Source organism: Miniopterus schreibersii (assembly GCF_964146895.1).
Source record: "Miniopterus schreibersii genome assembly, chromosome: 12".
Taxonomy (NCBI): domain Eukaryota; kingdom Metazoa; phylum Chordata; class Mammalia; order Chiroptera; family Miniopteridae; genus Miniopterus; species Miniopterus schreibersii.
Genome location: NC_138112.1, coordinates 2,939,198 through 3,052,179, shown reverse-complemented (window position 1 = coordinate 3,052,179; position 112,982 = coordinate 2,939,198). Strand labels below are relative to the sequence as shown.

The 112,982-nt window shown below is 52.1% G+C and overlaps 3 protein-coding genes and 1 pseudogene across 17 annotated transcripts; 2 read left to right on the top strand and 2 right to left on the bottom strand.

The window, feature by feature from the left end:
- The first annotated feature begins 3,523 nt into the window (after window positions 1–3,523).
- On the top strand, window positions 3,524–52,136 carry PHLDB1 (pleckstrin homology like domain family B member 1). Of its 12 annotated transcripts, XM_081154554.1 has the most exons (26): window positions 5,862–7,918; window positions 8,284–8,364; window positions 9,029–9,152; window positions 12,605–12,775; window positions 22,327–22,452; window positions 24,087–25,432; window positions 27,649–27,930; window positions 28,361–28,501; window positions 28,613–28,750; window positions 31,066–31,194; window positions 31,544–31,699; window positions 36,444–36,554; window positions 36,678–36,767; window positions 37,294–37,437; window positions 38,992–39,177; window positions 39,639–39,779; window positions 41,156–41,293; window positions 41,441–41,543; window positions 41,985–42,029; window positions 42,635–42,929; window positions 43,038–43,128; window positions 44,481–44,627; window positions 46,262–46,378; window positions 46,622–46,724; window positions 49,888–49,973; window positions 50,809–52,136. In XM_081154554.1, exons 2-26 carry the CDS (start codon window positions 8,305–8,307, stop codon window positions 50,947–50,949), a joined length of 4,611 nt encoding a protein of 1,536 aa, XP_081010680.1. In that variant the 5' UTR covers window positions 5,862–7,918; window positions 8,284–8,304; the 3' UTR covers window positions 50,950–52,136. The 12 variants fall into 12 exon arrangements, with proteins under 12 accessions (XP_081010683.1, XP_081010682.1, XP_081010678.1 ...); XM_081154557.1 differs by lacking the exons at window positions 5,862–7,918; window positions 31,066–31,194; window positions 37,294–37,437; window positions 38,992–39,177 and adding an exon at window positions 3,524–3,599; XM_081154556.1 differs by lacking the exons at window positions 5,862–7,918; window positions 37,294–37,437; window positions 38,992–39,177; window positions 41,985–42,029 and adding an exon at window positions 3,524–3,599 and having other exon boundaries at window positions 44,487–44,627.
- LOC308565412 (centromere protein U pseudogene) lies at window positions 32,297–35,044 on the top strand (annotated as a pseudogene). Its single transcript has one exon. The product of its transcript is annotated as a centromere protein U pseudogene (transcript).
- A 231-nt stretch (window positions 52,137–52,367) lies between the features above and the next one.
- On the bottom strand, window positions 52,368–76,224 carry TREH (trehalase). Of its 3 annotated transcripts, XM_081153861.1 has the most exons (15): window positions 76,060–76,224; window positions 57,712–57,812; window positions 57,431–57,575; window positions 57,264–57,351; window positions 56,006–56,106; window positions 55,751–55,843; window positions 55,512–55,628; window positions 55,282–55,404; window positions 55,009–55,058; window positions 54,722–54,916; window positions 53,965–54,182; window positions 53,595–53,706; window positions 53,132–53,244; window positions 52,833–52,886; window positions 52,368–52,588 (listed from the first exon to the last, which is right to left on the bottom strand). In XM_081153861.1, the coding sequence occupies exons 1-15, from the start codon at window positions 76,146–76,148 to the stop codon at window positions 52,448–52,450; spliced, it is 1,740 nt and encodes a 579-aa protein (XP_081009987.1). In that variant the 5' UTR covers window positions 76,149–76,224; the 3' UTR covers window positions 52,368–52,447. The 3 variants fall into 3 exon arrangements, with proteins under 3 accessions (XP_081009987.1, XP_081009989.1, XP_081009988.1); XM_081153863.1 differs by lacking the exon at window positions 53,595–53,706; XM_081153862.1 differs by lacking the exon at window positions 55,512–55,628 and having other exon boundaries at window positions 76,060–76,186.
- A 19,074-nt stretch (window positions 76,225–95,298) lies between these two features.
- LOC308564863 (trehalase-like) lies at window positions 95,299–98,786 on the bottom strand. Its single transcript, XM_081153629.1, has 6 exons — window positions 98,737–98,786; window positions 96,908–97,189; window positions 96,538–96,649; window positions 96,075–96,187; window positions 95,776–95,829; window positions 95,299–95,531 (listed from the first exon to the last, which is right to left on the bottom strand). Exons 2-6 carry the CDS (start codon window positions 97,067–97,069, stop codon window positions 95,391–95,393), a joined length of 582 nt encoding a protein of 193 aa, XP_081009755.1. The 5' UTR covers window positions 97,070–97,189; window positions 98,737–98,786; the 3' UTR covers window positions 95,299–95,390.
- Window positions 98,787–112,982: the final 14,196 nt, after the last annotated feature.

The window sequence follows — 112,982 nt, the reverse complement described above, 5'->3', positions numbered from 1 at the left end:
TAGAAAGATGTGTCACTCAACTACTCAGTATTTTCAAACCCATCTATTGACCTGTGCATCTCATGGGAAACTTGGCCCTCCATGAATTTAAAGTTGTTCACAGTGGGTATGATATGAGAGATTTCCAGGGTTGAGATAGAATAGCCTTTCTTAAAAGTTAACATCTTGCAGGCCTCATGGGAGGAAAATAGAAAAATAGAAGTCCCCACCCTCGAGATAATCAAGCCTAACGAGAAGCAATGGCTGTACCTACTTACAAAGCCACCTTCCTAAGGTGGACGAGTGTTCACTGTAACTAGTGACGCTCAGCATGGGCCTCAGCGAGGGTGAGGAGTAGGGCTTATGTCTCAGCTTTGGAGGAAAGCAAAAACTCGGACTTGACTCCCCTTACTGTGCACATCTCTTACTGCAACCAGTCTCCCTCTTCTTGCTCGCTTTGGTACGTATGTTTGCAGCTGTAGAGCTTTTATTTATTATTTTTAATATATCTTGATTTCAGAGAGGGAGAGAGAGAAACATCAATGATGAGAGAGTCATTGATCGGCTGCCTCCTGCACGTTCCCTCGGAATCGAGCCCACAATCCCGGGCATGTGTCCTGACCAGGAATCGAAACTCGATCTCCTGGATAATAGGTCAGTGCTTAACACTACCTTTTTTAAAATACTGATTGACTTTTCAGAGCGAGCAAGTGAGCAATCAGTTTATTCTACTTATTTATGCATTCATTGGTTTATTCTTGACTGCGGATTGGACCTCCAACCCTGGCGCATCGGGACAGCACTCCAATTAACTGAGGCACCTGGCCAGGGCAAGACTACCTTTCTAAATGAAGCTGTTGCCCCTCTCTCAAACGCAAAAGGTCAAGCGAGCAGCCAGTTTTTAGAATCTGGGTTGCTTTTCACTATCCCCACCCCCCACCAAAAGGGGATTTTTTTTTGCTGTTCATAAGCAGGAGCTAAATTTTATTTAGGGCTTAGTCCAGTTCTGGAAAGCTCCCATAGGTGCACTCTGTGTGATAAGGTTGAGGGGCTATTTGAAAAAGGCATTTCAAATTCAAAGCAATGAGAGAAATGGAAATAGGTCTTGCTTCCCACTCTTTTGCCAAATGGATGCTTGTTGGGAAGGTCCTAACAAGCTTATAGGAGGGTCCTGAGCCATGGAGGTAGACAAGACCAGTTTTCTGTCCTACTCAAGTTTCCCACTCAGCTTGGATTTATCTAAGCTTTGGGTGGGGGTGTGGGGCGTGCAATTCCGAAGACAAGCTGAGAAGAGAGCTTCTGCTCCTGCTGCTGCTGAAAAGGTTTGACTTTTTCCCCAAGTTGGATGCAGCAAGGAGTTACTTGGCATCACTGCTGCCACCACACCTACACTAATGATGCCTGAGTTCAGGATCCAGAGGCCCAAAAAGAGAGTTTTCTGCATAGGGTGTGTATCTATAGGGGTTACTTGCTGTAATAAGCAATCGTTACCTTTCTGGGGCTGGAAGGAGTACAATTTGAGAGGAGGGACAGAGGTGGGAAATGTGCCTAGGCAAAGGCAGGACATTCATAGCCAAGCGCAGAAGGCCTAAAAAAAAATCCACTCTTCCTCCCACACCCAGCCTTTGCCCTCTCCCCCTGCTTCCACTTCGGAAAGTCTGAAGCATGCTTGGAAAGCTGTTTTCTGTTTTTTTCTCTCTTCCTCCCCCTTTCCTGAGCTCCCAGCTGCTCGACCTCTTGCATAACTGAGAACACTGAGTTTTTTGATGCACTCCAGATGTGGAGAAGGGTGGGGGTGGACTGTGAGGGTGGTAGGTCTGTAGTCCCCTGAGTGCTCTAACTGTGGGAACATAGGGTCTTGACACAGAAGGAGCTAGGACACATTGCACAAAGCCTTTAGCATGGGGTCAGCTGGTCCCTGGGCTAGGAGGACAGAGAAAAGTTGAGTGTTATTTCAACTCCCTGTCTCAGCATCGGCTGTCTGTGGCACGCTCAATTATTCCCTGAAGTTCCTCCTGGCCAAGACTGTAAAGGAGAGCTGTAAGCTGTGAGTTAAGTGAAAGGTCTCTAAGTACTCCAACCTGAGCTCCTCCCCTCAAACGCTGGGTCTTGGCCCATAGGATACACAGTTGTGGCTTTTCTTTTTCTTTTACCAGAACAGTCTGAAATTACTGTTGTGATCTGCCTCATGAAAGGTGACCAGAGTCAGAATACTTTCCTGGGGCACAAACAGTATGAAGAGAGGAAGAATAGGAGGCAGCCCCCGCCCCTCGCATCCCAGGGCTTCCTGGTGCACCCAGCGCTGGATCCTGGTCTGTTAGCTACAGCAGGTGGCTGCAAAGTGTCCTCTGCTTCCCCCCCTTCACGTCCATTGCCTGGCTCTGGTGAGCTCCAGCCTCCAGCCTGGGGCTCCCCTGCTAAGGCTGGCCCTGCCAGTAAGTGACCAGATTCCTGCAGTTCAGCCTCCTGCTGTCCTGGGTCAGGCAGAGAGGGCATAAACTGAAGTTACTGAATCTGAACAAAATTTGTCCATCCCAAAGAGGACAAGTTATGTTCTGCTATCCACCCGGCTGGAATTTATGCCGGCCTTGGGGTCTTTCTGCTCCCTCCTCCAGTGCCGAAGAGTCTCCGGAGTCCCTCTAGTGCAGTTAAAGAGGTTCAGTCTGGCGGAGTTCAGCTCCCTAGGGCCTCCCCAGTCAGTCTCCTGGGGCAAGAGCTGGCTTTGCAAGGTAAGGATCCACTGTCAGTGTTGGGTTTCGGGGTGGGGGTTGAGATGAAGAATGGCTTCACCCAGGCTGTTTCTAGGCTACTCTTAGGTTTTCAGTCCCCTCTTTCCTTCCTGATTAACCCCCTACTCCTACAGAAACCCAAACTGCTACAGGATACTGTGCTCAACTGTATTTCTATGGCTTGTCTCCCCTTGTAATCGGCCAGGGTGGGGTGCGGGTGGAGCTACATGGATCTTTCTTGTGTTTTGCAATCTGTCGCACTTGAACATGCTACTTATGCCTATCTTTAGAAAAATCTGTGAAGCCTGCTATGCAGGGTTATCAACCCCATTTACAGCTCTTCGTGGTGGGGCTTGGAAGAGGGTGAGAAGGGGTGACAGGGGCCCACCTGGGCACCCGCAGCAAATGTTCTGGGGAGGGTATCGAGTATGTTGAAGGGCTGTGGCTGTGAGGTTCACTGGGAGCCAACGGAGGTCCAGGCATCTAAAGTTAAAAAGGGGAGGGGGGTAACTGAAGGGAGAGTGAGAGCGAGAAACTGTCAAAAACACCCTCTCAGAAGAGCCTTGAAGCCTAGGGGTGGAGAGCGGTCTGGGCGTCGGAAGGGGAGGGGTGGCCGCGGAGAGCCCAGCTGCAGACAGGAACAAAGCGGTCGCTGTGCCGGCGGGGGTGGGGGTGCTGCTATGGGAAAGGGGGGTGGACCTTGGGCTCCAGCCCCACAAGGGCGTCTTCATCGGCTGGCCCGGCCGACCGGACGCGGGCCGGGGGCCGGGGCGGGGACTAGCGCGGAGGGGCGGACCCGCTCTCCACCTCCGCGGCGGGCTCGGGAGCAGCAGCAGCTCCCGACCTGGGGCCGCGGCGCCGGCCTGGCCGAGGGCCGCGCGCCTCTCCGAGGTAAGAGCGCCCGCCCGCGCCGTCCGACGGCTGCGCGCGGGCCTGGCAAGGGGAGGTCCCGGGGCCTGGCGCGAGCCCTCCGACTAGCGCCGGGCGGCGGAGCCCGGGGAAAGCCGTGGGCAGGAGGGGCGCCCCAGGTGAGTGCGCGGGAGCGCAGGGGCTCTGTGGGGCGTGGGCCGCGCCCTCTCCTGCCCTCCCGCGCCCCCGCCAGAGGGAGCCCTCGCGCTCGCCCCGGGAGGGGCGCTGAACCTACCCCGGCGAGACTTGCCTGCGGGCGCCCAGACGAACCGCCAGACACTCGCGGGGTCCCTTCCCTTCTGCCTGAGCCCCACAGCTCCCCCTCTCCTGCCGGTGGCAGGACTGAGAGCCCTGCGCCCGGAGGACAGCGTCCCCTGGGGCATCTCCGGTCCGTCCTGGCCCGGCCGCCCGGAGTCGGGCTCGGCGGCATGGGTGTCCTCCCGGGTGTCCTCAGGGGGTGGGCGGCGCGTCTGGGACCCCACGTCTCTCGGTGATCGGGAGAACGGCGGGGGCAGCCCAGGGAGAGTCCCGGCCCCGTGCCATCCCGCGCGGCCCCGGCTCGCGGAGTCCCTGGAGCGCGGCCCGAGCCAAGGCATCCGGGCTTCTCGGGAGTGGGCCGTGCGCGCGGGCGCGGGGCTGGGGGCGCCGCGCTGGGGGCGCGGGGCTGCGGGCGCGGGGCTGCGGGCGCGGGGCTGGGAGGGGCCGGCGGGCGCTTCCGCCCAGGCGGTCGCGGGCGGGAGAGCGCCGGGCTCGGCGGGGACCCGGGCGCCGGGGCGGGGCTGCATTCTGGGCCCGTTAGCTCAGCGGTCCGGAGGCTGCCGGAGGCTGACTCATGGCAGCGGTCACACACACGCACGCACACACGGCCACCACGTCAGAGGGCCTCCCACGCGCCTCCTCGCCCCGACCGGTGCGGAACCCTCGCACCCACACCCCGCGCAGCGGCGCAGCCCCGCCCGCAGCACCTGCGGCGCCCGCGCTCACGCAGCCCCGCCTCGCCCTGTCACGCGCGCCCCTTCCCGCAGCTGCTCCGCGGGGGCGGCGGGGGCGGCGGGGCCGCCGGTTCTCCCGCGAAGCAAACAAGCGGCTCCTGCTCCCGGCGCCGCCTAAGAAAGGCCGCTTGTCCGGGCGGGGGCGCGGCGCCCTACACTGCGGCCTTGTCCGGCCGGCGCTCGCCCGCTCCGCCGCCACGTGGGAGGGGGGCCTCCCCGCGCGCTCCGCCACCCCGCGGCCGGAAAGCGGCACCTCCCCACGCCGGCGCCTCCGCCTGCTCTCCCCGACCGCCGCGCCCGCCCCCAGCGGGGCCCCGCGGCCCCGGCCTTCCCCCCTCCACGCTCCGCTCGGTCCTCGGTGCCCTCGGCCGCTCCCGGGTCCCCAGGACCCCGGCCCTTCGCCCTGCCCCCGCGGTCGCCCTCCGCCGCCCTCCCTCGGGGCGCTCGCCCCGCCGCGCCCCCCCCGGGCCCCGGCCCTTCCGCGCACTCCGGGCCCCCTGCCCGGCGACCCTCCCCCGGCTCCCAGCCTGTCCCTCCGCTTCCCGGGGGCGGGCGGGTGCCCGGGGCGCGAGGGCTGGGGCGCCGGGGCCGGGCGGCCGCGGGCCTTCGTCTGGGGCCGCGTTTGGCGCCCGGACCAGCCTGTTGGTCCCTGACCCTTTCGGCCCTTTCCCGGCCTCCTTCCACCCTCGGCGGCGGCTGCTGGGGCCGGTGGGGCACGGAGGCGGGAGCGGCCGGCCGGAGCGGGGTCTCGGGCTGGCGCGGGGGCCTCTGCGCCGCGGTGTGGCACAGCCCCCGGGCCCGGGGCGCCCCGCACCGGCGCCTTCTGGCAGCGGGGCGCGGCGGGGTTCCCGGGACGGCGGCGCGGGTCGGCGGGCGGGTGGGGCGGCGGGTCCTGCGGGCGCGGGTCGGCGGGCGGGTGGGGCGGCGGGTCCTGCGGGCGCGGGGCGGCGGGCGGGCGGCGGCGCCCGCGCCAGGGCGCCCCCAGGCGGCGGCTCTAGCCTGGGCGCCCGCGGTGGCCGTGCGGCCCGCCCTTCCCTCACCGCCGCCCCTCCCTGCGCCCCCCATCCGCTCTGGTCCTCTCGGGCCCTCCCCTCCGCCCGCACAGTCTATCTGCACCCGACGTTTTTGGTGTAAGTGCATGAGCCCCCCGCCCCCCCGCCTCGCAGGGTGCGGGCCTCACGGCTGACAGACGGAGAAACTGAGGCCACGAAGGTGCAGCGGCTTGTTTAAGGTCATGAAGCTCAGCGTAGTAACTGTTCATACTTGTATGTGTGTTTGTAGTGGTTTGTAGTCCACAGCGTGTCATTTAATAGAAAACCAGAATCTCCTGACAATCTTTTTTAAAAAAATTCATCGTTATTATTGGAAGTATTACAGCTGTCCCCTCTTTTCCCCACTGATCCCCTCCACCCCACATCCTCCCTGCATTTTTTAAATTAATAGTTTCATTGAGGTGTAATGTATATAACGTAAGACAATTTAAGTACATTCTGTTATTTTTAGTATATTTACGGAGTTGTGCAACCATCATCACGATTTAGCTTTAGAACATATCAGGCAAAAAAGAAATCTTGTGCCATTTATTTATTAGTCATTCCCCATCCCAGACGACCACTGAGTCCATACAATCTTTTTCTGAAATCATTATTCCAGCCCTGGCCAGTTTGGTCAGTGGTTAGAGCATCTGCCAGCGGACTGAAGGGTCCTGGGTTTGATTCTGGCCAAGGGCACCTACCTGGGCTGCAGGCTCCATCTCGGCCCTGGTGGAGGGGGCGTGTTCGGGAGGCAACCAAGCAGTGTGTCTCTCACATCAACCTTTCGGTCTCTGTCTCCCTCTCCCTCCCTCTCTTTCTAAAAAATAAAAACATATTTTAAATAAATAAATAAATGAAATCATTATTCCAGTTTTATAGAGAACAAGTTGACAGAAACAAGTTCAGTAACTTGTCCAAGATCTCACAGCTAATAAATGATAAAGAACAGGATTCGACACTAACATCGTTTTGTTTTTCTTACCCCCTCTTTATATAGAGGCCCCATTCTCAACCCATTGTCTCCTGCCTCTCCTCCCTCGGAGAATGCTAAGGGATTTCCCTGAGTTGAAAGAAGCAGTACAGCAATCTCTGTCCCTGGAAAAGTTTTCTTGTCGCCAGATCTCCTGGGGAGGCGCCACGCCAGCTTGGGCCTTGGTGTAGGTTAATGGCCTTTGCCTTCCCTCTTCCCGGGCAGACTTAGGATGGGCCCCAGGCCCTGTTCTGACCTGGCCTCTCTTCTGCCAGCTTGGGCGGAAATGGTGACGGAGATGATGCAGTACAAGCCTGGAAGGGGGGAAGCTGGGAGGGTAAAATTAGTAACTCTATGGCTAAGGCCCTTGGACCCTGCTGCCAGGGTCAGACACTCCTTGAAATGCTGGCTCCCGCCCCAGCTTCCTCTCCAAGTCACCTGGTAGATGGCTGGAAGAGAAAGCGGAGGGAAACCCTGCCTTCAGCCACATCTTCTCAGCTTTCCCTGGTGACAATTCAGCAGCAAATAGGTTCTCACACTAGCAAGTTCATCAGGGGATGGGCATGCAGGCACACATTAGTACACAAAGGTCCTTCATTTTTCTCAGGTACCAAAAATATGAGCCAGGGAGAAAGATGGGTGGGCAAGGGTTTGCGATCTGGCTCAGGCATCTATTTTACCCTTTCCCTGTGGACCTAAGCTTCCTACGCACCAGGTCAGGTTAAGATCCAAGAGTCCTAAATTCCCAGTAATAGTACCACTGAGGGTTTTTTCTTTTGTTTTGTTTTGTGTTTCTTTTCTGATTGTGTGGGGGCAACATTGCTTTCTGGGGAAGAGAGGGTGCAGGAGTTGAGACAGAGAGATAGAAGGAATGGTTGAGTTTTTCTTTTTTTTCAGGAAATATTTTTTAATATTCCGGTTGAATGTGTCTTATGTCTCCTTTAAGAAAAGATCCTGTCCCTCTCCCGTAGCCCAGTTGGTTAGAGCGTCCTCAGGATACGCCCAGGGTCTGGGTTCCATCCCTGCTCAGGACACAGACAAGAATGAACCAATGAATGCATAAATAAGTGGAGCAGCAAATCTCAATCTCTCTCTCTCCCTTCCTCTCTCTCAAATCAATAAATAAAAGTTAAAAAAAAAAAAAAGAAAAGAAAAAAGAAAAGATCCTACTGAGGCCACCTGGGAAAAGAGACAAAAGGAGGGGAAAGGGAGGGAGCTCCTGTCGAAGCCATGCTACCCCCTGGCCACCCTCTGGCCACCACTGTCCTTGGAGGGGGTTCCTTGGATTCGCCTTCTCCCACTAAGGTAGATTTTCCCACCCTGCTTACAGCTTCAGATGTCTGAGGGTCCTCATCTGCCATGACCTGGGTGCTAGGTGTCAGAGGCAAGAAAGCACAGAAATACAGGTTGGGCCTTAGAGGGCTTTTGGTGGTTATGGGGGCAAGGGCCAGGACTAGGACTGGTGTGGAGTGGTATCCCTGCCGCGGCTGAAGATGTACTGCCTTCCCCCGGAAAGCTCCTGAGCTGCCCCTACTTTTCCTTCAGCGTAAGCATGCTGGGAGTGATGCTGACTGGTGCGGCCCCTGCCCTGAGAGCCCTGCCACGGAGCCCACTCCTTCCCTTTTCTGCCCTGGTCTCCCCACCTCACCTGCTTTCTGCTGTGTCCCCAGGAGCTCTAGAGACCCAGGACCATGGACACTCTCAATAGGAACCAGGTAGGCCCTGGATGCAAGACCCAAGCAATGGTGCAGGTGAGTTGGATCGGGGCCCTGGGGCAGAGGGCTGCTGGTGAAGATGGTTTGGCTCCTCTATGCGCCCATGGTTCCAGCCCAAGAATGAACGCAGCAGTTTCTCTCTCCCTTCCCCAGGTTCCAAGCCTATTAACAGCTAAGTCTTTATCTGAATCAGGTTAATTTAATTGGTTTACCCAGAAAATACCCTTTGAAAGTCAGGAAGGGTTTTCAGATTGACTCTGAGCTGTATTTCTGTCCTCAATCCTACCTCTGGCCTCTTGTGATTTAGTTTAACAGAGATAAGCACTGGCCAAGTGGATTGCCACACACAAGTCTATGGGACAAGTCTTGGTTGGCTCTCCTCTATAGTGCCCCTCCTCTTAGCCAGTGCCTCCCCACACCCCCTACTTTCTCCTTGTTTCTGTCTTAATAGACAAAAGGAGCAGTTAAGCCAAGACTTGAGATAAATCTGGTGGGACGAGTTAGTGGCCTAGATTCAGATCTAATTACACAGTAGTGGAATAATGCTCTGTGCAAGATTTTGTGCTGAGCCTCTCGACACCCTCAGAGCCCTTTGGAGAGGATAGGGGCTGGAGAGAGTGCTGGTGTGACTGTGACTGGGAGGTAAAGTGCTGGCCTGGGGTCTCTAATGATGCTCATTGCCTACCCCCACTGCCTGCAGAAAGGACCCTTGGACCTGATTGAGACAGGCAAAGGCCTGAAAGTGCAGACAGACAAGCCCCACCTAGTGAGCCTGGGAAGTGGGCGACTCAGCACCGCGATCACCCTTCTGCCGCTGGAGGAAGGTAAGTAAAGGGGCCTGCCACCCTCCATCCTTATAGACATTCCTGTTCTGGGGTCCAGGCATGTGTGGGGGCCCTTCTGCTATCTGCTGGCAGTGTTTACCTCCCCCAGTTAGGAGGTGGGGCCACCCCCACCAGTTTGCTTCCCTTGTCTCTGCCCTCCCAGACTGCCTGCCCTCTTTGGTTGATAATCTGGCTTCGTGACTAGGATTCAAGATCAGTTTAGAAACAAGGAGAGCCCTGAAACAGGAGAGCATTTTGCTCTTAGCAACCAGTATAGCCAAGAAGAGAGGGGCCGCACTCCAGGGCAATGCCTGGCCTGGGAGAAGGTACCGGTGGAGAATGGAGGGATGGAAGTAGGGGCAGACTCCCAAGCAAGATAAGGCCCTGGCACAGCCGCTTCGCAGCCTCTGCCCTTCCTCTCTTCTCTCCTGTTTGCACTTGTTGCCTGGGTGATACTACATTCCCCACATTCTGCAAATACCAGTCCTAGGGGCTCTGCCAGGGGAGGGTCTGCTCATGCAGAAGCAGTGAGGGGAGAGGCTGCACTGTAGAGAGAGGGAGGGAGGGAGCGCAAGGGTCGCTGGTGGCAGAAGGGAGGGAGAGAAGGAGAGAGGGAAATTTAGAAGAAAAGTGGGGAGTATGATGAAGGAGACAACAGACTTAGAGAGGGAGAGTTGGAGGAACTAAGGGAAGGTATGCAGAAAAGAAGTCCCCCTTCTCTACTCTATGTGGAGTCTGTATCCTACTGTGCCCTCTGGGCCTTCCCATCTTTGGTCTAGAGTTTTTTCTGCCTAAAAAGAGCTTCTACCACCTACTGTTTCCACCAGGCTCTGGTGCCCAAAAGGGGTGGCCAGTGATGGGCAGTGATTCTCCTTGGAGTAGGAGGTGGAAATATATCTCTTTTTTAGAAAAATTTATCATTATTGTTTAAAGTATTACAAATGTCCCCTTTTTTCCCCCATTGATCCCCTCCACCCTGCTCCCCCCCTTCCAGGCCTTCATCACACTATTGTCTGTGTCCATGGGTCATGCATATATGCATATAAATTCTTAGGTTAATCTCTCCCCACCCACTCTCCCACCCCCGCCTTCCCTCTGAGATTTGTCAGTCAGTTCCATGCTTCTTTGTCTCTGGTTCTATTTTGTTCATCGGTTTATTTTGTTCATTAGATTCCACATATGAATAAGATCATTGATACTTGTTTTTCTCTGACTAGCTTATTTCACTTAGCATAATACTCTCCAGGTCCCACCATGCTGTCTCAGAGGGTAAGGGATCCTTCTTTTTCACAGCTGCATAGTAGTCCATGGTGTAAATGTCCGAGAAGATGCCTGATATGATTTCAATCTTCTTGAACTTGTAGAGACTTGTTTTGTGTCCTAACATGTGGTCTGTCTTTGAGAATGTCCCATGTGAACTTCAAGAGAATGCATATTCTGCAGCTTTGGGGTGAAATGTTCTGTAAATGTCAATTAAATCGATCTGACCTAGTATGTCATTTAGAGTCACTGTTTCCTTATTGATTTTTTGGTCTGGAAGAGCTATCCAGTGAAGTCAGTGGGGTGTTAAAGTCCCCTACTGTGACTGTATTGCTGTTGATCTCTCCCTTAAAGTCCTCCAGAAGTTTTTTTTTTCCAGCTTGTTTGAGTCTTTTGTTCTGAGGTGGGTCTCTTGTAGACGGCATATATTTGGGTCTTGTTTTCTTATTCATTCAGCTACCCTATGTCCTTTGATTGGAGCATTTAATCCATTTATATTTAAGTTTATTATTGATCGGTACTTATCTTTTGCCATTTTCTTTCTTTTCTTAAAAAAATATGTCTTTATTGATTTTAGAGAGAGGAAGGGAGAGAGAGAGAGAAACATCAATGAGTCATTGATTGGCTGCCTCCTGCACGTCACCACCAGGGGTCTAGCCCGCAACCCAGGCATGTGCTCTGACCGGGAATCAAACCTCCATCTTCTGGATCATAGGTCAATGCTCAACCGCTGAGCCACGTCCGCTGGGTGCTATTTTATTTCTTTATGCCTATGTTTCTCATTCTTTCTATTTCTTTTTTAAAAAAAATATTTTTATTGATTTCAGATAGAGAGGGAGAAAGAGATAGAAACATCAATAATGAGAGTCATTTATCGGCTGCCTCCTGAATGGCCCCTGCCAGGGATCAAGCCCACAAGCCAGGCATGTGCTCTGACCAGAAATTGAACTGCAGTCTCCTGGATCATAGGTCGATGCTCAACCACTGAGCCATGCCGGCTGAGTTTGTTCTTTCTATTTCAACTTCTTATTACAGTAGTCCCTTTAACATTTCCTGCAATGCTGGTTTGCTGGTGATAAACTCCTTTAGCCTTCTTTTGACTGGGAAGCTCTTTATTTCACCATCTATTTTGAATGATAGCCTTGCTGGATAGAATATTCTTGGTTTCAGTTCCTTGTTTTGCATTACCTTGAATACTTCATGCCATTCCCTTCTGGCCTGTAGAGTTTCTGATGAGAAGTCAGCTGACAATCTTATGGGAGCTCCCTTGTACATAACTGTCTTTCTCTTGCTACCTTTAAGGTTCTCTTTGTCTTGAATTTTTGGCATTTTAATTATGATGTGTCTGGGTGTGGGTCTCTGGGATTTTCTTGCTTGGGACTCTTTTTGCCTCCTGAACTTGTGTGATTTTTTCTTTGACCACGTTAGGGAAGTTTTCTGCCATTATTTCTTCAAACAGGTTTGCTATCCCTTGGTCACTTTTTTTACCTTCTGGCATTCCTATGATGCAAATATTGCTATGTTTCATGCTGTCCCACAGCTCCCTTAAACTGTCCTCCTGTTTTTTAATTGTTTTTTTCTTTTTGGTTCTCTGATTTTTTCCTATCCTGTCTTCTAATTCACTGATCTGATCCTCAGCTTCCCCTAATCTGCTGCTTATTCCTTCCAACATTTTTTAATTTTTTTATTCCTAATATGTCATTCTTGATTTTCTTCATAGTTTCCATTTCTTTTCTCATGCTGTTGAACATCCTTATGATCAGTATTCTGAACTCTATATCTGATAGATTGCTTATATCCATTTTATTTAGCTCTTCTTCTGGAGAATTCTTTTGTTCTTTCATTTGGGGCTTGTTTTTTTTTGTTTCCACATTTTGGCTGCCTGTTTGGATTTGTTTCTATGTATTAAGTAGATCTGCTAGGACTCCCAGTCTTTTGGATGGTCTCTGGTGCAGGCCAATGTCAGATGCTATTTGTGACTGGCCCTGAGTACCATTTGAAGCTTTCTGTACTCCAAAGCTTGTGGTTCCCTCTGCTGTGGCTGGGTGCATTTAGAAAGGACCAAGATGCCCACCAAAGTCTGCTTTTCCAAGCCCTGGGTGGAAATATATTTCCACGGTGGCTCTCCTTGCCCTCTTCCTGCCTTCTCAGGCTGTTCAAACCCTCTGACTCAGTTTGCCTCCTGTCTTTAGGGAGAACAGTGATTGGCTCTGAGGCCAAGGACATCACACTGCAGGGTCCAGGCCTGGCTCCAGAGCACTGCTACATCGAGAACCTGCGGGGAACCCTCACTCTCTACCCTTGTGGCAATGCCTGTGCTATTGATGGGCTTCCTGTCCGGCAGCCCACCCGGCTCACTCAGGGTAAGGTTTGACACCTCCAGACAGAGGGGGGTCTCAGTTTAAAAGCTTATGCATGATAGGTGCAGAGTAAGCCTGCTGTGGTGGTTGCCATGGTAACTGCCATGTTGGAGGTGGGGTGTTTAAGTACATCTGATGTGCCTAAACAACCCCCAACCCCTCTGGCCTCCAGACTGGTCTTCATACTGCTCTTCTTCTCTAGTCACCCTCATCCTTCCTCCCTACACCACACAGGGAGAAGAGACTCCAGTTCGTGTTGTTAGAGGGCATGGAGAGTGGTCATTAGTGGTCCTTAGGGGAGAGCAATTGGAGCAGCAGTGGGGGGAATGATGACATTGTACCATGATGCCAAGAGGGAGTTGTGGTCTGAAAAGCTGTAGAGGTGGGGAGAGGAGCGCAGTACCCCCTGAGGGATGGGGAAGGGCAAAATCTGAGGATATGCCCACTCCTATTAAAAAATGTTGACTGTAGCTTTGGACTCATGAATATGGTTAGTGCCCTGTTTCCTAAAGCAACAGGCCATTCTGTTGTGTAAGGCAGCTTTGAAAACTGGGCCCCAGTTACTATGGTGACCAGGCAGGCAAGGAAGGGCTTGACCCAGGTGGCACTTTGACAGAAGAAGTGTGTTTGCCCTGGGCATCAATTTAGGGGAATGAGAAAAGCAGATGTGGGTGGGGGTAGAGGTGGGATTAACATGAGGATGGGAGCTTTGGGCTAAGCCTGGCTCTGAGCAGGAGGACTGGCGTCCTGGAACCACTTTCTGGGGACTCGTACCTTTTACTAGCTAGAAGCTCCTTTGCAGTGGAAATCCCTCTGTTTCCCTCTTGCATTCTGTTCGCATCCCCTCAGGGTCTATTTAAATGCTCCTCCCTTCACAGCTGACCCAGGAGACCCAACCTTGCCCTGCTCCTTTCTTCCTGTCCTTGGGAGTGTTGGGGAGGGGAGGGGACAGGGACAATACAATGATTTCGGGGAGGCAGGCCCAGTAGCAGCAGCAGGCAAGCCTGTTTCCTTCAGGGCTTCAAGGTCTCTGACTCTAGATGAGAGGAGGATCCAATTGGGACTTTGGCTATGATGCCATCTGGTTGTTGATAGCCTTCTTCAGTCTCAAACAGAGCATCTTCCCAAGATCTGGGTGCATGGAAGTGAGACAGAGCAGCAAGGAGAGGTAGGGACAGAGTTCAAAGAAGGCTAGAGAAAGCCCAGCCCTTACCCTACCACCCCTTCAGCGCCAAATCGCTCACATTCATGGGCAGGAACATTCTTCCCCTGTGTGGAGCAGGGTGGAGGAACTGATGCCTGTAGGCCTCTCTTGCCCAGTCTTTCCAGTGCCTCATTTAGCTTCCAGAGAAGAGAGAGGGCCTGGGCCAAGATGGAATTCTTAGGCATTTCCTGTGACCCCCATGACCCCCAATTCTTCTGTAGCCAAAAGCCTACCCTGCCAATTGTACCCTCCCACTCTCTTCTGACCCCAAACCCCCTTCCCTTTCTCTCCCTCCCGTCCCTATAGCCTTCTTGTCTAGGCTCGCCTGTCCCCGAAGCTTGGCAGCCTGGGAGGGGTAGGCAGAGGCACAAAGGAATGGGTGTTCTTCTCCCCAGCACTCCCCCTCCCCTGGGCTCCAGGAGCTGAGGGTTTCCTTGTCTCATCTCTGGAGCAAGGCACCAAGCCCAGCCCTGCCTGGCCCCGCTCCGGACATTCTTGGGAGTGCGTTTCCCTGGGAACTGGGTGGCTTGGGGGTGTATATGCTATCTCTGTGTGTCTATGCAACTGGAGTGTGTTTATGTATCTCCGGATGTGTTTGTGATTCTGGGCTTGTGTATCTCTGTGTTTGTGTCTTTCCTTGAGTTTATAGATCAGAGTATTCAAGTGGGGGCGGGAGTGAGCTCAGGACTGATGGTGCCAGAGTCCGTGTGTGTATTCCTATGTGTATACGAGGACTCATTGGCCACATGCCTATCTGGACATATGTGCAAGAGGATCATTTTCTCTGTCTTGTTCCCCCAATCAAGCCTTGTGGAAGGGACCCTCATCTTTGAAAAACAGAGGTCTACCCTAGAAATAACAAGGAGCCCTCTCTGGCCTGGCCAGTCCTGAGATGACTCATTCTGGCACTGTGCCCAGCCATAGGCAATTTAGAGTGGCACACAACATGACTGGCAGAGATGGCAGTGACAGGCTCTTCCAGCAAGAATATGCCTGGGTCATGGGTGGGGGGAGGTAGGCAGAAAGCAGATGCTAACCTTAAGCTAGAGCTATGGACATGGGAGCCTGAAGTGAGGGTGCCAGGAAGATCCTGATTCCACTCCCATACCTGGGTATTTTGGTACATCCTATGCTGCCTTCTCTCTACCGAGCAAGAGGTGGAGCTGGGAATAGGACCAAGGAAAAGAGGAGGAATCTCAATCTGGGCCTAGGCTGCCCTACCCTGGGACACAGGGCCAGGCCACATGAAAGATCTGGGAGGGGACTAAGTAGGGGAGGGCCTAGAAAGCCACACACCCAGGGCCCAGGCTGTCTAGACAGTAGGTCCCCATCCACTCCCAGCATTTGCTGCCATCCCTTGTCTCCACGTCTCCTTTACTCCCTAAGCCCTTCATTGGTGGGTAGGGGATTGTATGAGGGCCAGCATGGGAGGCTCCCTGAGACGTGGCTGGGGAGCCAGGATTCCTGGGTTGTCTAGCTGCCTCCCTCTGGGATCTAGCACACTGAGCCTTTTCCTCTCCCACCCAGTTATCAGTTATTCCTTCTGTAAAATGGGAGTGAAGATTCCAATTGTCCTCTAAGACTGATAAAGATCTTGACTAATAAAGCTCAAAGGGAGAAGAGAAAAAGCAAAGGCTCCTAGCTCCCCACTTCTTGTGCCTGCCTCCTACCCTATTTCTCACTGGCGGCACCCTCTGTGACTGTCTGGGTCTGTCCAACTGGCCATCAGTTTCCAGACTGATGAATCACACTTCCTGAGTAGACTTTTTTAAAGGCTTTCCCTGTTTTGCATTTGACCCTATATGGTTCTTCCTTCTTCCTTCAGAAGGGGAGTAAGGTGCACGTGCATGTGTGAGCATTGAGTGCATGTGAGTGTGTGTGTGTTGTGAGTGTGTGTGTAAGTGTTGAATGTGTAAGTGTGTATGAGTGTTGGGTGAGTGTATTTTGAGAGTGTGTGAGTGTTGAGAGTATGAATGTTGAGGGTGTGAGTGTGTGTGAGTGCGGGTGAGTGCTTGAGTGTGTGTGTGAGTGCGTGAGTGCGTGTGTTGAGTGTGTATAAGTGTTGAGGGTGTGTGTGTTGAGCGTGTTGAGTGTGAGTGCTGAGCATGTTGAATGTGTTGAGTGTTGAGTGTGTGTGTTGTGTTGAGAGTGAATGTGAGTGCTGAGTGTGTCTGTCTTACGTTGAATGTGTGAATTGAGTGTGTGTGTTGAGTATGTGAGTGTATGTGAGTGTATGTGTGTTGTGTGTGTTGAGTGTGTATGTGTTGAGTGGGTGAATGTGAATGTGTGAGTGGATGTTGAGTGTGTGTGAGTGTTGAGTGTGAGTAGCACGGCAGTGCGGGCTGGTGCTCAGCAGGGTAGAGCCTGATTATTCCTTGAGGAGGCTGACTCTTGATTCCAGAGTCTCAATGTGTGTGACTGAGGGACAGCACGGTGGCGGTGTGAGCGCCGGCGGGCGCACTGCTGTGGCTCGGGGCGCACTGCTGTGGCTCGGGGCGCACTGCTGTTTGCTTGGGGCGCACTGCTGTGGCTCGGGGCGCACTGCTGTGGCTCGGGGCGCACTGCTGTTTGCTTGGGGCGCACTGCTGTGGCTTGGGGCGCACTGCTGTTTGCTTGGGGCGCACTGCTGTGGCTTGGGGCGCACTGCTGTTTGCTCGGGGCGCACTGCTGTTTGCTTGGGGCGCACTGCTGTTTGCTTGGGGTGCACTGCTGTGGCTCAGGGCGCACTGGTGTGTGCTTGGGGCGCACTGCTGTTTGCTTGGGGTGCACTGCTGTTTGCTTGGGGCGCACTGCTGTGGCTCAGGGCGCACTGGTGTGTGCTTGGGGCGCACTGCTGTTTGCTTGGGGTGCACTGCTGTGGCTCAGGGCGCACTGCTGTGGCTCAGGGCGCACTGCTGTGGCTCAGGGCGCACTGGTGTGTGCTTGGGGCGCAGCGCTGTGGCTTGGGGCGCATTGGTGTGTGCTTGGGGCGCAGCGCTGTGGCTCGGGGCGCACTGCTGTGGCTCGGGGCGCACTGCTGTTTGCTCGGGGCGCACTGCTGTGGCTCGGGGCGCACTGCTGTTTGCTCGGGGCGCACTGCTGTGGCTCGGGGCGCACTGGTGTTTGCTCGGGGCGCACTGCTGTGGCTCGGGGCGCACTGGTGTTTGCTCAGGGCGCACTGCTGTGGCTCGGGGCGCACTGGTGTTTGCTCGGGGCGCACTGCTGTGGCTCGGGGCGCAGCGCTGTGGCTCGGGGCGCACTGCTGTTTGCTCGGGGCGCACTGCTGTGGCTCGGGGCGCACTGGTGTTTGCTCAGGGCGCACTGCTGTGGCTCGGGGCGCACTGGTGTTTGCTCGGGGCGCACTGCTGTGGCTCGGGGCGCACTGGTGTTTGCTCGGGGCGCACTGCTGTGGCTCGGGGCGCACTGGTGTTTGCTCGGGGCGCAGCGCTGTGGCTCGGGGCGCGCGGCTGCAGCGGGTCTGGGGCCGGCAGTTGATGGGAGTCTGAGAGGAAGTCCGTGGGTCTGGGTGAGCGCCGAGCGAGTCAGCGTGTCCCTCGGGGTCCCGGTGTCCAGAGGCCAGTCCCCGGGACAGGCTGGGGGCAGGTGCCGCGGGCCCGGGGATGGAGAGGGCACCTCCCGGGGGAGCCCCCTCCCGGGCCCGCGCAGCTGGCGGCGGCCGGAGGGCCCGGGGCGGGGCGGCGGGGCGGGGCTCCGCGGGAGTGGGCGCGGCGGCGGGGGGCGTTCGGGTGGGGGCAGCTGGGCTCGGCCTCGGCCCCAGGGCGGGAGGGGCCCTGCCACGGCGAGGCCCCGAGCTGCACGGCGCCGGGTCCCCGAGAGCCCGTCCCCTCGGCCCGGCTGCCGGCGTTCACCCCGCTGCTGGGGGAGCCCGCCCGTGGGGCCCGGCGGCCGCAGAGGACGCCCGGAGACCGGCCGCGCCCCTCCCGCCCGCGCCCCCCGCCCCGCCCCCGCCGCCATCACTTCCTCTCCGCCGCCTTTGTCCCTCCCCCTGGCGCCTCCGGGCTCCGCCGCCTGGCTGCCGCCGCGGGAGCGGGGCGGGGGTCAGAGCCGGCGGCCGCGGGCTCCACGGGCGGGGCCAGCGGCGCGCGTCCCGGGGCAGCGGTGAGTCCTCGGGGCACCGGCCGCCCGGGCGGGGCGCGCGGGGAAGGTCTCGGGGCCCCTCCCTGGGAGCGGGAGCCCGGCGCGCCGAGGGGCGGGGGGCTCCGTGGCCTCCGGGGGTGAGGGCGAGGGTGGGGGCCGTGGGGGCGCCGGGGTCCCAGCTGGAGGGGCCAAGGCCCCCTCCATCCCTCCACCACCCCCGCATCCCCCCGCATCCCCCCGCATCCCCCCGCATCCCCCCGCATCCCGCCGCCCCCTCCGCGCGTGCGGCCGGGAGGCAGCCGCTGTCGCTCCGGTGTGAGCAGGGCAGCGGGTGCCCGCGTGAGTGTGCGGGGAGTGGGGGAGCCTGTGCGTGAGAGTGTGTGTGTGTGAGTGAGTTGTGGGTGTGAGTCTGAGAGTGTCTGTGTGTTCGTGTGTGTCTGTGAGTTGTGGGTATGGGTGTGAGCCTGTGTGTGTGCCTGTGAGTTGTGCGTGTCCGTGTGTCTGTGAGTTGGGTGTGGGTGTGAGCCTGTGAGAGTGTGTGAGCCTGTGAGAGTGTGTGTGCCTGTGAGAGTGTGTGTGAGAGTGTGTGTGCCTGTGAGAGTGTGTGTGAGAGTGTGTGAGCCTGTGAGAGTGTGTGAGCCTGTGAGAGTGTGTGAGCCTGTGAGAGTGTGTGAGCCTGTGTGAGCCTGTGAGAGTGTGTGAGCCTGTGAGAGTGTGTGAGCCTGTGAGAGTGTGTGAGCCTGTGAGAGTGTGTGAGCCTGTGAGAGTGTGTGAGCCTGTGTGAGCCTGTGAGAGTGTGTGTGCCTGTGAGAGTGTGTGTGAGAGTGTGTGAGCCTGTGAGAGTGTGTGTGAGAGTGTGTGTGAGAGTGTGTGTGCCTGTGAGAGTGTGTGTGAGAGTGTGTGAGCCTGTGAGAGTGTGTGAGCCTGTGAGAGTGTGTGAGCCTGTGAGAGTGTGTGAGCCTGTGTGAGCCTGTGAGAGTGTGTGTGCCTGTGAGAGTGTGTGAGCCTGTGAGAGTGTGTGAGCCTGTGAGAGTGTGTGAGCCTGTGAGAGTGTGTGAGCCTGTGAGAGTGTGTGAGCCTGTGAGAGTGTGTGAGCCTGTGAGAGTGTGTGAGCCTGTGTGAGCCTGTGAGAGTGTGTGAGCCTGTGAGAGTGTGTGAGCCTGTGAGAGTGTGTGAGCCTGTGAGAGTGTGTGAGCCTGTGAGAGTGTGTGTGCCTGTGAGAGTGTGTGTGCCTGTGTGTGCCTGTCAGAGTGTGTGTGAGAGTGTGTGTGTGCCTGTGAGAGTGTGTGAGCCTGTGAGAGTGTGTGAGCCTGTGTGAGCCTGTGAGAGTGTGTGTGCCTGTGAGAGTGTGTGTGCCTGTGTGTGCCTGTCAGAGTGTGTGTGAGAGTGTGTGAGCCTGTGAGAGTGTGTGAGCCTGTGAGAGTGTGTGAGCCTGTGTGAGCCTGTGAGAGTGTGTGTGTGCCTGTGAGAGTGTGTGAGCCTGTGTGTGCCTGTGAGAGTGTGTGAGCCTGTGTGTGCCTGTGAGAGTGTGTGAGCCTGTGAGAGTGTGTGAGCCTGTGAGAGTGTGTGAGCCTGTGAGAGTGTGTGTGCCTGTGAGAGTGTGTGAGCCTGTGAGAGTGTGTGAGCCTGTGAGAGTGTGTGAGCCTGTGAGAGTGTGTGAGCCTGTGAGAGTGTGTGTGAGAGTGTGTGTGTGCCTGTGAGAGTGTGTGTGCCTGTGAGAGTGTGTGAGCCTGTGTGTGCCTGTGAGAGTGTGTGAGCCTGTGTGTGCCTGTGAGAGTGTGTGAGCCTGTGTGTGCCTGTGAGAGTGTGTGAGCCTGTGTGTGCCTGTGAGAGTGTGTGAGCCTGTGAGAGTGTGTGAGCCTGTGAGAGTGTGTGTGCCTGTGAGAGTGTGTGTGAGAGTGTGTGAGCCTGTGAGAGTGTGTGTGCCTGTGAGAGTGTGTGAGCCTGTGAGAGTGTGTGAGCCTGTGAGAGTGTGTGTGAGAGTGTGTGAGCCTGTGAGAGTGTGTGAGCCTGTGAGAGTGTGTGTGAGAGTGTGTGAGCCTGTGAGAGTGTGTGAGCCTGTGAGCCTGTGTGTGCCTGTGAGAGTGTGTGAGCCTGTGAGAGTGTGTGAGCCTGTGAGAGTGTGTGTGAGAGTGTGTGAGCCTGTGAGAGTGTGTGAGCCTGTGAGCCTGTGTGTGCCTGTGAGAGTGTGTGAGCCTGTGAGAGTGTGTGAGCCTGTGAGAGTGTGTGAGCCTGTGTGAGCCTGTGAGAGTGTGTGAGCCTGTGAGCCTGTGTGTGCCTGTGAGAGTGTGTGAGCCTGTGTGTGCCTGTGAGAGTGTGTGTGTGGCGTTCCCCTCTGCATCTCAGAGACAGGATCCACTCTCTGCCCTGCTTTTTCCTCTCCAGATGGGCAGCTCTCCCATCTGCACAGCACTGGGCGCTGAGCCCCTTTGGGGATGGGGGCACCAACCACAACTTTGCCAGGATGAGAAGGGGTTCTTGGGTCTCCTGAGTGGGCTAACCTTTGGCGGTGTGGGGCAGCAGTGGGCAAGAGGAGGCTTCTTCTCAGAAATAGGCTGGCCAAGCCCCCAGGGGCATAGGACTAAAGTTGGGGCAATTACTGGGGCCCCTGAGTGCAAATAGAAAGTTAATTTGGGCAGGAGCTGGGCTCTCTCAGTCCTGCTGCCCTCCTGCCCACTCTATTAATACAGATCCAGCTCTGTTGCCTGGCATCACCTATTTATAGTCCAGAGGCAGCATAGCCACACCTCCTGTACGGAGGAGGGTGAGGGGCAGAGGAGGGCAGCACTGAGGGTTCCTAGGTGCCCGCAGCATTCTTTGGTGGGCCTGGCATTGCTGGGCAATCGACCGAGGATTGAGTGTGCCTGTGTAGACCCTGCAAACTGGCTGAAAAGAGGGGGAGGAGCCTGGCAGGCCTCTCCCTGAAACAGCTGTGGTTGTAATTAGGTGGATGGATAGTTGGCTATTATTTATTCCGGTTATGATTACTCTGGGGTCAGCTCCTCTGATTGGTGACTTGGCAAGGAAGGCTCCCCCTCTTCTAACCACCCATTAGCCTTTAGAGTTGCTGGTGCCCCTGCCTGGGAGGGCCTGTGGTGTGCCAAAGAAGTGGGTGGCTTTGTCCACTATGGTTATCTGTCTGGGCCTCTCAGTCTGCCAGGTCTTCCCACCCCCACGGCAATGTCCTGGGTTCCAGCAACAGGCTTCTCAGTGGGGGGCCTGCTAAGGTACCCACGTGGCCTGGGATGCCCCATGCCCTTGTGGCCTGCACTGTCTCAGCGTCCAGGAATGTAGATTTCCTTGCTAGTCACAGCTCAGACTGGCATGAAGATTGGGGTGCCAAGTGGCACCAGATTGGGTAGATAGGCGGCTGGGGCCAGGGCCAGGGATGTGAACAAATTAGAAGGGTGGGTGGTAGGAGCTTCTCCAAACATAGTGTCTTTTGCAGGAGCTCTCTAGCACTTGTGTGGCCAGGGGAGGAATTCTGCCAGCCAGGCTTACGCGCCTGTGGGCACACCTGCCGCTGTGCACACTCCTGGTGCCCCTGGCTACATTTTCTGGCTCCCGAATAACCTCCCCCCTCCATGCACTCACACTTCCTGGGCAGGACTGGGCTTGTGTCTATTGCCTGGGAATGTGCTTGGCTGAGGCTGGGCCCATTGGCCTAGGTTGGCTTCATTCCAGGGGAGACTAGGAGTAGGAGGGTATCAGGCCAGAGGGTACATTGTCAGAGAGAAAGGGTGGTGACCATCCCCGCTGTTGGAGTCAGGAAGCAAATTCTGGTTCCTGAGGGGGCATCACGTATTTTCCCTGTCTCCTAACTCAGAGTTTTTGTGATCCTAGAAGTTGCTGTTTCTCAAACTTATCCTTTCACCCAAAGGGCATGGGTCTGTGTTGGGTTGGGGGACAAGGGTGTCCATGTTGTATGAAGAATTTTCTCCATTTACAGAGCACTTTCTTATCTGCAAGGTCAGTGGTATTGTCCTCATTTCTCTAGAGAGAAAACTGGACTCAGGGCGTGAAGTGACTTCACCTGTAAGAAGGAGAGTTAGGACTAGTCCTTGGATCTTGGGACTCACAAACCAGTGCTCTTTCCACTCTGCCCTGTGCTCTCGAGCCCTGCCTTTCTCAAGCATAGGTAGGGTCAGGCATGGACAGTGTGGACACTGTGAGTGCAGGTGGGAGGGCTCTTTGGAGCCAGGGGTGAGCCTGCTAGTGGGGTGGAGGTTACCTTAGCCCTGCCTGCCATCCCAAGCATTTTCTTTCTCTGAAGGCTGCATGTTGTGCCTGGGTCAGTCCACCTTCCTCCGCTTTAATCACCCAGCTGAAGCCAAGTGGATGAAAAGCATGATTCCGGCTGGGAGCCGGGCCCCTGGGCCCCCCTACAGTCCTGGCCCAGGTAAGTACCTAGTTGGGGCAGGAGATTGGGTTGGTGGTACCCCCCTGGATAGTCCTCCTCTGTGCCCACTCCAGCCATGCTTTAGTGTCAGGGCAGGACAACACCCATGATCTGGGCTTGCTGCCACCTGCCATGGGCCACTGGGAGAGATCCAAGAAGTGCTGCTTGGCTTGCACCAGGGAATCATGAGCCTGAGAGATGGAGGGCTCTGCCAGCTTGTGTCCCACTGCCCTAGAAGATGTCACCTCGGTGTTTGGGACCCTGACCCTCTTGTGTTACCACCAGGGAGCCTCATTCTTGAATGTGGCCTCAGGGGGCAGAAGGAAGCGTTAGGTTGAATCTCAGCTCTGGTGGGTCTCATCTGCTGGCGATCATGCCCTTGGGTCCTGCCCCACCCCCAGGCTTTTCTATGGCAGTTGATGACTCAGTGGAGCAGCTGCAGTTTGTGCATGAATATTGATCCCTGGTGATTATCCCAGGGAACCAGCACAGCTCCCTCAGCCCAGCTGCTTAGTGGGGTGCACACCAGGAGCTGCCAGTGGGCCCACCATCCCAGACTTTGCATGGGCATTCAGATGGCTGTGGGATGACAGATGTGAACGTGGTATTGGGACAGGTGGACATGTATGTCAGGTACACCTAGTGGGGTGACGTCAGTGGCTTAAAGGGATAGTCTGGGGATCTGAAGAAAGATGGGTGGTCACTGGGATCACCAGTGTCCATGGTAACCCCTCTGATTGTGGTCCTACATAGCCCTCATAATTTTGGACCCGAATTCAGTCTTGTAAAGTCTTTCCTGTTTCTTCCTCCACCCCCAGTCTTTTCTAGCCCCTCAGGGGCTCAGATGCCTGGGCTCCCCAGTCCATTCCCTCCATTCCCTCGTTTGTTTTACTCTGCTCCTACCCTAACCTTGTTTGGGGCAGTGGTTCCAGCTACTCTGGTTGGTTGACCAGGGCTGGGGCAGGGCACAGGCAGGCTCTTGCTGGCATGGCTTAATGGGCTCCTCGGAGGCACTGAGCTGCACCTGGCTGCTGGTCCGCCTGGCTTTAAGGAACTAGCCGTCCACACCATGCCCCTCCCTTGCCTCTGATTTGGCAGAGTGGTGCAGCACACACCCCTCCTTCAGTCTGGGGGCTTTGTGTGTGTGTTTTCCTGGGTCTTGGCTGCTGTGTTGGAGCCTCCAATGTCCTACTAGGTCAGGGCCCCTCCTGCAACTTTAGGCAGCTCCACAGCATGCCCCATCCCCTCTGCAGAATGTCCACCTGCCGTTCCTGAAGGAGAGACTTAGAAGGTTGGGAAAACCAAGGCAGGGAGGAACCTGGTCTTGGGGTGCATGGGGAGCAGCCAGGCCTAGCGTGCCTGGCATTGTTGCCAGCTCTGTCCTGAGTCAGGAATGTCAGAGCCAGAGGACCCTGACCCGTCCTCTTCCTCTGCAGATGGGGGACTGAGGGCAGGCGACTCGGGTAAGGCCGCACAGCAGGTCTGTGGCACAGCTGGCCCGGAACCCAGGTCTCTGGAGTCTTCACGGCTCCACTGTGCTAGGAGGAGGTGGGGCCTGCCCTTGCTCTCACTTATAGGGACCTCCCCAGAGTCAGAGACCAGGGCCTGAGCATCTTTGCATTTCCCTTTAACAGAATCAGAGAGCCTGGTGAATGGGAACCACACCCCACAGCCTGCAACCCAGGGAGCCTCAGCCTATGCCAGCCACAGCTCCCTGGTGAGCTCAATTGAGAAGGACCTGCAGGAAATCATGGATTCATTGGTGCTAGAGGAACCTGGTGCTGCTGGCAAGAAGCCTGCTGCAACGTCCCCACTGTCGCCGATGGCTAACGGTGGTCGTTACCTGTTGTCCCCCCCAACCAGCCCCGGTGCCATGTCTATGGGCTCCAGCTATGAGAACACCTCTCCAGCCTTCTCTCCACTCTCCTCACCAGCCAGCAGTGGGAGCTGTGCCAGCCACTCACCCAGTGGGCAGGAGCCAGCCCCTTCTGTACCTCCGATGGTGCCTGCTCGCTCCTCCAGTTACCATCTGGCCCTGCAACCTCCGCAGTCCCGGCCTAGTGGTGCCCGCTCCTCCGAGAGCCCCCGGCTGGGCAGGAAGGCGGGTCATGAGAGGCCTCCCAGCCCTGGCCTCCGGGGTCTGCTGACAGACAGCCCTGCAGCTACTGTCTTGGCAGAGGCCCGAAGAACCTCTGAGAGCCCCTGGGTGGGTGGGCAGCTGCCTGTGGTGGCTGTCAGCCTGAGAGAATACCCAGCGTCCAGTGCCCACTGCCAACCTACCAGCATTCCTGGCAGCCCCAAGTTCCAGCCTCCAGTCCCTGCTCCCCGAAACAAGATTGGCACACTTCAGGACCGCCCTCCCAGCCCTCTCCGTGAACTGCCAGGCACTGAGCGGGTGTTGACAACCAGCCCCTCACGCCAGTTGGTGGGCCGAACATTTTCAGATGGGTCAGCCACCCGCACCCTGCAGCCTTCTGAGAGTCCGCGCCCGAGCCGGCGGGGCCTGGACAGTATGCGAGAACTCCCTCCCTTGAGCCCGTCTCTGTCCAGACGGGCTCTCTCCCCCATGCCCTCCCGGGCCACCCCAGATCCCAGACTAACCAGAGACATGGCAGAGAGTCCCCGGCCCCGGCGCTGGGCAGCCCATGGGCCCTCACCAGAGGACTTCTCACTGACACTGGGGGCACGGGGCCGCAGGACACGGAGCCCCTCTCCCACACTAGGGGAGTCCCTAGCACCCCGCAAGGGCAGCTTCAGTGGCAGGCTGAGCCCAGCCTACAGTCTGGGCTCTTTGACTGGGGCTTTGCCCCGACAGAGCCCCCGTGCCCAGAGGAAGCTCTCCAGTGGAGACTTACAGGTGCCTGTCACTCGAGAGCGGAAAAATAGCATCACAGAGATCAGTGACAATGAGGATGACCTCCTGGAGTACCACCGGCGGCAACGCCAAGAGCGTCTTCGGGAGCAGGAGATGGAGAGGCTGGTGAGCAAGTGCCAGGGAGGCTGCCGACATCCTCTGCGGGGTCCCTACTAGCATGTGGGCAGGCCATCTGGCAGAATGGGAGGGGCCATGGACAGGGCCTGGGCTTCTTGGGCTTCCTCCAGGATACACCATAGTGACCAGTCCCTCAAGGGTCCGGTGCCCTGAAGAAGAACTTTCTTTGAAGCCTCTAAGGCTCTACTTTAAATGTATGCTAATTCTGCCTATTCCATAACACAGCTTCTGTTTTAATGTCTAAAATTTCACATTTACCTGAATACATTGTAGCGCTAGGAAAACACTACGTTTCTGATTGCGGCCTTGCCCCTCGCAGTTTGAGAAGCAGGTCTTGATGATGAGAAGGCTGAGGCCAGAGGGCAGGTGGGTTTTTCCTGGGTCACACAGCAAGTTGCAGAGCTGGGAATGGAACCTGAGTCTGTCTTTCCAAGTCTTGTTCTTTAGAAAAGCCCCTGGTCCTGCTTTTCTGCTCACCCTGGCCTACGCAGGGTCACCTGGGAATGTGGGTGGCAGCCCCTGGCCCAGTCTGGGCCAGCCTGTGTAATTGTGGTTGTGTGTGTTGGCCTGCATTCGGGAGCCGGCTGTGGCTCTGACCAGCTGTCCTAGAGAGAGCATCTGAGCTGGGTGGGGGTTGGGATTCCCTAGACAGCACCAGGAGCTCGAGGGGCTCTGGCTGGTGTGTGCACACTGGAGCACATGTAGAAAATGAATCCCGCACTTTCTCTCTTGTGAGCAGTAGAATGGGGTTCCCGGGGCGGGGGGGTAGCAGGGGCCCTGAGATTGGTTTGAGGAGGAGAATCAGAATTGAGGAGGTTTGTCTGAAGACCCTTTCAGAAGAGGCTGGGACAACTTTGGGTGAGGCAAGGGTGTTGGGCAGTGTGTTGTGTTACGTGGGGAGAGATGAGGCAGGACCCCCAGTCCTCTGTTGCTGCTGCTCCTCTTCACTGCCTAGATGAGAAAGCTGGGCCCACCCTGGGGGCCCGCTCTGGAGAGGGGCAGCGAGCCTGGCCAGGCAGAGCAGTGGCCCGGCCTCCCCCACCTCCTCCATTCAGCCTCCCTACCCCCTACACAAGCGCACAGCTCACCACCAGCCCTGACCTGCCCCACCTGCCACTTTAAATCTTGGAGGCTGCCCGCCCTGCCCCTCCCACCTCAGCCAGGCTGCTTATCTGGGTACTGAGGTAGGGGCGGGAGCACTGGCCCAGCCTCCTGGGTGCTGAGGCTGTTCCTGGTTTTTTTGTTTCGCCATGGAACTAGGCAAGCAACAGCAGGGAAGCTGGGTAAGTGTCTAGGGGTCCTGGCCAAACTGCACATGGTGAGACACCTGAGGTTGAGGGACCCTGGAGAGCCATGGGGGAGGCTGGGTGTTATGAATGGGAAAGGGGGACACGGACCGGAAGTGTGATCATACCTTCCTTCCTTTAGATCCTAGGCCCTGAGAGGTATCTTGGGTGGGCTGTGTGGGGAGGGGTCGTGGAGCACTCATGTGGGCCAGGGCATTTACGCAGCCCACCCTACTGGGAAGGAGCCAGAAGGCAGGGCTGCCCGAGAGTGACTGGGGGTTGAGGTGGGGGGAGGACCATGCCCCAGGTCTGCCTGGCAGGTGCATACATGCTCAGCACACCTTTGTGTGCCCTTTGTCCAGCCCGTGGGCCATGGTCTGTCTCCAGCTCTGTCAGCACCCACCTGTCTGTGCAGTTTATCTGCGTGAGTGTGCACCAGTGTGCATTCGTGCGTGTCAGGGCTGGTGTTTGTGTGTACCTGCCCGTTAAGGGCACATGTGTCCTCTGTCAGTGCTGCTGTGTCCCTTGGGTCGTAGATCTTCGTGTATTTGTGCCAGCATGTGCACCTGAGCGTTTATCTGTGTCTCACTGTGGTCTTGTCTGCTTCCCAGCGTGTGTTCCCATGTGTGCCTGGGTGTGTCCCACCCTGGGACAGAGTGAGAAGGGAAAGGAAAAAGGAAGACTGTAGGGGCTAGCCATGTGGCCAAGTGACACAGCAGCCGGGTTTCTCCTGCTCACTTCTGGGGCACCTCATTCCCTCTGCCTAGCTAGGCTTTAGGGGGTGCATTCCTGACTTGATCTGAGCCTCGAGCCACTAGAATCCTAGTTCTCTCTCCTGTCAGGACACTGTGCCTGGCTCCGGCTCCACCAGGACCCTGCCTCCTCCCCTTCATGCTCTGCTCTGTCCACTCTTCCCAGGAACGACAGCGCCTGGAGACCATCCTGAACCTGTGCGCTGAGTACAGCCGGGCTGATGGGGCGCCTGAGGCCGGGGAGCTGCCCAGCATCGGGGAGGCCGCTGCAGCACTGGCACTGGCAGGCCGGAGGCCCTCACGAGGCCTTTCAGGGGCCACTGGGGCCTCTGGGCGGAGCAATGAGGAGCCTGGAGGTGCCACCCCACGCCTGTGGGAAAGTGTCGACCGCTCAGATGAGGAGAATCTCAAGGAGGAGTGCAGCAGCACTGAGAGCACCCAGCAGGAGGTGGGATACGGGGGTGGCTGGGTGAGGGCTGAGGCCGGATGTGCTGGGAGGCAGAGCAGGCAGGCATTTGTGGTGGATGCCAAGGCCCAGTGAGGGCGACGTAATTGAAGGATTCAGTTTGGGAAGGGATCAGGGATGAGAAGTGTAGAAATGAGGCAAGGAAGAGAGGGAGGTGTTGATGAGTTTGCCAAGCTATAAATATGCTTTCTGACCTGCCTTGCCTTGGGCCCCACCCAGGCCTGGCGCTCAGTGGTAGAGCTTTATTCCATTTAAGTGGGTCCGCATTGCTCCTCGCTCGTGCAGGGAGGGAATTTGCTTTCTACCTAAGTCCAATTGCCCCATCCAAGTGCCTTGAGGCCTGGGGATCCATTCCTTACTCTACCCTGGGAGGCTCCATGCTTCTCCAGCTGATGGCTTCCCTCCCCTCCAGCATGAAGATGCACCTGGCACCAAGCTCCAGGGAGAGGTGCTGGCCTTGGAAGAGGAGCGGGCTCAGGTGCTAGGGCGCGTGGAGCAGCTCAAGGTTCGTGTGAAGGAGCTGGAGCAGCAACTGCAGGAGTCAGCCCGAGAGGTGAGCCTGGAGACTGGCCGGGCTCCTCCCCAGGCAGAGTGAAGGCCCCAGGAGTGGTTTGAGTCCCTATGCCTTGACTGGCCTTGATGCGGACCCTGGTATTGCTCCCAGGCTGAAATGGAACGGGCACTGCTACAAGGGGAGAGGGAGGCAGAGCGGGCCCTGCTGCAGAAGGAACAGAAGGTGGTGGACCAGCTGCAGGAGAAACTGGTGGCCTTGGAGACGGGCATCCAAAAGGAGAGGGACAAGGTAACCAACACCGGGGCTGGCTCAGTGCTGGGACCAATGGCCTGGGAGAGGAGGAGAAACTCCCTCTCTGGGCCTCTTACCCCTTACCTCATCCTCTAACCTGCAGACCAGTTGGTCTCTGTCGCTTCAGGGTAGGGGTCTTGTCCTCTGTGGAAGGTACCAGCTTGGAGGCCACTGCGGGCTGGGCTGGTGTCTGGGGTCTCCTGTGCCTGGGTCTCCGTGCTATTTCTGGGTGCCTGGTGCGTGCCACGGTGGGCCCTTCTAGGAAGTACCAAAACCCCTTCTTGGGCAGTCAACACAGCCTGAGGGACTGGTGCTAGGGAGTGATTCAGGTTTGGGTCCCTCCCTCTGGAGATCTCCCTTCAGCATGCCTCAGGTGCGCCGGAGGTGGGTTTTGGGAGACAGCCCTCAGGTCTCTGCTTCCTCTGAGCCTTCAGGATGTGCAGCCTCCCATCCCAGATGGTCCCAGCTCCTGCCCCTGCCCCTTTCAGATTTCGTGCCAGCCTGCAGGGGCCAGTCCATCCCAGAGGGGCTGTGCCAGCCACGCCCAAGATGCCCCACAACGTGCCAAAAGCTCTGAAGTGGAGGGGCCATCTATTTTTGGACTTGACAGTATTTTTCTAAGAATTAATTCTCCTCTTGCATTTTTTGAGAGTGCCTTCTTCCTTCCCCTAGATTTTGAAGCTCTTAAAAATTCTTTGACTCCCTTTTTTTTGAGCTTTGGCTCTGGCCCCCAAAACCACACTCCCAAATTCTGTGCCAAATTAACTCCATGCTTACCAAACAGGCCTGCACTAACGCCCTCCCACCCCCCACTGTCCCAATCACTGTCTTGGGCTCTGCGCATGCCCCTAACTGCCAGTGCCACCCGGGCAGGGCTGAGCTGTGCTGCTTTTGCACTAACTCCACAGGCTTTTGGCCTCTCCCCTCTAATGCTGCCTTCTTCCTTTCTTGGTGTGGGACCCCAGGGTTTTGATCAGAAAGGAATGGGCAAGGTGCACAGCTCAACTTGACTCAATGGGGCATTGGCAGGATGGGGACAAGGTTGAGGGAAATGCTTGGGTGAGGAGCTCTCAGCCTGAAGAGCTCCTCCCACTGGGAAAAGCCTGGGTGCTGCCTCCACAGACTGTTGGAGGGCGAGGCCCGCTGTCCTCCAGCCATCTGCCGGCCTTCCCTCCACAGCAGAGGGGTAAGGAGGCTAGTTGTGGCAGCGTGGCTTGTGGAGGGCTGGGACAGGGACTCTGCCCAAATTCAGATACCTCAAGCAGAGGGTGGGAATGGGAGCCTCTCCCCATCTCCTGCCCCCAAGTCATCCAGAACATAGGGTACTGTAAAGGCTGAGTCCAGCGGTGGGGAAGTGCTTGGACCCCAGGACTGAACTGGTCAGGCCCTCTCAGGGATGGGGTGGAGTGTAGGGGTGGGTGGGGACAGGGTTCAGCATAGGGTCTTACGCCCAGGTGAAGCTGGCTCATCAGTTCAGAAGGAACCTGCCTAACTGCATTTCTCATTTACCTGGCGTTGCCTGGAGTCCTGGACTTTGCCTTCTCTCTGGGCCCAGTTATTTGAGGTGGGGGGGTGGCCTCGCTCAGTTTCCCCCAGCCCCTAGCCCACGGCCCCACCCTGGCTTTGAAATCAGCAGTCACCATTTCTCCTCTGCCTGTCCTTAGGAGGGTGACTCACCAGCTCCTCCCCTCCCTTCCCTGCCCTCAGAGGTGTCGTCTAGCCCCAGACAGAGCCATCCACCTCCTCTGTACCCACTCACGGGGCACCTGTTGCCATGGCAACGCCTGAACTAATTGCAGCCCTCACCCTGCTGAAGTTCAGCCTGCTGTGCCAGCACCCCGCCCCCCGCGGGAGGGAGGCAGGGAGGCGCGGGGCTGGGCTGGGGTCCCCGCTGCGCTGCGTGGCTCTAAGTCCTCCGCTGATTCACACCCAGCCCCTGGATCTAACCCTCACCATCTCTACCCTCCCCCAGGGTTAAATTTTGGTCTCTGGGCAGTGGAAGAGGGCGAGGTGCCGGAGCTGGAAGCTCCCCACTTGTGATGTGGAGCCGCCTTTGGGCGGCTGGTGTGGAGAGAAAGCAGGGCCTTTTCTTGGGCCTGCGCCCACGTTTCTAGTGCAGGGGCTTCGAGACCAGAATTTCTGCCCGGGCCCGCCACGTCTCCCCCTGCGCCTCCCTCCCCCTGTCCGCTCTCCGCTTCCTCCTGCGGGTTGCTCCCCGCGTTACTCTGTCTTTTCTCCCCGCCCCGCCGCCGCCGGAGTTGAGGAGTGTGCGCTCTGTTTCTCCCCGCGCCCGCCCTCGCCTCCCCGACCAGGAGCGCGCGGAGCTGGCCGCGGGACGGAGGCACCTGGAGGCCCGCCAGGCGCTCTACGCCAAGCTCCAGATGCAGCTCGATAACTGCCCCGAGTCAGTGCGGGAACAGTTACAGGAGCAGCTGAGAAGGGTCAGTTTCACCAGCCCCCTCCCCGGCCCTGAGGCCACCTGCCCAGGAGAGAGGAGAGCGTGGGACAGGACCACCTGGGCCCTGCAGTACCTGCCCGGACGCCAGGGTCGGTGCTTTGGTTTGGAGGGACAGGGAGGATTGGGGGATCTCTTTTTCCTTTCTGCTGCCGCAGGCGGTGGTGCCTGTGAAAGGGGCAAAGCAAGCAGAGGAAAGGGGTTGGATGGGGGCAGGTCCCTTCCCCAGCTTCCCTGGTCCAGCCCCCAAAATTCACACCTCTGTGGCCTGGCCTTCCAGGCCCAGAGTGGTATTTTCGAACACCACCCAACCCCCTTTGTCACTGTCTTTCAAGGAGGCAGAGGCCCTGGAGACCGAGACGAAGCTCTTCGAGGACCTGGAGTTCCAGCAGCTGGAGCAGCAGAGCCGGGTGGAGGAGGAGCGCGAGCTGGCCGGCCAGGGGCTGCTGCTGAGCAAGGCGGAGCTGCTCCGCAGCGTGGCCAAGAGGAAGGTGTGTCCTGCCCCGGTCCCACCGTGGGTGCTACACAGTGCTGCTTGGGGTTGAGTCCAGTTGATGGCCTCATGAATGTTAACGTCTCCTTTCTCAGCCTCAGTTTCCTCATCATGAAACATGAACAGGCTGTTGTGAGAATTAAACCGAGGTGATGTGAAGACAGGATAGGATATGATCACAGTGATCACTCAGCGAACAGGAGCTATTGCTCTGAAGCCCTGCTTCTCCGGGTCTCCAGTGGAGAGTGGATCGGCTCACATTCTGAGCTGGGCACTGGCTGGGCAGGGAAGGGAAAGATGGGGGTGGGGGAGGAGGCTGAACTGTAGGCTTGCTCATGCCCTTGCAGAGCTCTCTGTCTGGTGGAAGTGCTGGGACACATACAAAGACCTGAGATCTGGATATTCGAGCCAGCCAGGGGCTCTAGATAGAGCACCACCTGGGTTCCAGCCTTGGCTCAGCCCTGGCTCACTGAGCTGTAAAACAAGGGGATTGGCCGTGGTGTCTTGGCTTGTCCCAGAGCTCCACTGCAGATGCCATGATTGCCTCTGACCTCAGCAGAGCAGGGCAGGCGGTGAGGCGGGAATGAGTGGGAGTCACGTTGGGAGGAGGCTTGTGCTAAGCAAGGGTTAGGAGGATGTCAGGGAGGAGAATGGGAGGATGGCTCAGGTGGCTCCCCTGCCTGTCCACGCACACACATGCATGCTTGTGCAGTTTGCCTGGCTGGAGTGCGTGGGAGGTGAGGACAGAGATCAGGGAGGGGTGTCAAAAAGTGGTGAGTTGGGGGCCTGACAGCCAGCCTGGGTTTGGTGGTAAGTGGGGAGCCACTGGACCCCCCTAGGTGCTCTGCCTTACAAGTGCACCCACTTCTGATGTGAGGCAGATGCAAAGGAGGAGAAAAGCTAGCACTTCCCAAACCTGTGGGTGTGAGGAGGCTTCCTTGTGTTGTGCCATGCTGAGCTGAGATCAGGATGCCTCCTAAGCCCAGTACTCTTACCTCCTCTTATATATAGGGTGGGGCAAAAATAGGCTTACAGTTGTTTGTATGGACAGTAACACAATAATTAATAAATAATACAAGAATAGGGCAGGAGATGCATGGTCTCTGCGGGCTCGGAGAGCGGTTTCAGCCCGGGTGGCCTTGGTAGTGGGTATGGAAGCCGCGAGGCGCAGGTGGGAGATATTCAAAGAACACTGCAGGAAGAACACGTGCCCCAAAAGATAAAGCCAACCAACTGCGCGAGCCCACTGATGTGTATGATTTTTCTACTCATTCTGATATCTCAAGTGTGGGCAGGATGAATGAAAATGAGAAAGATGAAGAACCTTGTGAATCCTTTGAGCCCCCTTTGCACAGCACTGCTATATACGCTGAAGAAGCTGAGCTCTCCAAACACTGTGGATCATCTCTCCCTTCCACTCTGCAAGGAAAGGAAGCAAAAAGAAGTTCAAACAGTTTTGAAATTGAAGAAAGTGAAAGTGAGCCTGTGAAAAAGAATGTGAAAAAGTGAGGGAGAAATCTCAAGCCCATTAGCGATGGATCTGAGAGCTGTAACGAAAGGGATATGATAAAAGAAGGTAAACCAGCAGAGAAAATAAGTAGCCAGCAGCATGAAGCTATATCATCTTCAGAACTCTCAGAAGAATCAGCTGAACTTGGCACTCCTAAAAAGATAGGGCCTCTCAGTGCCAAGTTCTCTGTTGAAAAAGAGACCCCGGCAACAGACAGTGGATTGAAAGCTCAGAAAAAGAAGGTGTTTCATGGCAAAAAAAATATCAAGAAATGAAGGCATGGACTCAGGTATTTCCAACTGTACACATATTTTGTGTCTAAAAGGAAAGAAAAGCAGTGACATCATGGACTTAGATGTTGTTTTGTCAGCATTTGAGAAAACACTCCCCAAGTATAGTCAAAATATTGAATCTAAAATTTGCAAGGAAGCGATCAGCAAATTTCATTCTAGTATGAAAGAACAACTCATCAGAATGCTTACACAAGTCCAGATGTTGAAAACTGAGGAGGAAGAATGCTAAGATGATCTCAGATATTGAAAAGAAAAGAGTGTTTAATTGAAGTCCAGGATGAACTGCTTTGTTTAGAACCACAGCTGAAACAACTACAAACAAAATACGATGAACTGAGGGAGAGAAAACCTTCCCTTAGGAATGCAGCATATTATCTAATTTAAAACAACTTCATCAAGATTATTCAGATATTCGAGAGAGAGAACCAAATATAAAGGAAACGTATGATGCATCTAGCCTTCCAGCTCTGTTATTCAAAGAACCCTTTCAGGGGCTGAAAGCCATCTGCAAAATATCAGCCATCAATTGGAGAAGCTCCTTGACCAGAAATGAGACCAGCCGCTGAAACGTGCCAGTGTAAAGATAAGTCCCATGCTCCTGCCTGTTGCCTTCTGAAGCTACTTCTTATTGTTGAAGCAACACTCTGATACGTGTGAGAAAGTAAACTTGTCTAGTTGTTCAGGCTGGTGTTTGACTGTATAGTAGTTCTAGAGGCCATAATTAACTTTCCTGGTTAGTGTCTTGAGTGATAAGTGTTGACACCTAATTCCAATAGCCACAGACATAAAGGCTTTTAACCTATAAGTAAATATTCAAAAAAAAAAAAAAAATAATACAAGAATAAACTCTGTGTTTCACCTACTCACAACTTTTGTACAGGTTTTGTAAACCTATTTTTGCCCCACCCCATACACGGAAACCAGGGTTCAGAGAAGCTCCAGATTTGTTCCGACCCTCTCAGTTTATAAGCTCTAGAGTTAGAATTGGAACCCAGGCCTGCTGGCCCCAAAGCCCTGTTCTGTCTACACTATACTGCACTGGGTTGGGGGCTGGCACTTCTCTGGCCTTTTCTTTCCTTCTGGAGCGAATGCATCAGGGAGCCTTGGATCAGCTAATTCCATTGCTTCCAGGTCCTGGTGGGAATAAGCTCCAGGGAACTTGGGAGGGGTCAGCAGTATTGGACTCCTGGTCCTTCCTCCCCATGCCCACCCAGGCCCTGGGAAACAAGCTCAGCCACTGGGACCCAGGGTCACATTCTCCCCTGTGCGTCTCCTCATGAGCCTTGCTCAGCTTTCATTCTCGACTCCCAGTGTCCCACCCACCCGTCTGTCTGCCCTGGTGCCCTGTGCTTCCCTGTCCTCTCCAGTCTTGGTCAGAGTGGTTCAGAGTATGGCTTTGGAGCCCAACAGGTCTGGTTCTAATCCTAGCTCTACCACTCATTAGCCAAGATACCTTACCTCCTAAGTACGTCAGTGTTCTTATCAGTAAAGTGGGCATAAAGGTACCTGCCTCCTAAGAGGGTTAAAGGAAGTAACAAGTGCAAAGCATTTAGCAGAGCTCTTGGGCCCAAAGGAAGTAACAAGTGCAAAGCATTTAGCAGAGCTCTTGGGCCCTGATAGGCTCTCAGTAACCTGCAAACAGCAGATCTTGCTGTGAGGATTACTGCCTTCTCTGCTTCAGTCTTTTCTTGGGCTGACCCCAGATTTAGGTCCGCTTCCTTCTCTCCCTCCTCCCATGCCTTGCTCTTAAGGGTGATGGTTTAAGGCCCTCTCTTTCAGGAAGCCCTCTCAGGATTGACCCAGCCATTTTCCCCAGCCCCTGTCCTTTTCTTTCACCATCTTTTAATTTTTTTAGCACATGATGGTTGAGCCAGGCATTGTGCTAAGCCCTAGTGGGGATATGGAGATGGGAAAGAAGCTTGCCCTGCTGTTGGACCTGACAGCCTGGGCGGGGTGGTGGCTACGGAGACATCGACTGTATTCACGAGCAACAGCAATATAAGGCAGATGGCGATGGGATAATTTGAGCACAGGAAGAGGAACAAAGACATTGAGTGGTGGCCAAAGAAGATCTTACAGAAAAGACAGTGTTTGGACCCGTCTTGGAGGGATAAGCAAGCTCTGGATGGATGAAGAAGAGAGGGATGGCTCTCCTGGGCTGAGTAAGGGACAGTGTAAGCAAGGCCAGGAATACACACTTCATAGTGGAGTGTGCAGCCTGGCACAGCCTGGCCGAACGAGCACGCAGGGCTCAGCGTGGGCAGGGAGCTGGAAAGTATGCACCCCGTTCTGGGGGCCCTTGATGCTGGCCTAGGAGTTCGTGCTCTATCCCGGGAGTAAGGATGCGTCACTGAAAGATTCTCAGAAGAGGGGTGATTTAACTTTACTAATAATTTTTTAAAAAGTTATTCAAGTAATATATATTCTCCTTAAGAGATTAGAAAATTCAGATGAGCAGACAAACAAAAACTAAACCTCAAAGGCCAGTTTAGAGAAGTATTTGTGGCAATGTGGAACGGATCAGAAAGCAGAGGGTTGGACTCAGGAGCTGGTGAAAAAGTCCAGGCCAGGAAAGCAAAGGACCTGGATTTGGGTGGTGGCAGTGGAGTTAGGGTGGGGGGATGGGGCAGGTGGAGAACTGTTTAGTATCTTCAGGATTCTGGACATGTTGACTGTGGGGGTGGAGGGAAGGGAGATTGAGGACTTGGGTTTGGCTGGTTTGCCTGGTGGCACAGGGGTCACTGGTCAAGGGAGGGGTGAGGGAGGGAGCTGACCATAGCAGCCTGAGTTTTCCTGGGGAGACTTGAGGCCAAGCAGAAGAGCTGATTGATTCCCTTCACTCAAGCCCAGGCTCTCTGGGCAGGAGAGACAGCCAAGCCTGACCTTGGGCTCAGCCCTGTCTCCCCCAGGGCCTGCCTGATCACTCCCATCTCCTCCAGGAGCGCCTGGCAGTCCTGGACAGTCAGGCTGGGCAGATCCGGGCTCAGGCTGTGCAGGAGTCGGAGCGCCTGGCCCGGGACAAGAACGCCTCCCTGCAGCTGCTGCAGAAGGTAGCTCAGCTGGGCAGGGGGTGATGGGGGTGAGAGGGGAGTGCAGGGTTCCCCCTTCACCTGGTCTCCTCCCTTGCTGTCGCTCCCACTCCTGTTTGATTCTCCGCCACTTTGGGCTTGCAGGAGAAGGAGAAACTAACTGTGTTGGAAAGAAGATACCACTCGCTCACAGGGGGCAGGCCTTTCCCGAAGACCACGTCAACCCTCAAAGAGGTAACGTGGTTGGTTCAGCCCAGCTTCAGGCCCAAGGGTCCCCCTAGGGAGGTTCTGGAGCAAAATGTGGCACTTTCACCCTAATGGCTGAGATTGAGTATGGGGGCACTTTCCTGAACTGGAGAGGTGTGAGTTGGAATGGTCCTGAGGCCTGGGACTTGACCCTCTATGGCTACCAGCTGCTTTTTTTTTAGTTACCTTTGTGGCTCCCAGGAGCCCACTGATCTTGCCACTTTGGGTGACTGAATACATGATGAAGAGGTTTGGAAAAATGCCAGGGCTGGGAAGACTCACCTTCGGGGGGAGCATAGGGTTCTAGGGGTCCTGATCTTGGAGACCCTGGGCTTTGGTCAAGAACTAGGCTCAGTTCAGAAGTGAGCATTGAGGCCCCTTAAGCCAGCCTTTCCCGAGTCACATGCCCCGTTTTCTGAGCTCTTTCCTTCCTCCCTGCTTCTGAGCAATTTTGGGCTGGGCTGGGGTGGCTGGGCTGGGTGCGAGGGCTGAGGCCTCTCACTATGTACCCTCAGCTGAACTGCTCATCTCCAAGTCCTCGGAGATGGAGCTGGGGACTACGGCTCTGGGCCCATTCCCAGGGTCACCTCAGACTGGCACCTCCTCTGTCCCCTTAACCCCACCTGCTTTCACTCAGCTCTGCCCCAAAGCACAAGAGGTAATCAGAGCTAACTGCCTGCTCTGCTGTGTCCACCGCCTGTCTGCCTGCTTGCTGAGCTCCTGCCTACAGCTTCTCCCCAGGGCCCAGCTGAAGGTTGTGTGGCAAATCCTTTGGCCAGAGTTTGCAAGTTGGAGTGATTGAGGTGTGCCGTAGGTACCTGGGCAGCCCATAAAACACACACACCAAAGCATCACTTTGCATATTAATTTGCATGTATTCTGCATGTCATTTGTCAGTTCTCACAGACACTGGACCCTCCAGTGCATTTTTGTTTTCTGTGACCCCTGGAGGATAGCCAGCCTCGAGCTAGACTGGGATGGGCTCCCCCAGGTGGGGCAGGCCCAGGATTCTGTGCTTTGATTCGACCTGTATTTCGGATGCCTGCTAGGCCCCCAGCACCTGGATAAGCTAGGCGCCCAAGGATATGCTCAGGGAATATGACAGGCTCTGCTCTCCCATCCCACAGTCGAGTGTGCTAGCATCACTCCAAGTCCTAACCTTTGGGCAGTGGGCCCTTTTTGTGTTTAGCTGTTTCCTGCCAAAGTCTCTTTCTTGCTCAGGCCCTAGAGGTGTCTTCACTCCCACCCCTTCCAGCCCCTGCCCCAGCAGATGGGGGAATGGGGACCCTCGAGAGTGATGTGACCACTGTTCAGTGTTGCATGTGTGCCCCCACTGGGGATGCCCAAGGTGTTGGAGACAAGAGTTCTCTGGGCACTGGGTGCTGGGTCCTGGTCCTTGGTGGGTTCTTGGAAGCTCTCCCCAGGCTTCTTCGCCTACCCTCAGCCCAGGGCAAACCCAGGGATGGGCCTTCAGGATCTGCTTGGGGCAGGGCCTGGAGGCCAAGGCGGCCTCAAAATTGGAGGCCAAGAAGAGCCCACAGACAGCTGGTCTGCCTGCGCTTTTCTGCCCCAGCCCCAGCCATCTGTGGTTACCGTGGGCAGCTGAGCTCCCACCCTTGCTCTGGATTTTGTATGGAATGGAGTGATAGGGAATGGAGTGATGCTGTAAGGCGTGAAGTTTGGGTGTGTGGTACCTGGAAAAACCTGTTAACCTCTTCTCCCCACCTCCCTCCCACTGGGCACCCCAGGCGCCTGTGAGCCCCGCAGAGGTTTTCCTGCGTGGACCCCTATGCTGCTGCTGCTCCCCTCAGCATGCTTGCCCAGCCCCTGCCTGACAGTGAGGCACCAGCCACTGAGTGAGCCCACCTGTGCCCAAGGGCCTCCTTGTAGATGCCCTAGATTGCCCCTCAGGCCTCGGTTGGGGGATAGCAGGGTTTGTCTTCAACAGTGAACGAGAAGGGCAATGGCTTAAAGGGGGTTGGGAGGCCTCCCTTCCCCAGGCTTCAGCAGCTTTCTTCCGCTCCAGGCAGCTGGAGGAGGGGCAGGCCTTCCACTCTCGCAGGGGGACGTTGGCGAGAGGACTCACTTTCCTTTCTGGGGCCATGTGAGCCTCCTCTGCTCTGTGCTTCCCTTGCCCATGGGCAGTACCATCTCTGGGGTCCCAGTCCCATTAACCTCTTGTATTCCCTCCTGGTCCCTGCCTTCCCCCAAGCTTGTGCTGCTTGAGCAGCTGAAGGTGACGTGGGACACCTCGCCCATGCCCATGCCCATGCCCACAACCCCTGCACCAGGCCCGCCTCTCCAGACCTCTGCCTCCCAGGACTTGGTTCCTACCACCTGCCTTCCTCCGGGGCTGCCCTCCTCCCCCTCCTCCACTTCCATCACACCTTCCCCCAGGGCTGGTGGTCTGTGTTCCTGCCACCCCCGGCCCACTACTGCTGTGGCTCTGGCTGTGTGTGTTTTGGCCCTGCTCACCTAGCCCCCCAACTCCAGGCCAGCCCCAGGGCAGTGGGCTGTGCCTGTGGGCCCTGGTTGGCTGCGTCATGGTTGGCATAGCACTTGTTTATGTTCTGGGAGTTGTACCCTGATGGCTTCTCTTTGCTCTTAGCACATTCACGACAACTGTTTTCTCTTCCTTCTCATTGCCTTTCTCCCTCTCTTTCTTTCTCCCTTCCTTGCCTTCTTCTCTCACCTTCCTGTCTTTTTCTCGGATTACGGCCTTCCTTTAACCTTCCTCCCACCTTCCCTTTCTTCTGCCTTTCCTTCCTCCCTCCTGCCCTTTCCTTTCCCCTCCTTTCCCGACCTTTCCTCTCCATGCTTCCCCTCTGGTACCCTGTCCCCTCCCATGCTCTCCTCTAGATGGAGAAGCTGCTGCTCCCTGCTGTAGACTTAGAGCAGTGGCACCAGGAGCTGATGGCCGGGCTGGGGACTGGCCCTGCTGTAGCCTCCCCTCGCCCCTCCCCCCCACCTCTGCCCACCAAAGCTTTTCGCCAGCTGCAGGTAACCCCCCCTTCACTGTCCTCCCTCCCCCGACCCTGCCCCTCTCTGCTCTGGGAACCTCCTGCCACACATGCAACCTTAATGGTGGGGGGTCGGTCCAGACAGGGCAGCGTGGGGCCTCTTGACCCTGAGATGGCAGTGAGGCAACCATCCTGGCACTTTTTGCAGCTGGAGGGCTAGCTTCATGAGTCCAAAGGTGACATGACTGACTGTCCAATGGAGGGGTTTGGGAGCAGTGCTCAGGTGGAGGTCCGTCTAGTGCCTTGTGGGGGCTAGACTGGGTCTCTGCTCTGTGCTCGGCAGCCCTTAGCCCAGAGCTTCTCACTCAGGCTAGGGGCCTGACACACTCTCGAGCTCATAGCCACTAGAGCTAGTGTGTCCTAGGAGGCCTGCCAGCGTTGTGCTCTCCTGGTCTTCCCAGGGCGATACTTGGAGGCGGGACAGAGAGGGACAAAAATTTTGCAGTGATAGCCCTGAGGACATGCCTGAGTCTCCTCAGAGTTTCTGTGGAGGGCACGGGCCTGCCTGAGCCTGTGGAAGCTGCTGATCGTGCGGATGGGGAGAGTATTTGATAGTCTCCCCCAGAGTCACTCCGCTGACCTGCTCTAGTGCCTGAGACCCCACTGTTCAAAACCTTGTCCTCGAGTGAGGCATCGCACCTCTGAGGCTGATCTGAGCGGGAACTCCGTGCTCTCTTCGGGAGGAGTTTGGTGCATGCATAAGCGGGCACCTCTCCTTTGTGCTTAGCTGGTTAAAGATTTTTACACGTTTTGATTCATTTAATCACCACGGGCCTTTGAGGTAGATATTGTTAACATTTTACAGACCAAACATTTGGGCTCAGAGGAAATAAGTTATTTCCCTAAGGCCACACAACTAGGAAGTTGCAGAGCCTATGCTGAGAATCAGGGTTCTTGACTCCAAAGACCGTATCCCCAAACACGAACACTGTGAGTGAGCCGGGCAGTTGTGTAGGCTAGCCATGCTCACTCCTTTTGCGGGTAAGGAATCCCAAGCCCAGGGTGGCGAGGTGCATAGCCCAGTCACACGGTATGTTAGTGGCAGAGCTGGGACCAGAGGGAACCCTGGCCACCAGTTGGTCTTCTGTACAGCTCTGCCCAGCCTATGTTAACTCTTTGCATGGGTCCATTTACAGGGTTCTTTCTAAGACACAGAGTTGGACCAGGGACTGGCCCAAGGAGGAACAGCCTGGAGATCAGGCTCGGCAGCTGCCAATAACACCTGCCTATTGGGTGGCCCAGGAGGCTCAGTTGTCAGCTAGAGATGGAGGCCTTGGGCCTCCGCCAGCCTAGGTGATGTGGGGGTGGTGACAGTGGGGGAGCTGGAGTCCACCAGGCAGTATCTCTTCCCTCCAGGTCTACCGCTCCAAGATGGATGGTGAAGCCACCAGCCCTCTTCCCCGCGCCTGCAGCGGCCCCCTTCCCTCTTCCTCTGGCTCCTCCTCCTCCTCCCAGCTCAGCGTGGCTACCTTGGGCCGTAGCCCCTCCCCAAAGGTCTGAGGACATGAGTGGGCCGTGTGTATAGCAGGATAGTGGTGGTAGGGTTGGAGACTCCTACACCGGGGAGAGGCCAGAGCCACCCACGAAAGCCTTGCGGGGGGTCTTCTGAGCCTCAGGTCCCAATGTCCCGTCTCCCTTCAGAGTGCTCTGCTCTCCCAGAATGGCACGAGCAGCCTTCCTCGCAACCTGGCAGCCACGCTGCAGGACATTGAGACCAAGCGCCAACGGGCCCTGCAGCAGAAGGGTGAGTGGCTGCAGTGCCAGCGTACCTGCTCTCCTGGGCCCTCGGTGCCTGCCTCACCTCCTCCACCTCATCCGTGCCCTTTCATAGGACGGTTTTCTTTAATTGGGATCTAGGCAACAGCAGACAGGATCTAGATTAGATCCCTAAAGGGTAGATTCCTGGCTATTTGTCAAAGGGCAGGGGACTATCGGGTCTGGGCAGGGAGCTGAGAGCTCTTTCCTAGGGAGCCCTGCAAATAAGGGAAGTGCGTTGCCCTGTCTGGAGGCAGGGCATGGATTTGCCTCCAGAAATCGCTCCCTAAGATATTGGCTCTGGGGACCCAGGAGTCCTTGTTGCTTGGGTGCCTTTTGGTTGTTTAGAAAGCCCACGTCTGTGCTTCTCTCTCCTCTCACCCCCTCTGTGTCTCTCTACCTTACCCTCTGCTCGGGTCCCCCACACCAGTCGAGTCGCTTCCTGCCGAGCCCCTCCCAACTGACGAGCCAGCAGGTAGAGCGTTGGTCACTGAGGACATTGCTTTGGCCAGGCAGCCTCTGCCCAAGCATCTGCATGACGTATTCTGTCCAGGCCCCCCGTGCCCGAGGGCAGGCTCCCAGGCTGTGCTGGGTTGGGGTGTCTGGCTACCTTGAGCTGAGCTCCCCCTTCTCAGCTGTGCCACCCTGTTCCTGTCCTTTCTGGCTGCTGTTGCTCTGGCTTCTGCATTGCTGCGGGCTCTGCGCTGACACCCTTGTGCCAAGAGGCTCCTACCATCTTTTCCTTGCCCCTTCCCCAGCAGGCAGGGGGTGCATGTGTCCCCACCTATTCAGGCTTTGGTTGTGAGCCGGAGCCACCTGGCTGTCATGCTGCCAAGGTACCCCTGGGCAGGCTCGGTACCTGTGTGGCTCAGGATGCAGAAAGAACACTAAAGCTAGACTGCAGCTGTGGCCAGATGGCGGCTGAAGCACTGGCAGTGCAGCCGGACCTGGAGCTGTGGGGCTGACGTGGGTCCCTGTGGTAACCTCTCCCTGCTCGCTTCTTCCTTCTGTCTCTGATGCTGCCGGTGTCCTCCCCAGATGTACAGGCTGCCCTGTGACTCTCCCCTGTCCCTCCTGCAGGGCAGCAGGTGATTGAGGAGCAGCGGCGGAGACTGGCTGAACTGAAGCAGAAAGCAGCAGCTGAGGCTCAGTGCCAGTGGGATGCCCTGCATGGGGCATCCCCCTTCCTGGCAGGCCCATTGGGCTTGCCCCCCCTCATGCACCACTCCATCCTGCACCACCTGCCGGCTGGGCGGGAACGTGGGGAGGAGGGTGAGCACGCCTACGACACCCTGAGCCTGGAGAGCTCCGACAGCATGGAGACCAGCATCTCCATGGGAGGCAACTCAGCCTGTTCCCCCGACAACGTGTCCAGGTACCTGACCTCCACCCCATCCTGCCCGAGGTGCCAACTCTTCGCACTGCCTCTGCCAGATGCCTCCTCAGCTCCTCGGTGCACCCACTCTCCCCCTTCCTTCCCCAGTGTAAGTGGCCTGGAAGTGGGGAAGCTCGAGGAGATGGAGAAGATGCTGAAGGAAGCTCATGCGGAGAAGAGCCGGCTCATGGAGTCGAGGGTGAGGCAGATCTGGACCACAGAGATCGAGGCAGTAGGGCCCCGCACTGCCTCCCACTGCCAAGTGCCTGTGCTCTAAGTCATTTCGCCCACATTGTCCTTGTCACATGCCCTGGAGGAAAAACGGGGGGGATAGGAGGCTTGGTGAGGTTCATGTTTCACAGCTTGTAGGAAAGGAGGCAGCACAGTAACCGTCGTCCAACCGTGATTTCCTGTGTGGGAACGTCTAGTCTTGGTGTGTTTGCTTCTGTGGGCTGTGACCACCATGGGAATTTGATTCCCACCCACCCAGGTGGCTGGTCATTCCTCTGGGGGATGGTTAAGGGAGAGCAGCAACCGGAGGTTGAGGAATAGGGACTGAAGAGAAGGCGGGTGTCCAGGGCGGAGCAAAGGTGTTGTCTGGGGGACGTGGGGAGCAGTGGGGGCTGAGGGAAGTTGTATCTCCTTCAAGTGGGCCTGGAGCTGGGACACATCAAAGAGGGACCAGGAGTTCCTCCTGCACACTGCCAGCTGAGGAAGCCCAGGCCCGGGAGGAGGCAGGGTAAAGGATCTGCAGAAGCTGCCCCTTGTGCACCATGGGGCACTCTGCCCTTCCTGAGACGGGAGTGGGGCCCAGGGAGCAGGAGTCAGCAGCTACTCACATCAGAGGAGGGCAAGTTCACAGCATCTCTGGGCAAGTGGAGAGAAAGGAGATTTTGCTAAGTTTTAAGCTGGGAAGAAATAGCAAATGGGTTAATGGTATAAAAGTCATCATGATTAAGATAAAACATCGTGGACGTGCTCTGTGGTTAATGATTTGTTTTAATGACTAAAAATCTTTTAATACAGCTTTCGTAAGTTCATTTTCCCCCATAAAATTTGAAATTTAAGTACAGATGTTTCTGATTTGGAGTTTCAAAGGGCCTTAGTGATTAGGGAAGGACCACTGAATATATTCACTGTCAAAAAAAGTTGTTCAGATCATCCATGTTTTAGGAATTCAGATAGAATTACAGGAGCCCCACTGACTTATTGAGTGCTTCCTTCCTGCTGGAGTCAGTGATGCGCATTTGCATAAAGATCTCATTCAATTTTTACTATGATCATAGGAGTAGGCACTCTTGGCTCCATTTTACAGATGAGGCAACTGAGGCTTAGGGAGAGTTTAAATGATTTTGTTAGGTTCTCACAGTTCACATTGGTGGCCGAGCCAGGATTTGAAGCAGGGCAGCCTCACTTTAAAGCACTTACTCTTACCAGCAAGGTCCTGGAGAGCGGGGTTGCCTCCTGCGGCTCCGCCCTGTTCTGAGACGGGGAGGCTGGGGACGGGGGAAGAGGGCAGCTGTAGGCACTGAGCCCTGGCTTTGGTGGAAGGAGCAGGAGATGGAGCTGCGGCGCCAGGCCCTGGAGGAGGAGCGGAGGCGGCGGGAGCAGGTGGAACGGAGGCTGCAGAGTGAGAGCACGAGGAGGCAGCAGCTGGTCGAGGAGGAGGTCAAGATGCGGGAGAGACAGTTTTCCCAGGTGATGGCTGGCGTGGGCTATAGTGGGCGCCTGGCTTGGGGGTGTGGCCGTGGAGGGGTCGGGGCATTTCGGGGTACCTCTGCTGGGCTGTAAATGGTATTCTACTCCAGAAAAGATTGTGTTGGCTCTGCACACGCAGAATTCCACCTGGGACTCCTTCAGCCCCAAGGAACAGAGACCCATTGGGGCTTGTTCAAGCCAGTGTGTGTGTGTGTGTGTGTGTGTGTGTGTGTGTTGGGAGTGGGTGGGTTGTGGGGACATTGGCAGGCCACCTTGCTGACATCTGCGGTCATAGAAGATGGTCCAAACAGGCCTCTCAGAGATGGGAGCTGAGAGTTGAACTTGAGTGGCTCCCCTTGGCCTCTCAGGGCCTTAGCTTCCTGAGTCTGTGCTGTATCCCCCTGCTGCTTCCCTGGTGGCCTCCTGTCCCTGGGGCTTCGTGGCTGTCCTGGCCCTCACTCCACCAGACCTTTTGGCTCCAGGCCCCACCAGCAGCAGATGACTTGGCTGTGCTGTTGGTTTACATCTCCAAGACACTAGTTTTTCTTTGGGATAGGAACCCATTCTTGTACAAAAACCAACTTGGGGCTTTCTCCTTACATGGGAGACTTGAGCAGAACATTTAAAGGCAGAAGGAGAAATTAGGTTGGGTAGGGAAATGTACCCATGCCTATAGTCCCAGATCCTAGCCCCTGTGAGAGCCCAAGGGACTCAGGTTGTCCCTTCTATTGGGTTTCCATAGGTCTCTCCAAGGGATCTGCCTCCAGTGGTGACCAGTGGTCACAGCTTCTGATTTCCTGTGGTCCACAACATACATTGAGGGTGTAGGCTGCCTGGGGTGGGTCTGAGAATTAAGAAAAATAATCAGGAAATGTGAGTTTTACCTCTGTACTTGGAGCTTTGTCCAGTGCCCAGCTCTCCCCTGCTGCCTGTTGGGGGCCACTGTGGGACTCTCCAGCCCCCACCCCAGGGCTGAGGCGTTGCTACAGGGGCCATCAGTGTGCTGCGGGAGGTGGGTTGAGTGAGCCCAACTTTGGGTTGCCTCCTCGAAGGTGTGCATTTTGTTTTTCCTTTAGTTTGTGATGTTTCCTTTTCTTGCCATTCTGATGTTCTTCCCAGAAAGGAAGAGTAGGAAAATGTTCCAGCTGACTGAGACTTGCAGTTAATATTAGGATGTCTGAGGTGGAACAGACCTTCATGATTATATAGTTCAGAGCTCTGCTTTATATACAAGGACACTGAGGCCTGAGGGGATATGGCTCAGACAAGGTCCCATTGGAAGTCAGAGACCAGATTTCGTATGGAGCTTTTCTCCCCAGTGCCTGTTCATATCTGGCCTCTTGCTGTATCCATTCAGCCCAGGAGAGAGAGGAGGGGCAGGGACGAGACAAGTGTGGCTGTGCCTTAGTCGTAGGTGGGGAAACCTAGGCGTGGAGTCTCAGTCAGCTGTATCCCCAGCACAGGCTTGCTGGTCTCCGCTTGGCCACAAGCCCTGGGAAACCAGAGTGACGGCCATGGGGGTGGGGAGGGAGTGATGGCAGGCTGTTGGGGACTCGAGACTGAAGCCAAGGGGCCCGGGTAGGGATGAAGGGGAAGAGAGCAGACTGTAGACCCTGCCTCTGCTCCGCTCCCAGGCGCGACCATTGACCCGCTACCTGCCGGTCCGGAAGGAGGACTTCGACCTGAAGACCCACATCGAGTCCTCAGGCCATGGCGTCGACACCTGCCTGCATGTGGTGCTCAGCAGCAAGGTACATGAGCATGGCCCTGGGAGGCCAGGGAGAGGCCCATGGTTAGAGGCCCTCCCAGGCCCTCAGAGCAGTGGCCTCAGTTCCTGCCCTAACGCCAGAGGCCTCTGTTTCAGGGCCTGGTGTTCTGGCTGGAGAGAGTGTCCCCCTGAATGCAGGCACAGATGATGGCACCTCTGGGCTGCTCAGGGAAGAGGGGTCTAGGAGCTGTGCTTTTGGGTCCTTTCTTACGCCTGCGTCCCCCAGGTCTGCCGTGGCTACTTGGTCAAGATGGGTGGCAAGATTAAATCGTGGAAGAAGCGCTGGTTTGTCTTCGACCGGCTCAAGCGTACCCTTTCCTATTACGTGGGTGAGTTCCCACACGGCCTTCCCGAACCTGACCACAGGCTGTCTCCAGGACAGCCGGTCCTCTGGAAGGGGGCCAAGCTGGCCTTGTCCTCCCCCCCCCCCCCCCCCCCGTAAAATGTGCAGAGCATACCTGTTCACCTCCATTTATTTGTTCATTTTTTTATTCAGCAGTTGCTAAGCATCTGTTAAGTTCCAGGCACTGCTCTAGGTTCTGGGGATAAGACAGCTGCAGCCTCCCTTGGAGCTTATTGTCAGGGAGGCAGATACCCAACAGCGTGGAGCATGACGGTTGTGCTGTAGGGGTGCCCAGGCTCCAAGACCAGCAACTGAGCAGTGCCAAGGAGCGCCCAGGACAGCCTTGGGGACAGGCGCCTGGCCTGCCTTGCTCCCTTAGCTCTCCTCAGCCAGCCTCCAGCCTAGTTCCCTGGAATTCCCTCTGGGATTAGAGCATGGGATACTGTCAGGTACCCGAGTCCGAGGCTGGGGTGCGCTGTGGAAGCCACCCTCGTCCTCCTTCCGCCCGCCGTGTCTCTGCCCTCTGCTGGCTCTGCACCCTGCCCTCTGCTCAGAGCCCGCCTTCCTGGAGCCCACCGCTGCATGGCAGAGGGCAGAGAGCAGCCACGTTGGTCTTGCATTGGTATGAAATGCCTCACTGGGTCTGTCCACAAGGGACCAGTGCGGCCGTTCCGCTAGCTCCCAGCCCTGCAAAGCCAGGAAGAGCAGTCTGGCTTGGAGCCTGGAAGGAAAGGGCTGGAGTGTTTGGTGCCAGAGACGCCCAGGCCCGGAGTGCCCTGCTTCCCCTTTAACCTGGTCCCTAACCAAGTGCTGCTGCCTCCAAGAAGCTTTCCCAGACCACACGGGACACAGAGGCACCTGTGTCCCTGTGTTTCCACCAGGCTGGTGACGCACTTTGCTGGATTAAGAGGAGCAGGCCTGGGGAGCAGGCCTGTTTTAGGCTTGTGGAGATTGAAGTGCAGGGGCAGCTAGGTTCAGGATGAAGGCTAGGACTACAGGCAGGGCAAACATTGAGGCTGTTGGAACCATAATAGTAATAATAATAAACACAATGGCAGATATGCCCGCTGAGCACTCTTCATAACAGGCTTTGAGGGAAGCACTGTTTTTGTTTTGTTCTGTTTTAAAGGTTTTCAAAATTGATCTTTAGAGAGACAGGAAGGAAGAAGGAAAGAGAGAGCGAAACATCTATCCACTGCCTCCTGCACCCCCCCTGTTGTGGATAGAGCCTGTAAGCCCAGCATGTGCCCTGACTGGGAATCTACCATCAACCGGCATCCTTAGGGCGGTGCACAGGACTATGCCCAACCAACTGCGCCACACGGGCTGGGGCTCTGCTGCACACTCTGAATGTGTTCTCTCACTTAATGCTCATAACAACCTATGACACTTGGCTGTTCTCTTGGACACCCAGGTCACACAGTTGATAAATGCTCTCTTCCTCACTAGATTGTAAGTTCCTAAGGGAAGGGTCTCTGACTTTCCTCTGAATCCTGGTGCCTGGGACTCATTCATTCAACTCATTGCACACCTACTGTGTGCTAGGCATAGTAGTTGTTGGTCATTGGTGTTGGAGGAAGTATATCTCTGGATTTAAAGGAGAGTTCAGATTCAGCATAATTTCTATATCGAGGACTATGCCTGCTGTGGGAGCACCGGAGGGCACAGCTGCACACAGTGGTGACATTCCCAACGGGCCTTCAAGATTACTGAGGAGTCTGCCAAGGGAAAGGGCAGAGACCATTCCAGTGTATGCAGAGCACACTTTAAAGGACCAGGAGAAGCCCAGCCTGGCTGATAGAACTTGGAGTTGGTGCAGGAGAGGGTGTGAGGCAAGGCCACAGGGACCTGCTGGCACGAGCCTGCAAATAGCCTTGGCCAGGCCAAGAAGGCAGCAGGTTCCCAGGGAGGGAACCAGCAGAGACGCTTGTGAGCTGAGGCAGCAGGACTGGATGTGCTTTAGGAAGCTCACCCTTCGGTATTAGGGAAGATGCATTAAGGGCAGAATGTGGGGCAGGGGCCCATTAAGAGTCTGGAACAATGACCCAGGATTGATGCCGTGGGCCTGAGGTGACGGGTGGGGGAGGAGCCTACTGCCAGCCATCACCATCAGAGTCCAGTGACTGCGTGTATGTCTTTACGAGGGACCATATATCCTTCCTTTATGTCCCAGGCTCGCTGTCCAGGATGTCAGTGTAGTGCCTGGGCAGTGTCTGCCACTAGATGAGATGGCCTGGGCCCTGTGCTTTCCTTGGACAGTGCCCTGCTCCTCCCCAAACAGTCCCCTCCTTCCTGCCACCCCTGACTCCAGATGCTAAATACTTCCTTCCATTTTTTAACATTAGAGTTGAATAGGTAAATGCACTCATAGTTCAAAATCAAACACAGAAGATTGGGAATTATGCCCGCTCACGATAGGTGACCACTTTTACTGATCTCATGTGTCCTAGTGTTTCTCTAGGGGAACTGAAACAAGCAGACACTCCTCCTCCCCTTTTCTCAGCAGGAGGCAATGCAGTCCTTGTTTTCCCGGTAACGTCTTAGAGATCTTTCTGTGTCAGATATATCCACGTCTAGATGTTTATGTCTGGATATATTTTATAGATTTGTTTCTGAGTCTGTGTATCAGATATTTCTACACCGTTCTATGTAGCGGCTGCCTCGTAGCTCATCGCGTGCTGCGCTGCAGTTTATCCACCAGTTTCCGCTTGATGGACACCTGGCTTGTTTCTAATCTCTTGTGACTACAAATAGTGCTGCAGTGAATGATTGTAAATTTGTTATTTTGCACACATGTAAGATATGTTTTCCCAAGTGTGATCATTGGCTCAGAGGACCAACAGCTTTCTAGTTTTGGTAGATATGGTCAATCTCCCATAAAGTCTTCTAGTTTATACCCCACTTGCCATTTATTAGACTCCTGTTTTCTCCACAGACTTGACAAAAGCTTGCTGTGTTTTTTGTATATTTTGACATTCTGATGGGTGAGAAGCGGTGTCTCAGTGGAGTTCTAATTTGCGTTCTCTGCCATTGCGAGTGAGCCTGAGTGTGGATGTTGGGGTGTGTGTAGGAATCCTGGGAGTCACCCCATTTCCCAGAGGGAGGGGCTCCACATCAGCATCCTCAGCCTGGCCCTGTTTCCTTTGCAGATAAGCATGAGACAAAACTGAAGGGGGTGATCTACTTCCAGGCCATCGAGGAGGTATACTATGACCACCTGCGCAGCGCGGCCAAGGTGAGGGCACAGCTGGGCAGCCGTGGGGGTGCGCGGGCTCCCGAGCAAGGCCGCCAGCCTGCCTCTGCAGAGTCTTGGACCCATCCCTTGCTCTCTGTAAACTTTCTCTTCCTGTCTCCTTCTCCCCTTCCCAGAAGAGGTTTTTCAGCTTCACTATGGTGACCGAGGTACCCCTCCCTATATACAGTAACCAGAACTACTGTGCACATTAACGCCTCCATACCCCACTCGCCTCTGACCTTTACTGTCCCCTAAGCGCCCTTCCCCTCCCCAGGCCTGAGGGAGGAGTGCAGGTGGGTTGCAGAGAGCAGGAAGCTTGCATGCCCCCTTCTCCTGAGATGACAGCAGGTGTCTCCCTGTGGCAGTGGGCAATGCAGAGGGGATGGCTGAAAGGGGAGTGGGACCTTGGAGACTGGTTTGGTAGAGAGGTTGATAAATGGATGTCTGAGGCTGGTTGTAGGCTCAGTGCATTATAAGTTGGCCTCCTTCCTGCCTCAGCTCAGGTGCCTCCTCCTTGATCTCTGCTCCTCTGGGGTCCTGGTACCCAGCATCCCCTGGTAGCTTTTCCATCTTTTGTGCCTCGGGTATGAAGGAACAGGGCCCCTACCTGGAAGAATACGACCCCAAGAGCTGCAGGGGTGAGGAGGGGGCATCTCAGCCCAGGGCCCACATGACTAGTGGGGACTAGGTTTTGGCCCTATTTAGGCTAGGCCCTATTTAGGCTCAGCCCCGAGCTCCAGGTCATCAGGACACAGGGAGGGTGTCCAGACGGGAGGCAGGTGGGAGAAGGAGGATGTCAGGGGTGAGCTGTCCTAGCCTCTCTTTCCCTCTGCAGAGCCCAAACCCTGCCCTCACCTTCTGTGTGAAGACCCATGACCGGCTGTACTACATGGTGGCCCCATCTGCAGAGGCCATGCGCATCTGGATGGATGTCATTGTCACCGGAGCTGAGGGTTACACTCAGTTCATGAACTGACTGTCGTGAGCCTCCTGGACCCTCAGGTTGGCCCCAGTACCCATGCCTGGCCACCTGCTGCTCTGCTTGCCTGCGAGAGAGTCGTGCCCGGGCCCCAGGCCCCATGGTGGCACTTCCAGAGGCCCTGAGAGGGCAGAGCATGACTGGACTTTGTAATGTTGTGTAAGGAGCTCATTCTGGGAGTTTCTGAGTTCAGGCCTCCTAAAGAGCCAGCCAGAAGATCAAAGGTGGGGCCTGAGCTTTGCAGCCTCTTGGGAGTCCAGACCTCGCAACAGCCCTTCAGGGTTCTGTTCTCCTTTTCCAGGGACAATTATGGTACCAGAATCTGCCAAAGATCCCCTCTTGCCTCAGCCTCCTTTGCAGGGGCCTTGGGGGCTGAGCAGAGCCACACCCAGAGTGGGGTGACCACTCAGGCAGCGAACTTCTCAAACCCTGCTCTCCCCATTGCTCTCCCACCTTTATATTTTTTATTACTTTGCTCAAGGGCCAGAGACCTCAAGTTTTATCCTTGAGGTCTCAGTCATGTCCCATTTTTGCAGACCCATCACCATGGTCACCATAGTAACTGCTTAATTGCCATGGTTACATACTAATTGCCCCAGCTCTGGGGCTCAGCCTACTGCTTAAGCTGTGGGCCCAGCTGAGGGTAGGTGCCATCATCTCTCCAGCCCAGGCCCTTGGGCATCTCATGCTGGGGAAAAGGGACTGAACATCTCCCTCCCCCGGCCGGTGTCTCCAGGCCCTGACACACCGCCTGCTGGCCCCCCGCCAGCCCTCTCCCTTCCACTCGTGCCTTGCTTAGAGCCAGAAGGGATGAAGCCAGGGTATCTAGATCCCAAGGAGGAGCCGTGTGGATGGTTGAGAAGCTAGAAGGGCCTTCCTTGGGTTCTGTACAGGGCTGAGCTTCTGACGGGACAGAGGGCTGCTCCCTGAGAAAACCTGAGCCACAGAGGAGCACAGAGTAGGGAGGGCCCTGAAGTCCAGCTGCCCTCCAGCCTCCGAAGGGTGATGGAAATGGAGAGCAGAGGACAAGGCCTCCAGCAGCCTGGCCGCAGTCCTTCGCGCCTTAACACTAAGCCCACCTCCCTGCCCCTCTCCAGCACTGGGCCTTGGGTGCGGGGTCCAGGCTGGGTGGCTTTCAGTATTTGTAAGCATCTCAGCAGAACAATAAAGCATTTGGAGTGTGATTCTGGAAGGCCAAGTTGTGTGGGGCACTGGGCTGAGGTACACGGGGTAGAGGGTTAGGTTTTCCCCACAGAGTAGGATTTCCACCTTATTAAAAGTTCCAGGAGGGACCCAGGGCCCAACCCATGACCTCCAGGTCACTACCCTGCCCTCCTCCAGGACGACTGAGGACTGGCAGGAGGCACAGAAGGGCATGAGGTCTCCAGGGATGGAGAATGACGAGGCAGAAGAAGGTAGGGACACATGCACAGGTTTAATGAGGCAGGAGCTGGAGCTGGAGGAGGAACTGAGGCAGATGGGGCAGTGGGGCCCATCACTGTGGCAGGAGGCTGAGCAGAAGGGCAGCTATGAGGCAGTGGGGCTGCAGGAAAGCTGTCTGGGCTCCTGAGCTCAGCCGGTCACCATAACGGTCCAGGAGCATCAGGACCACTCCATTGGTCCAGCCAAACCCTTTCTGGAGAGAGGCATGGCCTGTGGGCAAGCCCTCTGGGGAAGGCCCTCAAGTCCTTTTAGGCACGTGTGGGATCTCTACCCAGAGGCACTGGCCCTGCCTAGCCCGGGGGACCAAGGAGGACCAGTCTGGCTCCTCCCTGCGGACCCACACCCATGGGAGAACTGAGGCCTAGAGAGGGAAGGTCATGGTCAGCTGTGGGGACAGCAGAGCCCCACAGTTCCCTGTAGGATGTTGGCCCACTCACCTGAACTTCATACTCCCCTCCACCACCTGGCTGTCCTCCGTTGCTGATGTCATACTGGGGACAAGAGGACAAGCCTAAGGTCAGCACTATCCCCACCCCCTGACCCAGCCCTCCAGGGGGAGCAGGAAATGGGAGATCCTTTGGGAGAGGCTGCTCTGGCCTGTCTCTTACCTCTGCAGTGCCCAGGAGTAGCCACTGGGTGCCGCCACCACCCCTGGGCCTGGGCTTTGCAAGCCTGACAATTCCTCACCTCACCTTGGGGAGGCCAACTGGGGGGACTGGGCTCAGGGCCAGCTCACCTTCTCGAACATGGCTGACTTCTGGGAGTAGACATCAAAGTTGGTTTGGATCCAATTCTGCGCCAGCTGGAAAGCCACTTCCTGGGTCCTGGGTGAAGGCGACTTGGCCAGACCTAGACCCCGCCCCAAGGCAGGACCCTGAATCTCCAGAGCCCCCATCCGAGGGGGAGCCGGGGCCTGAGCTAATGCTTCTCAAGGTGGGAAAGAGGCCGGACCCTACGACCTTCTTCCTGGAACCACAGGCGAACCTGCTCTGATCCAGGGCCTGGGTTTGGAGGGAGAGGAGGGCTGAGTCCCCTACCAGGTGGCCGAGGACGCAAATGCTTGCTGACTGGGAGGCTGAGAGAGCAGGGGAGTCAGAGAAAGACCCCACATCCTTTGTTCACACCTCCCCAGTACTAGGGAGGCCCACTCTGTACCTCCACGGGGTGAGGCCCTGGGACATGCCCATCCTGCCTCCTACCTCTGATGACCAGGTCCTGTAGGGGGGCCCAGGCATTGGGGAAGTCCCACTGCTGGCCCGTCTTCCTGAGAGAGGTTGGGATCCCATGTTGGTAGGTCAGGATCTGGCTGTCCTGGAATGTTCCAGACATCAGTGTGACTGTGGGTGGGGCTGGGTGGGGAGCCAGGAGGCTGGGCCCTGCTCAAGCCAGATGTCCCTTTCTTGGGCCTTCCCCTCTTGGCTCTCAGCTGCCCCCTGGTGGCTGCAGCGGGACCCTCAGGCTAAGCCACAGGAGAGAGTGGCTGCCCCTTGCCAGAGATCACTGCTCAGGGGCAGGGAGAAAGCCAGTGGAGCTGCCCCAGTGCACCAGCCTGCCCTGCTGCCCCCTCACCTCCAGGTACTTCAGGGCCTTGTCCACGACACCTGGGTCAGAGAAGCAGCCGGCCCAGAGGGGAGCAAGGTTGGATGGGTAAAACTCTTGGTTCTTCTTTTGGTTTTCAAGGTCATAGTCAAACCAGGCACCCTTCTTCTCATCCCAAAGGAGAGCCTTCATGGCCGCCAAGCGCTGGTCCCGCAGGTTCCTGTACTTTGTGGCTTCAGTGTCATTCCCTGGGGCAATACTGCCTTTAGGCTGAGCTACCAGGTCCTGCCCTGGGGCCCCATGAGCTTCCAGAGGCCTCTTTCTGTTGTGATCCCCAAGGGCCAAGAGGACTGCCTACCTGGAGCCCATCACATTTCAGGCCTCTAGGACCTGGAATTCCCTGAGCAGATGGCCCTGTATGGCTCCCCTGACCTGCACTGTCCCGTTCCCTGGGCTCATCCTTGGGAGGGCACTGGCCGTATGGATTCCCTAGCTCTGCAGGCCCAAAGGGCAGCAGTTTGGGGAGAGGGGTTGGAGTTTGGATGTGTGGACTAAGGTGTCCTCTCATGGGCCCTAGAAGGCCTTTCTAGTGCGAAAAGGAGGGGAGTGAAGATCTGAGTGGGCGTCATTTGTACTCCTGCCCCGGCTGCACCAGGGGTGAGGTATGGAGCAGGCTGAGAAGCTGGAAACCCTTCACCCAAGGTCCTACCTCCAGCTCTCTTGCCAAGGCTGAGGCAGGGACTCAAGCTGGACAAGCACCCCCTTCCTTCCCTCCCGGGCCGCTCACCCAAGCTGGTGTAGAAGTTGCTCATTAGCTCCTCTGCCTGACATAGGAAGGCATTGAGGTCAACAGGCACAAGTTTGCTGGTTCGGATGTCGCTGAGCGAATGGGGGTTTGGGGCTCCGAAGACCCAGCGTGAAGAGAAGTCCCAACCAGACTCGGCCCCAGCCTTGAGCTCAGCCCAGAGAGCCTCCCGGTCGCCTGTGAGGAGAAATGGCAGCAGACAGAGGAGCAGGCCTGGCACAACCGCAGGCTCCCAGGCCCACCTGACCCCTCACGCTGCTGCTGCTCACCTGGCGGCACGGTGCCTGCCAGTTCGGCATCTTTGCTGTAAGACTCTGGCCTGGCAAGAGGAGAGTGGGAGGCTCTGAGCCCTCTGTGCCAAAGCTGGAGCCTGAGCCATGATGACTCAGCAACCTTGGGCCCCACAGCCCTGTATTTCCCGTGGCAGCCAGTCTCATCAGAGAGGTGGGCCTAGGTCCCCTGCCCTCCTGCCCAGGGGCCTGGTGACCCCTGAACCAGGTGAATAGACAAGAGATTGAGAGGCTATCCCCGCAGTTCCTCACCTGGGTCCCCCAAAAGGGACATAATAGCGATTCAGGACGTAGCTCTTTCCCCCCAAGCTCACAGAGACGTTCCTGTTCTCAGTCCAGAAGTCCAATTCCAAGGCTAGGGTCCCAATGTTGTCCCTGGGGTAGAGCCAGGCACCACCTCAGCCCAGCCACACCCCCCTATTCCCGCCCTGGGAGGTCTCAGGTCTGGGGAGCCTGCGGGCAGCATGGGAGGGGCCGCCCACCGTAGGAAGGCGGTGTCGCTGGTGTAAGCCACGTAGCGGTCCATCATGAGGGTGAGGAGCGGGGGCTGGCTGCGCTGCAGGTAGTACACGCGGGCCCCATTGGGGATGTGTCCATAGCTGCCAAGAAGGAGGCCTGCTGACGCCCCCACCCATCCCCTAGGGCCAAGGCAGATCTGGCTCCAAGCCGTGGCCCCTGCTTGTCCTCCCCCCCGGCCTTGAGGTGCCAGGCCCCTGCTTACGTTTTCACCAGGTCCAGGAAGTTCTGCAGCATGCCCTTCACCGTCTCAGGCATCTCAGAGAGGAGCAGACCCTCCACCACCCAGTAGGAGTCCCTGGGGGAAGGGTCCCTCAGTATCCCAGCCGGGCATCCCACCACCCGCCCTCTGCCCTGCATGCCCAGGCCACATCACCTCAGGGTATCTCACCCTGCTCAGGCCACCCCGCAGGCTCTGGGCTCCCCACCACTCCCACCCCCGCAGCTCCTGGCTGCTCACCAGTAGTAGAACTCGCGAAAGCGCCCGCCAGGCACAATGAAGGGGTGCCGTGAGTAGATCAGGGAGAACCGCTCAGGGTGCTGGAGGACCTCTGGCTTCACCTGGACCCAGGGGACGGCACAGGGAGCCTAGACCCCACGCCCCTTCCCCCAGGCTGGAGGCTGGAAGAGGCTGGGGCGGTAGAAGCCCTGGCAGCTGTGGGCTTTGGAGCCAGGCAGCCTGGGCTTGGGCTCTGCTCTGCTGCTGCGCAGCCCTGTGGCCTCAGTCAAGTCTGGCTGCTGGGGGCCCAGCCTGCTCACCCCCACGTGCGGGCTCCTGCAGCCCTGCTGTGCTCGGTGGTGTGAAGGAGCCCTGACCCCTTGCCTGGCACCAGCAGGTGCTCACCAAGCAGTGGCCACTCTCAGGACCCAGGTGGGGGGTCATTTCCTCCAGCTCCCCTTGCCCCCCGAATCTCTGCTACCACCACCAAGCCAGGCCCAGAGACTGAGGGCTCCACATTCTCTGGCCCAGAACCGTTTCCCCAGTGGGGTGGACGTGAGTGAACGTGGCTGAGGGAGAGCAAGGTCGGACCAGAGTGGGGCTTGCTGGGTGTCCGCCCCAGGTACTTCCTTCCCTCTGCTCCTTCCTGCTAGTTCTGTATGAGTGAGTGTGGTTTTGGTGGGAGAGGCCTTGTGGGGAGCAGTGGAATGAGGCTCAGGTTCCCGGGGGCTGGCTGAGGAAGCAGCATACACTAGCAGAGGAGCCCGGAGCACTGCTCTGCCTGTGGGTGCCAGGGCCCTGGGGGCTGGGTGGGAGGACAGGTGCTGTGCAGCCTTGGGCAAATCACTGCCCTGTCTGAGCCTCAGACAAAGGAGAGAAAGTGCCAACAGCTGAGCTGTGCTGATCACAGGGCTGGGCCACACCGAGCAGTAGCCATGGTCATTCCTGTGCAGAGGCGTGGCCCGAGGAGCTCGGGGAAGAGCCCAGCAGGAGTGAACAGTTACCAAGCGCTGTTAGAGCAGGAGTGGGCAGCCTGGAGGTGGAGGTTTGCCTGGGGGAATGCTGGGAGGGCTTCATGGAGGAGGGGAGGAGTTAGAAGCAGATACTCCCCTGCTCCTTCTGTGAAATTCTTTCTAGAGGGTTTCTGTTCCAGGACAAGGGGACTGGGAGGCTGTGTTCCAGGAAATGCATCCCAGTCTGTGCTCCTGGGCAGGGTGAGCACCTAGCTGGCGCATCCCTCCCAGCTCCATTCCCCTTGGTCAGGCCCCGGCACTGATACCTTCTTTCCCAACTCCTTCCAGAGCTGGTGCAGCTGCTTTGCCCAGACTCGTAGCTTGGAGTCCGAGATCTTCTGTAGGAACTGGGGGCTGGAAAGACACGGGCCTTCACGGTTCAGGGGCGGCCCTGTTTGAAGGGCCCTCTCCTGTACCTTGTCCAGGGCTGTACCTGTCTTTCCAGTCCCCAGGGATCCAGGGCTGCAGCTCCTGCCCCACGACCTGGAAGTGATCTCTGAGGAACACCTGCAGCTGCTGCCGGGGGATGCTGTGGTTGTAGGTGTTGGCCAGCTGGTCGAAGCGCTTCAGGACCTGGTCTGGGGAGCAGGAGGCAGGGAGGCACCCGTCGAGCCCCATGAGCCCTTCCCTGATCGGGGCCCCTCTCTGCCTGGTCTTGCCCCTGCCATCTTTGGTGGAAGATTGAGGAGAAGGTGGGGTCCCCAGGTGCCTCACCTGGAGCTGAGGACAGTGGCATGTCCACGAACTCCTTGTCATCTTTGTAGAGCTTGGCCATCTGAACTTGGTGCAGCAGCGGCCCATGGCAGTAAATCTGGCTGCAGAGAGAATCGGGGAGGGGAGCAGGCCAGACCACACCATTAGGGGAGGGGAAAGGCTAGACAGAGCCTGGGGCATATTCCCTGCACTGGACAAGGCTGTGAGCGCCATGTGTGTGCATGTGTACACATGCGGTAGGAGTTGATGGTCGGGGTGACATACAGGCCTGAGAGAAGCAGGAGGGTCTTTGTGCAGTAAAGGAGCCCACATCAGTTGCTAATTTGAAACAGCATCGCATTCTCGGTGGAAAATGAGATGACCACTTTAATCAGTGACATTCAAATAGGGGGACCATTCTCTGTACAGTTGCCGTGTGCGGACCCAACCGAAGGGCTTATGGCAAAAGCCTATGAGTGGCACCCAGTGGCAATTGCTGGTATTTTTGGACTGGAAGCTTTCCAGATGTAGTGTACGACATGTGCCATTTGGGAGACAATCACTAGCTTGCTATTGGGTGCTGATCGAAACCACCTCTGACTGATGGACATAAAATAATCCCGAAACCTGAAATGCCCATTGCATCCTGGGTGATGTCAGAGAAACACTGATAAAGAGGGCCGTGACTCCAAAGAACTCCTCATTAAAACCGAAATGCTTTCCCCAGGAACATGGGACTTGGGGACTGCAAGGAGGTGCACGAGAGCAGGCGGCCCCTTTTCCGCAGGGCCGAGCCTTTGGAAGGATCTCAGGAGCCAGCAGGTGGTGGCCGGTGACCAGCTCTCTACTGACCAACAAGAAGCTCCTTCTGGGACTATTGTGGCCCTTGCTCAGGGGACAGAATGCGCCTTGTGTGGAGGCTCCTGCGCTCCGGCTGACTGATGCAAGAGCAAACAAGCGCGGTGGGCTGAACCGCGTGCTGTGCTTTCGCAGGGATGGTGATGGAAGAACTGAATGATAAAAGGCCCTGTGTTTGGGTGCTTACTGACCCATGGGCAGTGGTCACTGGCCTGGCAGACGGGCTGTGAAAAACCGGGCTATTAAAGAGCTGTCCATATGGGGCATAACCCTAAGGAAATCACTGTGGGAGTTTAAGGGGCACGTTGAAGTGGTTTCACACACCTGGTTGTAGATGGAAATGCTTGAAATGCCGTGAAATACTATAGTGAACAGCCCTCAGTTCCAATAGTGGGCCGCGAGGCATCGCGCTTAGTGGACATGTCATGTTGCATATGTGCTCAGAGTGGTGGCTCTGAGGATGGGAAGAGGCAATTGAAACGAATGTTGTCCAAAATAGGGAGAGAGAAAAGCACGAGGACTGGTTACACTTCACTAGCGTGTGCACCCACTCAACATGAGTGGGTCAAGGCAGGGTCCCTACTGGATAGAGTCCTCTGCTTTTCTGGGGGATCTGGGGAGAGGAGGTAGGAGAGGTTGCTGGTGGGACTATACAATTCTTTTCCACATCATCTCGACATACTTTTTTCCTACCTGATGCAGCTACAAGTGCCAGAAGCAGGGATGATTCCTAAGCAAGAAAATGTAACTATATCTTTAAACCTTTATGTCAGAATTCCTGGGGGCCTCGTGGGGCAGGTTGCACCTACACCCTATCTGGCTAAATTGGGTTGCCAGTGAATGCAGCCACATTGAGTGGAAGGACTAACCCACTCATTTTGGACCTATGTCACCCCGTCCTATGTGAGTGGGAGGGGCTGCTGGCAACCTGGACAAGCACAGTGGCCAAACCCTATGTTTGCTCCAAAGGTGGAAAAGTTTAGTAAAAATCAGTGACAAATGGAAAGAAGGAAATCTAGTAGCTGGGGTGAAGGGGTGAATAAGTGGGTGTGCAACAGAAATGGGCACTCCGCCATTACGCTGGTGCCTGGAGAAAGGCTCAGGACAAGAGGTCAGTGCTGTCTGCAGCACGACTGTACCCAATCCTGAAGCGGGGAGGCCACATGCTTGCGTGACTGCACCTGCTTTGGAACCCGACGAAAGGGAAGGGAAGCCTGCAAACCTGAGCGGCATCGCTCTGAGGAGCACTTTCGTCTCAGGATATGATGAGCTGGAGTAAGTGCTGACGACTAAAGGGAGCTCCAGGAATGTGCCAGTGTCTTTTGACTTTAGGTTGCACGTATTACGAAGGATGTCGTTTGGGAAGGAATCTCTGGGAACTGCTCCCTACAGGGTCTTTGGACTGTGTGATTACAACTCCTGGTAGACTACTCACTCTGTAACTGTAAATCTTGATAATCGAATACTCAGAGAGTTCCCTGAGTTGAGTGTGCTACTGCAGAAAGGCACACAAGCCTGCTCTTGTGGAGAGAAAGCTGTTACACAGAACAGAAAAGAACTCACTCGTTATCGGATTAAAACAGGAAGCATCGTATGATATGTCCAAGTTTCCTGGGCGCAGCCCCATCTTGAGATGAGGAAGGCTATGGGAGGCCTATGGCGTCCTCAAAATAAATTACACTGAGGCGTGACTACCACTTACCTAACCCTACATGGAGACCTTCCATTTCTGGGTGTAAACATGCATCCTAACCGCACTCGGCCTTTAGTCCACAGTGACAACAACATGCTTGGCGGGTTAAACAACATTGGCGCATGAGACAGAAAAGAGCTTCTGGGGAACCAGGTTACCCGTGTGGAACAAACTGGATGTGCTCTTAAGGAGGAGAGGCCTTCTGAGGAAATACATTTATTAACTGGAATAGGCAGGCTAGAAGGAACTCTCTTCCAAAAGAAAGCAAAAGTAGGAGTCAGCCTGGGTCAGGCCAAGGCAACAGCCAGCGCTGGACAATGCCAGGGACAGCACTGGGAAAGGGTTTGTATCCTTGCCTAACAGGGCCTCTGACTATCTTAAGCTGATTGAGGCCAAAGTAGCCATGGGGCAGTGACCCTCCATGCCGGCTGCAGAGGCTCAAAGAGCTACTCCTACGGGAATGTTATGGACCTGTGAACCTATGGAAGTTCTCGAAGACACTTGTGTTTTACACTGATGACTGCCCTTGCACTGAGAATAGGTCAGAAGAAGACATACCGTAAAGTACAATTAGCAGGGACAGGAACTATCCTGAATAACACCTGTGCCCTCCCACAGGCAGGAGGTGGGCCCTGCTACCTAACAGCACACAATGGAAATGGGTCCTCAGTACCAGCTGGCTTTGCCTCCCACTGGCTTGGAACCTGGAAATGACAACAACTGCAAATCATGGCCACGTGTAATGAGGCCCGTCCGTAATAATATTTGGTATATGGGCAAAGTGTGATTCCATTGGGAAGGCATAGAAAATACCTCTGCGATTCTTACAGATTTGTTCTGAAGTGAAACTCAGTTGTAACTACCATCAAACTAGGATAAGGTGTAACACTGGTGTAACCGTACAGTTCAACTTCCTTATGTAAACAACACTGATAATACTGTGTGGTAATACTGACCTGGGTAATTAAATATATTGGGAATTGAGTTAAAGCCTCCTCAGAATGTAATAACAGTAGAAAGTGACTGGCCTGGGGAAGAACTGGATTAGCTAATTTCTGTGCTAAGTAGTTTGGCTCAAGTTGATCATAAGATGTAAACGGAGGCAGATCAAGGGGGGAATAAGTCATCAAATCAGAACAGAGATGTGAAGACACAGGTGAAGGCTTTATAAGCCAGATCAATTGTTTCTTTACATCTACCCCTAGTCTGTACTGGCTCCTTCAAATGTCAGGCAGACTCACACTGATGCGATTGCTGCATCTATGATAGAATTGCTATACTAAATGTTCATGCAAATAGGATGCTTTCTCTATAGGGGAACCTGGGCCAAGGGCCAGAGGGTAGTGGATTGAATTCAGCTCTGACTCTAGCCACCTGGAGTTAGTGCAGACTCCATAGGCTTAAGGGCACACTCTCTAATAAAAGAGCACTCATTCTCTTCATTTTCACAAGACATATATGGAGAGTTCTGGGAGGAACTCAGAGCTTCTGTGTTCTCTCCCTGTGGAATCAGGATGCTTACCCTCTGGCACATTAATGTGTTCCCCAACCAGGAAGCTCCACTGAGCTTTGGTGGCCAGAGTTTTATTACGGTCTTATTACATACGAATGATTGATTGGCCACGTGATTAAACTCAATCTCCAGCCCCTGTCTCCTCCCTGCCTCCCTGGAGGTAGGACTGATATCATGTGAACCAAAGTCCCAACCCCATAATCACGTGGTCTTTCTTGCCTGGCCTGTCCCCATCCTGAGTCAGCTCATTAGCATGACTCATTTAGCCACTCCCCACCAAGAGTCACCTCATTAACATAAACTGTCAGAGACCACCCTAAGTTCCAAAGACACTTCAATCACTTGGGAAATTCCAAGAGCTTAGTGGTTACATCCCAGGAAACCAGGTGAAAGCACAGACAATTCTTTGTTATACAACAGGCCACCCCATGGTCTTTGGCCATGGGTCCCTTAAGTGAAAATCAGATCTGCATTTGGTTGGTGTGGCATTTATATAACAACTAAAGCACTAGTTGCTTTATCAACATGAATATACCTAACATTTAGAGCTAGTGTAGGGTAAGGATAAGAGGCCTTTAACTCAACTTCCCAATAATTTGACCATCAATATTAATATTATAATCTATCTGGTAAAGATGGTGGTGTAGTTAAATGTGGTGCTCAAATCCACAACCACATCAAAACTACAACTAAACTACAGAACAAATATCATTCAGAACTGTCTCAAATCTAGCTGAACAGAAGTCCTACAACTAAGAATATACAGAAGAAGCTGCACTGAGACTAGTAGGTGGGGTGGAGACACAAAATGGGCTGGTCCCACACCCACATGTGGTAGATAAAAATCAGGAGGGATACCTCAGCTGCAGAGGTCCCCCCTGAGGAGCGAGGGTTCCCAGCTCCACACCAGGCCCCCCCAACCCAGGGTTCCAGTACCGGGAAGAGAAGCCCCCATAACTTCTGGCTGTAAAAACCTGCTTGGGTTGTGGCTGAGTGAGACGGAGGCTGCTGGAGTCCCAGGTGTTCCTCTTAAAGGGCCGATGCATGGACTTATTCGCATTTACTCCCTCTGAGCTCCAGCTGGGGACAGCAGCTCCAAAGGCACCAGGGACATACAGGGAGGAACTGAACTGACTGGGATCAGGGCACTGGCTGGAGGGGCAGCTTTCTCCCAGACAGAAGTGCTGGCAGAGGCTATTATTCCTTTTCTGAGCCCTCCTCCCACAGAGCTGACAGGCAGGCTCCATATGTGAGTCTCCATCAACCTGGCTCATACTGTTTTCCCTGCCCTGGTGATTCCCTGAAACCCTCCCCACCCAACTTTTGGATCCAACACAAGCCATTTCCATACAAGCGGCCTTTCTTGGCTTTGGATTTCCTAAAATCTCTCAAATAAGCAACATCTGGCCTCAGCATGCCCTGTACTTCTCTCTAAGTGGCCCCAGGCCCAGCACTAGCAGCAGCTGGTCTTTGTTCACAGCTTGGAATCTCCTTGGCACCTCCAAGCCCAGCACAAGTATCAGCCACCTGCATGTTTCTTTGTAGCTCATGCTGGGTGGCCCCAGCCAGAACATAGATGGTGGCTGACCTTCCTTGGCCTGCACCTTCCAGGAGGCCCCAGAGTCAGTGCATCCAAGACAGCTTCAGACCATGTCAAAACACCACCTAACCTCCTCCACAAAGAACACATTCAAGAGGCAGACTCAGCAGGCACCAGAGCCCCACTGAAGTAAATCCTGCTCAGTGGGGTAGGCCTTTGCACAGCTAATCCTCCATGGTGGTCACAGCCGGTCCTTGCAGCTGATCAGCCTGGGGGTAAATTCCTCCCATTGATGTGTCAATAGCAATCAAGGCTCAACTACAACAGGAGGGTGTACACAGCCTATACAGGGGTCACACTGGAGTCCCCAGCTCAGTTGAACAGGCAGACTACTCCACTGGGCCCTCCAGCACACCTACTACATTAGGCCACTCTACCAAGCCCAGCAGACACAGCAGCTCTACCTAATACATAGAAACAAACACAGGGAGGCTGCCAAAATAAGGAGACAAAGAAACATGTCCCAAATGAAAGAACAGAACAAAACTCCAGAAAAAGAACTAAACAAAATGGAGACAAGCAATCTGCTAGGCGCAGAGTTCAAAACACGGGTTATAAGGCTGCTCAATGCAATTAGGGGAAGAGTAGAGGAACTTAGTGAGAACTCCAACAAAGAGGAAACATAAAAGTGGAGATAGGAAACATAAAAAATAATCTGTCAGAAATGAACAATACATTAACTGAAATGAAGAAAACTTTACAGGGAATCAACAGTGGAGTAATGAAGCAGAGGATCAAATCAGAGGTTTGGAAGATAAGGAGGCAGAAAAAACACACAATCAGAACAGCAAAAAGAAGAAAGAATTCAAAAAAATGAGGACAGTATAAGAAGTCTCTGGGGCGACTTCAAATGTACCAACATTCATATCATGGGGGTGCCAAAGGAGAAGAAAAAGAGCAATAAATTGAAAACCTGTGGGAAGGAAAAACCATCCTGAAAAGCCAACTGAAGATAAGCTGGAGAAAACCCTTATAACCGAAGACATAAAGTGGAGATTGCATAGAGACTGGTAGGAATTGCAGAGCAGCAAGAAGGCTGGTTGGGATCCACAGTCAGCAGCTAAAGTACCGGAGAGATATCTCAGTTGTGGGGGGTTCCCACTGAGAACTATGGGGTCTAAAGCCCAAGCTGGGTTCCCCAGCTCAGAGCACCAGAACTGAGAAAGGTGCCCACATAACATTAGGCTGTGAAAAGCAGCCGGGTTTCTATCTGCCAGGGAGAGATGGCTGGAAATGCAGGCACCCTCTTAAAGGGCTAACACACAAAGTTTCATGTGCAGCCACTCACCTTGGGCTCCAGCAGAGGGAGGGCAGAGTGGGCTGGAGATGTGTGAGGAAAATCCAGGGTTTCAGGCTCTGGAGATAGAGCTTGGAGGGCACCCATCTGGATTCCTGTTCTGAGTCATTCCCCCATACAAGCAGACCTTTACCATCCAGGCAGCTTTTGTTGGGGGGGGAGGGGGGAGGAAGCAGTTGCCCCACCCATTGAAAGCCTCTTGCCCCACCTTCTGGAGTTTACACTTTTCTGTGGTCTGTAGCCTGGGGCTCATTAAGACACTGAGAATATCAACAAGTCTGCAGGCAAAGGCTGACGACTGGGTGCTTTGAATCTTTGCTGATCTTCTTGTGGACCCAGGGCTTGGAAAAGCAGATCTTGGTGGGCATCTTGTTTCTTTAGAAATTCACCCAACCTGAGAAGAGGGAGCCACAAGCTGTGGATTGCTGAAGGCTCCAAACAAGGTACTCAAGGCCAATCACAAACAGCATCTGATATTGGCCTGCACCAGAGACCCTCCACAAGACTGGGAGTCCTAGCAGATCTACCTAATACATAGAAACAAACCCAAACAGGCAGCCAAAATGGGGAGACAAAAAACAAGCCCCATATGAAAGAGCAAGATTATTCTCCAGAAGAGCTAAATGAAATGGAGATGATAAGCAATATATCAGATACAGAGTTCAGAATACTGATTGTAAGGATGTTCAACAACATGAGAAAAGATATGGAAACTATGAAGAAAGTCAAGAATGACATAGCAGAAATAAAAAATACATTGGAAGGATTAAACAGCAGATTAAGGGAAGCTGAGGATCAGATCAGTGAATTAGAAGACAGGGTAGGAAAAAATCGCTAATCAGAGAACCCCAAAGAAAAAACAATTATAAAACAGGACAGTTTAAGGGAGCTGTGGGACAACATTAGGTGTAGTAATATTCGCATCTTAAGAGTATTAGAAGGTGAAGAAAGTGAACAAGGGATTGAGAACCTGTTTGAAGAAATAATTGCAGAAAACTTCCATAACCTGGTGAAAGAAAAAGTCACACAAGTTCAGGAGGCACAGAGAGTCCCAAGCAAGAAGAACTCAAAGAGACTCACACCCAGACACATCATAATTAAAATGACAAAAATTCAAGATAAAGCGAGAATCTTAAAGGCAGCAAGACAAACATAATCTGTTACCTACAAAGAAGCTCCCACTGCCCAGCTGGAGAGGCTCAGTGGTTGAGCATTGACCAAGATTCAATTCTGGTCAGGGCACATGCCTGGGTTGGGGGCTCAATCCCCAGTAGGGCGTGTGCAGGAGGCAGCCGATCAATGATTCTCTCATCATTGATGTTTATCTCTCTCTCTCCCTCTTCCTCTCTCTAAAATCAATAAAGATATATTTAAAAAAAAGAAAAAAAAAAGAAGCTCCCATAAAGTTGTCAGCTGACTTCTCATCAGAAACTCTACAGGCCAGAAGGGAATGGCATGAAGTATTCAAGATAATGAAAAGGAAGGATCCAGCCCAGCTGGGTGTGGGTCAGCAGTTGAGCATCAACCTAGGATCCAAGAAATCACGGTTCAATTCCCAGTCAGGGCTCATGACTGGGTTGTGGGCTCGATTTCCAGCAGAGAGTGTGCAGGAGGCAGCTGATCAATAATTCTCTCATCATTGATGTTCCTATCTCTCTCTCCCTCTCCCTCCTGCTCTCTGAAATCAATAAAGACATATTAAAAGAAGAAAAGAAAACCAAGGGTCCGAAACCAAGACTACTCTATCCAGCAAGGCTATCATTCAAAATAGATGGTGAAATAAAGAGCTTCCCAGACAAAAAAAGGCTTAAGGAGTTTATCACCACCAAACCAGCATTGCAAGAAATGTTAGAGGGACTGCTGTAATTAGAAGTTGAAATAGAGAGAATGAGAAACATAGTCATAAAGAAACAAAATGGCAATAGATAAGTATCTATCAATAGTAACCTTAATGTAAATGGATTAAATGCTTCCTCAAAAGACAGAGTAGCCCTAGCTGGTTTGGCTCAGTGGGTAAAGTGTCACCCTGTGGACTGACGGGTCCTAGGTTCAATTCCGGCCAAAGGCATGTACCTCGGTTGCAGGTTCAATCCCCGGCCCTGGCCGGGCTGGTGCAGGAGGCAACCAATCGATGTGTCTCTCTCACATCGGTGTTTCTCTCTCTATCTACCTTCTACTCTCTCTCAAAAGCAATGGAAAAAATATCCTTGAGCGAGGATTTAAAAAAAAAAGACATAGGGTAGCTGAATGGATAAGAAAACAAGACCCAAATATATGCTGTCTACAAAAGACTCACACAGGATGAAAGTGAAGGGATAGAAAAAAATTTTCCAGACAAATGGGAAAAAAAAAAAAAAAAGCTGGAGTAGCAATACTCATATCTGACAAAATAGACTACAAAATGAAAGCCATAACATGAGACCACAAAGGTCAGTACATAATACTAACCCAACAAGAGGATATAACCCTGGTAAACATATATGCATCCAATATAAGAGCACCTAAATAAATAAAAAACTTCTGGAGGACTTTAAGGGAGAGATCAGCAGCAATACAGTCATAGTAGGGAACGTAAACATCCCACTGACTTCATTGGATAGCTCTTCCAGACAAAAAATCAACAAGGAGACAGTGACTCTAAATGACACACTAGATCAGATGGAGTTAATTGACATTACAGAACATTTCACCCCAAAGCTGCGGAATAGGCATTCTCCTCAAGTGCAGATGGGACATTCTCAAAGATAGACCACATGTTAGGACGCAAAACAAGTCTCTACAAGTTCAAGAAGATTAAAATTATACCAAGCATCTTCTCGGACATTTACATCATGAAATACTATGCTGTATTTTTACCCTTTGAGACAGCATGGAGGGACCTGGAGAGTGTTATGCCAAGTGAAATAAGCCAGTCAGAGAAAGGCAAGCATCACACAATCTCACTCATATGTGGAATCTAATGAACAAAATAAACTGATGAACAAAATAGATCCAGAGACATAGAAACATAGAACAGACTGATAAATCTCAGAGAGAAGGCAGGGTGGGTAGGTGGGTGGGGAGAGATTAACCTAAGAACTTATATGCATAACCCATGGACACAGACAATAGTATGGTGAAGGCCTGAAAGGGAGGAGGAGCAGAGTGGAGTGGATCAATGGAGGGGGGGGGGAAGGGGGACATTTGTAATACTTTCAACAGTAAAGATAAATTCAAACATGAAAAAAGAAAACTTATGTGAAAAAATGACAGAAAACTTTCCCTAGCTGGTGAAGGAAATAGACATTTAAGCCCAGGAAGTGCAGAGAGTCCCAAACAAGATGAACCTAAAGACACATCATAAAGTTCCAAAAGTTAAAGACCAAGAGAGAATTTTAAAAGCAGCAAGAGAAAAGCAGTTAGTTACCTACAAGGGAGCTCCCATAAGACTGTCAGATGATTTCTCAACAGAAACCTTGCAGGCCAGAAGGGATTTGCAAGAAATATTCAAAGTGATGAAAAGTAAGAACCTACAACCAAGATTACTCTACCCAGCAAGGCTATCATTTAGAGACAAAGGACAAGTAAAGAGCTTCTCAGACAAGAAAAAGCTAAAGGAGTTCATCACCATCAAACCAGTATTATAATAAATGTTAAAAAGTTGTCTTTAAAAAGAAGAAGAAAAAAGGTAAAGAATATGGATAATAAAATGGCAATAAATACATATCTATCAACAATTACTTTAAATGTAAATGGATTAAGTGCTCCAATGAAAAGACATAGCATAGATGAATAGGTAAGAAAACAAATCCCTGACATATGCTGTCTAAAAGAGACCTACTTCAGATTGAAAGACACACACATATTGAAAGTAAAGGGATGGGAAAAGGGATTTCATAAAAATGGAAACAAACAAACAAAAGCTGTGGTAACAATACTGACACCAGAAAATACAGATTTAAAAACAAAATAAATGAACAAGCAGAACAGAAACAGACTCATGGATACAGAGACCATTTTGACCACTGCCAGATGGGAGAGGGGTTGGAGGGATGGGTGAGAAAGGTGAAGGGATTAAGGAGTACAAATTGGTAGTTACAGAATAGTCATGGGGATGTAAAGTACAGCACAGGGAATATAGTCAGTAATATTGTAATATCTATGTTTGGTGACAGATGGGTACTAGATCTATCGGGGTGGTCACTTAGTAAGTTATGTAATGTCTAATCACTAGGGTGTGCACCTGAAACTAATATAATATTGTATGTCAACTGTAATTGAAAAATTAAAAAATAATTTAACCAACAATGTTGGTTAGTGTCTACCATCTTGCACTAGGGTAGATGTAACCTGGAAAAGGAGTCAGGAGATGTTGGCACATTACTAGAGTCCCATACAGTCAGTAGGAATAATACATCAGGTAGGAAAACTAGAGTTGAAGTGATGTGGGAAGAAAGAAAAAGGTATAGTTATACCATCATCTTCCTCCCACAGGAACAACTGTATAGTTATAGGGACATCCTCTCCACCAAGTTTCCTAGGTTCCCTCAGAAGCAGAGGGATCTATCTCGTAGGCACCCTCCCCTCACCCCCTCGTGTTGAGTGTGAGTGCTCTTGTGAAGGTGGTGAGCCAGCCTGTTATACCTATATTCCCCCTGTTTTAGACAAGCAATGTTTTAATTGCTCATTCCAATTTTCTATCAAATCGCTACTCTGAGGATGAAAGTGTGTCCCTTGCTCTGAAGAAATGTAACTCAGTGGTCCAAATTGTTGCAGCATCTCTTGATCTGGTCCTTTTATAACATTTTGAGCATTTGTATCTACCACTGGGCATAAAAAGTCCAGTCCAGAGGAGGTGTTGTTCCTGGCAGGGCCTACTTGCAGCCTTCTGAGTGTTCTAGCATCAGTCCCGCTTGTCAGCTACATGTATGTCCTTTTCCACAGGGATCTGCCTGACCGCCTCTGAGCCTGTCTTTTGCTGGTGGACAGAACAGTCCTTGTTGGCATTTTGTGCCTTAGTGAGTGCTGGTGGAATATATCTAGATCCAGCCCATCTCTGCACTGCTGTAGCTCCCACTGTCCATTTAGCATAGGAACCCAGTGGCCACCTCACATGAACACACTGGGGTACTCACTTGCTGGCTCCACGTACCTTCTGATCAAGAAAGGGGGTTTTTCTGATGGATATCAATGTCTTCTGCTTTAATGCACCCCTCAGGTTCCCATAGTGATTTCCATAGGACTGTGGCACATAAGGGCATTATTTTTATAGACCGATTTTCCATTGCCCTTTGCCTGACCATATGGTCAGGCCATAGGCCACTGACTAAGAGCAGGTCAAAACCCAAACCCAGTGGCAACCTAAGTATGTAGTTCAGCTCTCTAAGCAGATTTGTTTTTATCATCTTTAATCAGAGTGGCAGCCTTCCAAACAGTATGCTATCCATTCACCTTGGCACTGCCATCCATAAACCAAGCAGCTCTTTGTTAGTCAATTGAGAGCTGTTTATAGGGTACTATCCAAGTGGCAGTAGAGTCCAGCAGCTCCTCAGGTGGTTCCAAAGTCAGTCCCAGGGGAAAAGAGTACCTGCTGTTGAATACACTGAGTAGCTCTCCATTTCCCTGGTAGTATGTCCCTGCATAAATCATTCCAGTTTATTATGGAACTCTTCTGGGCCCTGCCCTCCCTCTTAGAGCATGTCTCCAATATCACCCAAGATATTATGGGTACTCCAGGTTTCTAGGTGATCTTATGCCCTTCAGCTATTGGGGCAGTTTCAATTAATGTCTGATAGCATGCTAGTAATTGCCTCTCAAATGGCAGTTCTCTAGTCCAAAGTCTCAGCAGTCATGCTGGGAGAAGCCAAATATTTTTGCTATAAGCCCCAGTCTGGCGCTCCACAGAGGCTGCGATCTGTGTGGACTCTGGCAGCATCATTTGCAATGTCCAATTAATATTGCTTGATAGGCAGATTTGTAAGCCTTTTGTTTTACGGTACTAGGTAGTGGAAACGTTCCCCAATCAGACACAGTATCCATTCCTGTAACACATTCAGGTAAAACAGATGCAATTGCTTCATATAGGAACTGTTCAAACATATCGAGTTTTATCCAGGCTTTCAACTTAGTTCCACCAACCCTTCCATTCGGAACTGGGACCCTGTTAGGACTTCACTGACAAATCCTGACTTTACAACACAGGATAGGGAGCATAATATCTGTTCCCATAAAACATTTGGGTGAAGGAGAAGAAACCACTTGACAAGAAGCCTGTTTAAACATTTATTTGCATCTGAACTTTCACCTTAATCCCATCAACTCTAGCATCCCATCATCCTCTCAATCTGACACCTTTTCGGGTGTCACCAGTGGCTTTTGGTACCACAGTGCATGGGATTCTTGTGTCACAGGGTTCAAGAAACTTCTCTATCCTCTGACCACTTTGCCCACCCACATGCATGAGGCTTTGAGTGCCCAGCAGGGGACAGGTCTAAGGGACCCCAACCCTCTCCTCAATCTTTATCCTGATTAAATTTCAGAACCATTATAAGAAAACAAGATCCAAATATATGCTGTCTGTCTACAAAAGACCCACCTCAGAACAAAAGACTCACACAGGCTGAAAAAAGCCACAAAAACTTCTGGAGGACTTTAAGGGAGAGATTGACAGCAATACAGTCACAGTCGGGGACTTAACACCCCACTGACTTCACTGGATAGAGCATCCAGACAAAAAATCAACAAGGAAACAGTGACTAAATGACACACTTGATCAGGTGGATTTAATTGACATTTACAGGACATTTCCCCCAAATCTTCAGAATATACATTCCCCTCAAGTGCAGATGGGACATTCTCAAAGACAGACCACATGTTAGGACACAAAGCAAGTCTCTACAAGTTCAAGAAGATTGAAATCATATCAGGCATTTTCTCAGACATTTACACCATGGAATACTATGCAGCTGTGAAAAAGAAGGATCCCTTACCCTTGAGACAGCACGGTGGGACCTGGAGAGTATTATGCTGAGTGAAATCAGCCAGTCAGAAAAAGACAAGTATCTCATGATCTCACTCATATGTGGAATCCAATGAACAAAATAAACCGATGAACACAATAGATCCAGAGACACAGAAGCATGGAACAGACTGACGAATCTCAGAGGGAAGGCGGGGGTGGGAGAGTGGGTGGGGAGAGATTAACCTAAGAATTTATATGCATATATGCATAACCCATGGACACAGACAATAGTGGGGTGAAGGCCTGGGAGAGGGGTGCAGTGGGGAGGGGTCAATGGGGGGGGGAAGAGGGACATTTGTAACACTTTTAACAATAAAGATAAATTTAAAAAGGGGGGCAAAACACCCCCTTAAAGTTAACATAATGAAATTTTCATTTTCAAAGGTGATGTCACAGCCCTGATGGGGTAGCTTGGTTGGTTAGAGTGTTGTCCTGATACACTAAGGTTGTGACTTGATCTCTGGTCAGGGAACATACAAGTAATAACCACTGAAAGCACAAACAAGTGGAACAGCAAATGAATGTCTCTCTCTTTCCCCATCCCTCTCCCCTCCCTTCCTCTCTCTCAAATCAATAAATAAAAGAATTAATAAAAGATGATGTCACAGAAATAATTACTGTGTTAACGCCCTTGTCACTGTGTTGAGAGCAGCTGCTATTGTCTATATGTTCTATTGAAAACACTGAGATAATCATTTATCTTTCTCTGTGTTTAATGTTAATCTTTTGCTTTGGAATGGCTTCTCTTTGTGAAGCTGTATGAGTTTTGCTTTTTATTTTCGGATGAGAGTGTATATGTGTGTATTATTTGTTCTTCCTTATTTGAAAATCCCAAAGGAAGTTAAATTATGCATTAGTGTCTAAGAGAGTGTTACAAATGAAGACCCTCTCTTAAAAGGAACTCTGTTTTCATCTAATGTGCAGTTTTAATTACTACTAACTTGCTTTCTTTAAAGATAAAACTTCTTCCACGATTGTGCTGTTTACTGAAGCAGTAAAAAACATTTTTATATGTCATATCTAGAGTAGCTCAATATGTTGAAGGATACAAACATTTGTGTATTTCAGTATGCCAAATTCAAATTATTTTATACATACATGTGATGCTTATTTTCATTAAAGTAAAGGAGCTCAATTTATTTTCTCAACAAATGCAATAACTTTAAAGAGCTATTAAATTGCTTTAATGAATTTTTTAGAAGTTCAGACCATTGCCCAGCAGACTGAGGTCGGGTTTCTCCTTGCCGTCTTTGCCTGGCCGCTTCCCAGGTTCCACCGACGCGGGGAGAATACAGCAGGCTCACTGAGGGCCCCCACTCTGGGCCCCGCCGCCCAAGCGCTGAAAGGCCGCATGCGGACTTTCGTGTTGACCCGTCCACAGCTGCCTTAGCCACCCCACTTCTTAGTAGGTGCTTCGAGATCCCCCTTGACTCTCCCCTCTCCCTCCCCCCTTTGTTTTGCCATCAAAGTTCGCCTTTTCCACTCCATTTCCTAATAACCGTTTAAAGAGCCTCCCTGCTGGGGCGAGTCCACGGCTCTGCCTCCGGTCTCTCCCTCAGCCACGGAGCCGCAGGAATGTGTAAAGCCTGCGACAGGACCACTCAGTCAGGGGCGCTCACCTCTTCCCCCTGGATTGTCAAATAAAACAAATGACAACGGCCAACACAACAGTAGCTGTCCGGTGTAAATAAATCAAAATTACACCTTTTTTTTTCTTCAGATTGGCAAAAAATATCTCTTTTGGTGTGCCATGGAATTTTAGTAATCATTAGATTTCACATATGAGCGAGATCATGTGATGTTTGTCTGTCGCTGCCTGGCTTATTCACTCAGCATAATGTTCTCCAGGTCCCTCCATGCTGTTGCAAAGGTACGATTTCCTTCCTCTTTACAGCCGCCTAGCATCCCTGGTGTGAATGTCCCACAGCTTTCATCCATCATCTACTGATGGGCACGTGGGCTGCTCCGGATCTTGGCTATTGTAAACTGCGCTGCTATGAACATCGGGGCGCATAAGTTCTTTCTAATTGGTGTTTTGGGATTCTTAGGACATATTCTCAGAAGTGGGATCACTGGGTCAAATGGCAGCTCCATAGTTACTTTTTTGAGGAACCTCCACAGTTTCCTACAGTGGTGCCCCAGTCTGCGTTCCCACCAGCAGGGTACTAGGGTTACCATTTTATTGTGCATTTTCTTATGCAGTCAGTGTGCCAACTCCCCGAGGTTGGATCCATCATCTTTAATTCCATTGGTAACTGCTACCTTTAGTAACCAATCACAGCACAACTGCTGCTTCAAACCAGGGGCGACCCTGTGGTCGCGGGGAAATGCCCCGCCTTTCCATCTTGCTCTTCCCAAACCACGTTTTTCGGTGAGTTGAGGTCATCCTAGTAAGTCACACATTTTCCGACGCCAACTGCAATATTGCAATATAGTTCTGACACTAGCCAATTAGCTCAGACACCACCACCAGGTCAAGGGCACAGTCCCCAATATGACTGCCCTCACTCCAGGCGCCAGCTGCAAGTTCAGGGGTCCCCAGGCTACACCCACTTCTGACCAACTGGCTACAAATTTAGGAGTTTACACAAATCCCTCAGGTTTGGTATTTTGCTCTGTTGGATAAGTCTTTGTTTTCCTGAGGCCTTGGCCATGCCAGGTACTTTTTGCTGATAATGTGATTTATGGTTGGGGCCAAGGGCCACCCACTATCACTTTGACCTTCAGAGACCTGGAGCCTGAGTAACTAAGGACACTCCATTCCTCTGTAACTGATCCCCAACAGAAACCCTGGAGGAGAGGCCCAGGTGACCTTCTGGGTTGGCCATACTTTGTGTGTGTTGTCACACATTGCTGCTGGGAAAATGAGGTGCTGTCTGTATAAATCCACTGGAAGAAGACAACTGGAGCTCACACTCCTCTCTTGCACTCTGCCCTTCATGCCTTTAACCTTTCCTGATTTCAGTCTGTATCCTTTCACTGTAATAAACTATAACTATGGACATAACCATTTGATGGGCACTAGGAAATCCCTGAAGCTGAGGGTGGTCTTAGGGACTCCCGACAATCTTCTTTCTATACTTTCGGCAGCCAACCTAACGCTTGACAAACACTCGATCACATAACCTTTCTGAAATCCCTATTACAACTGCTCAGGAAAAAATCTATGAATTATCCCAGATATGTTCTTTCCTTTTATATTCTACAATCAATCATTGGCAAGTCCGATCAGCTCATCCTTCAAAATATATCCCATATTGAACCACTTCCCACCTTTCTGGTCCTACCATGGAAGCCCAGTCCCCTCTTCCCTGAAGTCCCTATCTCCTCCAGCCTTTTCCCACTTCTGTCCCAACCACACAGGCCTCTTCCTGACCCTTGAGCAGTGACCTCAGGGCCTTGGATTGCAGTTTCCATGCATGGATATCTTCTCCCAGATCTGCCGTGATGGTTCCTTCCACAACTCTGCTCTAGTGTCACCTCAAAAAGGCCTCCCCTTTCCTTATCTGAAACACTCTATTCACCCCCATGAGCAGTTCCCTAACTTCATTTTACTTTTTAAAAAAATATATCTTTATTGATTTCAGAGAGAGGAAGGGAGAGGGAGAGAGGGAGAGAGAGAGAAACATCAATGATGAGAGAGTCATTGATCAGCTGCCTCCTGTATGGCCCCGACTGGGGACTGAGCCCGCAACCCGGGCATGTGCCCTGACTGGGAATTGAACCATGATCTCCTGGATCCTAGGTCTATGCTTGACCACTGAGCCACACCCAGCCGGACTCACTTTACTTTTAATTGTGTTTCTATCACTATTTAGCTTCTATTATTATTTTTCTTGCTTGTTATGTAAGGTTGATGAAGGCGGGGACCTAAATTTTCTTGCTCACTGCTGCAGCCCAAGGGCATAGTGAGAGCTCAGTAAATCCATGTTGAATGAGAATGGATGACGCCCTGAAAGTCTGGGAGGCAGGACAGGGCCACTTACCCCTATTATTTGGGGTGGTGGTGGAAACTATGGCTCTGGAAAGCAGTTTGACTCGTCCTTTGTCACAGAGGTCAGAGGTTAAACCCAGGAGCTCTTTTCAGTTCCTTACACTCTCTCCCATATCAAGGCTAGGGAAAGTAGAACCTATTCTAGAACAATCCTGAGGGCAGCCCTGTGGAGTTCAAGGAGCAGCTTGGAGGGAGGGTAGGAAGGAGGGCTCCTAAACCTCCCACAGGCCAACCTCAGGCAGCGGCTTCCCCACACTGGAGGTCAGTGCCCACACAGAGCCTGCTACACAAGGAAACGGAACTTCCTTCCCTGCACTTCCCTCTGAAGGTCTGACTCCCAGTGCTTGAGGTCTTGTCTCAATCCTCAAACCTCTGCCTCCCTGCCCCATCCCCAGCTGCCTTCTCCACTCCTACCTCTCACAGGGTGGGGGTAGGGCCTCCTGGGACCCCAGCGCCAGGCCCAGCAGAATCAGCAGGCGCAGCTCCCAGGTCCTCTCAGGCATGGTGTCTATGGCTGTAGCCGAATGAACAAGCTCAGGCACCTCCTGCTTGCTGGGGCACAGCTTAGCTCATGCACCCAGCCAGAGCAGCCAAAGTCCACATTTGAGGCGTGGTCACCCAAGGGATATGTGGTGCACTTCTGCTCTCAGCTCACAGTGGCCACCCCACCCCCAATCTTTGTACTTTTCCTCCTCTTCTGTTTCTCAGTCTCAACTGGTATCACCTGCTCAGGCCCCTCTGTCAGACTCACATGGTTGAGGAGTGGGCATGGGGGAATGGGCACCTGAGCGCAAAGGACATAATTAGGCCACACATCTATGAACCAGGTGCCAGTGGCTTGGGTGGTGGCAAGACCACCACTTCAGGTTACCATTCCTTTAACATTTCTAACAGAATAGCTCAGGATCTATCCAGGTGTAGTGTGAAACTCAATTATCTACAAGAAATGCTGCAGGAGAGTAGGACAAAGACATCCCTCTGAGGAAGATGCAGGGAGGCCCAATACAGTGGTGACATTCCCAACGGGCCTTCAAGATTACTGAGGAGTCTGCCAAGGGAAAGGGCAGAAACCATTCCAATGTGTGCAGAGCACACTTTAAAGGACCGGGAGAAGCCCAGCCTGGCTGATAGAACTTGGAGTTGGTGCAGGAGAGGGTGTGAGGCAAGGCCACAGGGACCTGCTGGCACGAGCCTGCAAATAGCCTTGGCCAGGCCAAGAAGGCAGCAGGTTCCCAGGGAGGGAACCAGCAGAGACGCTTGTGAGCTGAGGCAGCAGGACTGGATGTGCTTTAGGAAGCTCACCCTTCGGTATTAGGGAAGATGCATTAAGGGCAGAATGTGGGGCAGGGGCCCATTAAGAGTCTGGAACAATGACCCAGGATTGATGCCGTGGGCCTGAGGTGACGGGTGGGGGAGGAGCCTACTGCCAGCCATCACCATCAGAGTCCAGTGACTGCGTGTATGTCTTTACGAGGGACCATATATCCTTCCTTTATGTCCCAGGCTCGCTGTCCAGGATGTCAGTGTAGTGCCTGGGCAGTGTCTGCCACTAGATGAGATGGCCTGGGCCCTGTGCTTTCCTTGGACAGTGCCCTGCTCCTCCCCAAACAGTCCCCTCCTTCCTGCCACCCCTGACTCCAGATGCTAAATACTTCCTTCCTTCCTTCCTCCCTTCCTTTCTTTTCCAATTTTTTCCCCCTCTTTACCTTTTTTAAAAATTTATCTTTATTGTTGAAAGTATTACAGGTGTCCCATTTCCTTCCCCCAATTGATCCCCTCCACTTTGCTCCCACCCCCTCCCTAGGCCTTCACCCCATTATTGACTGTATCCATGGGTTATGCATATATGCACATAACTTTGTTGGTTAATCTCTTCCCAGCCTCCACCCCCCTTCCCTCTTTCCTCTGAAATATGATCGTCTGTTGCATGCATCAGTGTCTCTGGATCTATTTAGTTCATCAGATTCTTTTGTTCATTAGCTTCGTCTTAAAGAAGACCCTTTAACTTTTCCTGTAGTGCTGGTCTGGTGGTGATGAACTCCTTTAGCTTTTCCTTTTCTGAGAAGTTCTTTATCTGATCTTCAGTTCTACATGATAGCTTTGCTGGGTAGAGTAATCTTGGTTGTAGTTCCATGTTTTTCATCACTTTGAATATTTCTTGCCACTCCCTTCCAGTCTGCAAGGTTTCTGTTGAGAAATCAGCTGACAGTCTTATGGGTGCTCCCTTGTAGGTAACTAATTGCTTTTCTCTTGCTGCTTTTAAGATTCTCTCTTTGTCTTTAACCTTTGGCATTTTAATTGTGATGTGTCTTGCTGTGGGCCTCTTTGGTTTCCTCTTGTTTGGGACCCTCTGTGCTTCCTGGACTTGTAAGTCTATTTCTTTCCCCAGGTAGGGGAAGTTTTCTGTAATTATTTTTTCAAATAAGCTTTCAATTTCTTGCTCTCTTTCTCCCCCTTCTGGCACCCCAATAATATGAATGTTGGGCCTCTGGAAGTTTTCTCAGAGGCTCCTTATACTATCTTCATATTTCTGGATTCTTTTTGCTTTTTGCTTTTCTGGTTGGGTGTTTTTTGTTTCCTCATGTTCCAAATTGCTGATTTGATTCTCAGCATCCTCTACGCTACTGTTGATTCCCTGTAAATTATTCTTCATTTCAGTTCCTGTAGCCTTCATTTCAAATTGGTACTTTATAATGTTATCAATTTTCTCAGTTGTTTTTGTAATAGTATGCTTGAGCATCCTTATAAACAAAATTCTGAACTCTGTATCTGTTAGCTTCCTTGAATCTATTTCATTTAGCTTCTCTTCTAGAGATTTCTGCTGTTCTTTCCTTTATGACATGTTTCTTTGCCTCTGCATTTTGACTGCTTCCAGGTGTTTGTTTCTAGTATTAGGTAGAGCTGCTATGTCTCCTGGAATTTGTAGAGTGGCTTTGTGTAGTAGGTGTCCTGTAGGGTCCAGTGGCTCAGTCTCCCCAGTCACCTGAGTTGGGCTTTCTACGTGTTCCCCTGTGTGGACTGTGTGCTCTGACCAGTTGTAGTTGAGCCTTGGTTGCTGTTGGCCTCACTGGGAGGAATTGACCCCCCCGGCCAATCAGCTGTGAGGACCAGCTGCAACTACAGCCAAAGAGCTGCTGTGCTGGAGACACCCCTATAGAGCAGGATTTACTTCAGTGGAGCTTTGGTGTTCACCAAGTGCACCCCTTGAGTGTGTCACTCGTGGGTGTGGTAGGGTTGCAATCCAGCGTGGTCAAGTCTGACCACCGGGTGCACAGTCTCTGGGGCCTCCCAGGAGGTGCAAAGTCAGCCTGTGCCAGTGCCTTGCCCAGGGCCACCCAGCATGAGCTACACAGCAAACCGTAGTTGGCTGCTACTTGTGCTGGGCTTGGAGGTGCCCAGGAGAGGCCAAGCTATGAGCCAGTGCAGCTGCTGCTAGTGCCAGGCCTGGGGCCGCTTATCAAGCTGTATGGGGCCTGCTGCTGCTTGTTTGAGAGATTTTAGGAAAGTCCTAAGCATGAGGCTCGAGAGGCCACTTGCACAGAAAAGCCACTGGAAATGGCCTGGATGAGCTTGCAGGTGGGGAGGGGCGGGGCCTCTGGGAATCACAGGGCGGGGCCAAAGGTGTGAGTCAGGTGCTGGCGATTCACATATGGCGCCTGCCTGCCGGGGGTGTGCGGGGAGGACTCGCCAAAGGAGCAATGGCCTCTGCCAGCTCCTCTGTCAGGAAGAAAGCTCCTCCTCCAGCTCTCGCCCCAGTTCCAGGCAGGTTAGTTCCTCCCCAATGTCCCAGGTCCTTTCAAGCTGCTGCTGGGCCCTGGGCTCAGAGGGAGCGCGTCTGAGTGAGTCCGTGCTCGGTCCCTTTAAGAGGAAAGCCTGGGGCTTCCGCCGCACCGGGTGTGGGCCCACAGCTGTGTCTCTGGAATCCAGCCCCGATCCACCCACGTCTGCGCCCCTCCTACCAGTCTCTATGCTTTTTCAGCTCCCTGGTTGTAGGGCTTCTGTTCAGCTAGATTTCAGGAGGCTCTGAGTGATGGTGGTTCTGCATTTTAGTTGTAATTTTAATGTGGTTGCGGGACGCGGTGGGTGCAGCTGTTACCTACGCCACCAGCTTCTTTCCTCTCCCCCCTTTTCCAATTTTTTATTGGGGTTAAGTACACATAACACAAACTTTGCCATATCAACCATTTTTTGGTGCATGATACAATTTCATTTACGTCACCTTCACAGTGTTGTGCAGTTACCACCATCACCTGTTTCCGAAACCTTCTTACGATCCCCAACAAATACTCTGTAACTATTAAGGAATAACTCCTCAGGCCCCTCTCCCCACAGCCCCTGGGAACCATTATTCTGTCTTGGTGAATTCCTCTGTGTTAGGTATTTCATAGAAGTGGAAGCATACAGTATTGCCCTTTGTGTCTGGCTTACCTCATTTAGCATAATCTTTTCAAGGGTCATCCATGTATTAAAGTTTCTTTCCTTTTAAAAGCTGAATAATAACCAATATTCCATTGCATGTACGTCACACATTCTGTCTGTCTGTCATCTGTCACTGGACACTTGGGTTTCCTTCTCCTTTTAGCTACTGTGCATAATGCTGCTATGAACATGGGTGTAAAATATCTTAGAGACATGCTTTCAGTTCTTTTGAGTGTGTACCTAGAAGTAGAATTGCTGGATCCTATGGTAACTCAATGTTTAATTTTTGAGGAACCACCAGACTGTTTTCCACATTCTCACCAACAGTGCACAATGGTTCCGGTTTCTCCGTTCTCCCCAACACTTGCTATTTTCTGTTTTTTGTTTGTTTGCTTTTTAAAATAATAGCCATCCTAGTGGGTATGAAGAGATGTCTTATTGTGGTTTTGATTTGCATTTCCCTAATGATTAGTGATAGTGTGCCGGGGTCCAGCCCCAGCGGTCCAGGGGTCCCCAAAGGTATGGACGGCGATCGCAAAGAATGAAGGAAGGACACGGAGACAGCGTTCAGAGCGTCATGGCAATCAGCTTCTTCCTATTGCCTTGTTACAACTGTATTTATACTATTTGGTTTTGTTGCTGGTTGAACAACATGACATCATGCTATGTTCCAGTTTCTGTTTTGGCCTTCCACAGTTAATGAATATACCTTCTTATCTGACCTTTTAAAGAATTTACATCTGTTTAGGTCTGTTAATTTTTGTCTTACTTACTGTTTTATTCATATTTTGAAGTTGCTATTTTATTGCTGTACCACATAGCTAAAGGAGAATAACTGAGCCAGCTTTTCTTATGTGACGGTTATGCGAGTCCTAAGTAAGGGTTCTGCAGCTTGCCTGTGATTGTTTTTAGCTGTGGTGACTGACCGCCTGTCTGGCACTTAGCCTTAGCCTCTCTGCTTGCATTCCCTGCAGCAGTCCATCCTCATTGTAATATTCTGTGTATGATAAGGGTTGAGGTGTAGATTGAAATCATCTCTTTCCTAGACTGCTTTTTCCTTGTGGGGATTCCCAGAGTTTTCCATTAATATAAACATCCCCCAGTAATACATTCCTCACTGGGAACTCACTGGTGGACTCCCTGTGGATGGCCCTGCACTCACGAATCAGCAGGGGCCCGGACCCAGGCCTCTTCCCTGGTGGGGAGCTCCCTGTGGTAATGGGCCTAACAAGTCCTAAACTTTCTGCTGACAGTCTGAGTTCCTCATAAGCGGCACATGATTTTCCCGTACTCCTTGCGGCTTTTACTGAATCATTGTCTTTTCCAGTCCCATCTGATAGCCCTTGCTAGGGAAAAGTTTCCAGCTAGAGTAATGTCCTTTTCTGGTGCAGTGACTCGGGTAAGGACACAGAGCGTCAGGAAGGGGAACAAGCATGGGAAGAGGGATATGCCACACACCAAGTCCCATGGAGCACTGACTGTGCAAATGTCTCCTCCTTGAAGGACTGTGTCAAGCAGCAAGGATGGAACGGCTTCCGGCAATGGTGAGCGTCATTTATTTATTTATTTATTTATTTATTTATTTATTTATTTATTTTAATCCTCACTGGAGGATATTTTTTCCATTGTTTTCCAGAGAGAGTGGAAGGGAGAGAGAGAGATCGATGTGAGAGAGACACGTCGATTGGTTCCCTCCAGAACGTGCCTGGACCTGGGCCAGGAATCAAGCTGACAACCGAGTACTTGCCTTGGTCAGAATCGAACCTGGGACCCTTCAGTCTGTGGGCCGACACTCTAACCATTGAACCAAACCAGCTAGGGCTGAGCATCTTTTATGTGCTTATTGGATATTTGTATATTTTCTTTGGAGAAATGTTTATTCAAGTTTTTCACCCATTTAAAATTTGTAGTAAGTTTTGAAATTGGGAAGTGCAAGTTTTCCGACTTTGTTCTTACTTTTTTTTTTTAAATGATTTTAGAGAGGAGGTAGGGAGAGGGAGAGAGAGAGAGAGAAAAACATTGATTTGAGAGAGAAACATTCTCCAGTTGCCCTGACCGAGCCGAACCTGAAACCCGGGCATGTGTCCTGACTGGGAATTGAACCAGCGACCTTCGATGCACAGGACAATGCTCAACCAACTGTGCCACACTGGCCAGGGCTTGTTCTTCCTTTTAAAGATAGTTTTCACTATTTAGGATATCTTGCATTTTCGTATGGATTAGGAGATCACTGTTCTCATTTCTGCAAAAGAGGCTATTAGAATTTTGGTAGAGATTGTGTTGAATCTGTAGATCGCTGTAGGTATTAGTGGCACCTTCTTATCCATGAGCTTTAGCGGTCTTCCCCTTTATCTAGATCTTTAATTTCTCTTGGCAATGTTCTGTAGTGTCCAGTGTCCAAGTCTCCATCTTTTTGAGTAACTTGATGCCAGGTATCTTACTCTTTAGATGCTACTGTGAAGTGGGGTTGCTTTTAAAATTCCTCTCTCAGGTTGTTCTGATTGTACAAAAACTCAACTGATTTTTGGGTGTTGATCTTGTACTACAGCTTTGCTGAATCTGCTTATTAGATCTGGTTGCTTTTCTTGTGGATCCTTTCGGACTTTCTATTTATAGAATCATGTCATCTGTGAATAGATAGATTCTTCCATTCCAATTTGAGTGTCTTCTATTTCTTTTTCTTGTCCAGTTACTCTGGCTAGAACTTCCAGTGCAGTGTTGAATAGCAGTGGGGAAAGTAGAGATCTGTGTCTTGTTCTTGATTTTAGGGGGAAAGCTTTCAATCTTTCACCATTGAGTGTGATGCTAGATATGGGTTTTGAATAAATTCCCTATATTGTACCGAGGAAATTCCCTTCTATTCCTACTTTTTTGAATGTTTTTATTATGGAAGGGTGTTGGATTTGGTCAAATGCCTTTTCTGCATCAATTAACAATTGTGGGTTTTTCTCTTTTGTTCTATTAATGCAGTGTATTACATTGATTAATTTTTTATGTTGAACCACCCTTGCATTCTTGGGATAAATCTCATTTGCATGATGTATAATCTTTTTGATATGCTGTTGGATTTGTTTTACTGGTGTTTTATTAAGGGCTTTTTAACCCGGCCGGGGGTGGCTCAGTGGTTAAGCATTGACCTAGGATCCAGGCGATCAGGGTTTGATTCCCGGTCAGAGCACATGCCCGGGGTTGCGGGCTGCAGCCGATCAATGACTCTCTCATCATTGATGTTTCTATCTCTCTCTCCCTCTCCTTTCCTCTCTCTGAAATCAATAAAGATATATTTTAAAAAAAAGTTTTTTAAATTGTACATGTATGTAGTCTATTTTTATTTCTACTTACTTATTTTATTGATTTCAGAGAGAGAGGAAGGGAGAAGGAGAGAGAGAAACATCCATGATGAGAGTCATCAACAGCTGCCTCCTGCACGCCCCCTACTGGGGATTTAGAACGAAAGCCAGGCATGTGCCCTGACCGGGAATCAACCCATGATCTCCAGTTTCATGTGTGGATGCTCAACCGCTGAGCCACACCGACCATGCTTGTAGATTTTTGCATCATCCGTATAAAAGATATTAAGCTGTAATTTTCTTTTCTCGTAATGGCTTAGGCATTAGGTAATGCTGGTCTCATAGAATTAATTATAAGTGTTCTCTTCTACTTTTGGAAGAGCTGGAGAAGGATTGCTGTTAATTCTTCTTAAATATATGGTGGAATTTGCCAATGAAGCCATTGGTTTTAGACTGTATTATGGTTTTCCAGTTTCCAGAGAAACAGAAATAATAGAATGTGTGTGTGTGTGTGTGTGTGTGTGTGTGTGTGTGTGTGTGTGGAGAGAGAGAGGGGGGGGTGGTTAGGGGGAGAGAGAGAGACTTTAAGGAATTTGTTTATGTGACTGTGGAGGCTGGAAAGTCCAAAATCTGCAGGTTTGGCCAGCAGGCCAGAGACTTAGGGAAGAGTTGCAGTTTAACCTGAAGGCAATGTACTGGCAGAGTTTCCTCTACTTCTCAGGAAGTTGGTCTTTCCCTTTTAAGGCCTTTAAATGATTAAATGAGGCTCACTCACATTATGGAAAGCAATTTACTCAATGTCTACAGATTTAAAGGTTAATCTCATCTAAAAAATACCTTCGCAGTCCTGGCTGTTGTGGCTCAAGAGTGTCGTCAACCCATCCATGTTTCTTTCTCACCTCGGTGTTTCTCTCTCTGCCTCTCCCTTCCTCTCTCTCGAATCAATGAAAAACATATCCTTGGGTAAGGGTAAAAACAAACAAACAAACAAACAACACCTTTACAGAAACATCTAGAATAACCTTTTGTTGAATATCAGGGTACCTTGGCCAAGACGAGTTGACACAAAACTATTCATCAAAGGGAATTTTCTTTGTTGGGAGATTTATGGGTTATTTTTGGTGTGTGGATTTTATTTATTTTTATTTTTAAATTACAGTTTGCATTCAATATTATTTTGTTTAGTTTCAGGTGTAGTGGTTAGACAATCATATACTTTACAAAGTGTACTCCTAATATTTCCAGTGCCCACTTGGCACCATACATAATTATTACTATGTTATAGACTATATTTCCTATGCTGTATTTCATTTCTTTTTAAAATTTATCTTTATTGTTGAAAGTATTACAGATGTCCCTTTGTTCTCTCATTAACCCCTCCCCCCCACTCCTCCCCCCTCCCCAGGCCTTTGCCGAATTGTTGTCTGTGTCCAGGGGTTATGCACATATGCCTATAATTTCTTTGGTTAATCTCTTCCCACCTCCACCCCCTTCCCTCTTCCCTCTGAGATTCATCAGTCTGTTGCATGCTTCAGTATCTCTGGGTCTATTTCGTTCATCAGTTTATTTATTCATTAAGTCAAAGAAGACCCTTTAACGTTTAATGTAACACTGGTTTGGTGGTGATGAACTCCTTTAGCTTTTTCTTGTCTGGGAAGTTCTTTATCTGACCTTCAATTCTAAATGACAGCTTTTCTGGGTAGAGTAATATTGTAGGTCCTTGTTTTTCATCCCTTTGAATATTTCTTGCCACTCCCTTTTTGCCTGCAAAATTTCTGTTGAGAAATCATCTGACAGTCATATGGGCTCTCCCTGTAGGTAACTAACTGCTTTTCTCTTGCTGCTTTTAAGATTCTCTCTTTGTCTTTAACCTCTGGCATTTTAATTATGATGTGTCTTGCTGTGAGCCTCTTTGGGTTCATCTTGTTTGGGACCCTGCACTTCCTGGACTCGTGAGTCTATTTCTTTCACCAAGCTAGAGATGTTTTCTGTTATTATTTTTTCAAATAAGTTTTCAATTTCTTGCTCCCTCTCTTCTCCTTCTTCCACCCCCAAGATGCAAAGGTTGGTATGCTTGAAGTTGTTCCAGAAGTTCCTATCTTCATATATTTGGATTCTTTTTTTCTTTCTGCTCTTAGTAGGTGTCCTGCAGGACCCAGTGGCTCAGTCTCCCCAGTCACCTGAGCTGGGCCTTCTAGGTGCTCCTCTGTGTGTGCTGTGTGCACTGTCCTGTTGTAGTTGAGCCTTGGTTGCTATTGGCATCACTGGGATGAAATTGACCCCCAAGCCAATCAGCTTTGAGGTCCATCTGCGACTATAGCAGAAGAGCTACTGTGAAGCAGATGCCCCTATGAAGCAGGGCTTGCTTCAGTGGGGCTTTGGTGCTCACTGAGTCTGCCTCTTGAATGTGTCACTCGTGGAGGTGGTAGGGTTGTAATCTGGCATGGTCAAAGCTGACCACTGGGTGCACAATCTCTGGGGCTTCCCAGGAGGTGCAAAGTCAGCCTCTGCCTGTGCCCTGACCAAGGACACCCAGCATAAGCTACACAGCAATCTGTAGATGGCTGCTACTTGTGTTGGACTTGGAGGTGTCCAGAAGAAGCCAATTTATGAACCAAGGCAGGCTGCTGCTAGTGCCAGGCCTGAGGCTACTTATTGAGAGGTATGGGGCATGCTGATGTCAGCTGCTGCTTGTTTGAGAGGTTTTAGGAAAGTCCTAAGCCTGAGGCAAGAGAGGCCAAGTGTATGGAAAAGCCACTGGAAATGTCTTGGATGAGACTGCATGTAAGGACGGGCGAGGTCTCAGGGAATCACCAGGGTGGGGCAAAAAGTGTGGGTCAGGATGATGGAGACTCATATGGCACCTGCCTGCTGGCTATGGTGGAGAGGGCTCAGCAAAGGGACACTGGCCTCTGCCAGCACTTCTGTCTGGGAGAAAGCTGCCCCTCCACCTCTCAACCTGATTCCAGGTAAGTTAGTTCCTCCCTGAATGTCCCAGGTTCCTTTCGAGCTGCTGCCCAGCGCTGGAGCCAGAGGGAGTACGTTTGAGTAAGTACGTACATGGGCCCTTTAGGAGGAGCTGCCTGGGACTCCAGCGGCTTCAGCTTCCCTCAGCCTCAATTCCCACTGGTTTTTACAGCCCAAAGTTGTGGGGACTTTTCTTCCTGGTACTGGAACCCTGGGCTGGGGGGCCTGGTATAGGGCTGGGACCCCTCGCTCCTCCAGGAAACCTCCACAGCTGAGATATCCCTCCCAATTTTAAACTGCCCCATGTGGGTGTCAGACCAGCTGATTCCAAGATTATGCCCAGAGTCTCTGCCCCTCCTACTGGTTTCCATGTGCTTCATGTTTAATTTCCTAGTTGTAGGACTTACGTTCAGCTAGATTTCAGGTGATTCTGAATGCTGGCTGTTCTGTATTTTAGTTGTAATTTTGATGTGGTTGTGGGAGGTGGCAAGTACCGTGTTTACCTAGGCAGCCAAATTGACTGGAAGTCCCCATGCTGTAGCCCCCCATCCCCATGACTATTTTGTAGTTACCAATTTGTACTTCTTAATCTCTTCACCTTTTCACCCAGTCCCCAATCCCTCTCCCCTCTAGCAACCATTAGTCTGTTCTCTGTGTCTATGTGTCTGTTTCTTTTTTCCTTTTTCTATTTTATTATTAAAATTATTGGGGTGACAATGGTTAATACAAACATATTAGGTGTGGGTTTCTATGTTACAAAATCTGTATATTGCACTGTGTGCCCACCACCCAAAGTCAAATCTTCTCCCATTGCCATATATTACGAGCCCCCCTTCCCTCTGGCAACCACCACACTGATGTTTGTGTCCATGAGTTTCAGTTTTATATCCCACATATGAGTGAAATCATGATTCTTAGCTTTGTCTGACTCACTTATTTCACTCAGCATAATATTCTCAAGGTCCATCCATGCTGCAAATGGCAGGATTTCATCCTTTCTTATGGTGAGTAGTATTACATTGTGTACAAGTATCACATCTTCTTTTTCCAGTCCTCTACCGCAGGACATTTTGGTTGTTTCCATGTCTTCACCACCATGAATAATGCTGCAATGAACATAGGGGTACATACATCTTGCCAATACATGTTTTTAAGTTTTTCAGGTATATACCCAGGAGAGGGACTGCTGGGTCATATGGTAGCTCTATTCTTAATGTTTTGAGGAATCACCAGACTGCTCTCCACAGTGGCTGTACCAGTCTACATTCCCACCAGCAGTGAGTGAGGGTTCTCTTTGCTCCACAACCTCTCCAACACTTGTTATTACCTGTCTTGTTGATAACAGCCACTAACCGGTGTGAGGTGGTATCTCATTGTAGTTTTGATTTGCATTGCCCTAATTGCTGGTGAGGCTGAACATCTTCTCATATATCTATTGGTTGTTTATACATCTTCTTGGGAGAGGTGTCTGTTCAGGTCCTTTGCCACTTTTTGATTGGGTTGTTTGTTTGGTGTTGTGTTTTATGAGTTCTTTATATATTTTGGAAATCAAACCTTTGTCAGCTGTTTGCAAATATCATCTCCCCTCTGTCGGCTGCCTCTTTGCTTTGTTGTCAGTTTCTTTGGCTGTGCAGAAGCTTTTTAGTTCTACGTAGTCCCACTCATTTATTTTTGCCTTTACTTCCCTTGCCTTTGGGGTCAAGTTCATAAAATATTCTCTACAATCAAGGTCTATAAGTTTGATACCTATGTTTTCTTCTATGTAACTTGTTTCAGGTCTCACATTTAGGTCTTTGATCCATTTTGAGTTACTTTTTGCGCATGGGGACAAACTGTAATCCAGTTTCATTCTTTTGCATGTGGCTTTCAAGTTTTCCCAGTGCCATTTATTGAAGAGACTATCTTTACTTTATTGTGTGTTTCTGGCTCCTTTGTTGAAAATTATCTGCCCATATACATGTGGTTTTATATCTGGGCTCTCTGTTCTGTTCCACTGATCTGTGTGTCTGTCTCTGTGCCAATACCATGCTGTTTTGATTATTGTAGCTCTATAGTATAATTTGAAGTCAGGTAGTGTGATACCTCCAGCTTTGTTCTTTTTCCTCAGGATTGCTTTGGGTATTCGGGCTCTTTTGTGGTTCCATACAAATCTGATGATTTCTTGTTCTATTTCTTTAAAAAATGACCTTGGGATTTTGATGGGGATACAGTGAATCTGTGTATTGCTTTGGGTAGTATGGCCATTTTAACCATGCTGATTCTTCCAGTCCATGAACATGGGATATTTTCCTACTTTGTTGTGTCTTTTTTTATCTCTTTTAATAATACTTTGTAGTTTTCAGTATATAGGTCTTTCACGTTCTTTGTTAAGTTTGTTCCTAGGTATTTTATTCTTTTGGTTGCAATTGCAAAAGGAATTGCTTTTTTCATTTCTTTTTCTTAAGTTTTGTTGTTAGTATATAGGAAGGCAATGGATGTTTGGACGTTGATTTTGTATCCTGCAACTTTACTGTTATGAGTCTGTTTCTATATTGTTTGTTAGTACATTTTGTTCTTTAGATTCCACATATAAGTGAAATCATATGGTATTTGTCTTTCTCTGACCGACTTATTTCACTTAGCATAATGCCCTAAAGGTCCATTCAGCTGTCACAAATGTTAAGATTTCATTCTTTTTTATGGCCGAGTAATATTCCATATATGTACCACTGCTTTTCTATCCACTTGTCTATTGATGGGCACCTGGGTTGCTTCCATATCTTGGCTATTGTAAATAATGCTGCAATGAACATAGGGGTGCATATATTTTTTCAAATTAGTGTTCTGGGTTTCTTCAAATATACATACCCAGAAGTGGAATTGCTGGGTCATGAAGCAGTTCCACATTTAATTTTTTTTGAGGAACCTCCATACTGTTTTCCATAGTGGAGAAGTGTCTATTCAGGTCATCTGCTCATTTTTAAATTGGATATTTTTTATGGTGTCAAGTTGTATGAGTTATTTATAATTTTTGGATATTAACTACTTCTCAGATGTCTCTTTGGCAAATATGGGGTGTCTTCAAAAAATGTATACACACACCTTGAATAATTATTATAAAGGCAGTGTTTATTAAAATACATTTCATTTTCAAAATTGAGCGATCAGCTGTTAAAATGTATATACATTTTGGGGGGACACCCAGTATCTTCTCCCATTCAGTATGTTGTCTTTTTGTTTTGTTGATGGTTTCTTTTGCTGTGAACAAACTTTTTAGTTTGATGTTGTCTCATTTGTTTATTTGTTCTATTGTTTCCCTTGCCTAAGGAGATATATCAGAAAAAAATATTGCTAAGAGAAATATCAGAGATTTTACTGCCTATGTTTTCTTCTAGGAGTTTTATGGTTTTGAGTCTTATCTTAAGTCTTTAATCCATTTTGAGTTTATTCTTATGTGTGGTGTAAGAAAATAGTTTAATTTTATTTTTTGTATGTATCTGTCCAGTTTTAACACCATTTATTAAATAGACTGTTTTAGCCCCATTGTATGTTCTTGCCTCCTTTATCAAATATTAAATGACTATATAGGCATGGGTTCATTTCTGGGGTATCTATTCTCTTCCATTGATCTGTATGTCTGTTCTTATACCAGTACCACACTGTTTGGGTTACAATAGCCTAGGAGTATAGTTTGATATCTGGTAACGTGATACCTCCAACTTTGTTCTTCTTTCTCAAGATTGCTGTGGCTACTCGGGTCTTCTGTGGTTCCATATAAATTTTTGAATTATTTGTTCTAGTTCTGTGAAATATGCCATTTGTATTTTGGTAGGAATTGTGTTAAATATATAGATTGCTTTGGGTAGTATTGACATTTTAATGATGGTAAGTCTTCCTATCCATGAACATGGTGTATGCTTCCATTTATTTGTATATTCTTTGATTTCTTCAGTGTCTTATAATTTTCCTAGTACAGGTCTTTTACCTCCTTGGTTAAATTTATTCCTAGGTGGGTTTTTTTTTTTTAAAGCAACTGTAAATGGGTTTATTTTCTTAGTTTCCCTTCCTAATAGTTCATTGTTGGTGTATAAAAATGCAACCAATTTCTGAATATTTATTTTGTATCCTGCTACTTTGCTGAATTCATTTATCAGTTCTAGTAGTTTTTTTGGTGGAATCTTTGGGTTCTCTATATACAGTATCATGTCATCTGCAAATAATGACAGTTTTACTTCTTTCTTTCCAATTTGGATGGCTTTTATTTCTTCTTGGCTGACGGCTGTGGCTAGGACTTATGTTGACTAAGAGTGGTGAAAGGGAACATCCTTGTCTTGCTCCTGATCTTCAGGGAAATGCTTTTAGTTTTTTCCCATTGAATATGATGTTGGCTATGAGTTTTTCATAAAAGGCCTTTATTGTGTTGGCATATGTTTCTTTTATTTCCCCTTTGCTGAGAGGTTTTATCATAAATGGGTATTGAATTTTGTCAAATGCTTTTTCTGCATCTGTTGATATGACCATATGATTTTTATCCTTAATTTTGTTTATGTGGTGCATAGCATTAATTGATTTGCACATATTATACCAACTTTGCATCTCAGAGATAAAATCCCACTTGGTCATGCTGTTTGATCTATTTAATATATTGCTGGATCTGCTTTGTTAATATTCTGTTGAGAATTTTTGCATCTATGTTCATCAGGGATATTTGCTTTTAATGTTCATTCTTTGTAGTGTCTGTATCTGGTTTTATAATTAGGATAATGCTGGCCTCATAAAATGAGATTGGGAATCTTCCTTCCTCTTGAATTTTTTGGAATGGTTTGAGATGGGTAGGTGTTAGCTCTTTAAATGATAGGTAATATTCACCTAGTCCAGGATTTTTGTTTGTTGGGAGTTTTTTGGTTACTACTTCAATATCATTTGTTGTAATTGGTTTGTTCAAATTTTCTTCTTGACTCAGTTTTGGAAGATTGTATATTTCTATGAATTTATCCATTTCTTCCAGATTGTCCAATCTGTTGACATATAGTTGTTCATAATATTGTCTTATCATTCTCTGTATTTCTGTGGTGTCAGTTGTTACTTCTCCTCTTTCATTTTTAATTTTATTTGGGTCCTCTCTCTTTTTCTTGATGAGTCTAGTTAAAGGTTTATCAATTTTGTTTATCTTTTTGAAGAAGCAGCTCTTGGTTTCATTGATCTTTTGTATTTTTTTAGACTTCATTTTGTTTATTTCCTCTCTGATCTTTACTATTTTTTCCTTCTATTCACTTTGGGCTTTGATTATTGTTCTTTTTATAGTTCCTTTAGGTGTAATGTTAGATTGTTTATTTGAGAGTTTTCTTGTTTCCTGAGAGAAGCCTGTAATGCTATGAATTTCCCTCTTAGGACGCTTTTGCAGTATCCATAGGTTTTGAGTTATTGTTTTCATTTTCAGTTGTCTCAAGATATCCTTTGACTTCTTTTTTGTCATTGTTAACCCATTCAATGTTTAGTAACATGTTGGTTAGCCTTCATGTGTTTCTGTTTTTCAGGCTTTTGTGTAACTGATTTCTAGTTTCATATCATTGTCGTTGGAGAAGATGCTTGATATGATTTCAATCTTCTTAAATTTATTGAGACTTGTTCTGTGTCCTACTATGTGGCTTATCCTGGAAAATCCCATGTGCACTTGAAAAGAATATATATCCTGCTTCTTTGTGGTGAAATGCTCTGACTATACCAATTAAATCCATCTAGTCTAGTATGTCATTTAAGGCTGCTGTTTACTTGTTGATCTTCCGTGTGAAAGATCTATCCATTGATGTCAATGGGGTGTATTACTGTCGATCTCTCCCTTTATGTACATTAATATTTGCTTAATATATGTAGGTTCTCCTATGTTGTGTGCATAAGTGTTTACAAGGGTAATATACTGTTGTTGGATTGGTCCCTTTATCATTATGTAATTTCCTTTTTTGTCTCTTATTAAAACCTTTGTTTTAAAGTCTATTTTGTCTGGTATAAGGATTGCTACCCCAGCTTTTCTTTCATTTTCATTTGCATGAAAAATCTTTTTCCATTCCTTTACTTTCAGTCTCTGTGTGTCTTTTGATCTGAGGTTAATCTCTTGTAGACAGCATATATATGGGTCCTGTTTTCTTATCCATTCAGATACCCTGTGTCTTTTGTTTGGAGCAATTAAGCCATTGACATTTAAAGTGATTTTAGATAGGTATGTATTTGTTTCCATTTTACTGTACATATTTATGTTCATTTTTTCTTTCTTTTTCTTAAAGAAGTCCCTTTAATATTTTTTTGTAATATTGGTTTGGTGGTAATGAACTCCTTCAGATTTTTCTTGTCTGGAAAGTTCTTTATTTTTCCTTCAGTTTTAAATGATAGTTGGGTAGAATAGTCTTGGTTGTAGATCCTTGTTTTTCATTACTTTGGATATTTCATGCCAATCCCTTCTGGTCTGAAATGTTTCTATTGGAAAATCACTTGACAGTTTTATAGGAGCTCCCTTGTAGGTAACTAACATTTGCTACTTTTAAGATTCTCTCTTTGTCCTTCAACAGTTTTATTATACTGTGTCTTGGTGTGTCTCTCTGAGTTTCTCATACTAGGAGTTCACTGGGCTTCTTGAATTTTTAGATTCATGTATTTCATCAAATTTTGGGCATTATTTTAAAACATATTCTTTATCCTCTTTATTTTCTCTTCTTTTTCTGGAGCTCCCATAGTGGGTATGTTGGTCTTCTTGATGGTAACCCACATGTCCTTTTGTCTCTGTGCACATTTTTTTTCTTTCTGCCCTTCAGATTTGATGTCAATTGTCCCATCCTCAAGTTTTCTGATTCTTTTGCCTGCTCAAATCTATTATTGAATGCTTCTAAATGAATTTTTATATCAGTTATGTACCTTTAAGCTCCAGAATCTGTTTGGTATATTTTTATAATTTCTTTCTCTTGATATTCTCATTTTGTTCATACATCCATTCCTCCCACCTCCCAGCACCAAATATTTCACTCTACTCTTCTCTTGCTTACATGGTTTCTGAGGAAACTCCAGTGTAATTTTTATCTTTATTTTTTTTACAAGTAAGATTTTATTTTCCCTACTAGCTTCTTTCAATATTTTTTCTTTATCTTTGATTTTCTGCAGTTTAAGTATGATATGCCTAGGTGTAGATTTGGGGGCATTTATTCTGCTGGGTGTTCTCTGTACTTCTTGGATCTGTGGTTTTGTGTCTTACATCAATTTTGGGAAATTCTCAGTCATTATTATTTCAAATATTACTTTTGTTCTTCTTTGACTTCTCTGATATTCCCATTAACACATGTGTTACACCTTCTGTGGTTGTCCCACAGATCTAGGATATTCTGTTCTGTTTATTTCAGTTTTTTTTCTTTGATTTTGAGTTTTAAAAGTTTCTATTGACATATTCTCAAACTCACTGATTCTTTCCTCAGCTATGTCCAGTCTACTAAAGAGCCTATCAAACAAAGGCTTTCTTAATTTCTGTTACAGTGTTTTTTTTTTCTATCATTTCTTTTTTATTCTTTCTAATAATTTCCCCCTCTCTGCTTACATTACCCATCTTTTCTTGCATGTTGTCTACTTTTTCCATTACAGCCCTTAGCTTATTAATTGTAGTTGTTTTAAAATTCCCAATCTAATAGTTCCAACATTATCCCTGCTGTATCTAAGCTGGCTCTGATGCTTTCTCTATCTCCTCAAACTGTTTTCTTCTTTGCCTTTTACTATGCTTTCAAATTTTTGGTTGAAAGCTGGACATGATGTACTGGGTAGAATTAACTTAGTTTATTATAAACTTCGTTTCTGTAGGGCTTTTGGTTTGTGAGATTTTCCTCTGGTAAGTTGTGATTCTCTGTATCCGCCTGTCTGTCTCCAATTTTGCCGTGTGGCCTCAATTCTCTAGCAGACCTAAGAGTTGTTACTTTTCGATTTGTTCAGTTTTTGAATTGTTCAAACAGGGTGATGACTGGACTAGAAACTAGAAGTACTCTTTTGGATCTTTTTAAACAATTTCTATTTCTTTATTGATATTTTTATTTGATGCAATGTTGTCATTATACCTTACTTCTTTAAACACAGTTTGCTTTAGTTCTTTGAACATATTTATAATGGTCACTTTAGAGTGTTTTTGTTTAAATTTAACATTTGGTCATTCTCAGGCAGTTTTTTTTTCTACGTTTTTTAGTATATGAGCCATACATTCCTGCATCTTTGCATGTCTCATAATTTTGGTTAAAAAATAGAAATGTTGGATAATATATTGTAGCAAATCTGTGTCCTGGCTCCCCTCTGCCCCCTTTCCCCCAATCAGGGCTTTTAAAACATTGTTATTTGCTTGTTTATTGTGGAGTGACTGGCTAGATTACCTCAGTTAATCCCATTTCCCACCATCAGTGTTCAGCTGGATGTTGCTCCAGAGTGGGGCACATCTTTGGTTATGCCCACAGTCACCCTCAAAGAACTGTGATCTTAGCAGGGTTCACTCCCTTCTTTCTCTGAGTACTCAGCTGATAAAACAACTGCCAGCTTTTACTCTATTGATTTCAAAAGGGTCCAAGGACATAATGATCCAGACTAATACATTCAAGTTTGGATTCCTTTGAGGGGATGGTTCAAAAGGGGAGTGTGTGGCACTGGTACCTATCCCAGCTCCAGCACAGGGCTGTGGGTGCGGGGGCCAGGCTGGGTGGCTTTCAGTATTTGTAAGCATCTCAGCAGAACAATAAAGCATTTGGAGTGTGATTCTGGAAGGCCAAGTTGTGTGGGGCACTGGGCTGAGGTACACGAGGTAGGAGGGTTAGGTTTTCCCCACAGAGTAGGATTTCCACCTTATTAAAAGTTCCAGGAGGGACCCAGGGCCCAACCCATGACCTCCAGGTCACTACCCTGCCCTCCTCCAGGACGACTGAGGACTGGCAGGAGGCACAGAAGGGCACGAGGTCTCCAGGGATGGAGAATGACGAGGCAGAAGAAGGTAGGGACACATGCACAGGTTTAATGAGGCAGGAGCTGGAGCTGGAGCTGGAGCTGGAGGAGGAACTGAGGCAGATGGGGCAGTGGGGCCCATCACTGTGGCAGGAGGCTGAGCAGAAGGGCAGCTATGAGGCAGTGGGGCTGCAGGAAAGCTGTCTGGGCTCCTGAGCTCAGCCGGTCACCATAACGGTCCAGGAGCATCAGGACCACTCCATTGGTCCAGCCAAACCCTTTCTGGAGAGAGGCATGGCCTGTGGGCAAGCCCTCTGGGGAAGGCCCTCAAGTCCTTTTAGGCACGTGTGGGATCTCTACCCAGAGGCACTGGCCCTGCCTAGCCCGGGGGACCAAGGAGGACCAGTCTGGCTCCTCCCTGCGGACCCACACCCATGGGAGAACTGAGGCCTAGAGAGGGAAGGTCATGGTCAGCTGTGGGGACAGCAGAGCCCCACAGTTCCCTGTAGGATGTTGGCCCACTCACCTGAACTTCATACTCCCCTCCACCACCTGGCTGTCCTCCGTTGCTGATGTCATACTGGGGACAAGAGGACAAGCCTAAGGTCAGCACTATCCCCACCCCCTGACCCAGCCCTCCAGGGGGAGCAGGAAATGGGAGATCCTTTGGGAGAGGCTGCTCTGGCCTGTCTCTTACCTCTGCAGTGCCCAGGAGTAGCCACTGGGTGCCGCCACCACCCCTGGGCCTGGGCTTTGCAAGCCTGACAATTCCTCACCTCACCTTGGGGAGGCCAACTGGGGGGACTGGGCTCAGGGCCAGCTCACCTTCTCGAACATGGCTGACTTCTGGGAGTAGACATCAAAGTTGGTTTGGATCCAATTCTGCGCCAGCTGGAAAGCCACTTCCTGGGTCCTGGGTGAAGGCGACTTGGCCAGACCTAGACCCCGCCCCAAGGCAGGACCCTGAATCTCCAGAGCCCCCATCCGAGGGGGAGCCGGGGCCTGAGCTAATGCTTCTCAAGGTGGGAAAGAGGCCGGACCCTACGACCTTCTTCCTGGAACCACAGGCGAACCTGCTCTGATCCAGGGCCTGGGTTTGGAGGGAGAGGAGGGCTGAGTCCCCTACCAGGTGGCCGAGGACGCAAATGCTTGCTGACTGGGAGGCTGAGAGAGCAGGGGAGTCAGAGAAAGACCCCACATCCTTTGTTCACACCTCCCCAGTACTAGGGAGGCCCACTCTGTACCTCCACGGGGTGAGGCCCTGGGACATGCCCATCCTGCCTCCTACCTCTGATGACCAGGTCCTGTAGGGGGGCCCAGGCATTGGGGAAGTCCCACTGCTGGCCCGTCTTCCTGAGAGAGGTTGGGATCCCATGTTGGTAGGTCAGGATCTGGCTGTCCTGGAATGTTCCAGACATCAGTGTGACTGTGGGTGGGGCTGGGTGGGGAGCCAGGAGGCTGGGCCCTGCTCAAGCCAGATGTCCCTTTCTTGGGCCTTCCCCTCTTGGCTCTCAGCTGCCCCCTGGTGGCTGCAGCGGGACCCTCAGGCTAAGCCACAGGAGAGAGTGGCTGCCCCTTGCCAGAGATCACTGCTCAGGGGCAGGGAGAAAGCCAGTGGAGCTGCCCCAGTGCACCAGCCTGCCCTGCTGCCCCCTCACCTCCAGGTACTTCAGGGCCTTGTCCACGACACCTGGGTCAGAGAAGCAGCCGGCCCAGAGGGGAGCAAGGTTGGATGGGTAAAACTCTTGGTTCTTCTTTTGGTTTTCAAGGTCATAGTCAAACCAGGCACCCTTCTTCTCATCCCAAAGGAGAGCCTTCATGGCCGCCAAGCGCTGGTCCCGCAGGTTCCTGTACTTTGTGGCTTCAGTGTCATTCTCTGGGGCAACACTCTATGTGGATGGAGTAAGCAGGCTCCTAAACTTAGCTTCTACAGAAGGAATCTAGAGATATAAGAATTTTATAGAGAACTTCACAGAGGGAGCAGGGGAATATCTGCTTCTAACTCCTCCCCTCCTCCATGAAGCCCTCCCAGCATTCCCCCAGGCAAACCTCCACCTCCAGGCTGCCCACTCCTGCTCTAACAGCGCTTGGTAACTGTTCACTCCTGCTGGGCTCTTCCCCGAGCTCCTCGGGCCACGCCTCTGCACAGGAATGACCATGGCTACTGCTCGGTGTGGCCCAGCCCTGTGATCAGCACAGCTCAGCTGTTGGCACTTTCTCTCCTTTGTCTGAGGCTCAGACAGGGCAGTGATTTGCCCAAGGCTGCACAGCACCTGTCCTCCCACCCAGCCCCCAGGGCCCTGGCACCCACAGGCAGAGCAGTGCTCCGGGCTCCTCTGCTAGTGTATGCTGCTTCCTCAGCCAGCCCCCGGGAACCTGAGCCTCATTCCACTGCTCCCCACAAGGCCTCTCCCACCAAAACCACACTCACTCATACAGAACTAGCAGGAAGGAGCAGAGGGAAGGAAGTACCTGGGGCGGACACCCAGCAAGCCCCACTCTGGTCCGACCTTGCTCTCCCTCAGCCACGTTCACTCACGTCCACCCCACTGGGGAAACGGTTCTGGGCCAGAGAATGTGGAGCCCTCAGTCTCTGGGCCTGGCTTGGTGGTGGTAGCAGAGATTCGGGGGGCAAGGGGAGCTGGAGGAAATGACCCCCCACCTGGGTCCTGAGAGTGGCCACTGCTTGGTGAGCACCTGCTGGTGCCAGGCAAGGGGTCAGGGCTCCTTCACACCACCGAGCACAGCAGGGCTGCAGGAGCCCGCACGTGGGGGTGAGCAGGCTGGGCCCCCAGCAGCCAGACTTGACTGAGGCCACAGGGCTGCGCAGCAGCAGAGCAGAGCCCAAGCCCAGGCTGCCTGGCTCCAAAGCCCACAGCTGCCAGGGCTTCTACCGCCCCAGCCTCTTCCAGCCTCCAGCCTGGGGGAAGGGGCGTGGGGTCTAGGCTCCCTGTGCCGTCCCCTGGGTCCAGGTGAAGCCAGAGGTCCTCCAGCACCCTGAGCGGTTCTCCCTGATCTACTCACGGCACCCCTTCATTGTGCCTGGCGGGCGCTTTCGCGAGTTCTACTACTGGTGAGCAGCCAGGAGCTGCGGGGGTGGGAGTGGTGGGGAGCCCAGAGCCTGCGGGGTGGCCTGAGCAGGGTGAGATACCCTGAGGTGATGTGGCCTGGGCATGCAGGGCAGAGGGCGGGTGGTGGGATGCCCGGCTGGGATACTGAGGGACCCTTCCCCCAGGGACTCCTACTGGGTGGTGGAGGGTCTGCTCCTCTCTGAGATGCCCGAGACGGTGAAGGGCATGCTGCAGAACTTCCTGGACCTGGTGAAAACGTAAGCAGGGGCCTGGCACCTCAAGGCCGGGGGGGAGGACAAGCAGGGGCCACGGCTTGGAGCCAGATCTGCCTTGGCCCTAGGGGATGGGCGGGGGCGTCAGCAGGCCTCCTTCTTGGCAGCTATGGACACATCCCCAATGGGGCCCGCGTGTACTACCTGCAGCGCAGCCAGCCCCCGCTCCTCACCCTCATGATGGACCGCTACGTGGCTTACACCAGCGACACCGCCTTCCTACGGTGGGCGGCCCCTCCCATGCTGCCCGCAGGCTCCCCAGACCTGAGACCTCCCAGGGCGGGAATAGGGGGGTGTGGCTGGGCTGAGGTGGTGCCTGGCTCTACCCCAGGGACAACATTGGGACCCTAGCCTTGGAATTGGACTTCTGGACTGAGAACAGGAACGTCTCTGTGAGCTTGGGGGGAAAGAGCTACGTCCTGAATCGCTATTATGTCCCTTTTGGGGGACCCAGGTGAGGAACTGCGGGGATAGCCTCTCAATCTCTTGTCTATTCACCTGGTTCAGGGGTCACCAGGCCCCTGGGCAGGAGGGCAGGGGACCTAGGCCCACCTCTCTGATGGTGAGACTGGGGATGGGGGCTTGTGTTTTAGGAAAGGAAACCTGGTCTGTGCTCTGAGGAGAGGGGGCCTGCATCGCCCTCTCTCAAGTCCATGCCACTTGGCCAGGCCTTCTGAAGACACCATTGTGTTTGCAGCAGTGATTGCCCCAAACTGGGAGAGGGGCTGGCAAGTCCAGCAGGATGCCCTGTGTCTGCCTCCACCCCCACAGAGTTCCAGGGCCTACTCTGGGCTGTCCCTGAGGCAGCAGAGACCCCAAAGGACAAAGGGAGTAGGCAGGACAGGCCTGTGACTGGGGACATGGACCTCTAGAGGGGAGCAGAATTCAGTCCTGGCAAGGGGAGAGGAAAGCCCACTACAGGAGGGCACAGAGGAGGGCAGAGCACCCTGGGGCTTGTGTCCTGCAGCTTGGCCACCAGCCTGTGCACCGCAGCACTGGCCCCACCTCCCCTGGCACCTCTTGGCCAGGGCCTGGAGCTGGAAAAGAGCACCTCAAGTCCCCTCCCCATACTCCCCTCCTCAAACCATATCCACCTGTGGATCAAAAACACCTTTTTTTAAACCCTCAGTTGCCTGAGAGATGTGCACGGTTGTGGCTTAGTCAGAGGACCACCTGCACACAGAGTGGGGACTGGTGAGCAGTGCTTGCTCTCAGAGCTTGCACGTTTCTGCATTTCTGCACATGGCAGCAATTTTTGCAGAAAGGGTTTAGAAGGTGCATCTGGGCCAGGCACCAGCCTGCTGCTGTTGTCTGTGGTTGCCTCTGCCCAACCAGGTTGCCCGACCTCTGTTCACACCTCCACCACTGTGACTTCCTCTCCCTGTGGGAACAGGGCACAGGGTCAGGGGCTCCTGCCACACTCATACTACCAGGCATCTCCCTGTAGGCCAAACCTTCCACTGCCACAGCCCAGTATCAGCAAAATTCAGGTGCTCCCTGGGGAGCCCTCAAGTCACACACTCTCTCCTGCACAAGCCAGTAATCAATGGACTCACATGTTTGCAAATCTCCCTGAGAGACGTTTGAAAATGGAGCTGGGTTCCAGGAGCCCTGCGTGGGGACTGGGCGGAACTGGAGATGCGTTCCTGTGTAAGAGTCTCTGTGGCAGAAGGTGGCTGACGTAGCTGATGTGGACCCTTATTTGCTAGATCTCCCAATTTTTCAAAGTAAGGCGGAAATATATATTTTTACCTAAAATATGCCAAATTTTAAGTGTCCCAATGTCCCAAATTCTGACTGTAAATCTGGGAGTGATTCCTATTGCAGTGCGGAGTGGTGAGGAGGAGACATGGCCCCACTGCAGGGCCCCACTTCCCCCCAAGGGTTCAGGGCCCTGCCCTCGAATGAAGCCCCATCCGGGGGTGCTGACTCTCAATTACTTGGTGCCCTTTACACTGAGATACTCTGTACGTATTTGAGATCCTTAATATGTAGCAATCTCTTACAAATCCAAAAGTGAAAAAATCCTGTCACACTTGGAAGACACCTACAGAACCCCATGGATGGTGGGTAAACGTGACGCATTTACTGTTCTCTGATCTGATCAGGCTCAGCCCACACGAGGCAGCCCTGCCGCCCCTGTGGCAGCTCCCTGACCTTGGACCTGCTCTCCCACCTCAGCATTTAGCTTGTCTGCCAGACTTTCTCAGCACACGTATGCGCAAGCGCATCATCAGTGGCGAGAGCAACACTTTGGAACATTTATTCAGCTTTGACTTCACAGTGAAGCTGTAGGCCATTAGGGGGAGGGACTGAGAAGGGGACCCCTTTTCTCAGTTCTCAGAACTACGTCCTCAGCAAAAGCCCTGAGACCTGCTCGGCCTACCATCCTTGGAGGGGGGCTTCTCATTGCCTTTACCCCAAAGTAGTTCTTGGAGGAAGAATTACTAGTTCCCTTCTCGATTCTCAGGGTAGCCATGTGACTGGCATTTTAAAAAGTTGATTTCCCAGGCTCCCCTGCAGTTAGAGGTGACCGGGGGGCCCACTTTTGACAAATGAGATGTTAGCGGAAGTCACGGGAAGGGGCCCCTGAGAAAGCTCCGTTAAAGGGAAAAAAACCTGGCTGGAGCGGCTCAGTTGGGTGAGTGTCCTGTGCACTGATGGTCGCCAGCTCGCTCCCGGTTGGGGCACATGCGGAAGGCAAGTGATCGATGTTTCTCTCTCACATTGATGTTTCTCTCTCTCTCTTCCTCTCTAAGCATGTCCTTGGGTGAGAATTAAACAAACAAACAAATAAATAAACTGGAAAAGACTCAGCTGGCTTTGCACTTGGTCTTTTGCCCTTTGCCCTCCCCACTCCTTCCTGCCTTGAGCACAGGTGACCTCGGGATTGCAGAGGCCACTTGCAACCAGGAAGCAATGAACCTGAGGCTAAAGGCACACGCTCAGGATGGCAGAGCAGAAAGATGGAGAGAGACTGTGCTCCATGGCACCTCAGCCACGGCAGCCCCGGGCTCTGGTTATATGAGAAAAACAAACCCCTGAGCCCGTTTTTCAGATTTCTGTCACTTTTGACTGAAAGTCTCTAACAGGTCCTTCTCTGAGGCCTCTAGTCAGTGCACTTTCCTTCAACCCCATCACACGTGCAGCAAAGTTGTAATGTCCCAGGAACGCTGTGATGCTCCCACCTGCCAGCCTAGCCTCAGTCCAGCTCCGGGTGTGAGGGGAAGACATAACATCCATCCATCCATCCATCCATCCATCCATCCATCCATCCACCCACCTACCTATCATTTATTGCCACATATCCACATATCGGGTGACGCTAAGCAGATGCACTGCCCACCATCCTCACAGCACTCCAGGCTCAGGACTTCCCATCAGTGGTGGTGCCAACAGTTCCTGAATCTCCTGGGGCGGCAAGGCCAGCATGGTGAGTGTCTGCCAAAGGGATGGTACCTCTTCCAGCTTCTGAGGTGCTGGTGATGTTCTTCCTGGTGACCTGACTACAAGGTGTTTGCTTTACGACCTATTAGTGGCCATACACTCTCCTGTATTGTGCTATAGTTCATAATAAAAATGGTTTGAAATTTGAAAAAGAGTCCCTCGGCCTGCTTGGTCTGGCTCCCTGGGGCAGGAGGGACTGAGGGGTCTGTGAGGGCCGCGGGCGGGACTGTGGCGGCGGCAGCAGCCCGAAGAGCCTGCGGCGATGATGGCAGGTTCGCAGAGCAGCTGGGCAGGTGGGCTCTGACCGACCCCTGTAGCCCTGCCACGGAGCTGTGTGTTGTTCCTTCTCTTAGAATAGCCGCGCACCTGCAGACAGGCAGTTTCTGTTGTGGTGAGAAGTAGTTACACAAAAGGGCAGGAGGGAAGGCGCTCATCGGAGCAGACAGCCCCTCACTGCTGGGAAGGCGCTGCTGCAGCCTGACACCTGCGCCCGCTCCGCAGTGGGTGCGCAGGATGCGGCCCCCGCTGGGCGCCCAGCCCGACCGCAGCCCTGCACCTGTAGCCCCACCCCGCCCACTTGGACCACCTGCCTTTGCCTGCTGAGGACAAGGCTGCCTCTGAGTGGGGTTTCAGACAGACCCTAGTTCTGCCATGTTCGGTCTCCATGGTGCAGGCAAGTCGTGTGACCTTTTTGAGCCTCAGTTTCCTCATCTGAGAAGTGGGGATGACAAAATCTCTTTTAGAGGCTTCTTGTTAGAATCAGATGCTATGTTTTAGGTGTCAACCAAGGGCAGCACCTGTTTTGTTAGTGGGTAGAGATGCCCAGCAGCTGAGGGGCCACTCCGCTGTGCAGACCTCACATCACATAGCTGACAAACTTCCCCAAGGGGCTGACAGAAGGTGTGTTTGAGGCACCACCGGGCCTACCTGGGAGGACCTCCTGTCAGCCAGGCGCCACAGGGCTGCCTCTTCAGGACCCCTCATGCTCTGAACCTTGTGTGACACGGGCCTGTTGCCTGAGGCGGGGTAGCGGGTGCCCGTCTGAGCGTTTCTTCCGAGAAAACTGGAGGGAAGACAAGCAAAGACGAGCCTCGAGGCGGCAGGATGACCGCGCCGCCGGGTCTCGCCACCGCCCAGGTGGGTCCAGAGAGCGTCGCCTGGCTCACCGTTTGCGTGGAAGTGAAGCTGGGCAAGAGGGGCCCTGCAAGGAAGCCCGTCCAGTCCTCAGCGCGCAGGGGTGCACACCCGCGTCGGAGACACGGGGCTTCAGTGCAGCAACGGAGTGTCTCAGACTCGGGGGGGCTCTGGTCCTTCCTCGCAGGGAAGGAGGGGCCTTCAGCAGGGGATGCTGAGCGTGGGCACCCATCATCTTCCTCGCAGCCTTGTGGGTACGGAATCGGTTCCAAACCCGGCCTGACCCAGCAAGTGCTCCCGCAAGGCCCCCAGGGCGAGGCCCGCCGGCGGCTGCCCGCTGGGAAGGGGGCTCTTTCCCTCCCCCGGGGAGCCTTGGGCGCCCACGGCGCCCGCGGGCGCCGGGGTTCCCCAGCGGTTCGCTCGCAGAGGGCTGTGGTTTGGTTTGGTGAGGCTGGCAGGAGCCGGGGTGGGGCTGACGCTGCAGCTTCCAGGCCGGGCCCGCTGGGCAGGGAGTGGCGGCGGCCAGGCGACGGGGGCCGGCGGCGCTGCCCTCAGCCGAGCCCCGCGGCGCGTCACGCAGCCCGGCCTGCGACAGCGCCCCCACCCGCGGGGCACAGGGAGCCCGGCCGGCGACAGCGCCCCCACCCGCGGGGCACAGGGAGCCCGGCCGGCGACAGCGCCCCCACCCGCGGCGCGTCACGCAGCCCGGCCGGCGACAGCGCCCCCACCCGCGGGGCACAGGGAGCCCTGCCGGCGACAGCGCCCCCACCCGCGGGGCACAGGGAGCCCGGCCGGCGACAGCGCCCGCACCCGCGGGGCACAGGGAGCCCTGCCGGCGACAGCGCCCCCACCCGCGGGGCACAGGGAGCCCTGCCGGCGACAGCGCCCCCACCCGCGGGGCACAGGGAGCCCTGCCGGCGACAGCGCCCGCACCCGCGGGGCACAGGGAGCCCGGCCGGCGACAGCGCCCCCACCCGCGGGGCACAGGGAGCCCGGCCGGCGACAGCGCCCCCACCCGCGGCGCGTCACGCAGCCCGGCCGGCGACAGCGCCCCCACCCGCGGGGCACAGGGAGCCCTGCCGGCGACAGCGCCCCCACCCGCGGGGCACAGGGAGCCCGGCCGGCGACAGCGCCCGCACCCGCGGGGCACAGGGAGCCCTGCCGGCGACAGCGCCCCCACCCGCGGGGCACAGGGAGCCCTGCCGGCGACAGCGCCCCCACCCGCGGGGCACAGGGAGCCCTGCCGGCGACAGCGCCCGCACCCGCGGGGCACAGGGAGCCCGGCCGGCGACAGCGCCCCCACCCGCGGGGCACAGGGAGCCCGGCCGGCGACAGCGCCCCCACCCGCGGGGCACAGGGAGCCCGGCCGGCGACAGCGCCCCCACCCGCCGCGCACAGGGAGCCCGGCCGGCGACAGCGCCCCCACCCGCGGGGCACAGGGAGCCCTGCCGGCGACAGCGCCCCCACCCGCGGGGCACAGGGAGCCCTGCCGGCGACAGCGCCCCCACCCGCCGCGCACAGGGAGCCCGGCCGGCGACAGCGCCCCCACCCGCCGCGCACAGGGAGCCCGGCCGGCGACAGCGCCCCCACCCGCGGGGCACAGGGAGCCCGGCCGGCGACAGCGCCCGCACCCGCGGGGCACAGGGAGCCCTGCCGGCGACAGCGCCCCCACCCGCGGGGCACAGGGAGCCCTGCCGGCGACAGCGCCCGCACCCGCGGGGCACAGGGAGCCCGGCCGGCGACAGCGCCCGCACCCGCGGGGCACAGGGAGCCCGGCCGGCGACAGCGCCCCCACCCGCGGGGCACAGGCAGCCCTGCCGGCGACAGCGCCCCCACCCGCGGGGCACAGGGAGCCCTGCCGGCGACAGCGCCCCCACCCGCGGGGCACAGGGAGCCCGGCCGGCGACAGCGCCCCCACCCGCGGGGCACAGGCAGCCCTGCCGGCGACAGCGCCCCCACCCGCGGGGCACAGGGAGCCCGGCCGGCGACAGCGCCCCCACCCGCGGGGCACAGGCAGCCGGGCGGCGACAGCGCCCCCACCCGCGGGGCACAGGCAGCCGGGCGGCGACAGCGCCCCCACCCGCGGCGCACAGGCAGCCCGGCCGGCGACAGCGCCCCCACCCGCGGGGCACAGGGAGCCCTGCCGGCGACAGCGCCCCCACCCGCGGGGCACAGGGAGCCCGGCCGGCGACAGCGCCCCCACCCGCGGGGCACAGGCAGCCGGGCGGCGACAGCGCCCCCACCCGCGGCGCACAGGCAGCCGGGCGGCGACAGCGCCCCCACCCGCGGGGCACAGGGAGCCCGGCCGGCGACAGCGCCCCCACCCGCGGGGCACAGGCAGCCCGGCCGGCGACAGCGCCCCCACCCGCGGGGCACAGGCAGCCCGGCCGGCGACAGCGCCCCCACCCGCGGGGCACAGGCAGCCTGCTCCTTCGGGTGCGGAAAGCCCAGCGCAAAGGGAAAGGCTTGGAGCGCCATGGTGAGAAACGTAACTAGGCTCCCACCTGGGCCTGTCCCGCTTTCTTCGGGTTTGTGTCTGGAACTGAAGTGCAACAGGCCCAACTGACCACGTCTGCCTTTCCTGCCCCCGAGGCGCCCCCAAGCTTTCTGCTGGCCGTCCCCAGGCGCGCCTTTATGCTCTCACTGTATGTGTTTGCAAACGATGGGTAGCGTCGCTTCACGTGCTATTTTTATTGCCGTGAATGTACATAACATCACATTTACAGTTTTCACCATTTTCAAGTGTATGGCTCAGGGGCATTAAGTACATCACATTGCTGTGCAGCCGTCGCCACCATCCATTTCCAGAGCTTTCCATCTCCCCAAACTGAAACTCCGTGCCCATTCATCACTGACTCTCCCCCTCCCACAGCCCCTGGCAACCACCAGTCTACTTTCTGTCTCTATGAATTTATGGCTCTTCATATAAGTGGAATTATGTAGTATTTGTTCTTTCGAGTCTGGTTTATTTGACTAAGCATACTGTCTTCAGATTCCGTCTGTGTTGCAGCCCGGGTCACGATTTCCTTCCTTTTAAAGGCTGAATGATGCCCTGGCTGGTGTGGCTCAGTGGTTAGAGTGTCAGCCCTCAGACGGAAGGGTCTCAGGTTCCATTCTGGCCAAGAGCAGGTACCTCTGCTGCAGGCTTGGTCCCGGGCCCAGCTCGGGGAGCGTACCGGAGGCAACCAGCCGATGTCTCTCTCTCACATTGATGTTTCTCCCTCCCTCCCTCCCTCTCTCTCTCTCCTCCCCTTCCACTCTCTCGGAAAGCAATGGAAAAAATATCCTTGGTGAGGATTAAAAAATAAAAATAAATAAATAAAGGCTGAATAACATTTCATTGTCTGTACCTGCCACATTCTGTTTACCCATTTATCTGTCGATGGACACTTGGGTTGTTTCCACATTCTGGCTGCTGTGAATGTGCTGCTGTCAACATGGGTGCACAGATACCTGTTCAATTACTTGCTTTCAATTCCAGAATTGGAATTGCTAGGTAATACGGTAATTCTATGTTTACTTTTTTGAGGAACTGCTGTGCTGCTCTGCATATTTGTATTTTATTTTAAATGTTTTTATTGGTTTTAGAGAGAGAGGAAGGGAGAGGGAGAGAGAGATACAAATATTGATGGGAGAGAATCAACACTGATCAGCTGCCTCCTGCACGCCCCACACCACAACCCGGGCACGTGGCCCGGCCAGGAATGGAACCCGCAACTCTTGGTGCATGGGTTGACACTCAACCACTGAGCCACACCAGCGGGGCTGCTTTGCATATTTTAAATCTTATGTACAGAATATTGTAGTGTATCATTTGCAATTTGCTGCCCTTTTTTTGGTGCTGGTGTGTTTCTGAGATTTAGGCATGTTAAAACATGGATCTAATCTAAGAATCAATGTCTTTTCACTTACAAATTTAAGTATTATTATTTGGATTTGCTTTTACCATCTTATTTTGGTGTTTTTTGTTTGTTTGTTTTCCTTCCCTTGTTTCCTACTCTTATCAAATTTATTGAGCCTTTTAATTATTTTTTTTCTAGTCTTAGTCATTGATTTCTTTTCTTGGAAATTGTAGATTTCATTACTATTCTTTAGTGCTTATCTCTACATCTTTTCACGTGCACTCTGACTCTAAAGTTAGTCAGAAATTCAATTACCCTCTGAGGAGGAGGGCCCTTTGGAACACTTTCCTCTGATCGCCTCCCACCTTCCCCATTGTCCGCCAGCAGTTCAGGCCTCTGTCGTCTTCATGCCTCATCATCACTGTGGTAGTTTCCACAGCCTGTACTTATATCCGTTTACCAGCATGTTTACCGATTTGTTCTTCATTGATTTTTACATCTTACTCCTTCTGAGTTAAGTTTCCTTCCTCTTAAAATAAATGTTAGCAGCTCTACCACCAGTGATATGTTATGCAAACTCTATTAGTCTTCGTCTGGAAAGGTCTTTATTTCACTTGCACTCTTTGTGGTCCACCCGGTGATGCTGACGCTGCCCACTGAGAGGGAGCCGCTTCGCCCTCCCTTTAAATGTGGGCTGGCTGGGTGACTTGCTTGGACCAATACAACGTGGGACTGCCACAGCGCCACATCCTGGCCTAAATCTTAAGAGGCTTGAAGATTCTACTTTGACTCTCTCCAGATCCAGCCACTGTGAAACTAAGTCCATTGCCCTACTGGAGAGAGAGGGGGCCTGGAAGGTGAAAGATGGCAAAGGGAGAGAGGGGCCCAGCCCCCTACCAGCTATTCCAATACCTTCAGCTGAGGCACCGCACGGCAGAGCTGGCCGTCCCCACGGTGCCCTGCCTAGTTGCGGGGCTGTGAGCAAAGAAACGGTGCTCGTTGTTTTAAGCCACTAAATTTTGCAGAGGTGCGTTACCCAGCAGCAGATCACCGAAACACTCCTGAATGAGTTAGTTTTTGTCAACACTTTGAATTCCATTGACTTCTGTCTTCTTTTGCTGCTGTTGAAAAGTCCACTTTCTGTTTTCCTTTGTCAAGTGACTTCTTTACATTTTTATTTATTATTACTATTATTTTGTTATTAATCCTCACCCCAGGATATTTTTTCATTGATTTTTTTCCTTAGAGAGAGTGGGTGGGAATTGGCTGCCTCATGCACGAGCCCTGACCAGAGATTGAACCTGCAACCTGGGCATGTGTCCTGACCGGGAATCAAACCCAAGACCCTTCAGTGCACATGGGACAACACTCCAACCACTGAGTCACACTGGCCAGGGCTAAGTTTTTAAATTTAGCAATTTAGGATTTTAGAAGATGGCAGCCCTGTGAGAAGCAGCAGCGCCCCCGCTCCAGCCATGGACTTGATTTCCTCCTAAAATCCTACGTAACCAGCTTGAAAAAACAGAGAAACATACCTGAGTGGATGAAGTGTGAGTGGGGTGCATTGAGGAACCATCAGGGAGTCCGGTAAGAGAGGGGGCCCTTGGAAGGGGGAGTCCCCCTGAAGCCTGTGCTGGGCTCCGAGCCTGAAGGCTTGGAGGCTGCAAAGCCCCGCGGACGGCATCCAACAGCGGGGACCCCACACCCAGAGCAGAGAGGGGAAGGAGCATCCTGCGCACAGGGCAGAGGGACCCAGGGGAGTGGTGAGTCCCGGAGGGAACGGCGCCTTCCCAGGAAACAGAGCCTCTAGGGGCGGCTGCGACCGGCGTCTGGTGCTCGGGGTGCTGACCATAGGGAAGGCTGTCCCAAGGCCTGTGGCACCCAAGCGGTGAGGGACCAGAGGACTGCGCTGAGTGGCTGCACACAGGGACCCTCTGCCTCCCTGTGGGGTACTGTGCTGAGCCCCAGAAAGTGCTGAATCTGCAAGGCGCGGGGGAGGGGAGGAGCCCTCCCGCCCTGAGCTCCCGGTGGGAGAGGCTGGGATCTGTGACCGGCCCTGAGGGGCTCTGTGGTGGCACGTGAAGCAGCTCCAGCTTTGCTCAGGCCAGCGATGCGGGGAGCTGCGTGGAGCTGGCTGTGCGTCCCCTCCCCCTGGGGGCCTTGGCGCTCGGGCGGCGGAACCCTGCAGGGCGGACTCTCTGCCTGTGTGTTGCTTTGGGCGTTTGTGAGTCTGATCGTGGAACTGGCTTCCACCTTCCCGGGATGCACTGCGCACAGACCAACAGAGGCTGGGATTGGGGTCTGCACAGAAGACAGTCTGAGGGGCGGGCCTGGTGCGACCAGCCAACCAGAGCTGAGCAGGGAGGGGCGGAGCCTGAGGGCCTCTCCTGCAGCTGGGAGCCCCGCCCCCAACAGGAAAGGGGCGGGTCCCGCTCACTGAGGCCCCAGATCACCCGCAAGGCACAGTCCTGAGGGGAAAGGAGAGCAGCTCACAGGAGGCCTGTACAAGAATAAGACTCTCAGGGACTGTTGTTTGGGGGCTGGAGGAAACGCTGAAAACCCCTGCTGGGGGCTGGGCAGGCAAAGGGCTCACTGGAATGTTCTTTAATCGAACCCATGGAGCCCAGGCTGCTGAAATGGCCCACACAGAAGAGGCAACAGACAGAAATCAATCTGAAGCTGCAGCAGGCCAGAGCCTGGGGGATTAGAATCAGAGGACAGGGTGGGGACTGAGGAGCTGGCGGTGGAGCAGAGACTAACTCCCACAGAGCGAGCGCCTGACAGCGACACTTCTAAGGGGAGTGACACCCTGAGCTACACTTAGCCACCCTGCACCCTAAAGACTCTATAGAAAACTCTGGAGCAAGACCAGGCAACTACAAGGTTGCAAAATAGCTGACAAGAGGAGGTGGTCCAAGGAGAGCCTCAGATCAACCATCGACCTAAGGACACCAGAGCCAAACCTAGATGGCTCCTCACAGTGGGTGATACACAAGCATCTCCCAGGAGAACGGAAATCAGCCCACAAAACAGTGAGCCTCAGATGAGATAAGTTGCCCAGAAGAAACTCACCTGATTGACTACTTTTTTTTCTACTGTTTTTTTGTTTTGTTTGGTTTTGGTTTTTTTGGTTTTTGGGGTTTTTTTTGTTTCTTTTTTGTTTGTGGGTTTATTTTTTCTCTTTTTTCCTTAGGAAGAAGAGAAAGGGGAGAAAATTTGTTTTTTCTTTTTTAAATTTTATAATAATCTTTTTTTCTTTTTTTAATTTAACCAAATTTTTTTTTCCTTCTCTTTGTTATAAAAGAATTTTGTCTTCCTTAGCTTGCTTTTGGTTTTGTTTTTGTTATTTGCTTTGTTTTGTTATATCCTTGCTTCTACTATCAAGACTTTCTTGATATCCCTGCTTAACGACTGGGACTTTATCATTATAACCAAGTTTACTGCTTTCCTCTATAGTTTCCCCCAAATCTCTTACCAGACTCCCTGCCGGCCTGGGCTTTATCTCTCTCTCTCCTCTCAATCCATTGGCATAACTTTTTTCTTCTTTTTCTTCTTTCTTTTTCTACTTTTCTCTCATTCTTTCATTATGCTCCCTTCTGTCTTCCTGTCCGATTGTTAAGTTTCTCTTATTCTCTTTATTGTATTTTTTTTTCTCATTTTCAACTATTATCCTATTCCTATTCTCTCCCTTAATTTTTGCTGGCCCTTCTTTCAGAATCTTTTCTCTGCTTCTGTTATCTCCCAGTAGCTTCTCTATTTTTTACATTTTAGTTTATTATTATTTTCTAAATTTTCACCAGTATTAACAACAATATACACCTCTGGGCTCCACTGGACCCACAAGACAAAATCCCATCCCACAAGACTGGGACACAGCAAATATATCTAATATATAGATACAAGCACTAAGACTTACCAAAATGAGGAGACAAAGAAACAACCCCCAAATTACAGAAAAGGAAAGATCGCCAGAAAAAGATGTTGATGAGATGGAGTTAAGCAAGTTATCAGAAATGGAGTTTAGAGTATGGATGATGAAGATGTTCAAGGAACTTAAGAAGACTATAGATGATAAGATCGAGGACCTTAGTGAAAACATGAAAAAAGAGATACATACCATAAATACAACTCAGACAGAGATAAAGAATGCAGTATCTGATATCAAGAATACACTGGAAGGAATTAAAAGCAGGCTCAATGAAGCAGAGGATAGAATAAGTGACTTAGAAGACAAAGTAGAGAAAATCACACAATCAGAGCAAGCAGCAAAAAGAAAAAAACACTTAAAAAGCATGAGGACAGTCTAAGGGAACTTTGGGACAACATGAAGCAAAACAACATTCGCATTATAGGAATGCCAGAGGGGGAGGAAAGAGAGCAAGGGATAGAGAACTTGGTGGAAGAAATAATTATAGAAAACTTCCCTAGGCTGGCAAACGAGAAAGCCACACAAGTTCAGGAAGCACAGAGGGTTCCAAACAAGAGGGACCCAAAGAGACCCACTCCAAGACACATCATAATTAAAATGGCAAATGTCAAGGACAAAGAGAAAATATTAAGGGCTGCAAGAGAGAGACAAGCAGTGACCTACAAGGGAACCCCCATAAGGCTGACAGCTGATTTATCAACAGAGATTCTTCAGGCCAGAAGGGAGTGGCATGAAGTCCTGCAAGTAATGAAAAGCAAGAGCATGCAACCAAGATTGCTTTATCCAGTAAGGCTATCATTTAAATTTGAAGGTGAAATAAAAAGCTTCCCAGACAAAAAACGGCTAAAGGAGTTCAGTACCACTAAACCAGCATTGCAAGAAATGCTAAAAGGACTGCTTTAAGAAAAAGAAGGAATAGTGGGAGAAAGGTACATCAGCATAAAGGGGAAAAATGGCATTAAATAAGTTGATATCAATAGTAACCTTAAATGTAAATGGAATAAATGGGCCAATCAAAAGAAAAAGGGTAGCTGAATGGATAAGAAAACAGGACCCAAATATATGCTGTGTACAAGAGACCCACCTGAGAGCAAAAGACTCACACAGGCTAAAAGTGAAGGGATGGAGTAAAATATTCCCTGTAAATGGAAAGGAAAAGAAAGCTGGAGTAGCAATTCTTATTTCTGACAAAACAGACTTCAAAATAAAGACCATAACGAGAGACAAAGATGGTCACTACATATTACTAAAGGGATCAATCCAACAGGAGGAAATAACCCTTATGAACATTTATGCACCCAATACAGGAGCACCTAAATATATAAAAAATTTCTTGGAGGACTTCAAAGGGGAGATTGACAGCAACACAATCATAGTGGGGGACTTTAACACCCCACTGTCAGCATTGGACAGATCATCAAGACAAAAAATCAACAGGGAAATGCAGACCTTAAATGAATCACTAGACCTAATGGATTTAATTGACATTTACAGAACATTTCACCCCAAAGCAGTAGAATACACATTCCTCTCAAGTGCGCATGGAACATTCTCAAAAATAGACCACATGTTAGGGCACAAGGCAAGTCTCTACAAATATAAGAAGATTGAAATCATATCAAGCATCTTCTCAGATCACAATGCCATGAAACTAGAAATCAACTACTATAAAAAAACTCAAAAATATTCAAACACACGGAGGCTAAATAGCATGTTATTAAACAATGAATGGGTTACCAAGGAGATCAAGGAAGAAATCAAACACTTCATGGAAAGTAACGACAATGAACAGACAACAACCCAAAACCTATGGGACACGGCGAAAGCAGCCCTGAGAGGAAAATTCATAGCATTACAGGCCTATCTCAAGAAACAAGAAAAAGATCTAATGAACCATCTAACACAACAACTAAAAGAACTAGAACAAGAACAGCTAGAAAAGCCCCAAGGAAGTACAAGGAAGGAAATAATAAAAATCAGAGCAGAGATTAATGACATAGAGACTAAAAAAATAATACAAAAAAATCAATGAAACCAAG

Coding starts and splice junctions, on each gene's coding strand:
- PHLDB1 (XM_081154554.1), top strand. CDS start 8,305: ATGGACACTCTCAATAGGAACCAGGTAGGCCCTGGATGCAAGACCCAA. Junction 36,555..36,677: donor CCCTGCAGCTGCTGCAGAAG/GTAGCTCAGCTG, acceptor TTGGGCTTGCAG/GAGAAGGAGAAACTAACTGT. Junction 37,438..38,991: donor TCTGCCCCAAAGCACAAGAG/GTAATCAGAGCT, acceptor CCTTCCCCCAAG/CTTGTGCTGCTTGAGCAGCT.
- TREH (XM_081153861.1), bottom strand. CDS start 76,148: ATGCCTGAGAGGACCTGGGAGCTGCGCCTGCTGATTCTGCTGGGCCTG. Junction 55,844..56,005: donor TTTCGCGAGTTCTACTACTG/GTGAGCAGCCAG, acceptor CCCTTCCCCCAG/GGACTCCTACTGGGTGGTGG. Junction 53,707..53,964: donor AGGCCCTGAAGTACCTGGAG/GTGAGGGGGCAG, acceptor GGAACATTCCAG/GACAGCCAGATCCTGACCTA.
- LOC308564863 (XM_081153629.1), bottom strand. CDS start 97,069: ATGAAGGCTCTCCTTTGGGATGAGAAGAAGGGTGCCTGGTTTGACTAT. Junction 96,650..96,907: donor AGGCCCTGAAGTACCTGGAG/GTGAGGGGGCAG, acceptor GGAACATTCCAG/GACAGCCAGATCCTGACCTA. Junction 95,532..95,775: donor GAGGGGAGTATGAAGTTCAG/GTGAGTGGGCCA, acceptor GCCTCTCTCCAG/AAAGGGTTTGGCTGGACCAA.